The sequence below is a fragment of the Chelonia mydas genome, chromosome 24 (genome assembly GCF_015237465.2).
Source record: "Chelonia mydas isolate rCheMyd1 chromosome 24, rCheMyd1.pri.v2, whole genome shotgun sequence".
NCBI classification, from domain to species: domain Eukaryota; kingdom Metazoa; phylum Chordata; order Testudines; family Cheloniidae; genus Chelonia; species Chelonia mydas.
In genome coordinates this window covers 18,797,619-18,916,029 of record NC_051264.2, presented here as the reverse complement: position 1 = coordinate 18,916,029, position 118,411 = coordinate 18,797,619, and the positions used below count along the sequence as shown (strand labels likewise).

The 118,411-nt window shown below is 63.1% G+C and overlaps 3 protein-coding genes across 9 annotated transcripts; all 3 read left to right on the top strand.

The window, feature by feature from the left end:
- Nucleotides 1-3,118: 3,118 nt before the first annotated feature.
- Nucleotides 3,119-10,713, top strand: CEACAM19 (CEA cell adhesion molecule 19). Of its 3 annotated transcripts, none has more exons than XM_037883227.2 (8): nucleotides 3,119-3,256; nucleotides 4,084-4,172; nucleotides 4,960-5,325; nucleotides 8,690-8,891; nucleotides 9,249-9,301; nucleotides 9,383-9,477; nucleotides 9,762-9,800; nucleotides 9,915-10,712. In XM_037883227.2, the coding sequence occupies exons 2-8, from the start codon at nucleotides 4,121-4,123 to the stop codon at nucleotides 9,960-9,962; spliced, it is 855 nt and encodes a 284-aa protein (XP_037739155.1). In that variant the 5' UTR covers nucleotides 3,119-3,256; nucleotides 4,084-4,120; the 3' UTR covers nucleotides 9,963-10,712. The 3 variants fall into 3 exon arrangements, with proteins under 3 accessions (XP_037739155.1, XP_043391462.1, XP_043391463.1); XM_043535527.1 differs by having other exon boundaries at nucleotides 8,675-8,891; XM_043535528.1 differs by lacking the exon at nucleotides 9,762-9,800 and having other exon boundaries at nucleotides 8,675-8,891; nucleotides 9,915-10,713.
- A 14,347-nt stretch (nucleotides 10,714-25,060) lies between these two features.
- CEACAM16 (CEA cell adhesion molecule 16, tectorial membrane component) lies at nucleotides 25,061-75,519 on the top strand. Of its 3 annotated transcripts, XM_043535525.1 has the most exons (10): nucleotides 25,061-25,255; nucleotides 25,958-26,329; nucleotides 35,277-35,642; nucleotides 70,985-71,353; nucleotides 72,023-72,298; nucleotides 72,463-72,729; nucleotides 72,886-72,990; nucleotides 73,212-73,303; nucleotides 73,543-73,584; nucleotides 73,902-75,519. In XM_043535525.1, the coding sequence occupies exons 1-10, from the start codon at nucleotides 25,201-25,203 to the stop codon at nucleotides 73,947-73,949; spliced, it is 1,992 nt and encodes a 663-aa protein (XP_043391460.1). In that variant the 5' UTR covers nucleotides 25,061-25,200; the 3' UTR covers nucleotides 73,950-75,519. The 3 variants fall into 3 exon arrangements, with proteins under 3 accessions (XP_043391460.1, XP_043391461.1, XP_043391459.1); XM_043535526.1 differs by lacking the exon at nucleotides 25,958-26,329 and having other exon boundaries at nucleotides 25,064-25,255; XM_043535524.1 differs by lacking the exons at nucleotides 25,061-25,255; nucleotides 25,958-26,329 and adding an exon at nucleotides 34,256-34,469 and having other exon boundaries at nucleotides 73,902-75,518.
- Nucleotides 62,647-107,569, top strand: LOC122463777 (carcinoembryonic antigen-related cell adhesion molecule 1-like). Of its 3 annotated transcripts, XM_043535530.1 has the most exons (7): nucleotides 62,653-67,409; nucleotides 94,508-94,625; nucleotides 95,428-95,790; nucleotides 104,524-104,622; nucleotides 104,844-104,935; nucleotides 105,177-105,218; nucleotides 105,536-107,569. In XM_043535530.1, exons 2-7 carry the CDS (start codon nucleotides 94,571-94,573, stop codon nucleotides 105,581-105,583), a joined length of 699 nt encoding a protein of 232 aa, XP_043391465.1. In that variant the 5' UTR covers nucleotides 62,653-67,409; nucleotides 94,508-94,570; the 3' UTR covers nucleotides 105,584-107,569. The 3 variants fall into 3 exon arrangements, with proteins under 3 accessions (XP_043391464.1, XP_043391465.1, XP_043391466.1); XM_043535531.1 differs by lacking the exon at nucleotides 104,524-104,622 and having other exon boundaries at nucleotides 62,654-67,409; nucleotides 105,536-107,395; XM_043535529.1 differs by lacking the exons at nucleotides 104,524-104,622; nucleotides 104,844-104,935; nucleotides 105,177-105,218; nucleotides 105,536-107,569 and adding an exon at nucleotides 104,096-104,511 and having other exon boundaries at nucleotides 62,647-67,409.
- The last annotated feature ends 10,842 nt before the right edge of the window (nucleotides 107,570-118,411 follow it).

Genomic DNA, 118,411 nt, shown 5'->3' with positions numbered 1-118,411 from the left:
TCCCCTGCCCCGACTGCTCCCCCTGCAGTGATCCCTGCCCCACTCCCACTGCTCCCCACTGCAGTGACCCTTCCCTGCGTCCCCACTGCTCTCCCTGCAGTGACCCCTCCCTGCGTTCCCACTGCTCCTCCTGCAGTGACCCTTCCCTGCGTCCCCACTGCTCCCCCTGCAGTGATCCCTGCCCCCACTCCCACTGCTCCCCACTGCAGTGACCCTTCCCTGCATCCCCACTGCTCCCTCTGCAGTGACCCTTCCCTGCATCTCCACCGCTCCCCCCTGCAGTGACCCTTCCCTGCATCTCCACTGCTCCCCCTGCAGTGATCCCTGCCCCACCCCCATTGCTACCTCAGCAGTGACTTCTGCCCCCACTTCCACTGCTCCCCACTGCAGTGACCCCTCCCTGCGTCCCCACTGCTCCCCACTGCAGTGACCCCTCCCTGCGTCCCCACTGCTCCCCCTGCAGTGATGCTGTTGTCCCCCCCAGCTGGGTCCCTGTCCCACGGGTGCCTGTGAGTGAGAAGTGCCCGGCGTGGGGGTGCCCGCGCTGGCTGCAGGAGGGTGGCTGGAGCTGCACTGGGGTTGCAGGACACACAAAGCCCTGCGAACAGAGCACAGCCAGCAGCCCCGGGCCCAGCCCAGAGGGACAGGGCCCAACCACCAGGCTTTCAGAGCTGCGTGCACCTCTGCCCCGCTTCCCTCTGTCCATGCACCCCCCACCTCCCCCCGCCCCCCGTAACTCCTTCCAACAGCCCCCCCTTCTCCCTGGCTCCGCCCCTGGAAGCAGGATCCGATTTACCAGAAGCGATGGGTTTGGAAAGTCCCTGCTCCGCATCCTGCATCCCCCACTGGGCAGGGGACAGGTGGGGGAGGGTGGAGGGAAGGAGCGGGGGGGGGGTTCAGGTTGGGCCAGCAGCAACCCCCCCTTTCCCCTGAGAGGCTCTGTTCTGCAGGGGAGCACAAGAATGAGCATGCACCAGTGTGAAAGGGGGGTGACAGCACACACGGCTGGGCAGGGAGTGCACCACTGTGCGTGTGTGTGCAAGGACTGGGTGGTGGACGTGTCAGGGTATGTGAGAGTGCAAGAAGGGTCAGAGAGTGCATCCTTGCATGAGTGTAGAAAGATCAGTGCTGAGGGTAAAAGGGGGGTGTGTGTGCAAGGACAGACAGCTGACAGAAATTGGTGGTGAGTGCTGGAGGGTGAGTGTGATCACAGGAGAATGGTGGTGAGTGTGCAAAAAAGCTGTGGTGTGAGAATGCAAAAGGGCAGCTGGAAGTGTCCTGATTCCCCGTCCTCCCGGAAAAATCCCTAGACCCCGACTCCCCTCCTAGAGCCAGGGAGAGAACCCAGGAGTCCTGGTTCCCAGCCCCCGGTACCGCCCACTCGCTGCCTAGAGCTGGGATAGAGCCCAGGAGTCCTGACTGCTGGGTCCTTCAGGGCCCCCTCTACTCCGGCCGGCCCCGTCTCAAGGGACGCGAAGAGCTTTTATGGGGGGGTGGGGGGTTCCTCCATGGAGCGGTGAGGACCCCTGGCGGCGAAATGCGGAAATGCGCATTGGTCCGGGTCGGTCGAGGGCCCGTGTGGGAGCGGGCGGGGTGGGTGGTTGGATGGAGGCGGGACAAGGCGCAGCCTGAATCTCCCCCCCCCCCGCCGACACTGCCGGGGGGGGCGGCCAGAGGAGGGCTCCCGCCTGCCTCTCCCACGGAGCCAGGCTGCAGTGCCCGGGGCGCTGTGCAGCTGGGAGCGGGTCCAGGGCTCGGGGGGCGCTGTGGGGAGAGGGGTGGGGGGCTCGGCAGGGGGCGCTGTGGGGAGGGGGCTGGGGGCTCGGCAGGGGGTGCTGTGCTGCAGGTATTAGGGATCGGCAGGGGGCGCTCTGCTGCGGGGAGGGAGCTCGGCAGGGGGCGCTGCCTGTGGGGAGGGGGGTTCAGCGCTGTGGGGTGGGGGGCTCGGCAGGGGGCGCTGTGCGGAAGGGGGTTGGGGCTCAGCGGAAGGTGCCGTGCTGCGGAGAAGGGGGCTCGGCAGCGGGGGCTGTGGGAAGGGGGGCTCAGCAGGGGGCGCTGTGGGGACGGGGGCTCGGCAGGGGGCGCTGTGGGGACGGGGGCTCGGCAGGGGGCGCTGTGCTGCAGGGATTGGGGCTCCGCAGGGGGGTTGTGGGCAGGGAGAAGGGGGCTCAGCGAGGGGCGCTGTGGGGAGGGGGTTGGGGCTCAGCGGGAGGTGCTGTGCTGCGGAGAAGGGGGCTCGGCAGCGGGGGGCGCTGTGGGGACTGGGGCTCGGCAGGGGGCGCTGTGCTGCAGGGATTGGGGCTCGGCAGCGGGGGCTGAGGGGAGGGGGAAGGGGGCTCAGCGAGGGGCGCTGTGGGGAGGGGGTTGGGGCTCAGCGGAAGGTGCTGTGCTGCGGAGAAGGGGGCTCGGCAGCGGGGGCTGTGGGAAGGGGGTTGGGGCTCGGCGGGGGGGCTGTGGGGAGGGGGGCTCAGCAGGGGGCGCTGTGGGGACGGGGGCTTGGCAGGGGGCGCTGTGCTGCAGGGATTGGGGCTCCGCAGGGGGGTTGTGGGCAGGGAGAAGGGGGCTCAGCGAGGGGCGCTGTGGGGAGGGGGGCTCGGCAGGGGGGCTGTGGGCAGGGGGAAGGGGGCTCAGCGAGGGGCGCTGTGGGGAGGGGGTTGGGGCTCAGCGGGAGGTGCTGTGCCGCGGAGAAGGGGGCTCGGCAGCGGGGGTCGCTGTGGGGAAGGGGGCTCAGCAGCGGGGGGCGCTGTGGGGAAGGGGGCTCGGCAGGGGGCGCTGTGGGCAGGGGGAAGGGGGCTCAGCAGGGGGCGCTGTGCTGTGGGGAGGGGCTTGACCCAGGAGGATGGGGGGGGGAGGGCCCCCCAGTTTCTCAGGGCGGTGCCCGGAGGGGCCGGGTTGCCCCAGCTGCGGCAGCGGGGTCGGGGCCCCGGGGTGTGACTGGAGCCCGCCGCCGCCGAGATCTCCGCTCCCCAGTGAGCCGCCAGAAACGGAGCCGGGGGGGTTGGACCGGAGTCGGGGGGCTGGGCGGGGTCTGTGTTATTCGGGGAGGGGTCTGACAGCACCGACCCCCCCCCCCCCCCCGAGCAGCGCAGAGGCACCGCGAACAGGCAAAGGGGGCAGGTCCCGCCCCAGCCCCGGGCCCTGCGGGGGAGGGAGTCAGAGACGGGAGGAGGCTGCCGTGAAGGAGGCAGACAGGAGACGGACCGACCGACGGACCGACCGCACCACCGGCCCCCCGAGGGGGCGGGATCAGCACTTGGTAAGACACAGACACCTACATGTGGGGACCAGGACTCCTGGGTTCTATCCCCGGCTCTGGGAAAGTAATGGGGTCTGGTGGTGGGAGCTGGGGGCCAGGACTCCTGGGTTCTATCCCTGGCTCTGGGAAAGGGATGGAGTCTGGTGGTGGGGGCTGGGGGCCAGGACTCCTGGGTTCTATCCCCGGCTCTGGGAAAGGGATGGAGTCTGCTGGTGGGGGCTGGGGGCCAGGACTCCTGGGTTCTATCCCCGGCTCTGGGAAAGGGATGGGGTCTGCTGGTGGGGGCTGGGGGCCAGGACTCCTGGGTTCTATCCCTGGCTCTGGGAAAGGGATGGAGTCTGCTGGTGGGGGCTGGGGGCCAGGACTCCTGGGTTCTATCCCTGGCTCTGGGAAAGGGATGGGGTCTGCTGGTGGGGGCTGGGGGCCAGGACTCCTGGGTTCTATCCCTGGCTCTGGGATGGGAGTAGAGTGGTTAGAGCGGGGCCTAGCACTCCTGGGTTTTCTCACAGTTGTGGGCTGGGAGCCAGGACTCCTGGGTTCTCCTCCCTTATTTTTGGTGCGCAGGGCTCTCTCCCCACTACAGTCCGCACCTGCCTCTCCAGCCCATGTTCCAGGCACTGGGTGACTCAGGGCCAGACAGGTTCAGCAGCTCTTGAGTGGTGCCATCGCCCCCGCAGCCCTGCAGCCCGGTGGGAGGCTGGCAGAGATCCCGCATCCAAAGCCCATCAGAGGAGCTGAGCCTGGGACCCTTGGCAAAGGCACTCCAGCAAAAGGACCCAGGCATCTGACTGGGACCCTCTCTCAGGTTCCTTCTCCTCTCTCCACAGACTGTGACCCTCCCCTCTGCTCCTGCCTCCAGGGAGGATGGGAGGGCCTTGTTTCTGGGACATCCCATATAAGGGGGTTCTGTTTGCAGGTGAGACACAGAGCAGTAGGGGGAGCCCTGGGCTGGACTAGCAGGGGTCTGTGGGTCAGGAATGAGGGGCACCGGCAGAGCTGCGGAGGGGAGCCCAGGGCTGGGCTAGCAGGGGGCTGCGTGTTGGGAGTGAGGGGCACCAGCAGAGCTGTGGGGGGAAGCCCAGGGCTGGGTTAGCAGGGGGCTGCGTGTTGGGAGTGAGGGGCACCAGCAGAGCTGGGGAGGGGAGCCCAGGGCTGGGCTAGCAGGGGCTGCGGGTCGGGCTTGAGGGGCACCGGCAGAGCTGGGGAGGGGAGCCCAGGGCTGGGTTAGCAGGGGGCTGCATGTCGGGCGTGAGGGGCACCGGCAGAGCTGGGGAGGGGAGCCCAGGGCTGGGTTAGCAGGGGGCTGCGGGTCGGGAGTGAGGGGCACCGGCAGAGCTGGGGAGGGGAGCCCAGGGCTGGGTTAGCAGGGGGCTGCGTGTCGGGCGTGAGGGGCACCGGCAGAGCTGGAGGTGGGGAGCCCAGGGCTGGGCTAGCAGGGGCTGCAGGTCGGGCTTGAGGGGCACCGGCAGAGCTGGGGAGGGGAGCCCAGGGCTGGGTTAGCAGGGGGCTGCGGGTCGGGCTTGAGGGGCACCGGCAGAGCTGGGGAGGGGAGCCCAGGGCTGTGTTAGCAGGGGGCTGCCTGTTGGGCGTGAGGGGCACCGGCAGAGCTGGGGAGGGGAGCCCAGGGCTGTGTTAGCAGGGGGCTGCCTGTTGGGCGTGAGGGGCACCTTCACCATCTCTCTCCCTCTCCCCTGACCCGTCAGGCTGTCTCCTGTTGTGCTGGGGTCCCCACACTGTGGTTTGTACTTTTGTGGTGCACGTGATCCCGGAGGCGCCGTCCGTGGGGCAGAACGTCACTCTGTCCGTGGAAGGTGGCTTGGAGCCCCTGCGTCACTTCGACTGGTACCGGGGGCGGCTGGCTGATGGCAGCACCCGCATCTTCAGCTACTTCCCTGGGCAGGGCCGCCCCCAGCGCAATGGGGTGCAGTTCACGGGCCGCGAGGTTGGCTTTCCCAACGGGTCTCTGCTCCTCCGGGGCGCCCAGGCCAACGACAGCGGCACCTACCGGGTGGCTCTCCAGCTGGTGCCGCAGGGCAGCGAGAAGGGCACTGTGGAGCTGCGGGTGAGCGGTGAGTGGCCCCCCAAGGGCCTGCCCTTTCCCCCAGACACCCCCAATCTCCCATAGGCCCCCCCAACATGTCCATCCCTCTGGGGAGTGAGAGGAACAGTGTGGGGCTGCAGGTAGGTGGTAAATCACATCCCAGAGACACCCCACCCTCTGGGACCCTCTGCAGGGATCCACCCATCCCCGAGGGACCCCAGAACCACAGCCCTCCACGAACCTGTGGGCAGGCTAGGTTATAAAACTCACCTGGGCTAAATAACAGAATGAGCCGGTGACTTCGACTAGTTTTCCTGCTGTTCTTTGGCTCCGTGTCCTTTGGCCAGAAAATTACTAGAAACGGACGAGTTTAGTAGCAAAATAACATTGAAAGCAAATGAGACATGGCAGCGAGCGAAGCCCAGCTGGGTGGGCGGCCCTTGGGGCCGGCCTGAATTGGGCCCCAGCAGAGCTGCGACAGTTATCGAGGGACAATCAATCCCTTCCCTTCATTCAAAGGCAGCTGTTCTTCTCCTACTCCACGGGTCTGGGCTGGTGACTTGGTACCGACCTAGCCCCTGAGCCAAAGCAGCTTGTCTGCCAGGGGGCTCACGGGGCTGCCTATGGGAAGTCACCCAGCCAGTGCTCCAGGGAGATGTGGAAATGGAGCCAAGTCACTGGTGCCAGCTGCGCGCGTACAGGGCTATTGCGCATGAAACCCCATGAAACAGGCAGTGAGGGAGGCCGCAGGCCCCCGGGCTGGGGCTCTTGTGCGCTCGGTGGTGCAATCTGCAGCTCACAAGCCGATTCGGAGCCTCTTCCCCTTTTGGTCTGGGAGCCACAGAATCTGTGTCCGTGTGCCAGGCTCGGTTCTGTTCGATGCTGGGTTCTTGCAGCGGCTTTGCCTGTTGGACTCGGCCTGGGCCGTGTGATGAGCTTGTCCAGCCTCAGCACTCTGGGGTACTGACTGACGCAGAGTCGCATCGACACCACGACGGCTAAACTCGCCGGCGCGATGCCAACAGGCCGCGCGGAGCTCAGTCCTTCACAGGGCTTCGCTCAGGCGCACCCGGCTGGAGACGTGTAACCCAGGCAGCCCTCGCGGGAGACGGGACCAGAGTAAACCTCGTGTGATCGCTGGGAGCGAGGAGCTTACACACGTTCCAGAGCTAAGCACGTGCCGTTGTGGCATGGGTGGGCTCTGCCCTCACTCCTGCAGTGACCAGAGAGAGCTGGGGCTGTCTATGGAACAGCTGGATCCTTTCTAGTCTCTCTGGAGTTCGCAGCTGTCTCTAGCCAGGGCCTGGCCCGGCAGAGCTAACTGGTGCCGTCAGTGAGGAGGTAGCTGTGACCCAGTGCGGGGGTGTTCAGGGGCCAGCCTCTCCGCGAGGCGCTTTGCCGTGGGGCAGTGAGGCACAGGGTGTTTTATACAAGCGCTGCTCCTGCTCGGCAGTCTGGCCTGCTCCCTGCCCAGCACAGCGGCTGTGGCCAGCTGGAAAGCCGGGTTTGAAGCGTCTAGCCAGGAAGTGAGCCGTGCCCTCTCCTCAGCCAGACAGGAAACAAGTTGTCTCCTCTGCGGCATCTTGCGATAGTGGGAAACTCCAGAGTTTCGGTGCAAAACCTCCTGGCTGGGATGACCACGATGAGCCACCGCGTTTTGTGTGGGGCACGAGGGACCAGGCGCTGGCTGCCTGCTGGCTCCGTTCCAGGCCGCAACCAGCTTGAGCAGTGACTTCCCGTGGCCCGTGCTGTGCCCGGCCCGTGCTTGCCCCGCCAGCAGGCCATGCTCTCTGCAGAGTCTCTCTGGCCCGTCCCTTCCCCGCGCGCAGGGCTCCGGCCTTGGTCCATGGCTCGTCGCACTGCAGTGATATAAACCCGTTCGACTCGCTCGCTTGGTCTGTCGCCAGCCGGAGACGGCGATGCAAGAACTTGCGCCCGACAGCGGCCCGGGGCTCCATTCCCAGGCTGGGTTATCCCCGCACTGCTGCGAGACGTCCAGGATGAACGTCGTACGTGCGGGTCTCCACGGGCAGCCGCCACTCCTGCCGCACGGCTGGGTCACCTGCCCGGCCCCGGGCACGGCCTTCTGCAGCACGGCCAGTGCAAGGTGGCACCGTTGTGCGGACACGTCCTGCAGCGCCAGAAGGGGCTGGTCCGTCCATGTTCACAACCCCCCTCTCACTGCGCCTGTACCAGGGCTGGGTTGGCTTAATTCTGGGGTGTGGCTTCGTGGGGCTCCGGACCAGCCCGCTGGGTCGCCCTGGGTGTGACGAGCAGAGCGGAGCTACGCGCCCCACTGGCTTTCTAAGGCACCACGAAATGCGTCGGCTCCTCTGGCCCAGAACGCGCCTTGAACACTGGTTCCTCGGCAGGTCTGCGCTCCAGCTCGCAGCTAGGCCCTGCAGTGCGTAGCAGAGACGCTCCTGTCCGCCTGGTCAGTCCAGTCCCCGGAGCGGCGGCCCTGAGGTCAGGGGACAAATTCTTCCGTGGCCTCAGCTGCGTTCACACCGGGGTCCCTTGTCCTGACTCCAGGGCTCAGGGTGTGAAATTCACGGAGCTGGGGCGGGTTGGTTTGTAGGGTGTAGACCAGGGGTCGGGCTTCTCCGAGATCCTCACAGGAGCGAGCCCCTGTCTAGAGAACCCCCGGCCAGCCAAGAGCCCCATGGGCCCTGCGCCGCTCATGGCTGCAGGCAGGCGGCGCGCTCGGAGCTGTCCGCAGGCCCTTGCGGGCAGGTTCCCTGGGCGGCGACAGAGCCTCAAGCTGAAGGGGCTGTTGGCAAATGCTGGGAACAGCTCCTGGTTCCGGATCCTCAGCCCTAGCTGCACCGGCTCGAACGCCTTTACCCGGTGGAGGCGCCGGAGCACGGGGGCAGTGTCAGCCGCTGGGTCTGCTCCGCTTCCAGGCCCAAAGCACAGACACGGAAGAGGAAGGTACTCAGCTGTTGGGCCGGCACCGGCGGTGGGGCCTGGCCAGGGCGCTGGTCATTCCCCAGCGTCCTGCTCCGGAGAGCGGCCGAGAGGCCTGGTCCATGGGAGGGTGTTGACTGCAGGCTGGTTAGAGACACCCCCAGGGACTGCCTCAGAGCCCCCCCATTGCCCCATCCCCCTCTCCATCCCCCCCATGGCCCCATCCCTCCAGGGACTCCCCCATAGACTCCCCCCCCCTCCCCGGGACAGTCTTGGAGACCCCCATTCCCCACATGGACTGCCCCGCTGACCCCCAACCCTTTAGCCCCAGGGGGAGCCAGAGAGTGATCCCTCCCCAAACCCCACTAGCCCCCCTCATTCCCCCAGCCCAGGACTCTGCTCTGTCCACAGGGACTCCCTGGGGTCCCTCCCAAGCCCCAGCCCCCCCCCCAACACTAACCTCTCCCCAGCTCTCTTCCTTGCAGCCCCAGCGACCACCCTGGGCCCAAGGACGCTGCCCCCCCCGAGCTCAGGCACAGGGCCACCCCCGGCCACAGCGGCCCCCAGCACCCCGCAGGTCCTGGGCTGGGTGGTGTCAGGGGTCGTGGTTGGAATTTTGCTGACCGGAGCTCTGGGGGCCGTGGTCATCTACCACCTCGTCCTGCGCAGGTCGGACCTGGCCGGAGGGTAAGTGGGGTGGCAGGGGAGGATGCCTGGGTTCTCTCTTTGGCTCTGGGAGGGGAGCAGGGTCTAGTGGTTAGAGTGGGGGGGCTGAGGTGGGGCTGGGAGCCAGGATGCCTGGGTTCTCTCTTTGGCTCTGGGAGGGGAGCGGGGTCTAGTGGTTAGAGTGGGGGGGGGCTGAGGTGGGGCTGGGAGCCAGGATCCCTGGGTTCTCTCCCTGGCCCTGGAAGGGGAGTGGGGTGTAGTGGGTTAGAGCGGAAAGGAGGGGGGGGCTGGGAGCCAGGACACCTGGGTTCTTTTCTCCTGGTGAGGTGGGGTGGGGATTCCTTTGGGATTATCATGTCAGCTCCCGGCTCTGTTTAGCTCCACAGGAAAACTGGATCCCAAAGGGAAGAAACCACCAAGATCTCCCAGGGGTGAGTCACAGCCCTGATGCCGGGTTTGGGGTGGGGCCAAGAGCCCGAACGCCTGGGTTCTATCTCCAGTTCTCTCTCCAGATGACACAGAGCCGATTTATGAGGTGATGGAGTCTCCGTTGGAGTTGCCCCAGCCAGAGGGGAGAAACCCCGAAACTGACCCCCGAGCTCCCCCGGTGAGTGAGGTGGGGCCAGGCACTGCCCCTCTGGGGACCCCATGGGCACTGCCCCACATGAACCCTGGCATGCTGCCCCCATCACTGCCAGGTACTGCCCTCCCCATCCCCCCACAGAGCCTGCCCCCCTTCCCCACAAGCTCCTGGGTCAGAGCCTCTCCCTGGGGTCTGTTCCCTGCCAGTGGGCTGGGGGGCAGGGGGAATCCTGGAGGGGGCTGCGGGGGGTGTCAAAGGCAGGTTATAACTAATCTCTCTCCCCTCCCCCATGTCCATCCGTCTTGCAGGCCATGCCCTTTCCTCCCCAGCCAGACCCCAACTACATGGTGAGTCCCCCCAGTTCAGCTCCCCGGCATTGGATATGAGGGGCTGGGAGGGTCCGTGTGTCTGGGATCCTCCCCCACGTCTGTCTGTCCCTAATGGCCCCTCTCCCCTGGCAGGAGCTGCTGCAGCGAGCGGAGTCCGTGTATGCCCAGATCCAGAGGTGACGCCAGCCGCAGAGTCCACAGGGGGGAACCCCCCTAACAGGGAACCGCCCAGGGATACCCCCTGCCGTGGGGAATCCCCCAACGAGGAGCCACACAGGGACACCCCCCTACCATGGGCAACCCCCCGAGGGTCCCCACAATAGGGAGCCCCTGCCACGGGGAACCCCCTGGAGAGCCCCCTCCACCATGGGGAACCCCCCTGCAGGAAGCCCACAATTGGGATCCCCGACCCCAAGGACCCCACCAATGGGGAACCCCCTACCATTGGAAACACCCACAGAAAAACTGGGGTACTCTCCCAGGGACCCCAACGGGCAGCTCCACCCACGCAGAGCCTGAGCACCCCCCAATGGGGTGCCCCTCAGCAAACCTGGGAACCCCCCACAGCACCCTTGACCCTCCCAAAGGGACCCCCTCCCAGCATCCATGGAAACCCCTAGAGACACCCCCACATTGTCCCTGGGGAACCCCCCCCAGCAGCAATAACCCCCCGGGAGAACTCAGCCTCCACGCTAGACCTTGCACTTGGGGATCCTCCCCATCATCATCTCCAAGGAACCCCCCACCCCCAAACCCAGCCTCCCGGGGCTTGCGCTGGGGTCCCTCCGAGGCTGGAGCCTGGATCAAACTGCAGGAGGAAGAGCTGGAGGCTGGTGTTCGGAGCAGATGCGGGGGGCCACCCCGCCCCCCACCATCCCCACTATTAAACCTTGTTCCTCTGCAAGAGTCTCCCTTCTTCTCTGCTCTGGCTTGCAGGGTGGGGCAGGGGGAGATGCAGGGGTGGGATGGAGATTTAGGGGACTGCCATTACACAGAGACACCCCCCCTCCCCCACCCCCCCTGCCAGGCCGAGCTCAGCTGCTAAAGACTTTTATTGAGGTTTGGTGGGGGTGGGGGAGGGGTTGGAGTCGCTGGTGGCTGGGATGTGGGGGGGGAGAGACTGGTCACTCCCACCCCAATTCTTGCTGGCCCAGTTGGGGGCGAATCCTGGCCCCATCCGTTCAACCTGGAAAAGACGAGACTTCATCGCGGGAAGGGTCACAGACCCCTGATCCCCTACTGAGCCCCCTGCCCCATGGCACCCCCTGCTCAGCCCCCTACTGAGCCCCCCTGCAGCCTGGTGCGCCCAACTGAGCCCCCCCACCCCATGGTGCCCCCCTTACTGAGCATCTTCCCCCGCTCCCTGCAGCCCAGCGCCCCCTGTTGCTCTTAACAGAGACCTGCGGATATGGATGTGACGAAGTGGGAGTGTTCTTAATGTTTCCTCTGAATAGTGTGGGGGTGCCTCAGTTTCCCCTAGGCAGTTCTTAAGTATCTAGGGGGTGTAATAAGGGGGTATGGTGGTTGCAGAGCCCTAGAGGGCAGGTGTGTGCAGGGGTCTGGACACAGAGAATGGCCGACACCCTGTTTCCTGGCCACTGATGGCCTGGGCCCTTCCCCCCTGCAAGGTGAGAGCTAAAGGGTTGGACAACAAAGGAGAGTGATCACTTTAGATAAGCTATTACCAGCAGGAGAGTGGGGTGGGAGAAGGTATTTTTTCATGCTTTGTGTGTATATAAAAAGATCTTCTACACTTTCCACAGTATGCATCCGATGAAGTGAGCTGTAGCTCACGAAAGCTTATGCTCAAATAAATTGGTTAGTCTCTAAGGTGCCACAAGTACTCCTTTTCTTTTTGCGAATACAGACTAACACAGCTGTTACTCTGAAAGGAATCAGGTGACCTCCTGGCCCGGGAAAGGGACAAAGCCCAGAGGAGGAGGGGCTGGAGGGAGTTTCAGTTTGGGGCTGGCTGGGACATGGAGTGAAGGGCAGACAGGGTTGTCTGGCTCACTGCCCCCCAAAATGGACCCAGCTGAGGGGTCCTGTTCTCTGCACCTACAAGCTCTGTGTTAGACCGTGTTCCTGTCGTCTAATAAACCTTCTGTGTTACTGGCTGGCTGAGAGTCCCATCTGACTGCAGAGTTGGGGGGCAGGACCCTCTGGCCCCCCCAGGACCCCGCCTGGGCGGACTGGCTGTGGGAAGCGCCCGGAGGGGCAGAGGAGGCTGAATGCTCCGAGGTCAGACCCAGGAAGGTGGAAGCCGGGGGAGCTGTGTGTCCTGCAGACAGGCTGCTCCCCAAGAGGAGACTCCCCCAGAGTCCTGCCTGGCTTCGTGGGGAGCAGTTCCCGAGCATCGCCCGCTGAGCCCGTGATGCTAGCCCATCCTTGCCCCCCCTCAGCTCTGCCGGTGTCCCTCAATCCTGACCCACAGCCCCCTGCCAGGCCAGCCCTGCCCCTCTGCAAGCTCTGCTCGTGCCCCTCGCTCCCAACCTGCAGCCCCGTGCCGGCCAAACCCTGGGATCCCTCCTACCCTTGCTGCCAGGTTTCGGCCCATCCAGGCGGTGCCCCTGCCCTTCCGCCTCCCATCCCATAACTGCCCCTGTGCCGCCCAAACCTCCTGGCTTCTCCCCTCAGCACTGGGGGGGCAGTATTAGGTATATGAATGCATCCATCAGGGCCACACAGGGGCAAGGAGCCAGGGCGGGGATACCGGCTCCCCCCTCCCCCCCAAAAAGTAAGAATTTTCTGTAATAGTTTTATGGAGCCTGCCTGTGCCTCAGTTTCCCTCTACAGTGGCAAAGGGGCTCAGCCCCCTGCTGGAGCCGCGCAGGAGGTGGGACATCTGTGGGGCACCAGAGTCATGGGACGTGCGCTGGGCTGAAGCCGACCCAAGGCGCCAGAGTGTCCAGGCAGACAAAGCGCCCCCCTGAGGACTGGCCAAGCCTCCCCCCTGGCCCCGGCAGCAGGACACCCCCGAGAGAGGGCCGGTGAGCGAGCCAGCCATGGACTCAGTCACGGCCGGGCTGGGTCATCACCGCGCCGGCCGGGCTGGGTCATCACCGCGCCGGCCAGGCTGGGCCATGGCTAACGGCCACCTCTCTGGGCTGCCCCCGGGCCTGCAGCCGGGGGCTGAGTGGGTCCCCTGGCTCTGCACAGGGGCTGGGGTCGCTGTCACCACCCCAGGGCCCTCGCACCCGCAGGGCCCAGCCCTGCCCCGCAGCGGGGTCTGGCTGGGCCGGACTCTGGCAGGGACCCTCAGGGGAAAAGGGGGGCTGTTGCCAGCAGCCCAGTCCTGGAGCCCATGGGCCTCTGCCCAACCCTGGGGCTCAGCGTGGTAAGGAGTCGCACCCAGGAGGCTGGTTGCAGGCTGGGGCATAGGCCAGACCCTATGACTTCCCCCCCACCTGTCACGGAGTCCCTGGGCGATACTCTGGAACTGCTCCCCATGAAGCCAGTCAGGACTCTGGGGCAGTTGCCTTTCTGTGAGCAGCCTGTCTGCAGGACACACAGCTCACCCAGCTTCCACCTTCCTGGGTCTGACCTCGGAGCATCCAGCATCCTCTGCCCCTCCGTGCGCTTCCCATAGCGAGTCCGCTCAGGCAGGGCTCCTGGGGAAGCCAGAGGGTCCTGCACCCCAACTTCGCAGTCAGACTTGACTCTCAGCCAGCCAGTAAAACAGAGGTTTATTAGATGACAGGAACATGGTCTAAAACAGAGCTTGCAGGTGCAGAGAACAGGACCCCTCAGCTGGGTCCATTTTGGGGGGCAGTGAGCCAGACAACCCCGTCTGCCCTTCACTCCATGTCCCAGCCAGCCCCAAACTCAAAAGTCCCTCCAGCCCCTCCTCCTCTGGGCTTTGTTCCTTTCCCGGGCCAGGAGGTCACCTGATTCCTTTGTTCTCCAACCCTTTAGCTCTCACCTTGCAGGGGGGAAGAGCTCAGGCCATCAGTTGCCAGGAAACAGGGTGTCGGCCATTGTCTGTGTCCAGACCCCTGCACACACCTGCCCTCTAGGGCTCTGCAAGGATCACACACCCTTATCCCACCCCCTAGATACTTAAGAACTTCATAGGGGAACTGAGTCACCCCCACACTATTCAGAGGAAACATTAAGAACAGTCCCACTTCGTCACATCTCTCCCCCCTTCGAGATCGAACTGAGCGGGGTCACTTTAGCTGGTGACCTGGGGAAGTTCGAAGCCACCAACGTTCCCATGGATGCCCCAGCATCTCTCCCATTCCTTGGTAGGAGTTACACCAGGCCCTTCCAGTTTCACGCCCTCCCTTAGGTCGGGGGTGGTCGATAGCACTCGCAGGCCGCATGTGGGAAGCTTTATGCGGCCCGTGCCCTTTGGCCACCCCAAAACCCCAGGGGGTCAAACTGGGATTGGGTCTTCTCCCCATCAAGCTGGCCAAACACAGCCACTTGGTTATAGGACGGTTTAACTTTCTTAACAGTTTTCACTTCATCTGAGACCTTCTCAAGGCTCTCCACACTGGGTCTTTCAACAGGACAGTCAGTGGATCCATTCACAACAGAAAATTTCTGGCTGTTAGGAACTGAAACTGTCTTGATTAAATCACTTTCACACCCTTCAGTGGCAGTAAACTGCTTGCAAAGACTCCATGAGGATTCCTTTCCCTAAGGCTTTTCTATGCAACAATTCACCCCTCACAGAAATTCTGCCCTTACCCTCTTTACCTAGGGCTTGCTCTAGAGGAACACTTTCCTGAGCAACAACAGACCCTTTCTGGGTCTCCCTTACATCCAGAATTACCTCTGGCCCATCCGGCGGATTCCTACACAATCCCCTTTCAGGCAAACTGACAGACTTCCTAGAGAAAAGGTCAGAAGCATTCTCCTTCCCTTTGCCACACACAAGTTCAGGAATCTTTTCCTTCTTGCTACAGGTTTCCACACCCTCAGTAGGTAACACAATCACACACCTTCATGCTCTCCTTGTGCCCTGGCTAGGATCTCACCCTGATTAGACAGAGTTGCGACACCCTTTCCCAACAAAACACTAGCAACAGGCAAAATACAAGCACCAGAATTGTCTGGGCTCTGGGATTTTACAAAGACACTAACTGGATGCGACCTAGTTACAGGGCCATTCTCCTGAGCAGACCCAAACTTAGGACCCTTCCCTTCCTGGGCTTTAGCTGAATCCAGAACCAGCTCTGAGACAACTGCACGACCCTCAACCATCACAGGCTGCAAGGCCCCTTCTGTTTGCTCCACAGACAAAGAAGAGCCGGACACACTTTCTCCTTTCCCAGACACACAGCTTGGGATCTCATTCCCCTTGTCCCAGCACACAAGGCTGGTCACAGACAACTGCTTGGAGATCAGGGTAGCTCCCTCCATAGGCAAGTCAATACCCCTGACAGACACAGGCACATTTCCTTCCCTGTCCCAATTCTCCACCCAGCTAACAGGTAAGGTCCAGGGACATTCATCTGCCACTCTCCTCGCCTTCCCACCCTGCTGACTAGACACAGCCATCAGCTCACAAGGCTGCCTAGGCTCATCCAGACTTTCCTTACCAAGCACCTTGCCACTCCCAACAGATCCCCTGCCCTGTCTGTGTCTCCCCCCACTCAGCTGGGGTCTCAGCTCCCCCTGTGCTCAGCCCTGCCCTTGCTGTCCCAGTGGGGTAGGCAGCGAGCTCGCTGCTTTCCTCACTGCATCAGAGCCAGCGTGAGCCCCTTCTCCAGTGTGCAAGGGCGCAGGGAGCATCTCTCTGTCCCACCCAGCCCCAGGAGTCTGGTTACAGGCAGGCAGGTAGCCTGAGCCTAGCCGCTCCTCCCTGCTGCCAGCCAGGTCATCTGCATTTTCACTGACCATTTCCCTCTCCACCGATTGGTTCCCTGGATTCAAATTCAAACCCTTGGCAGTTACAGGAGCAGGGTCTGGATCCTGTCCCAAAGAGACACAGTCACCCCACAACAGGGTCTCGCAGCCGATATCCCGGAGAACCCCAACAACCAGCCAGCCTGACCCCTCCTGTGTCTGCACAGGGATCTGGGCCATAGGCAGGGCGAGGGGCTTCATCCCTGGGACCCTCACCCAGCTCACCCAGCCCCTCAGCATCTGAGGCTGCACCACCCAGGGCCTGACAACAGTTCTCTCTGTCCCAGGATCTCACCACCCCAGGAATGTCTCCCCATTGACCATCACCTTCCGCTCCCCCTGGGGGTCCGAGGGGCCCGACCCCAGGAAACTCCACACAGACATATAGGTTGGGGTCAGGAGTGGGAGCCCGTCCACCTCCCCACCCATCTGGCTGACGGAGTCTATGGCCTTGGGACCCAGCAAGGGAGCTAGACACTGGGGCTTTTCCGCAGGGTCCCCCTGGTTCAGATCTCCAGCCTGCTCAAAGGCAGTGAGGTGGCATCCACATCCCCCCACTCCTTAACCAGGGGCAGCAATTTAGTCTCGAGGTTCCCTGCGGAACTGGCCCCCCCGGGGTCTATCCCCACTCACCCCTGGGAGGTCCCCTAGGCCTCTCCGCTCCCCCACCGCCAGTTCATGCTGCTGCTGCTTCTGCAGCTCTTTCTCGGGCTCTCGCTGTCTCTCACAGTCCTCTTGCTCTCTCGGACTCAGCTCCAACCCATGCATCTCCGATCCCCGGATGGGGAACCCGATCGTGAAGACCCTCGTCTGGTCGGGGACAGGAGTCTTGGCGATGCCTGGCTCCCACTCCAGCTGCTCCCAGATCCTGCTATAGCCCCATTTGGGGTCAGGAATCTGTCCCTTAGAGCGGTCATCCTCCTCCTGCTGCATGATGAACTGTGCTTTGGTGAACTTTCCAATGCTCAACCCTCTCTTTCTGCACGGGGTTACAATGTCCTTCTTAAGGAGACGGTGACAGGCCGTCACTCCGCTCCTCCCAAGTTGTTGTGGACTCACAGGCCTGTGTGCTCTCAGCTCCCCACGGTTTCCAGGGAGAACCCCTAGTGCACCAGCCCTTCTCGAGGTCACCCCCTCTTTGCCAGGTCGAGCTGCAGACTCCTCCGCCCCGGGACCGCTCGCTGCAATCCCCCGGGGGACCCTGTTACTGCAAAAGTCCTTCTCTCTGGTCACACACTTCCAGGAGTTAACCGCCCCCTGAAACCGTCTCTCTCTGAATCTTCAGCACGCCTGGTCCCCATCAATCCCCCTTCGTTTTACTGCTCCCCAGTCACTTACTGCAGGAAGCACCATCCACGGGGTGCAGTACATCCCACCGCTACCACCAGTTGTCACGGAGTCCCTGGGCGATACTCTGGAACTGCTCCCCATGAAGCCAGTCAGGACTCTGGGGCAGTCGCCTTTCTGTGAGCAGCCTGTCTGCAGGACACACAGCTCACCCGGCTTCCACCTTCCTGGGTCTGACCTCGGAGCATTCAGCATCCTCTGCCCCTCCGTGCGCTTCCCCCAGCGAGTCCGCTCAGGCGGGGTCCTGGGGAAGCCAGAGGGTCCTGCACCCCAACTTCGCAGTCAGACTTGACTCTCAGCCAGCCAGTAAAACAGAGGTTTATTAGATGACAGGAACATGGTCTAAAACAGAGCTTGCAGGTGCAGAGAACAGGACCCCTCAGCTGCGTCCATTTTGGGGGGCAGTGAGCCAGACAACCCCGTCTGCCCTTCACTCCATGTCCCAGCCAGCCCCAAACTGAAACTCCCTCCAGCCCCTCCTCCTCTGGGCTTTGTTCCTTTCCCGGGCCAGGAGGTCACCTGATTCCTTTGTTCTCCAACCCTTTAGCTCTCACCTTGCAGGGGGGAAGGGCCCAGGCCATCAGTGGCCAGGAAACAGGGTGTCGGCCATTCTCTGTGTCCAGACCCCTGCACACACCTGCCCTCTAGGGCTCTGCAATGATCATACACCCTACCCCACCCCCTAGATACTTAAGAACTTCATAGGGGAACTGAGTCACCCCCACACTATTCAGAGGAAACATTAAGAACAGTCCCACTTCGTCACACCACCCTTCCCCCTCTCCCTGGGAACCCTGCCCCCCTGCCTCCCTTTTTCCCCTCCACCCCCTGCTCCCTCTTCTCTCCTCCACCCCAGAGATCCTGTCCCCTTCCCTCCTGCTGCCCCTCACCCTGTCCCACTCTGGGCACCCTGCCCCCCACCCCTGCAGCCTAGCCTGCCCCTCCTCCCCCCATCCCCCCCACTCCCGCTGGGAATCCCTTGATCTGTGGGTTCCTTACTTAACCCCCTCCCCCATATGCTCCCCCAGGAAATGGGGCACAGCGGACCAGCTTGTAGAAGGGGCAGGGACTGGCAGGTGAGCTGGGGGGAGGGGCAGTGGGGAACAGAGGTGTGTGGGGCTGGGCAGAAAGCTCCCCCCCCCGAATTGATTGGGGCTGGTGCCATTCCAAAGCGGGGATGCAGAATGAGCCCCCCCCCCCCGGGCGAGCCAGGCGAGGGGGGCCAGGCTGGTGCCTGCCGGGGGGTGGCACTTGTTCTAGGAGTTAATGCTGCCCCCCCACAGAGGCTGGAGTTTGTGCAGAAGTGCGAGGCTGGGACCTGGGGCCCCTTCTAGCCACCCCCTCCCGACCCTGTCTGCGGGTGGGAGGTGGTGATGGGGGAGGTTCCCCTTTTGGGGGGGGCTCCAGCCCCCCGCAGCTCCATTGCTCTGGTCCCACGGCGCCCCTGGAGTGGGGGGGGTCACCTGCTCCCTGCTGGGGGCCAAGCGTGACCTGGTGACGGCAGGGGGAGGGAGACCCGAGACCCCCAATCACACAGCCCCCCCCGCCTCCCACATGCACTTGGCCCCTCCACAGGTGGGGACTGCCCCTGCCCCCCCGTTTACCTGCCATCCCCCGGACCCAAACTCCAGGCTGTGGCTCAGTTCTCAGGCTTTTACTGAGGTTTACTGGGGGGAAGGGAGATTTGGGAGGGGTCTGGGGAAGGGGCACTGGGCGGGGAGGGCGGTTAGGGGATGTGGGGGAGCGGTCTGGGGAAGGTGCGAGGGGCGAAAGGGGTTGGGGGGTGGGGGAAGGTTGGGGAGGGGGATTTGGGGGGAGGGGGCTGGGGGTGGCATCGCTCAGTGGCTGGGCCAGGGATCGGGGAGGGGTCTGGGGAAGGGGCACTGGGTGGGGAGGGCGGTTAGGGGATGTGGGGGAGCGGTCTGGGGAAGGAGCGAGGGGCGAAAGGGGTTGGGGGGTAGGGGCTGGGGGTGGCATCGCTCGGTGGCTGGGCCAGGGATCGGGGCAGAGGCGGGCTGGGATCCGGTAACACTCCCAGGACCCCCCGGGGGGGCAGCGAATCCGGACACCACCCGGTCACCCTGCGAACAAAGAGAGCATAAGTGGGAGACAGCCCCCAGCCACCCCATGGAGCAACCTGCTGCCCACCCCCTTCCCCATGGCACCCCCTACTGAGCGCCCCTAACCCGGTCCCTGCTCCACGGCGCCCCAGGCTAAGCCCCCCACGGTGGCCCCTGCTGAGCCCCCCACCTCGTGCCATGGCACCCCCTGCTGAGCCCCCTGCCCTGCCCCACGGCGCCCCTTCTTGCTCTTACGGAAGAGCTGCAGGTGCACGAAGAGCGCGTGGGACCGACCCCTGGCGCGGATGATGAGGGTGAAGCTCCCGTGTCCTGGGGGGTTAACCCCGTGATGCGCAGGGAGCAGTCACCCCCAGGGTCTCGCGGCCCGTGGACGCCGGTCCCTGGTTCCGTGTGTCCGGGGAGGTGAAGGTCAGGATCCGATCGGGCTCGGCTGTGGTGGTTCTGCGGTACCAGCTGCAGCTCTGGGCGACTCCCTGCCCCCCCCCCCCCAGCAGGGTCACCGTCTGCCCCACGGTGGGGCGGGGGGGCACCACTGCCACCCCAAAATCAATGGCACCGGTCAGCGGGAGGCAGGAGGACAGGACACAGAAATCGGGGGGAAGAAGGGGGAGGGAGGACGTCAGAAATGGGACCCCGCCAGCTCTGCTGGTGCCCCTCACTCCCGACCTGCAGCCCCTTCCTATCCCCGTGCTGCCCACCCCCCAGACCTGCCAGGATTGGGCCTGTCCAGGAGCTGGCCCAGGTGTGGGCGTGGGAGGTGCCCCATGTCCAGTCTGTGCTGGGGGTGAACAGGGCTGGGTTGGGGCGAGGATGCCCGGCTGGTGAATCCCGGGGCGGGGGAAGCACAGGGATGGGTGGGGAAGGGGATGTTGGGTAAGAAAGAAACCCACAGAGCAAGGGAGTCCTGCCCCCCTCCCATGTTCTCTGTACCCCGCCCCCTTCCCCACAGCCCCCACGGCAAACACGCCCAGACTCCTTGCTACCCCTGCCCCGCAGGCCCCTGCCCCCAGCGGGGGAGGGGGGTCAGGAATGTGATGGCAAAGGGGACAGGTTGGGGGAGGGGTAGCTCAGTGGTTTGAGCATTGGCCTGTTAAACCCAGGGTTGCGAGTTCAATCCTTGAGTCACCTACTACAGGACAGGCCTAACGAAGAAAACAGAATGCCACTAGCCGTCACCTTCAGCCCCCAACTAAAACCCCTCCAATGCATTATTAAGGATCTACAGCCTATCCTGAAGGACGACCCATCACTCTCACAGATCTTGGGAGACAGGCCAGTCCTTGCCTACAGACAGCCCCCCAACCTGAAGCAAATACTCACCAGCAACCACACAACAGAACCACTAACCCAGGAACCTATCCTTGCAACAAAGCCCGTTGCCAACTGTGCCCACATATCTATTCAGGGGACACCATCACAGGGCCTAATCACATCAGCCACACTATCAGAGGCTCGTTCACCTGCACATCCACCAATGTGATATATGCCATCATGTGCCAGCAATGCCCCTCTGCCATGTACATTGGGCAAACTGGACAGTCTCTACGTAAAAGAATAAATGGACACAAATCAGATGTCAAGAATTATAACATTCATAAACCAGTCGGAGAACACTTCAATCTCTCTGGTCACGCGATTACAGACATGAAAGTTGCGATATTACAACAGAAAAAACTTCAAAACCAGACTCCAGCGAGAGACTGCTGAATTGGAATTCATTTGCAAATTGGATACAATTAACTTAGGCTTGAATAGAGACCGGGAGTGGCTAAGTCATTATGCAAGGTAACCTATTTCCCCTTGTTTTTTCCTACCCCCACCCCAGACGTTCTTGTTAAACCCTGGGTTTGTGCTGGAAATGGCCCACCTTGATTATCATACACATTGTAAGGAGAATGATCACTTTAGATAAGCTATTACCAGCAGGAGAGTGGGGTGGGGGGAGAGAAAACCTTTTGTAGTGGTAAACACCCATTTTTTCATGGTTTGTGTGTATAAAAAGATCTTCTGTACTTTCCACAGTATGCATCCGATGAAGTGAGCTGTAGCTCACGAAAGCTTATGCTCAAATAAATTGGTTAGTCTCTAAGGTGCCACAAGTCCTCCTTTTCTTTTTGCAATCCTTGAGGGGGCCATTTAGGGATCTGGGTCAAAAATTGGGGATTGGTCCTGCTTTGTGCAGGGGGTTGGACTAGATGATCTCCTAAGATCCCTTCCAACCCTGATATTCTATTCTATTCCCCCCAACCACCCCTGGATTCAGGGCTCCGCCCCCCTCCCCAAAATCTGGGGCTGTTGCTCAGTGGGTTTCTTACCCAACTTGCTGCCCCTCCCCCACTGGCTCTTGGGAAACTTCCCCCAGTGGCCAGTGGACCCTGCCCTGGGAGCTGTGGGGTGGGGAAGGAGCTGGGGCCTTGTGACACCTCCAGGAGCCGGGGTCCCACAGACACAGTGCTGGGGGGACCCAGCCCCAAACACTGCCCCACACCCGGGGGCCTGGGTTCCATCCCTGGCTCAGGGAGCGGGGTCATAGAGTCATAGAACTGGAAGGGACCAGTCGAGAGGTCTCTAGTCCAGTCCCATGCATTCAAGGCAGGATGAGGTATTATCTAGATCATCCCTGACAGGTGTTTGTCTAACCTGCTCTGAAAAATCCCCAATGATGGAGATCCCACAACCGCCCTGGGCAATTTATTCCAGTGCTTAACCACCCTGACAGGTAGGAAGTTTTTCCTCATGTCCAACCTAAATCGCCCTGGCTGCAATTTAAGCCCATTGCTTCTTGTCCTGTCCTCTGAGGTTAAAAAAGAACAATTCCTCTCCCTCCTCCTTGTAACAACATTTTATGTACTTGAAAACTGTTACCATGTCCCCTCTCGGTCTTCTCTTCTCCAGACTAAACAAACCCAGTGTTTTCAATCTTCCCTCATAGGTCACGTTTTCTAGACCTCTAATAATTCGTGTTGCTCTTCTCTGGACTTTCTCCAATTTGTCCACATCCTTCCTGAAATGTGGCGCCCAGACCTGGACACAATGCTCCAGTTGAGGCCTAATCAGTGTGGAGTAGAGCGGAAGAATTACTGCTCGTGTCTTGCTTACAACACTCCTGCTAACACATCCCAGAATGATGTCTGCTTTTTTTGCAACAGCGTTACACTGTTGACTCATATTTAGCTTGTGATCTGCAATGACCCCCAGCTCCCTTTCTGCAGTACTCCTTCCTAGGCCATCATTTCCCATTTTGTATGCGTGCAACTGATTGTTCCTTCCTAAGTGGAGTACTTTGCATTTGTTCTTATTGAATTTCATCCTATTTACTTCAGACCATTTCTCTGGTTTGTCCAGATCATTTTGAATTTTAATCCTATCCTCCAAAGCACTTGCAACCCCTCCCAGCTTGGTATCGTCCGCAAACTTTATAAATGTACTCGCTATGCAATTATCTAAATAATGTATGATGATAGTGAACAGAACCAGACCCAGAACTGATCCCTGCATGACCCCACTCGTTATGCCCTTCCAGCATGACTGTGAACCACTGATAACTACACCCTGGGAACTATTTTCCAACCAGTTTTGCACCCACCTTATAGTAGCTCCAGCTAGGTTGTATTTCCCTAGTTTGTTTAGGAGAAGGTCATGCGAGACAGTATCAAAAGCCTTACTAAAGTCAAGATAGACCATGTCTCCTGCTTCCCTCCTATCCACAAGGCTTGTTACCCTGTCAAAGAAAGATCTTGGGTTGGTTTGAAACAATTTTGCAGGGTCCTGCGCTTAGGATGGAAGAACCCAATGCACCGCTACAAACTAGGGACCGAATGGCTAGGCAGCAGTTCTGCGGAAAAGGACCTAGGGGTTACAGTGGACGAGAAGCTGGATATGAGTCAGCAGTGTGCCCTTGTTGCCAAGAAGGCCAATGGCATTTTGGGATGTATACGTAGGGGCATTGCCAGCAGATCGAGGGACGTGATCGTTCCCCTCTATTCGACATTGGTGAGGCCTCATCTGGAGTACTGTGTCCAGTTTTGGGCCCCACACTACAAGAAGGATGTGGATAAATTGGAGAGAGTCCAGCGAAGGGCAACAAAAATGATTAGGGGTCTAGAGCACATGACTTATGAGGAGAGGCTGAGGGAACTGGGATTGTTTAGTCTGCAGAAGAGAAGAATGAGGGGGGATTTGATAGCTGCTTTCAACTACCTGAGAGGTGGTTCCAGGGAGGATGGTTCTAGACTATTCTCAGTGGTAGAAGAGGACAGGACAAGGAGTAATGGTCTCAAGTTGCAGTGGGGGAGGTTTAGGTTGGATATTAGGAAAAACTTTTTCACTAGGAGGGTGGTGAAACACTGGAATGCGTTACCTAGGGAGGTGGTAGAATCTCCTTCCTTAGAAGTTTTTAAGGTCAGGCTTGACAAAGCCCTGGCTGGGATGATTTAGTTGGGGATTGGTCCTGCTTTGAGCAGGGGGTTGGACTAGATGACCTCCTGAGGTCCCTTCCAACCCTGATATTCTATGATTCTATGATTCTATGATTTGTTCTTGACAACTCCATGCTGACTGTTACTTATCAACTTATTATCTAGATGTTTGCAAACTGATTGCTTAATTATGTGCTCCATTATCTTTTCCGGGTACAGAAGTTAAGCTGACTGGTCTGTAATTCCCCGGGTTGTCCTTATTTCATTTTTTCAGATGGGCACTAGATTTGCCCTTTTCCAGTCGTCTGGAATGTCTCCCGTCTTCCATGACTTCTCAAAGGTAATCGCTGATGGCTCAGGTATCTCCTCAGTCAGCTCCTTGAGTATTCTAGGATGCATTTCATCAGGCCCTGATGACTTAAAAACAACTAGTCCAGTGGGTTAGAGCTGGGGAGGGTTGGGAGCCAGGACTCCTGGGGTCTCGCTCTGCGCCCCCGTTCCTTGCAGCCCAGCGCCCCCTAGTGTCACACTGGGGCATTGGAGTCAGCACTGACCGATGTTTTTGTGGGAAGGGGCCTGGCGTCCTGGATTCCCAGCCCCGTTCCCCAACATCCTTAGCTCCTCAGCGCGGGCTTGTCTCTGTCCTGTGTGAAGCACCTGGCGTGGAGTATTAACCTGGGAATGTTGCGTGGAAGTTTTCCTAGTTTACCGTCTGCATTGGTACTAGATGGGGTGGGAAATCAGGGGGTGACTTCACTGAGGGACGATACCTGACTGCCGGCACATAACCTGAGCTAGGAGGGGGCTGGGGCCAGGTGGCACCTTCTGCCGGGGAAACTGTACAAAGGCTGGAGAAGGAGCCGGGGCAGGCGGGATGAGACGGCTGGAGGGAGTTTCAGTTTGGAACTGGCTGGGGAGACAGGGGGAGGCCCAGGACCTGAGTCTGGGCTCCCTGCCCCCCAAGACAGACCCGGCTGAGGGGTCCTGTTCTCTGCACCTGCCAGCTCTGTTTTTGGCCGTGTTGCTGTCGTCTAATAAACCTTCTGTGTTACTGGCTGGCTGAGAGTCCCGGTGAATCGCAGGCCGTGGGGGGTGCAGGGCCCTGACTCCCCCCCACCCCGTGACACCTGGCAGAATGGGGCCCTGGGTGAGCATGAGAACAATGGGGACAGCGGGGCCGGGGGAGGCACCCACCCTAGACGGGCCGATCTGTCCAGGGCTGGGGTCCTGGTTGGGGCGTGTTAACCCTGTGATGCGCAGGGGCCGTGGGTCTGAGCCGGGTGACGTGTGGGGGGAGTAACTGAGGCTCCTGTTTTCAGCAGCGGTCAGTTCCCCCTCCAGTGTGACCCCCCCACACACCTATCAGGACCAGCCCTAGCTCTGGGGACATGAGCAGTTGTCCTGGAGAGCTCATATTGGGTTCGCCTCCCGCTGTGGGGACTAGATTTACCACCCCCCCCCATGTGAGGTGGGGGGCAGGTGAGTCACATCCCCTGCCCCCCCCCGGCAGTGGAGGCAGGCAGGGCTGTCAGGAAAGGGGGGGCACGGTGCCAAAGGGGCCGAACCCCCTGCCCCATACCTGGGCTGGGAGGGGCAAGGGAGGTGCTTCGTGCCAGCTCCACTCCCTCCCCCCACTTCCCCCGTCTCTGCCCTTTGCCCCCAGCTGGGAACCAGGCGTCTCTGCCGTCCCGGCGGGTCCCACAGCAGCGAAGGGCGATGGGGCGAATCCCCCACAGACAGGGCGGCCCTTGGACAGGGATTTTCCTGGCAGGTCAGAGGGATGGGGCGGGGAAGGGAGAGGGGAGAATGTGGGACCCAGGTGTCCGGGACACAAAGGCCTCCAATAGGCACCATTGCAAATGAAAGAAGAGGGGCTGCGGGTCAGGAGTGAGGGGTACCAGCAGAACTGGGGGGAGCTGGGCTAGCAGGGGTCTGTGGGTCAGGATTGAGGGGCACGGGCAGAGCTTGGGTGGGGGGTCCCCAGGGCTGGGCTGGTAGGAGCAGATTCCGATGCTTCCTTCCCCAGGCTGGTTCCTTCCCTGGGCTACCCCAAGGCTGTGCCCCACAGCCCTGGGGTGGGACCCGTCAGATGCCACATTGTTCCCCACAGATCCTGCTTTGCATGGGGGGATTAGCAGGGATCAGCTGTTTGTGTCTCTCTGTCCCTGAGCATTTGCGGGGGACACATCCAGCCCCCCCTCCACGAACTCCCTTCCCCCAGATCCAGCCCCATGCAGAGACTCAGGTGGGTCCCATTGCGGCAAAGGGTGGTGGGGCAAATCCATGACAGACCAGGCAGCTCTGGGAGGCGCGGGGGGGGGGGGGGGGGGGGGGGGGGGGGGAGACCATGGGACCCAGGTGTTTGGGACACACGTGGCTGTAACAGGGGACAATGCAAATCAAAGCAGAGGAGCTGCAGGTCGGGAGTGAGGGGCACCAGTTGGTACCTGTCTCTCTGGTCTCCCCCCCGCAGCCTCCATCCTGGGCTCCGGCCTCCAGCCGGCGCCGGCCCAGACCCCGACCCCAGTGACCATCATCCTCACCCCGCCAAGCCCTGCGGTGGGAGGGGGCGTCAGCCTGGCCCCGCAGCCAGCGACACAGGACTTCCTGTCCTGCAGCTGGTACCGATCAGCGACCACTGATGAAAACAGCCGGATCCTCACCTACATCCCAGGACCACCCCCTGTCCAGACCAATGGCTCGGCCCACACGGGGAGGGAGACAGCGGGGCCGGGCTGCTCCCTGCACATCGCGGGGTTAACGCTCAACGACACCGGGAGCTACACGGTGCAGATCCAGAGCCCGACTAGCCCTGTCCTCGCCATGGTGCATCTGCCCGTCTCTGGTACGTGCCAACCCCGGGCCCTGCCCCTTCCCCATCCCCGCCCCAGCGATGGGGCTCTGGGTGTCTCCCCCTTGGGAAGAACCCAGCTAGGTCACGGGGGGAACCTGCCCCCAAACTCAGACACCGTGGGGCAACCTAGGTACCCCAACACCTGAGAGATGGTGACCCCCCAAACTGTGGGGCTCTGGACCCCCAGGCCCCACCTTGCCCCTCCCTGAACTGGAAGCCAAAACCTGCCCCAGCCTACATGGACCTGAACATGGACGGGGAATGACCCTGGCCCCCCAGGCACTGTTGGGACTGATTATCTGCATCGCATGGGCCCCCAGGGCCCCCCTGTGCCAGGTGCACAGACCTTCCCACGCAGAGCTCACACGCCCCACCCCCCAGAGCCTGGATCAAACCCAGGAGTCCTGGCTCAGAGCTCCCACTTCTCTAACCCACCAGACCCCCCTTCCAGAGCTGAGATAGAACCCAGGAGTCCTGGCTCCCAGAATTCCACTCTTTCCCAAGTAGCCCTATGCTAAAGATGATGGCTGGATAACAGCTCACTACTGCTACCAGGCAGCTGGGTCGGAATCCCGCACAGGGCTGTGGGTCAGGACTCCCACGGTGCTGTTCACCCCAGTGACGCTCTCTCTGTTCCCAGAAATGCTGCCCAGGCCCACGGTGACGCCAAACCAAGCCCAGGTGCTGGAGAACGGGACCTTCACCCTCACGTGTAACAGCTCCCCCAGCACCGACACCGTGCTCTGGCTCCGGGACGGGGCGTCCCTCGCGCCCAGTGACCGGCTGGGACTGTCCCCTGACAACCGGACCCTCACGGTGCTGGGTGTCACCCGGGGCGATGCCGGCGCCTACCAGTGCGAGGTCGGGAACCCCGTCAGCACCGAACGCAGCGAGCCCAGCACCGTGACAGTGGCCTGTGAGTAACTACAGCCCCGTCCCCCGGCCGCGCTGCCCCCGGCCCTGCCGGCATCACCCAGCCGCGGAGATGCAGCATGGAGCACAGGGGAAGTTTATGGAGGGTCCCTTCCGGGCCACTGAGATGCAGCTGCCTCTGGGGTGGATCATGCGGGCTGTTTCTACAGGCTTCTCTGGCCTGGTGCTGAGATGCAGCCATCTCTGGGTTGAGGCACAGCGGCTGTTTATACTGGGACCCTCCGTCCATCCCCTGCTCTCCTCTCTCTCTGCAGATGGGCCAGACTCCACCAGAATAGACCCGCCTGGACCCATCAACGTGACCCTCGGGTCCCCTCTGACCCTGACGTGTGTCACCGACTCCGTCCCAGCCCCGAGCTATCGCTGGGTTCTCAACGGCACCGACATGAAGGAGACCGGGACCAACTTGAGCTTTAGCCCCACGACCTGGGCTCAGCACGGCACGTACGAGTGCCGGGTCCACAACCCCGTCACCAGCCGCACTGCCTGGGCGTCTGTCGCCGTGCGGATCGTGGGTGAGTCCCCGGGATGGAAGAACGCGCTGCAGACACAGGGATCCCAGTGCTGGCACCAATGCCCCAGTGCGGCACTAGGGGCCCGGGCTGCAGGGGGTGGGGTGAGGGGATTGTGGCTGAACGTCTGATCCAACACTGCCCCCCCACACACACGTTTTTCCTCCTGATGTCCCTCCCTCAGGTGCCCATTCAGGTCTCTCTGCTGGGGCCATTGCCGGGATCGTCATCGGGTCACTGGTGGGGATGGCGCTGGTCGGAGTCGGGGTCTATTTCCTCTGTGAGTAACAGCCCCCACCCCTCGGGAGAGCCAGGACCCCTGGGTTCTCGCCCTGGCACTGGGAGGGGAGTGGGGTGTAGTGGGTTAGAGTGGGAGTGAGGAGAGGGGCTGGGAGCCAGGACTCCTGGGTTCTCTCCCTGGCTCTGGAAAGGGAGTGGGGTCTCGTGGTTAGAGCAGGGGGGCTGGGAGCCAAGGCCCCAATTCCAGTGTCTCTGATGATTCCTCCCAGACTCTCGCTGCTGGAACGAGACCCCCCGGGAGAACGAGGCACCTGTCCCAGTGTACGAGAACCAGCCCCCTACAGCCGGGGCACGGCCAGTGGTGAGTGACAAGGGCCACCCCCACCCCCCTCTATTCCAGGCCCAGCCCCTCCTCTGCGGATGCCCCTCAGTCCAGACCCACAGCCCCTAGCCAGTTTACCCTGTCCTCTTTGGGCGGGGGTGGGGGAGGGTTACACAAACCCTGGGTCCCACTGACTCTCCCGGTTTCCCCCCCTCGAGCTCGGCTGGGGGGTCTCTGGGGTCTGGTGCTAATGCCCCTCTTGCCTCTGTCTCCTCCAGGCCCAGCCCGGGAGGCCCCCTGACCCCAGCCCCATCTACGAGGTGAGCGCCGGCTCCTTGCGCTGTATCCTCCACCTGAGGGGGTTCGGACCGAGTGAGGGGAGGGGGGAGCTGCCCCCCAGAAGCCCTATGGCTGAGAATGGGGCTGGTTATTACATTCCCCCAGGGGAGGCGCAGAGCGAGCCAGAGGGGGATGAGCCGGGAGCCCCAGAGCTGAGGGGAGGGGTTCTGGGGGGCCCAGCACTGGGGGGGGGGAAGGATGGGCACCCTGTAGTGGGAGGGGCTGCTGGTCTCGGTGAGGGATGGGCCCCTGGTGTGGGAGGGGCTGTTGGGGTCCCATGGGGGGAAGGGGACTGGGCCCTCCCCTGGGGCGTCTCTGGCTGAATCGTCCCCGTTTCCCCCAGACGCTGGAGCCCGGACAGCTGGATGTGTACGAGGAGCTGAAGAAGTGATGCCCCCTCCTGCCCCCCCGGTGCATGCTGGGAGGGGCCCGGTGCATGCTGGGAAAGGCACGTCCACGAGTCCCGCCGCCCGGGGACGTCCCACCGATGAAGCTTTAAAGGGGAGGAACAGCCACCGCCCGGCCCGGGGGGTCCGTCCGTCCAGGCTGCTTCCCTGGCGCCCATCACCGCAGCGTCTGGGCCCCTCTGAGGCCTCGTCCCCACCCCTGTGGGGGGCTGGGCCGTTCTCCCCACTGCTCAGTGACCGGCCTGGGTCCCACAGGGAGTCTGTGGGGCTGCAGGGACTCAGACCCGGGTCTCCCCAGTGCCCCACTGGTGCCCAAATCAGAGCCAGGGGTCCCCGCCCAGGGCTTCCCCCACATCCCACACACACTTCCTGGTGTTTGTTCTAAGCCTGCCGCCCGTTCCTGTCATTTCCCGACCCCTAGTCCTTGTGTTTCGAGGAGTAAATAACAGGAGCCTCCAGCGGCTCCTTCTCCAGCTCTGGGCTCCGGTCAATAAACTCAGCCTGGTTGTCTCTGTAAGGCCTGGCCGTGCTGGGGCCGAGTGGGGCGCTGGCTGGGGGGTCACTGCTCAGCTGGGGGGTCCGAGTCCATGGGGGCAGCAGAGCTGGGTGTCACGGAGTGTGGGGGAGTCCAGGCCCTGCACCCCTCTTCCTGGGATTCACTGAGACTCTCAGCCAGCCAGTAAAACAGAAGGTTTATTGGACGACAGGAACACCGTCCAAAACAGAGCTTGTGGGTACACCCAGGACCCCTCAGTCAAGTCCTTCGGGGAGCAGGGAGCTTAGACCCCAGCCCTGGGGTTCCCTGTGTTCCTCCACCCAGCCCCAAACTGAAACTAAACCCACCCAGCAGGTTCCCTGCTGCAGCCTCCGTCCACATTCCTGGGCAGAGGTGTTACCTCCCCCTCCCCCTCCTGGCTCAGGTGACAGGCTCTCAGGTCTCCCGTCCCCAGGGCACATTCCCAGGTCAACACTCCCCCCTCCCTGCTGCGTCACATCCTCACACTGGGAACTCGGCCAGTGGGCAGCGCCAGGGGCTGGGCACCCCAGGGGGATCCTGGGCAATTGGGGGGTGCCGATCACTGACCTGTCGAGGGCTGAGCGTGGAGAGGGTTGTGCTGTCCATGGAGAGGGGGTCGGGGGTCTGACCCCCAGCAAGGCCAGACAAGGCTCCTCACAGCGGGGCAGGGGGTCACGGGGGGCCTCCCAGCCCGGCACCCCGGGAAGCGTCACACGGCGCAGCCCATGGGTGCAGGGGGAGCAGAGAGAGAGCAAAGGCCCCACATGTGGCCTCCGTGGACCCTGTGATTATGGCCCCGCAGCTGGGCCGTGCCCCCTGCACCCCGTTGTGTTATAACCTGGTCCCGGGCAGGGCACCCCCAGGTAGGGTTCCCAGGTGTCCGGCTTTCGACCGGACAGGAAAAGCCCGGTCGGCGGCGCTGCGGGGCTAAGGCAGGTTCCCTGCCTGCCCTGGCTCCGTGCGGCTCCTGGAAGTGGCCGGCATGTGCGGCTCCTAGGTGCAGGGGCGGCCATGGGGGCTCCGCGAACTGCCCCCTCTCCGAGCGCTGGCTCCACACTCCCAGGTGGCGGGGCCTGCGGGTGGGGGCAGAGCTCGGAGCCGCCCCTGGAATTGTGCCGCCCCAAACACGTGCTTGTCTGCTGGTGCCGAGAGCCGGTCCTGCCCCGGCCGCGCTGAGGCCTAGGGGGCCGCAGGAACACGCCGGGCTCTTCCCAGGCGCTGGCTGAGGTCAGGGCAGCCCGAAGCCCACACCCTGAACCCCCTCCCACACCCCAAGCCCTGCCCAGGCAGGTGAGAGAGGGGCAGAGCGAGCGACGGAGGGAGGGGGGATGGAGTGAGTGGGGTGGGGACCTTGGGGAAGGGGTGGGGCCGGGGCAAGGGTGTGGTTTTGTGCAATTAAAAAGTAGGCAACCCACACCCAGGCCCCAGGCGCAGGCCGTCCCTGCAGGCTGGGGCTCCGGGCAGGACCCCCCATGACCCAGGCGCAGGCCGTCCCTGCAGGCTGGGGTCTCCGGCCAAGGCCCCACCATGTCCCGGGCACAGGCCGTCCCTGCAGGCTGGGGGCTCCGGGCAGGGCCCCCCCATGTCCCGGGCGCAGGCCGTCCCTGCAGGCTGGGGGCTCCGGGCAGGGCCCCCCCATGTCCCGGGCGTGGGCCGTCCCTGCAGGCTGGGGACTCCGGGCAGGACCCCCCATGACCCGGGCGTGGGCCATCCCTGCAGGCTGGGGGCTCCGGGCAGGGCCCCCCATGTCCCAGGCGCGGGCCGTCCCTGCAGGCTGGGGGCTCCGGGCGGGGCCCCCCATGTCCCGGGCACGGGCTGTCCCTGCAGACTGGGGGCTCCGGGCAGGGCCCCCCCAGGCCCCGGGCGCGGGCCGTCCCTGCAGGCTGGGGGCTCCGGGCAGGGCCCCCCATGTCCCAGGCGCGGGCCGTCCCTGCAGGCTGGGGGCTCCGGGTGGGGCCCCCCATGACCCGGGCGCGGGCCGTCCCTGCAGGCTGGGGGCTCCGGGCAGGGCCCCCCCAGGCCCCGGGCCGTCCCTGCAGGCTGGGGGCTCCGGGCAGGGCCCCCCCAGGCCCCAGGCGCGGGCCGTCCCTGCAGCCTGGGGGCTCCGGGCAGGGCCCCCCATGTCCCAGGCGCGGGCCGTCCCTGCAGGCTGGGGGCTCCGGGCAGGGCCCCCCCAGGCCCCTGGCGCGGGCCGTCCCTGCAGGCTGGGGGCTCCAGGCAGGACCCCCATGACCCGGGCGCGGGCCGTCCCTGCAGGCTGGGGGCTCCGGGCAGGACCCCCCCGTGTCCCGGGCGCGGGCCGTCCCTGCAGGCTGGGGGCTCCGGGCAGGGCCCCCCATGACCCGGGCACGGGCCATCCCTGCAGACTGGGGGCTCCGGGCAGGGCCCCCCCAGGCCCTGGGCGCGGGCTGTCCCTGCAGGCTGGGGGCTCCGGGCAGGACCCCCCCGTGACCCGGGCGCGGGCCGTCCCTGCAGGCTGGGGGCTCCGGGCAGGGCCCCCCCGTGACCCGGGCGCGGGCCGTCCCTGCAGGCTGGGGGCTCCGGGCGGGGTCCAGGGGTCGCTGGCGCAGGGCCTAGGGGACCCAGGTGCATCTGGCCCGTTGCTGCCCCCTGCTGGCGAAGCGCGGCCCAGCCCCCCGCAGGGATCAGCCGGACAGGGGCTGCCCCGGCAGGGAGCTCTCTGCCCCCGTCCTGGGGGTGTCTGTGTCCGGCTGGGGGTGTGTCTGGCTGGGGGTGTCTGGGTCCGGCTGGGGGTGTCTGTGTCACGCTGGGGGTGTCTGTGTCCGCCCGGGGGGTGTCTGTCTCACGCTGGGGTTGTCTGTGTCTGGCTGGGGGTGTGTCCGGCTGGGGGTGTCTGTGTCTGGCTGGGGGTGTCTGTGTCCGGCTGGGGGTGTCTGTGTCTGGCTGGGGGTGTCTGTGTCACGCTGGGGTTGTCTGTGTCACGCTGGGGGTGTCTGTGTCTGGCTGGGGGTGTCTGTGTCTGGCTGGGGGTGTCTGGGTCCGGCTGGGGGGGTCTGTGTGCGGCTGTTGCCTGTTTCTCCTGCTTCCTGCTCCGCACGGGCCCTGTCTCTCCCCTGGGCTCCTTCTCTCCTCCGTGAGTCAGAGTTTCCTCCTGGCCCTGCCCTGTCTGACCGCACGGTGGGGGGAGCCGGGGGGGGCCGTGTGACCCTTTCTGGCACAGGGAGGGTTGGGGCCCGTGTCCAGCCAACCCCTGCCCCGGACTCCCCCCCTCGACCCCCACAAGGGCGGGGGGGGGGGGGTCAGCCTGGCCTGCAGCCGCCTGCGCAGAACGTGGAACCCGACGGCGCCACCCCCAGCCCCGCTCGGCCCAAGAGCCCCGGCCCCGGGGCAGCGACAACGGGCCGGCGGCTCCCCGACCCCCCGGGGTAACGCTCCGCAGTGCTGGGAACCGCAGGACGCAGCGAGTCGGACGGGCTGATAGTGATGTGACCCCCCCGCCCCGTGTGTGTGTGTGTGTGTGTGTGTTTGTGTGTGTGTCCCTGCGCCCCCTGCTGGACGGGTCGGGCCCTGCTGTGGGGGTGGGGTGGGGGTGTGTGTATGACTCTGTGTGTGTGTATGAGTGTGGCGGTGTGTATGGGTGTGGGTGTTTGGGAGTGTTTGTGCGTGTATGTGTGTGGGAGGATGGGTGGGTGGGTGAGTGGATCTGTCTATGGGTGTGTGGGGGGTGGGGGTGTGTGTATGGTGTGTATCGTGGGGGTGTCTATGGGTGTGTGTATAGTGTGTGGGGGGTGTATGGGTGTGTGGGTGGGTGGCGTATGTGTGAATGGGGTATCTGTGCGGGTGTGTATGGTGTGGGGGTGTGGGTGTGGGGAGTGTTTGTGGGTGTAGGTGTGGGTGTGTGCAGGTGTGTGTGTGGGTGTGTGGGTGTGTATGGTGTGTATCGTGGGGGTGTCTATGGGTGTGTGTATGGTGTCTGTGCGGGTGTGTATGGGGGTCTGTGTGTGGGGGTGGGGGTGTGTATGGTGCGTATCATGGAGGTGTGTATCATGGGGGTGTCTGTGGGTGTGTGCAGGTGTGTGTGGGGTTGGGGGTGTCTGTGGGTGCGGGGGGGTGGACACACGCGGGCCCACAGGCGGGGCGGGATCAGGCTGCTCAGCCCAGCTCTGTGTCTGTCTCTGCCCAGGGGCCTCACACTCTGTCCTGTTCCCCCCCAGCCCCGGCCCATCCTGCCGGGGGGCCCTTTGGCTCCCAGAAATGTCCCAGATTCCCGTCAGTCTGGGCTCTGCCCCCCCCCACAGGGGTCTCCCTGTACCCCCCACTCCCTAACGGGGGGGTTGTCTCCCACGTCCCATGGGTGACTTCCAGGGATGAGCCCCCCCCCCTCCACACAGCCTCCACTGGGGGGCAATATCTGGGGGGAACAGGGGGAGTAGGAGTCCTGGAAGCCGGGGGGCCCTGCCCGCTTTCATGCACCAGCCCCCCAGGGGCCGATTTCTGCGCTGTGTGACCCCCCACACACACACATCTGCCAGGGCCAGACCCCCCCCTCAAGGGAGCAGCGGGGGCCCGGATTGCTGCACCCCCCCGCCCCCGTGTCTGGGTGGAGGCAGCGGGAGGGGGGGTGAGTCCCTCCCCCCGGCAGGGGAGGCAGGCAGGGCTGTCAGGAAAGGGGGGACACAGTGGCAAAGGGGCCGCACCCCCTGCCCCATACCTGGGCTGGGAGGGGCAAGGCAGGTGCTTTGTGCCGGCTCCGCTCCCTCCCGCTTCCCCCGTCTCTGCCCTTTGCCCCCAGCTGGGAACCAGGCGTCTCTGCCGTCCCGGCGGGTCCCGCAGCAGCGAAGGGCGATGGGGCGAATCCCCCACAGACCGGGCGGCCCTTGGACAGGGATTCTCCTGGCAGGTCAGAGGGGGAGAACGTGGGACCCAGGTGTCCGGGGCACAAAGGGCTTCAATAAGAGCCAGTGTCAATGACAGCGGAGGGGCTGTGGGTCGGGACTCAGGGGCACCGGCAGAGCTGGGCGAGGGGCACCCCAGGGCTGGAGTAGCCGGAGGGGGGCTCTGACGCTTCCTTTCCCAGGCTGGCTCCAACCCCACCCTCCCCCAGGCTGTGCCCCGAAGCCGCGGGGACACGCACAGAAGCCCCGTTGTGTCCCGCAGCAGGGATCAGCTGTTTGCTTGTGTCTCTCTGGGCTACAGAACTGGGGGGGGACACACCCAGCCCCCCCCCACTGAACTCCCTCCCCCCAGGTCTAGCAGGCGGAACCAGAGCCAGGCAGAGACCCAGGGACCCGGCACCCCGTGGGGGACGGGGGGAGAAGGGAGAAGACCCTTTCCCTACCCCCCGACCCCCGCCGCACGGGTTCCTTCCTCCAAAGCGAAGGGGAAGTGGGCGGAGGAGGCTGGGAGGGGAAGTCTGAGGCCGGAGGGGCCCCGTGGGGCTGCGCTGCCTGTGGGTCCGGACTCCAGGGTCCCGGCCCAGAGACGCCTCCCCTGGGTCGAGGCAGGACCGGCTGCAGCAAAAGGCGGCGGGGCGGCACCTGGCGAGGGGTCCCTTGCAGCTGAGAGGGTGGAGCGGGGGGACGGGGGACCCAGGTGTCCCGGACACCAAGGACTGTAACAGGGGACAGTGCAAATGCAAACGGAGGGGCTGCAGGTCAGGAGTGAGGGGCACCAGTTGGTCTCTGTCTCTCTGGTCTCCCCCCCGCAGCCTCCGTCCTGGGCTCCTGCCTCCAGCCGGCGCCGGCCCAGACCCCGGTGACCATCGTCCTCACCCCACCGAGCCCCGCGGTGGGAGGGGGCGTCAGCCTGGCCCCCCAGAATCCGCCACAGGACTTGGTGAGCTGCAGCTGGTACCGATCAGCGACCACTGATGAAACCAGCCGGATCCTCACCTACTACCCAGGACCACCCCCCGGCCAGACCAACGGCTCGGCCCACACGGGGCGGGAGACAGCGGGGCCGGGCTGCGCCCTGCACATCGCGGGGTTAACGCTCAATGACACCGGGAACTACACGGTGCAGATTCTGAGCCCGACTGGCCCTCGCCTCGCCACGGTGCATTTGCCCGTCTCCGGTAAGTGCCACCCCCGGGCCCTGCCCCTTCCCCATCCCCGCCCCAGCGATCGGCTCTGGGCCTCTCCCCCGGGGACGAGCCTGGCTGGGACATGGGGGGAACCCGCCCCCAAACACAGACCCTGCCCTGTATGTGGCATCCCACCCCCCTGCCCCCAAGAGATGATGACCCCCAATACACAGAGATGTGGGGCTCTGGGCCCCCAGACGCCCCCTTCCTGAGCTGGGAGCCAGGACTGACTATGGATGGGGAGGGACCCCCCCCCAACAGCTGCTGCTGTCGCAGTTGGTATAATCTGCATTAACCCCATTGTGCCGGCTCCACAGACCTCCCCACGCAGACCCCACTCCCCTGCCCTGCCCGGATCGAACCCAGGAGTCCTGGCTCCCAGCCCCCCCTGCTCTAACCCACCAGCCCCCACTCCCCTCCCAGAGCTGGGGAGAGAACCCAGGAGTCCTGGCTCCCAGAGCCCCACTCTTTCCCATGTTGCTGTGTAGCCCTACAATAAAGTCTGTGGCTGGATAACAGCTCACTACTGCCACCAGGGAGCTGGGTCTGAATCCTCCACAGGGCTGGGGGGCAGGAGCCCCGTAGAGCGAGGGCTCCCCTGGGGTCGGATACAACTGCTCCCCCAGGGACGCTCTCTCTGTTCCGAGATGGAAGAACGCGCTGCAGACACAGGGATCCCAGTGCTGGCACCAATGCCCCAGTGCGGCGCTAGGGGCCCAGGCTGCAGGGAGCGGCGTGGGGGGATTGTTACTGACCGTCTGATCCAACCCTCCCCACATCTCTCCTCCAGCCCCAGACGCCCCTCGTCCAGGTCTCTCTGCCGGGGCCATCGCTGGGATTGTCATCGGGTCGCTGGCGGGGGCGGCGCTGGTCGGAGTCGGGGCCTATTTCCTCTGTGAGTAACACCCGGCCCCCCCAGGAGAGCCAGGACTCCTGGGTTCTCTCCCAGCTCTGGGAGGGGACTTGGGTCTAGTGGTTAGAGTGGTGGTTGGGGGGAGGAAGCCAGGACTCCTGGGTTCTCTCCCAGCTCTGGGAGGGGAGTGGGGTCTCGTGGTTAGAGCAGGGGGGGTTGGGAGCCAGGACCCCAATTCCAGCATCTCTGATGATTCCTCCCAGACTCTCGCTGCCGGAACGAGACCCCCAAGGAGACCGGGGCACCCGTCTTGGTGTACGAGAACCTGCCCCCGAAAACCGGGGCAGGGCCAGTGGTGAGTGACAAGGCTCCAGTCCCGCCCCCTCCTGAGTCCCGACCCGCAGCCCCCAGCCAGGTTACCCTGTCCCCTTTGGGCGGGGGTGGGGGAGGGTTACACAAACCCTGGGTCCCACGGACTCTCCCAGGCTCCCTCCTCTCCCAGGCTCCCTCCCCGCACCCCGAGCTCGGCTGCAGGGGCCAGGGGAGGTCTCTGTGGTCTGGTGCTAAAGCCCCTCTTGCCTCTGTCTCCCCCAGGCCCAGCCCGGGAGCCCCCCTGATCCCAGCCCCACGTACCAGGTGAGCACCGGCCCCTTGCGCTGTATCCTCCCCCTGAGGGGGGTTCGGACCCAGTGGGGGGAGGGGGAGCTGCCCCCCAGAAGCCCTATGGCTGAGAATGGGGCTGGTTAACACATCCCAGAGCGGGGGGAGCAGAGTGAGCCAGAAGGGGACCAGCTGGGAGCCTCAGGGCTGAGGGGAGGCGCTATGGGGGGCCCAGCACTGGGAGGGGGAGGATGGGCCCCTGGTGTGGGAGGGGCTGTTGGGGTCCCACGGGGGGGAGGGGACTGGGCCCTCCCCTGGGGCGTCTCCGGCTGAATCGTCCCCGTTTCCCCCAGACGCTGCAGCCCCGACAGCTGGACGTGTGTCACGGAGTCCCCGGGCGATACTCTGGAACTGCTCCCCATGAAGCCAGTCAGGACTCTGGGGCAGTCGCCTTCCGGTGAGCAGCCTGTCTGCAGGACACACAGCTCACCCGGCTCCACCTTCCTGGCTCTGACCTCGGAGCATTCAGCCTCCTCTGCCCCTCCGTGCGCTTCCCACAGCGAGTCCGCCCACGCAGGGCTCCTGGGGAAGCCAGAGGGTCCTGCCCCCCAACTCCACAGTCAGACGTGACTCTCAGCCAGCCAGCAAAACAGAAGGTTTATTAGATGACAGGAACATGGTCTAACACAGAGCTTGTAGGTGCAGAGAACGGGACCCCTCAGCTGGGTCCATTTTGGGGGGGCAGTGAGCCAGACAACCCCGTCTGCCCTTCACTCCATGTCCCAGCCAGCCCCAAACTAAAACTCCCTCCAGCCCCTCCTCCTCTGGGCTTTGTTCCTTTCCCGGGCCAGGAGGTCACCTGATTCCTTTGTTCTCCAACCCCTTAGCTCTCACCTTGCAGGGGGGAAGGGCCCAGGCCATCAGTGGCCAGGAAACAGGGTGTCGGCCATTCTCTGTGTCCAGACCCCTGCACACACCTGCCCTCTAGGGCTCTGCAGTGATCATACACCCTTACCCCACCCCCTAGATACTTAAGAACTGCATAGGGGAAACTGAGGCACCCCCACAATATTCGGAGGAAACATTAAGAACAGTCCCACTTCGTCACAACGTGTACGAGGAGCTGAAGAAGTGATGCCCCCTCCGGCCCCCCGGTGCATACTGGGAAAGGCGCGTCCCCGAGCCTGGGTCCCGCCGCCAGGGGACGTCCCGCCGATGAAGCGTTAAAGGGCAGGAACAGCCACCGCCCGGCCCGGGGGGTTCCTCCGTCCAGGCTGCTTTCCTGGCGCCCATCACCGCAGCGTCTGGGCCCCTCCAAAGAAATCAGAAACTCGGCGCCTGTGAGTGGCTCTGGCTCCATTGTGCCCAGCACAGTATTTGGGAGCCCGCCTCTGCCACCGGCTTGGGGACGTCTCAGGACCAAACACCCCCCAGCCTGGGGCACGTGCCCTGTTTTCCGCCCGCCTGACCTGAGCCTGGCGCGCTGAGCTGTGTCCCACCCCAGGCCGCGGGCTCCCCACTGCACAGAGGGGCCCGGGCGGCTCAGTGACCAGCCTGGGTCCCATGGGGAGTCTGTGGGGCTGCAGGGACTCAGACCCGGATCTCCCCAGTGCCCCACTGGTGCCCAAACCAGGGCCTGGGGTCCCCGCCCAGGGCTTACCCCCCGCCTGCCTCCAGTGCCCGGCCCTGTGTCTTCCCCTCCCTGAAGCAGTTCTCCCGTGCTGAGCTGTGAACAGCGATGCCGACCCGCCCGGCTGGGACCCGGGACCCCTGGCGGAGGGCACAGGGCGCCGAGGGGCTCCTGGGGCCCCCGGCTCTGACGTCTACAGCCCAGCCCCCAAAGGGGCTTGTGGGGTCCCTGCCCAGAGCTGGCATCGCTGGGCGCGGTCACGGTGGCGAGCCGTGTGCCCGGGGTCACGTCCGGGGCTGTGTGTCTGGCCTGGGTCTCAGGGGCTGGTTCCAGCCGGGCAGCGGGAGGCGCCAGGCCCGTCCCTGGCAGACAGGAGGCACCGGGCCGTTCTCTCTGTGCCCGGCTCCGGGGCAGCTGGGTGATGCCGCGCTCGCCAGGTGGCTGGTTCCACCTGGAGCCAGGCCCCAGCAGCGTCTGTCCCAACCCCAGGGAAGCAGCCAGCAGGGAAAAGGGCCCAGTGCGGGGGGCAGGCGTTTCTGAGACAGACGCTGGCTTGGTGGGAGCTATCGCGGGGTGCGGGGTGCACCCAGGGTCCTGCCCCGAGGGGAGCAGCTGCCAGCGGGTTTGTCTCCTGCAGGGAGCGTCGGAGCCCGGGCGGCTGGGAGCCGGATGCTGGGGGGAGCTGAACCCGCAGGAGCTTCCAGGGGCGGGTTCGGGACGTCGGGACGCTGGGAAACGCGTCCCCAGTTTGTTCTCCATGTTACCCATTGTCCCGTTAACTCCATGAGAACGTAAGAGCGGCCAGAGTGGGTCAGACCCAAGGTCCATCCGGCCCAGTGTCCTGTCTGCCAACAGTGGCCAGTGCCGGGTGCCCCAGAGGGAATGAACAGACCCGGGAATCGCCCAGTGATCATCCCCTGGCGCCCATTCCCAGCTCCTGGCAAACAGAGGCTAGGGACACCATCCCTGCCCATCTTAGCGAATAGCTATTGATGGACCGATCCTCCAGGAACTTATCGAGTTCTTTTTTGAACCCTGTTATAGTCCTGGCCTTCTCAACATCCTCTGGCAGGGAGTTCCACAGGTTGACGGTGCGTTGCGGGAAGAAAGACTTCCTTGTGTTTGTTCTAAACCTGCTGCCCGTTCCTGTCATTTCCCGATCCCTAGTTACGAGGAGTCAATAACAGGAGCCTCCAGCGGCTCCTTCTCCAGCTCTGGGCTCCGGTCAATAAACTCAGCCTGGTTGTCTCTGTAAGGCCTGGCCGTGCTGGGGCCGAGTGGGGCGCTGGCTGGGGGGGTCACTGCTCAGCTGGGGGGTCCGAGTCCGTGGGGGCAGCGGAGCTGGGAACTTGGTGTCACGGAGTCCCTGGGCGATGCTCTGGAACTGCTCCCCATGAAGCCAGTCAGGACTCTGGGGCAGTCGCCTTTCTGTGAGCAGCCTCTCTTCAGGACACACAGCTCACACAGCTTCCACCTTCCTGGGTCTGACCTCGGAGCATTCAGCCTCCTCTGCCCCTCCGTGCGCTTCCCCCAGCGAGTCCCCTCAGACAGGGCTCCTGGGGAAGCCAGAGGGTCCTGCACCCCAACTTCACAGTCAGACGTGACTCTCAGCCAGCCAGTAAAACAGAAGGTTTATTAGATGACAGGAACATGGTCTAAAACAGAGCTTGCAGGTGCAGAGAACAAGAACCCTCAGCTGGGTCCATTTTTTGGGGGGGGGGCAGTGAGCCAGACAACCACGTCTGCCCTTCACTCCATGTCCCAGCCAGCCCCAAACTGAAAACTCCCTCCAGCCCCTCCTCCTCTGGGCTTTGTTCCTTTCCCGGGCCAGGAGGTCACCTGATTCCTTTGTTCTCCAACCCTTTAGCTCTCACCTTGCAGGGCGGAAGGGCCCAGGCCATCAGTTGCCAGGAAACAGGGTGTCGGCCATTCTCTGTGTCTAGACCCCTGTACACACCTGCCCTCTAGGGCTCTGCAATGATCATACACCCTTCTCCCACCCCCTAGATACTTAAGAACTGCATAGGGGAAACTGAGGCACCCCCACAATATTCGGAGGAAACATTAAGAACAGTCCCACTTCGTCACACTTGGCCAGTGGGCAGCGCCAGGGGCTGGGCACCCCAGCGGGATCCTGGGCAATTGGGGGGCGCCGATCGCTGACCTGTCGAGGGCTGAGCGGGGGGCTTCGGGGCTCTGACCCCCAGCCACGCCAGACAAGGCTCCTCACAGCGGGGCAAGGGGTCACAGGAGGCCTCCCAGCCCGGCACCCCGGGAAGCGTCTCACGGCACAGCCCAGGGGAGCAGGGCGAGCAGCGTGGGAGCAAAGGCCCCGCACGCGAAGCCGCCAGGCCACGGGAGCCCCCGGCACGATGCCGGCCCAGCAGGGCCAAGGGGACCCGGGTGCGTATGGCCCGGACCCCGGCCGTGCCTGGCATTCGCTGCTGCCCCCTGCTGGAGGAGCGAGGCCCAGCCCCCCGCAGGCTCAGCCGGACAGGGGCTGCCCCGGCAGGGAGCTCTCTGCCCCGCTCCTGGGGAGACAGGGGTCGGCCCCGCTGGGCCAGGCCTGATTTGTGTCCCTGGGCTTGGACCCTCTGGGCTTTGCCCCTTCGCGGCAGCAGGACCCAGGGGCGCTGGAGCCATACGCACAGTGGTGGGCTGAGAGCCACTGAACCCTGCAAACCCTGCGTGTGATGGAAACCACGTCCAGCCAAGGGGTGCGGCAGCCCCCGAGTTCCAGCACCCCCAGCAGGACCCGTCTCGATCCAGTGTGGGGGGCAGTCTGTGCTGTGAGCCTGGACCCACAGGCAGGGCAGCCCCACAGGGCCCCTCCTGGGTGAGACTGTCCCCTCCGAGCTGCACCCACCCACTTCCCCTTCGGCTGCTAGGGAACGGTGCGTGTGTGCGGTTGGGGGGGGTGACTCTGCCGCTTCCTGGGGGTGTCTGTCCCCTGGGTCTCACGCTCCTTCACAGCCGCCCCCACCCGCTCCCGTTCCTGCTGGTTACCCTCGGCCCCTCCCACCGGGTATTGCTCCACCGGCCGATTGCCCCATTTCCTGCGTCCAGGAAAGCCTCTGCCATGGAGCCCCGTGGGGAATTCCCCACTGCGTCGGGGCGCTGGGGCCCACCCACGCTGCGTGCGGTGGGTCGGGAGCCGGCCACGGGGCGAGGGCCGCGGGCGGTGCTGAGCGGGGACTCACTGGCCTGGAGGAAGGTTGCTCCAGGCGGGCGGGCGGCTCGGTCTGGGAACCAGGCTAAGTCAATAGTTTATTAAGGACCGTGGCACCCGACGTGGGTGGGGGCACCCGACATTTGCTGGTGGTAGAAAGTCGGGGGCAGGGGCACTGTGGGGAGGCCGGGACCCTGACCCAGGAGGAGCTGGAGGACCCGGCAGACCGGAGCGACAGCCATGGCCTGGACGCCGACCACGCAGGGCTCACCGGCAAACGCTTCGGGGCTAAGAACAAGATTTCCTCGGCAGCCAGGGGCTCGGCGGGGCCGCGACAGAGCAGGAGAGAGCCCTGGGCGTGGGGGCAGTGGCAGGATAACGGAGAGTCCCCTGGGGATGCGGCTGTGAGCACGGCCGGCCTGGGATGGCTCAGGTCTGTCCTGCAGCGCGGCCGGATTAGTCCCACCGGCCGCGCCCTGGTGAGCCCTCGGCTGGGAGCGGGCGGCCGCTCTGTCCCCCGGGTGGAGAAAGGGGAAGGCAGCCGGGAGCCGGTGCAGAGGCGCTGCCAGGCTGGTGGGGGCTGGAGGGTCTGTCCTGGGAGCGGGGCCTGGCAGCTTGGCTGGTTAGGCGGCGGGGGGGGGGGCCGAGCGCTCGCAGTGTCACAGAGTGTGGGGGAGTCCAGGCCCTGCACCCCTCTTCCTGGGATTCACTGAGACTCTCAGCCAGCCAGTAAAACAGAAGGTTTATTGGACAACAGGAACACAGTCCAAAACAGAGCTTGTGGGTACACCCAGGACCCCTCAGTGAAGTCCTTCTGGGGGAGCAGGGAGCTTAGACCCCAGCCCTGGGGTTCCCTGTGTTCCTCCACCCAGCCCCAACCTGAAACTAAACCCACCCAGCAGGTTCCCTGCTGCAGCCTCCGTCCACATTCCTGGGCAGAGGTGTTACCTCCCCCTCCCCCTCCTGGCTCAGGTAACAGGCTCTTAGGTCTCCCGTCCCCAGGGCACATTCCCAGGTCAACACTCCCCCCTCCCTGCTGCGTCACATCGTCACATCTCTCCCCCCTTCGAGACTGAACTGAGCGGGGTCACTGTGACCAGTGACCTGGGGAAGTTCGGGGCCCCCTCTCCGGGACAGCGCATCCGCTATCAGGTTGGCACTTCCCTTCACGGGGACCACGTCCATGTCGTAATCCTGCAGGAGCAGGCTCCACCTCAGGAGCTTGGCGTTGGCTCCTTTCATCTGGTGCAGCCAGGTCAGGGGAGAGTGGTCGGTGTAGACGGTGAAGTGTCGCCCGAAGAGATAGGGCTCTAGTTTCTTGAGGGCCCACACCATGGCCAGGCACTCCTTCTCGATGGCCGCATAGTGTTGCTCCCGGGGTAGCAACTTCTTGCTCAGGTACACGATGGGGTGCCTCTCCCCCTTTTCATCCTCCTGCATTAACACCGCCCCCAGTCCCGTGTCGGAGGCGTCGGTGAACACCACAAAGGGCTTGTCAAAGTCTGGGTTTGCTAGAACTGGGCCACTGACCAGAGCCTCCTTCAGCGCCCGGAAAGCCTCCTGGCACTGCTCGGTCCAGACCACCTTGTCTGGCTTCCCCTTCTTGCATAGCTCAGTGATGGGGGTGGCTATGGCGCTAAAGTGGGGCACAAATCTTCGGTAGTATCCTGCCATCCCAATAAAGGCTTGGACCTGCTTTTTGGTGTGGGGAGCGGGCCAGTCTCTGATCACCTCCACCTTGGCTGGTTCCGGCTTTAGGCGGCCGCTCCCCACCCGATGGCCCAGGTAAGATACTTCAGCCATCCCCACCTTGCACTTCTCCGCTTTTACAGTCAGCCCAGCCCCCTGGAGTCGGTCCAGCACTTGTCTAACCTGGGACACGTGGTCCTCCCAGGTCTGGCTAAAGACACAGATGTCGTCAATATACACCACGGCAAAACTCTCCATCCCCCTCAGGAGCTGGTCCACCAGGCGCTGGAAGGTGGCCGGCGCTCCCTTGAGGCCGAAAGGCAGGGTCAGAAACTCATAGAGCCCCAGAGGGGTGATAAAGGCCGATTTCAGTCGGGCATCTGCATCCAGCGGCACTTGCCAGTAGCCCTTTGTAAGGTCCATGGTGGTAAGGTACCGAGCTCCTCCCAGCTTGTCTAGGAGCTCGTCCGGCCTGGGCATGGGGTAGGCATCCGATACAGTGATGGCATTGAGCTTCCGATAGTCCACACAGAACCGGACTGACCCATCCTTTTTGGGGACCAGCACCACCGGCGAGGCCCAAGGGCTGGCCGATGGCTGGATCACCCCCAAAGCCAGCATGTCCCGGACCTCTCTTTCCAGGTCCTGAGCAGTTTTCCCTGTGACTCGGAAGGGGGAGCATCTTATCGGCGGGTGCGACCCCGTCTGCACCCGGTGGACAGTCAGATTCGTGCGTCCAGGCTGGTTGGAAAACAGCTGTCGGTACGGATGCAGCACCCCCCTGACCTCAGCTTGCTGGGCAGGGGTGAGCTGATCCGAGAGGGGAATTGTTTCCAGGGGGGAACCAGCTCTGGTCCCAGGGAACAGATCTACTAAAGGGTCATCTCCCTGCTCCTCCCACTGACCACACACAGCTAACACCACATTCCCCCTGGCATAATATGGCTTCATCATATTCACATGGTACACCCGGCGGTGGTGGGCCCGGTTCGACAGCTCCACCACATAGTTTACCTCATTGAGCTGCTTGACGACCTTGAACGGGCCCTCCCAGGCGGCCTGTAGTTTGTTCTTTCTCACGGGGATGAGAACCATCACCTGATCCCCGGTGGCGTAGGCACGGGCCCGCGCCGTGCGGTCATACCAGACCTTCTGCTTCCTCTGGGCTCTGGCCAGATTCTCCCTGGCCAGGCCCATGAGTTCAGCCAGTCTCTCTCGGAAGGTCAGGACATACTCCACCACTGACTCTCCATCGGGAGTGGCCTTCCCCTCCCACTCGTCTCTCATCAGGTCCAGGGGGCCCCTCACCCTCCTTCCATATAACAGTTCGAAAGGCGAAAATCCGGTAGACTCCTGGGGCACCTCCCTGTACGCGAACAGCAGGTGAGGTAAGTACTTGTCCCAATCCTGCGGGTGCTGGTTCATAAAGGTTTTCAGCATCATCTTTAGCGTCCCGTTAAACCTCTCCACCAGCCCATTGGACTGGGGGTGATACGCTGAGGCCCAGTCGTGCCGGACCCCACATTTCTCCCACAAGCACCGGAGCAGGGCCGACATGCAGTTGGACCCTTGGTCTGTCAAGACTTCCTTGGGGAACCCCATTCGGCTGAAAATGGTCAGGAGCGCATCTGCCACGGTGTCTGCTTCAATGGAAGCTAAGGGCACTGCCTCGGGGTAGCGGGTGGCGAAATCTACCACCACCAGAATGTATTTCTTCCCCGACCGGGTCGTCTTGCTGAGAGGCCCCACGATGTCCATGGCCACCTTCTGGAAAGGCTCCTCTATGATGGGCAAAGGTCTCAACGCCGCTTTCCCCTTGTCCCGGGCCTTCCCCACCCTCTGACAGGGGTCACAGGATCGGCAATACTGCCGGACCGTGGTAAAGACCCCGGGCCAGTAAAAGTTCTGTAGCAACCTCTGCCGGGTGCGCCGGATTCCCTGGTGCCCTGCGAGGGGGATGTCATGGGCCAGGGACAGGAGCTTGCGGCGATACTTCTGGGGGACCACCAGCTGCCTCCTGACCCCACAGGACTCCCCTTCCCCTGGGGGAGCCCATTCTCGGTACAGGAACCCCTTCTCCCACAGGAACCTCTCCTGGCAGCCTCTCCTCATGGTCCGTCCCTCACTGAGGTTGGCCAGGTCCCTGAGCTTCTGCAAGGAGGGATCTTTCCTCAACTCGGCCTGGAACTCAGCGGCTGGGGAAGGGATGGGGCCCGGTTCCCCCTCCGTGGCCAGGTCTGAGGCCTCAGCCTCTCTGAGCCGTGCCCCTCGGCGCTCCCTCCCCACCCGAGTAGGGTCTCGCGCCTCCAGTGTGGTACCCTCCCCAGGGTCAGGTCGCAGTGCCCCTCGCCGGCTCTGGCTACGGGTCACAACCAGGGCGGTCTGGGGGTCGCTTGGCCAGTCCTCTAGGTCTCCCCCCATCAAAACTTCAGTGGGCAAATGGTGGTGTACCCCCACATCCTTGGGGCCCTCCTTGGCCCCCCATTTCAGGTGTACCCTTGCCACGGGCACCTTAAATGGGGTCCCGCCCACCCCCGTCAGGGTCAGGTAGGTGTTGGGCACCACCCGATCTGGGGCCACCACCTCGGGCCGGGCCAGCGTCACCTCCGCGCCCGTATCCCAGTATCCATTGACCTTCCTCCCATCCACCTCCAGGGGAACAAGGCACTCTCTCCGGAGGGACAGCCCCGCGCCCACCCTGTAAACCGAGCACCCTGAGTCCGGAGCATCCGGCCCTCTGGCGGGGCTGGCTGGGGGTACTCTTCCCTCATGAGCAGGTGGCAAACTGGTAGCCCCCATTTCCTGGGTCGTCTGCCCCTCGTCCAGCTGAGTCCCTACCCAGTTAACCCTGGGTAGGTTGGGTCTGCTCAGTTTGTCCCTGAGCCCGGGGCACTGGGCCCGTACGTGGCCTCTCTGGCCACAGTGATAGCAGCTCAGGTCACGTTGGTCCCCTCGAGCGGGTCGGAGGGGCCCGACACCAGGCGTTCCCCTTTGGAGGGGGTTCTCCCTATTTCCCCGCTGGGAGGCCCCATGGTGACTCTCTCTCTGCATCGGGGGGGGCCTGTTCTTTTGGGACTCCTCCCGGCTACCCCCTGACCGACTGTTCACAAACTCGTCGGCCAGCTGCCCTGCGTGCTGGGGGTTCGCGAGCTTTTTGTCCACCAGCCACAGCCTCAGGTCGGAAGGGCACTGTTCATACAGTTGCTCCAGTACGAACAGGTCAAGCAGGTCCTCTTTAGTTTGGGCCCCCGCTGTCCACTTGCGGGCACATCCCTGCATCCTGTTGACCAGTTGTAGGTAGGTGACCTCAGGCGTTTTACGCTGACCCCGGAACCTTCTCCGGTACATCTCGGGGGTCAGCCCGAACTCACGGAGCAGGGCCTGTTTGAACAGTTCATAGTCCCCTGCCTCTGCCCCTGTCATCCGGCTGTAGACCTCCACGGCTTTGGGGTCCAGTAAGGGGGTGAGGAACTGGAGCCTGTCTGCAGGGTCAACCCTGTGCATCTCGCAGGCATTCTCAAAGGCCGTCAGGAAGCTATCGATGTCCTCCCCCTCCTTCCGCTGGGCCAGGAAGCACTTATCAAAGCTCCTTGCAGTCTTGGGTCCCCCCTCACTCACCGCAGCCGGGGCCCCACTGCTCCTCAGCCTGGCCAGCTCCAGTTCATGCTGTCTTTGTTTCTCCTTCTCCTCCTGCTCATGTTGACGTTGTTTCTCCTTCTCCTCCTGCTCATGTTGACGTTGTTTCTCCTCATGTTGACGTTGTTTTTCATGATCCTCCAGCTCCCTCATTTTCCTCTCCCTCTCCCATTCCAGCCGCATCCGCTCCAGGGACGGGGAGCTCCGCCGGGAGGATCCCCTGCTGGCTGCTGGGGTCAGGGTGCCCTCGGTATTCGCTGGGCTTCCCCCAACCCCTCCCCCAGGCATAGGTAGGAAGGGTCTCGGGGTGTCCTGGGCAGCAGTCTGACCCCTCCCAGCCCGGTCAGGCCCCAGGGCCCACGCTGCGTCCGCCGGGCGGCTTCCCTCAGGGACAGGGATCGGGTCGTCCAAGCGATCCCTCTCCTCCAGCTGGGCAATCAGCTGTTCCTTGGTGGACCTCCCGATGCGCAGCCCCCTCTGCCTGCACAGCTCCACCAGGTCGCTCTTAAGGCGTTTAGCGACATCTCCCTGCTGGCCACTCGCAGGCCGGGCAGCTGTCCACGGTTTCCAGGAAAAGCCCCTAGTGTGCCAGTCCTTCTTGAGGTCACCACCTCTTTGCCAGGGTCGAGCTGCAGACTCCTCCGCCCCTGGGACCGCTTGCTGCAATCCCCCGGGGGACCCTGTTACTGCAAAAGTCCTTCTCTCTGGTCACACACTCCCAGGGGTTAACCGCCCCCTGAAACCGTCTCTCTCTGAAGCTTCAGCACGCCTGGTCCCCGTCAATCCCCCTTCGTTTTACTGTTACCCAGTCACTTACTGCAGGAAGCGCTGTTCACGGGGTGCAGTAGATCCCACTGCTGCCACCAGTTGTCACGGAGTGTGGGGGAGTCCAGGCCCTGCACCCCTCTTCCTGGGATTCACTGAGACTCTCAGCCAGCCAGTAAAACAGAAGGTTTATTGGACAACAGGAACACAGTCCAAAACAGAGCTTGTGGGTACACCCAGGACCCCTCAGTCAAGTCCTTCTGGGGGAGCAGGGAGCTTAGACCCCAGCCCTGGGGTTCCCTGTGTTCCTCCACCCAGCCCCAACCTGAAACTAAACCCACCCAGCAGGTTCCCTGCTGCAGCCTCCGTCCACATTCCTGGGCAGAGGTGTTACCTCCCCCTCCCCCTCCTGGCTCAGGTAACAGGCTCTCAGGTCTCCCGTCCCCAGGGCACATTCCCAGGTCAACACTCCCCCCTCCCTGCTGCGTCACATCGTCACACGCAGTAACTGTGGTGGGGGTGTAACTCCCCGGGGTGTGGGGGCGGGGGGGAGAGTTCAGCCCAAGGACCCCGGTGCCACAGACCAGGCCGGACACTACAGGATTTCTAGTGTTACCAGAGAGCTGGACAAACTGACGAGTGGTGCTTGTGATGGGGCCGGGCCAGGCCAAGGGCAGGGGCTGGGCTCAGCAGGTCCGGGGTCACGCCTGGTTTACGTCTCAGGTTGCTAATGCTCATGCTTCAGGGTCTCAGCCAGCTGCCAGGAGGGGTCAGGCAGGGATCTCTCCCCCTCACCCCCGTGTATTCTGGGAGGTTTTTATCTCCTTCCTGCAAAGCATGGGGGGCGGCCTGGCCTGGGGCTGGGCTCCGCGGGGCTCCGAGCGTGTCTCTCTCTCTGGCAGGGGCTGGGCTGGCTGGTTCCTGCTCACACGCCCACTGTCCAGCTGGTCCCCACGTCTGGGCTCAGGAAAGTTTTTCCCCCCCACTCAGACCGGCAGGGCCCGTGGGGGACTCCCCTCCCTCTGCAGCATGGGGCGGGTCACTGGCCGGGGTTCTCTGGGTCTCTCTATCTCCCGCCCTGCCGCACCTGGTCCCCCCGTCCCCGCCCGTGGCACAGAATGGGCTGGGCCCCCGGGGGCAGTGACACTTTGCTCTGACTTCGGGCGCTGGATGGAGCAGGCGGGTGCTGGGGGGCGCTGGGGGCTGGTGGGACGCAGGAGCTCAGATTGACGGACTGGTCCCATCCGGCCTGGCTCACTGACAGCCGAGCCCCTGGCTCACCCCCCTGCCCTGTGGCCCCAGGCCCCATGGCTGTGATGGGCCCCCCAATGGGGCACACGGCCAGGGCTGCGCTGGGTTCCTGTCACACACCCCCTGCAACCGCTCTGGGTTCAGCCAGGGGCCCTCTGGGGAGAGACCTCGGGGAGCCTCCCCCGTTCCCCCGCTGTGGGATCCCAGCATCTCTCTCCTCCGGGCGCTTCCTTGGCCCCTGGCTGGACCAAAGGCCAAGAGGGGGCCCCTCCCCCCCAGGCTGGATGCCAGCCTGTCCCAGAGCCCCCCCGGGACTAGTGACCCCCGAGGGCAGGGGGGGCTGTTAGTGAACTTAGCAAAGTGGCTGTAAAAGAGCAGGTGGGACTGACCCCCCCTCACAGCAGAGATGCTCCCCCCCACGCCACGATACAGGGGTCTTCCCAGCATGCACCAGGGCACTGGGGGGCCTCATCTCTGCAGCTGGTCGTACACGTCCCGCTGTCCAGGCTGCAGCATCTGGGGAAATGAGATCCCAAACTGTGTGTCTGGTAACGGAGAATGTGTCTCCGGCTCTTCTTTGTCTGTCACGGGCTCACCGGGGCAGGCTTGGGGCAGGCTGCGTGACGAAGCGGGACTGTTCTTAATGTTTCCTCTGAATAGTGTAGGGGTGCCTCTGTGACGAAGTGGGACTGTTCTTAATGTTTCCTCCGAATATTGTGGGGTGCCTCAGTTTCCCCTATGCAGTTCTTAAGTATCTAGGGGGTGGGATAAGGGTGTATGATCCTTGCAGAGCCCTAGAGGGCAGGTGTGTGCAGGGATCTGGACACAGAGAATGGCCAACACCCTGTTTCCTGGCAACTGATGGCCTGAGCCCTTCCCCCCTGCAAGGTGAGAGCTAAAGGGTTGGAGAACAAAGGAATCAGGTGACCTCCTGGCCCGGGAAAGGAACAAAGCCCAGAGGAGGAGGGGCTGGAGGGAGTTTCAGTTTGGGGCTGGCTGGGACATGGAGTGAAGGGCAGACGTGGTTGTCTGGCTCACTGCCCCCCAAAATGGACCCAGCTGAGGGGTCCTGTTCTCTGCACCTGCAAGCTCTGTTTTAGACCATGTTCCTGTCATCTAATAAACCTCTGTTTTACTGGCTGGCTGAGAGTCAAGTCTGACTGCGAAGTTGGGGTGCAGGACCCTCTGGCTTCCCCAGGAGCCCTGTCTGAGGGGACTCGCTGGGGGAAGCGCACGGAGGGGCAGAGGATGCTGAATGCTCCGAGGTCAGACCCAGGAAGGTGGAAGCTGTGTGAGCTGTGTGTCCTGAAGACAGGCTGCTCACAGAAAGGCGACTGCCCCAGAGTCCTGACTAGCTTCATGGGGAGCAGTTCCAGAGCATCGCCATTGGACTCCGTGACAACTGGTGGCAGCGGTGGGATCTACTGCACCCCGTAGATGGCGCTTCCTGCAGTAAGTGACTGGGGAGCAGTAAAACAAAGGGGGATTGATGGGGACTAGGCGTGCTGAAGATTCAGAGAGAGACGGTTTCAGGGGGCGGTTAACCCCTAGGATTGTGTGACCAGAGAGAAGGACTTTTGCAGTAACAGGGTCCCCCGGGGGACTGCAGCGAGCGGTCCCGGGGTGGAGGAGTCTGCAGCTCGACCCTGGCAAAGAGGTGGTGACCTCAAGAAGGGCTGGCACACGAGGGGTTCTCCCTGAAAACCATGGGGAGCTGAGAGCACACAGGCCTGTGAGTCCACAACAACTTGGGAAGAGCGGGGTGACGGCCTGTCACCATCTCCTTAAGAAGGACATTGTAACCCTGTGCAGAAAGAGAGGGTTGAGCATTGGAAAGTTCACCAAAGCACAGTTAATCGTGCAGCTGGAGGAGGATGACCGCTCTAAGGGACAGATTCCTGACCCCAAATGGGGCTATAGCAGGATCTGGGAGCAGCTGGAGTGGGAGCCAGGCATCCCCGAGAGTCCTGTCCCTGACCAGACGAGGGTCTTCACAATCGGGTTCCCCATCGGGGGATCGGAGACGGACGGGATTGGAGCTGAGTCCGAGAGAGCAAGAGGACTGTGAGAGACAGCGAGAGCCCGAGAAAGAGCTGCAGAAGCAACAGCAGCATGAACTGGCGGTGGGGGAGCGGAGAGGCCTAGGGGACCTCCCCGGGGTGAGTGGGGATAGACCCCGGGGGGCCAGTTCCGCAGGGAACCTCGAGACTAAATTGCTGCCCCTGGTTAAGGAAGGGGGGGGATGTGGATGCCACCTCGCTGCCTTTGAGCAGGCAGGAGATTTGAACCAGGGGGATCCTGCGGAAAAGCCCCGGTGTCTAGCTCCCTTGCTGGGTCCCAAGGCCACAGACTCCGTCAGCCAGATGGGTGGGGAGGTGGACAGGCTCCCACTCCTGACCCCAACCTATATGTCTGTGTGGAGTTTCCTGGGGCCAGGCCCCTCGGACCCCCAGTGGGAGCGGAAGGTAACGGTCAATGGGGAGACATTCCTGGGGTGGCGAGATCCTGGGACAGAGAGAACTGTTGTCAGGCCCCGGGTGGTGCAGCCTCAGATGCTGGGGGGCTGTGTGAGCTGGGTGAGGGTCCCAGGGACGAAGCCCCTCTCCCTGCCTATGGCCCAGATCCCTGTGCAGACCCAGGAAGGTGGAAGCTGTGTGAGCTGTGTGTCCTGCAGACAGGCTGCTCACCGGAAGGCGACTGCCCCAGAGTCCTGACTGGCTTCATGGGGAGCACTTCCAGAGCATCGCCCGGGCACTCCGTGACAACTGGTGGCAGTAGTGGGATTCGAACCCACGCCTCCAAAGAGACTGGAGTTGTCACGGAGTCCCCGGGCGATGCTCTGGAACTGCTCCCCATGAAGCCAGTCAGGACTCTGGGGCAGTCGCCTTTCTGTGAGCAGCCTGTCTTCAGGACACACAGCTCACACAGCTTCCACCTTCCTGGGTCTGACCTCGGAGCATTCAGCATCCTCTGCCCCTCCGTGCGCTTCCCCCAGCGAGTCCCCTCAGACAGGGCTCCTGGGGAAGCCAGAGGGTCCTGCACCCCAACTTCGCAGTCAGACTTGACTCTCAGCCAGCCAGTAAAACAGAGGTTTATTAGATGACAGGAACATGGTCTAAAACAGAGCTTGCAGGTGCAGAGAACAGGACCCCTCAGCTGGGTCCATTTTGGGGGGCAGTGAGCCAGACAACCACGTCTGCCCTTCACTCCATGTCCCAGCCAGCCCCAAACTGAAACTCCCTCCAGCCCCTCCTCCTCTGGGCTTTGTTCCTTTCCCGGGCCAGGAGGTCACCTGATTCCTTTGTTCTCCAACCCTTTAGCTCTCACCTTGCAGGGGGGAAGGGCTCAGGCCATCAGTTGCCGGGAAACAGGGTGTTGGCCATTCTCTGTGTCCAGACCCCTGCACACACCTGCCCTCTAGGGCTCTGCAATGATCATACACCCTTACCCCACCCCTTAGATACTTAAGAACTGCATAGAGGGGGTGGCGGGGGGGGCTGAGCACTCGCAGTAACTGCGGTGGGGGTGTAACTCCCCGGGGTGTGTGGGGGGAGAGAGTTCAGCCCAAGGACCCCGGTGCCACAGACCAGGCCGGACACTACAGGGTTTCTAGTGTTACCAGAGAGCTGGACAAACTGACGGGTGGGGCTTGCGATGGGGCTGGGCCAGGCCAAGGGCAGGGGCTGTGCTCAGCAGCTCCAGGGTCACGCCTGGTTTACGTCTCAGGTTGCTAATGCTCATGCTTCAGGGTCTCAGCCAGCTGCCGGCAGGGGTCAGGCAGGGATCTCTCCCCCTCACCCCCGTGTATTCTGGGAGGTTTTTATCTCCTTCCTGCAAAGCATGGGGGGCGGCCTGGCCTGGGGCTGGGCTCTGCGGGGCTCCAAGCGTCTCTCTCTCTCTCTGGCAGGGGCTGGGCTGGCTGGTTCTTGCTCACACGCCCACTGTCCAGCTGGTCGCCACGTCTGGGCTCAGGGAGGTTTTTCCCCCGGTCAGACTGGCAGGGCCCAGGGGGACTCCCCTCCCTCTGCAGCGTGGGGCGGGTCACTGGCCGGGGCTCTCTGGGTCTCTCTATCTCCCGCCCTGCCGCACCTGGTCCCCCCGTCCCCGCCCGTGGCACAGAATGGGCTGGGCCCCCGGGGGCAGTGACACTTTGCTCTGACTTCGGGCGCTGGATGGAGCAGGCGGGTGCTGGGGGGGCTGGGGGCTGGTGGGACGCAGGAGCTCAGATTGACGGACTGGTCCCATCCGGCCTGGCTCACTGACAGCCGAGCCCCTGGCTCACCCCCCTGCCCTGCGGCCCCAGGCCCCATGGCTGTGATGGGCCCCCCAGCGGGGCACACGGCCAGGGCTGTGCTGGGTTCCTGTGATGCACCCCCTGCAACCGCTCTGGGTTCAGCCAGGGGCCCTCTGGGGAGAGACCTCGGGGAGCCTCCCCCGTTCCCCCGCTGTGGGATCCCAGCATCTCGCTCCTCCGGGCGCTTCCTTGGCCCCTGGCTGGACCCGAAGGCCAAGGGGGGCCCCTCCCCCCCAGGCTGGATGCCAGCCTGTCCCGGAGCCCCCCCGGGACTAGTGACCCCCGAGGGCAGGGGGGGCTGTTAGTGAACTTAGCAAAGTGGCTGTAAAAGAGCAGGTGGGACTGACCCCCCCTCACAGCAGAGATGCTCCCCCCCCCACGCTACGATACAGGGGTCTTCCCAGCATGCACCAGGGCACTGGGGGGCCACATGTCTGCAGCTGGTCGTACGTGTCCCGCTGTCCAGGCTGCAGCATCTGGGGAAATGGGGAGGGGTCAGAGATGCCCCAGGGGAGCTGGGGACACCCCCCAGGGGGCCCACGCCCCCCACAGGGCCCCAACAGTCCCTCCCCCTGGGGCACCTTTCCTCACATTCTCCCCTGCTACTCTATAGCCCCCCCCAACACAGGGTCCCCTCCCTTTCCCTCCCTCCCACAGGGCCTGCATGGGGGGCAGCTCCCCTCTCTGCACATAGAGTTCGGACCCCCAGGCTCGCACCTACCTTATATGTGGGGCTGGTGGCAGGGAGGCTCCCAGGAGGGGCCTGGGGAAGAAGATGATGCAGGTGGGTCATTGGACCCAGGAGAACCCCCCCCCAGCCGAGCCCAGGTGGGAGGGGAGCTGATGAGCCCCAGGAGACTGGGACGTTCCTGACCCCCACGGAGAGAAAGTGGAAAAGGGAGAGGGCTGCAGGTCGGGAGTGAGGGGCACCAGCAGAGCTGGCGGGGAGGAGCCCAGGGCTAGGCTAGCAGGGGCTGCAGGGCGGGAGTGAGGGGCCCCATGTGACAGAGTAGGAATTTTTTGTAATATTTGGGGTGGCTATTGTGTGTGCCTCAGTTTCCCCTTGCTGGTGCCTGGTTAACGAGGTGGGGGGAGGGTTCTTCTCTCTTTGCAGAGACCAGCCTGCCCCACGCCTGGCTGCCTGGGGTCTGAGCCCATGGGGAGCCCCAGAAGACAATGGCCCCTCCCATTGCCTGGGCGTTTGGCACCTAACTCCCCACTCTACCCCACCAGACCCCCCTCCCCTCTCAGAGCTGGGGACGGAACCCAGGAGTCCTGGCTCTTCGGGGGGGGTGTGGAGGGGGGGCTATTACCCACAGAGGAAATAGGCCCCGACTCCGACCAGCGCTGCCCCCGCCAGTGACCCGGTGACGATGCCGGCGAAGGCCCCGGCAGAGAGACCTGGACGAGGGGCGTCTGGAGGAGAGATGGGGGTGGGGGGTTGGATCAGACGGTTCAGCCACAATCCCCTCACCCCGCTCCCCGCAGCCCCGGGCCCCTAGCGCCGCTCTGGGGCCCGCAGAGAGAGAGCCCCCCCCCCTTGAACCCCCAACCCCTGCTGTGCAGCCACTAGCTCCACGCGGGGGCACGGGAGCCAGCGCTGGGATCCCCGTATAAACAGCCACCCCCACCCCAGAGCCAGCCGCATCTCCGTGGCTGGGCGATGCCGGCGGGGCCGGGGGCAGCGCGGCCGGGGGACGGGGCCGCAGTTCCTCACAGGCCAGCGTCTCGGTGCTGGGCTCACTCCGGTCGGTGCTGACGGGGCTCCCGACCTCGCACTGGGGGGCGCCGGCGTCGCCCCGGATGACGCCCAGCACCGTGAGGGGCCGGTTGTCAGGGGACAGCCCCAGCCGGTCACGAGTCGGGCTCTGTATCTGCACCGCGTAGCTCCCGGTGTCGCTGAGCGTCAACCCCGCGATGTGCAGGGCGCAGCCCGGCCCCGCTGTCTCCCGCCCCGTGGGGGCCAGGCCGGGGGTCTGGACGGGGGGTGTTCCTGGGAAGTAGGTGAGGATCCGGCTGTTTTCATCAGTGGCGGTCGCTGGTCGGTACCAGCTGCAGAGCACGAAGCTCTGTGGCGGATTCTGCGGGGCCAGGCTGACGCCCCCTCCCACCGCGGGGCCCGTCGGGGTGAGGACGATGGTCACTGGGGTCGGGGTCCGGGCCAACACCAGCTGGAGGCAGGAGCCCAGGACAGAGGCTCCGGGGGAAGGAAAGTCTCAGCTGGGCAGCGATGGGCCGCGGTACGGGGGGTCAGTCGAGGTTTGGGGGGACACGACCAGCAAGTGCCAGACCAGGGGGGAGCAGCCACCCAGCTAGACCTGGCCGGAGAGTGCGGGGCACGGGGCAGACCCTGGGCCGGTCCAGGCCCCGACTTCCAGAGCTCGGCCCCCAACTGGGAGAACCTGCCCTGGGCCCCTGGGGAACGGGACTGTCACGGAGTCCAATGGCGATGCTCTGGAACTGCTCCCCATGAAGCCAGTCAGGACTCTGGGGCAGTCGCCTTCCGGTGAGCAGCCTGTCTGCAGGACACACAGCTCACCCGGCTTCCACCTTCCTGGGTCTGACCTCGGAGCATTCAGCATCCTCTGCCCCTCCGGGCGCTTCCCCCAGCGAGTCCGCTCAGGCAGGGCTCCTGGGGAAGCCAGAGGGTCCTGCACCCCAACTTCGCAGTCAGACTTGACTCTCAGTCGGCCAGTAAAACAGAGGTTTATTAGATGACAGGAACATGGTCTAAAACAGAGCTTGCAGGTGCAGAGAACAGGACCCCTCAGCTGGGTCCATTTTGGGGGGCAGTGAGCCAGACAACCACGTCTGCCCTTCACTCCATGTCCCAGCCAGCCCCAAACTGAAAGTCCCTCCAGCCCCTCCTCCTCTGGGCTTTGTTCCTTTCCCGGGCCAGGAGGTCACCTGATTCCTTTGTTCTCCAACCCTTTAGCTCTCACCTTGCAGGGGGGAAGGGCCCAGGCCATCAGTGGCCAGGAAACAGGGTGTCGGCCATTCTCTGTGTCCAGACCCCTGCACACCCCTGCCCTCTAGGGCTCTGCAATGATCATACACCCTTACCCCACCCCCTAGATACTTAAGAACTTCATAGGGGAACTGAGTCACCCCCACACTATTCAGAGGAAACATTAAGAACAGTCCCACTTCGTCACATCTCTCCCCCCTTCGAGATCGAACTGAGCGGGGTCACTTTAGCCAGTGACCTGGGGAAATTCGAAGCCACCAACGTTCCCATGGATGCCCCAGCATCTCTCCCATTCCTTGGTAGGAGTTACACCAGGCCCTTCCAGTTTCACGCCCTCCCTTAGGTCGGGGGTGGTCGATAGCACTCGCAGGCCGCATGTGGGAAGGTTTCTGGGGCCCGTGCCCTTTGGCCACCCCAAAACCCCAGGGGGTCAAACTGGGATTGGGTCTTCTCCCCATCAAGGTGGCCAAACACAGCCACTTGGTTATAGGACGGTTTAACTTTCTTAACAGCTTTCACTTCATCTGAGACCTTCTCAAGGCTCTCCACACTGGATCTTTCAACAGGACAGTCAGTGGATCCATTCACAACAGAAAATTTCTGGCTGTTAGGAACTGAAACTGTCTTGATTAAATCACTTTCACACCCTTCAGTGGTAGTAAACTGCTTGCAAAGACTCCATGAGGATTCCTTTCCCTAGGGCTTTTCTATGCAACAATTCACCCCTCACAGAAATTCTGCCCTTACCCTCTTTACCTAGGGCTTGCTCTAGAGGAACACTTTCCTGAGCAACAACAGACCCTTTCTGGGTCTCCCTTACATCCAGAATTACCTCTGGCCCATCCGGCGGATTCCTACACAATCCCCTTTCGGGCAAACTCACAGACTTCCTAGATAAAAGGTCAGAAGCATTCTCCTTCCCTTTGCCACACACAAGTTCAGGAATCTTTTCCTTCTTGCTACAGGTTTCCACACCCTCAGTAGGTAACACAATCACACACCTTCATGCTCTCCTTGTGCCCTGGCTAGGATCTCACCCTGATTAGACAGAGTTGCGACACCCTTTCCCAACAAAACACTAGCAACAGGCAAACTACAAGCACCAGAATTGTCTGGGCTCTGGGATTTTACATAGACACTAAATGGATGCGACCTAGTTACAGGGCCATTCTCCTGAGCAGACCCAAACTTAGGACCCTTCCCTTCCTGGGCTTTAGCTGAATCCAGAACCAACTCTGAGACAACTGCACTATCCTCAACCATCACAGGCTGAAAGGCCCCTTCTGCCTGCTCCACAGACACAGAAGAGCCGGACACACTTTCTCCTTTCCTAGGCACACAGCTTGGGATCTCATTCTCCTGGTCCCAGCACACAAGGCTGGTCACAGACAACTGCTTGGAGATCAGGGTAGCTCCCTCCATAGGCAAGTCAATACCCCTGACAGACACAGGCACATTTCCTTCCCTGTCCCAATTCTCCACCCAGCTAACAGGTAAGGTCCAGGGACACTCATCTTCCACTCTCCTCGCCTTCCCACCCTGCTGCCTAGACACAGCCATCAGCTCACAAGGCTGCCTAGGCTCATCCAGACTTTCCTTACCAACACCTTGCCACTCCCCACAGATCCCCTGCCCTGCCTGTGTCTCCCCCCACTCAGCTGGGGTCTTATCTTCCCCCTTGCTCAGCACTGCCCTTGCTGTCCCAGTGAGGGTAGGCAGCGAGCTCGCTGCTTTCCTCACTGCATCAGAGCCAGCGTGAGCCCCTTCTCCAGTGTGCAAGGGCGCAGGGAGCATCTCTCTGTCCCACCCAGCCCCAGGGGTCTGGGTACAGGCAGGCAGGTAGCCTGAGCCTAGCAGCTCCTCCCTGCTGCCAGCCAGGTCATCTGCATTTTCACTGACCATTTCCCTCTCCACCGATTGGTTCCCTGGATTCAAATTCAAACCCTTGGCAGTTACAGGAGCAGGGTCTGGATCCTGCCCCAAAGAGACACAGTCACCCCCCAACAGGGTCTCGCAGCCGATATCCCGGAGAACCCCAACAACCAGCCAGCCTGACCCCTCCTGGGTCTGCACAGGGATCTGGGCAGTAGGCAGGGCGAGGGGCTTCATCCCTGGGACCCTTACCCAGCTCACACAGCCCCTCAGCATCTGAGGCTGCACCACCCAGGGCCTGACAACAGTTCTCTCTGTCCCAGGATCTCGCCACCCCAGGAATGTCTCCCCATTGACCATCACCTTCCGCTCCCCCTGGGGGTCCGAGGGGCCCGACCCCAGGAAACTCCACACAGACATATAGGTTGGGACCAGGAGTGGGAGCCCGTCCACCTCCCCATCCATCTGGCTGACGGAGTCTACGGCCTTGGGACCCAGCGAGGGAGCTAGACACCGGGGCTTTTCCGCAGGGTCCCCCTGGTTCAGATCTCCAGCCTGCTCAAAGGCAGTGAGGTGGGCATCCACATCCCCCCACTCCTTAACCAGGGGCAGCAATTTAGTCTCGAGGTTCCCTGCGGAACTGGCCCCCCGGGGTCTATCCCCACTCACCCCTGGGGGGTCCCCTAGGCCTCTCCGCTCCCCACCGCCAGTTCATGCTGCTGCTGCTTCTGCAGCTCTTTCTCGGGCTCTCGCTGTCTCTCACAGTCCTCTTGCTCTCTCGGACTCAGCTCCAACCCATGCATCTCCGATCCCTGGATGGGGAACCCGATCGTGAAGACCCTTGTCTGGTCGGGGACAGGAGTCTTGGCGATGCCTGGCTCCCACTCCAGCTGCTCCCAGATCCTGCTATAGCCCCATTTGGGTCAGGAATCTGTTCCTAGAGCGGTCATCCTCCTCCAGCTGCACGATGAACGGTGCCTTGGTGAACTTTCCAATGCTCAACCCTCTCTTTCTGCACAGGGTTACAATGTCCTTCTTAAGGAAACAGTGACAGGCCATCACTCCACTCTTCCCACGTTGTTGTGGACTCACAAGCCTGTGTGCTCTCAGCTCCCCACGGTTTCCAGGGAGAACCCCAAGTATGCCAGCTTTTTCGAGGTCACCACCTCTTTGCCAGGGTCGAGCCGCAGACTCCTCCGCCCCTTGGACTGCTCGCTGCAATCCCCAGGGGAACCCTGTTACTGCAAAAGTCCTTCTCTCTCCCAGGGCCAAGCCGCAGGCTCCTCCACCCCTGAGCCTGCTCACTGCAGTCCCCAGGGGGACCCCATTACTGCACAGTCCTTCTCGCTGGTCACACACTCCCAGGGGTTAACCGCCCCCTGAAACCGCTCCTCTCTGAGCCTTCAGCACGCCTGGTCCTCGTCAATCCCCCTTCGTTTTACTGCTCCCCCGTCACTTACTGCAGGAAGTGCCATCCACGGGGTGCAGTACATCCCACCACTGCCACCAGTTCTCACGGAGTCCCCGGGCGATGCTCTGGAACTGCTCCCCATGAAGCCAGTCAGGACTCTAGGGCGGTCGCCTTCCGGTGAGCAGCCTGTCTGCAGGACACACAGCTCACCCGGCTTCCACCTTCCTGGGTCTGACCTTGGAGCATTCAGCATCCTCTGCCCCTCCGTGTGCTTCCCACAGCGAGTCCGCCCAGGCAGGGCTCCTGGGGAAGCCAGAGGGTCCTGCACCCCAACTTCGCAGTCAGACGGGACTCTCAGTCGGCCAGTAAAACAGAGGTTTATTAGATGACAGGAACATGGTCTAACACAGAGCTTGTAGGTGCAGAGAACGGGACCCCTCAGCTGGGTCCATTTTGGGGGGCAGTGAGCCAGACAACCACGTCTGCCCTTCACTCCGTGTCCCAGCCAGCCCCAAACTGAAACTCCCTCCAGCCCCCCCTCCTCTGGGCTTTGTCCCTTTCCCGGGCCAGGAGGTCACCTGATTCCTTTGTTCTCCAACCCCTTAGCTCTCACCTTGCAGGGGGGAAGGGCCCAGGCCATCAGTTGCCAGGAAACAGGGTGTCGGCCATTCTCTGTGTCCAGATCCCTGCACACACCTGCCCTCTAGGGCTCTGCAGTGATCATACACCCTTACCCCACCACCTAGATACTTAAGAACTGCATAGGGGAAACTGAGGCACCCCCACAATATGCGGAGAAAACATTAAGAACAGTCCCACTTCGTCACACCCACCTGCATCATTTTCTTCCCCAGTCCCACTTCGTCACAGCTGGTTAGGTGGCGGGGGGGGCTGAGCGCTCGCAGTAACTGCAGTGGGGGTGTAACTCCCCGGGGTGTGGGGGGGGGAGAGAGTTCAGCCCAAGGACCCCGGTGCCACAGACCAGGCCGGACACTACAGGGTTTCTAGTGTTACCAGAGAGCTGGACAAACTGACGGGTGGGGCTTGCGATGGGGCTGGGCCAGGCCAAGGGCAGGGGCTGTGCTCAGCAGCTCCAGGGTCACGCCTGGTTTACGTCTCAGGTTGCTAATGCTCATGCTTCAGGGTCTCAGCCAGCTGCCGGCAGGGGTCAGGCAGGGATCTCTCCCCCTCACCCCCGTGTATTCTGGGAGGTTTTTATCTCCTTCCTGCAAAGCATGGGGGGCGGCCTGGCCTGGGGCTGGGCTCTGCGCGGCTCCGAGCGTCTCTCTCTCTCTCTGGCAGGGGCTGGGCTGGCTGGTTCTTGCTCACACGCCCACTGTCCAGCTGGTCGCCACGTCTGGGCTCAGGGAGGTTTTTCCCCCGGTCAGACTGGCAGGGCCCAGGGGGACTCCCCTCCCTCTGCAGCGTGGGGCGGGTCACTGGCCGGGGCTCTCTGGGTCTCTCTATCTCCCGCCCTGCCGCACCTGGTCCCCCCGTCCCCGCCCGTGGCACAGAATGGGCTGGGCCCCCGGGGGCAGTGACACTTTGCTCTGACTTCGGGCGCTGGATGGAGCAGGCGGGTGCTGGGGGGGCTGGGGGCTGGTGGGACGCAGGAGCTCAGATTGACGGACTGGTCCCATCCGGCCTGGCTCACTGACAGCCGAGCCCCTGGCTCACCCCCCTGCCCTGCGGCCCCAGGCCCCATGGCTGTGATGGGCCCCCCAATGGGGCACACGGCCAGGGCCGCGCTGGGTTCCTGTCACACACCCACTGCAACCGCTCTGGGTTCAGCCAGGGGCCGTCTGGGGAGAGACCTCGGGGAGCCTCCCCTGTTCCCCCGCTGCAGGATCCCAGCACCTCTCTCCTCCGGGCGCTTCCTTGGCCCCGGCTGGACCCGAAGGCCAAGAGGGGGCCCCTCCCCCCCAGGCTGGATGCCAGCCTGTCCCAGAGCCCCCCCGGGACGAGTGACCCCCGAGGGCAGGGGGGGCTGTTAGTGAACTTAGCGAAGTGGCTGTAAAAGAGCAGGTGGGACTGAGCCCCCCCCACAGCACAGATGCTCCCCCCCATGCCACGATACAGGGGTCTTCCCAGCATGCACCAGGGCACTGGGGGGCCTCATCTCTGCAGCTGGTCGTACATCTCCCGCTGTCCAGGCTGCAGCATCTGGGGAAATGGGGAGGGGTCAGAGATGCCCCAGGGGAGCTGGGGACACCCCCCAGGGGGCCCACGCCCCCCACAGGGCCCCAACAGTCCCTCCCCCTGGGGCACCTTTCCTCACATTCTCCCCTGCTACTCTATAGCCCCCCCCAACACAGGGTCCCCTCCCTTTCCCTCCCTCCCACAGGGCCTGCATGGGGGGCAGCTCCCCTCTCTGCACATAGAGTTCGGACCCCCAGGCTCGCACCTACCTTATACGTGCGGCTGATGGCAGGGAGGCTCCCAGGAGGGGCCTGGGGAAGAAAATGATGCAGGTGGGTGTGACGAAGTGGGACTGTTCTTAATGTTTCCTCCAAATATTGTGGGGGTGCCTCAGTTTCCCCTATGCAGTTCTTAAGTATCTAGGTGGTGGGATAAGGGTGTATGATCATTGCAGAGCCCTAGAGGGCAGGTGTGTGCAAGGGTCCGGCACAGAGAATGGCCGACACCCTGTTTCCTGGCAACTGATGGCCTGGGCCCTTCCCCCCTGCAAGGTGAGAGCTAAAGGGTTGGAGAACAAAGGAATCAGGTGCCCTCCTGGCCCGGGAAAGGGACAAAGCCCAGAGGAGGGGGGGCTGGAGGGAGTTTCAGTTTGGGGCTGGCTGGGACATGGAGTGAAGGGCAGACGTGTGGGCCGAGCCGGGGGTCTGGACGGGGGGTGTTCCTGGGAAGTAGTTGGGGATCCGGCTGTTTTCATCAGTGGCGGTCGCTGGTCTGTGTGGGTTTTGCAGGTTTGTGTGTGTCTCTGTGCACACGTGTGTGTCTAGCGTCTCCGTTCTGCGTCCGGGGTGCGGGTGTCTGGGGACCCAGCGCTGGGTGTCACTCCCCAGTCGCAGAGCAGAGGGCAGGGTGTGGGGCAGGTGCTGCCGATGGCTGCATGGAGACGGGGTTTCCCCAAAGCTGCTGGAGGATTCAAACACATGAAACCCCCTCCCACCCCGACGGCTCTGAGATCCCTGGAGACAGGGTGGGTCAGAGCGTGGGACATGGGGGGCCGGTGCCCCCATTCGGCTGGGGCGGGACAGAGAGGGATGAATAGGAAATGAGCAAGAGAGCGAGGGGCCTTGCTATGGCTCGGGATCTGGGCAGCCTGGCACAGTGGGGCCCCCCAATCTCGGATCCCACCCCCCAGGCCCTGCTCTCCCAGCCCTGAGCTCCCCTCCCACAGCTCTGCCGGTGGCCCTCACTCACGACCCGCAGCCCCTCTATTCTCATTTGCATGGTTCCCGATTGCAGGACATTCGTGTCCCGGACACCTGGATCCCATGCTCTCCCCTCCCCCGTCCCACCTGCCAAGAAGATCCCTCTCCAGTCTGGCAGGGACAGCGATTTCCCTCCAGCCCCACTGAATGTACCCAACACCCCCCCGTGGTTACACGCAGCGTGACCAGTGTCGTTGGAAATCTGGATTGGAACTGGAACCTCAACACCCGCTTTAGAAGTGTGTACAGTGTGTGAGGAAATACGTGGGCCTGAGAAATCAAAATGGGTCTGAAAAGTGTCAAGACGAGCTTCCTCACACAGCTGTGGCTTCTGACAGTGTCGGCGCCTTCCTTTCGGCTGCCTTGGCCAACCTAATAATTTCCCGTGGTGATTTGTAAGCAAGGCCTGCGTGAGCTCTCCCCTGACAGCTCGTGATGAGCCGGGGGGTGGGGGAGGCTTCAGGACCAGGCGAGTTACCTGAACGCACCTGCGCTGCCGAGGTAGCCAGCAGACGGAGCCGGGCTGCCCCGGGGGGGATTCTGGCTGGTGCTGGGTTACAAGTCACCCTTGTACCGGGTGCCGGGTCACGACGTGTTGCTCTCCTCATTGTGTGAGTCAAGGGCAGCAGAACTGGGCTTCGCCTGCCTGAACGAGGGGTCTCCTCAGTGCCGTCCAGAGCCCTGGGACCTCGGGGCTTGTCCCATCAGGTGTGAAAGTAAGAAACTTGCCTGAGCCCGTCTCTCGTTACAAATCAAGCCCTGCTCACCCTCACCTGAGCGGCCCTCGATAAGCAGGGGGCTGGATGGCGGACCCCAGTGGGAGAGGGAGAGGTGGGGACAGGGGTTTTGTTCGGTGCTGTGGGCTGCCCCCTCCCGGTTAGAGACAGAGCGGATTAGGCTCCAGAGTCTTCTGGTTTGTGAGGTGACCACGAGAGCTGAAATCACTGACAACCAGGTGTCAGTGCCCAGACCTGCTGCGGGACGGCGTTTCTGGGGAGGAGACGGCCCAGCCTGCACTGGCTGTGAGGTCCCCCACTGAGAGCTGAAATCACCGAGAGCCGGTGGAACCTCCAGAGACCGACTCGCCGGGGCCCCGGGGGCAGGGGGGCAGGAGGTGACGGCGCAGGGCCATGGGCGGGGAGTGGTGCAGTGAACGGTGGCACGACAAACAGCGGCCCGAGCGAGTGGCCGGAGCGAGTGGCGAGCAGCTGGAGGAACCAGCAAGGTGCCGTCGACCTCCCCCTCTCCCCCAGGGTGGGAGGTGAACTGATGCCCAAGCCCCTCTCAGCGCTGGGTCCGCACTGAGCCAGGACAAGAACTCCGAGTGGGGTGCAGGGGAGGGCGAAGCCGGGAGCCCGTGCAATGGGCTACGTTTTAGTGACTTTGCTCCAGAACGCTCCAGATTTGTGACTGAGAATCGTAAATAAAGACACATTTCCTAGTAGGCCAGGATATTTAAAACGCATTATTTGCCAAGGTCATTATCTCACATCATCGCTATCGCGAGAGGTCGTTATATTGGGGAGTTTCTGGACTAAACATTTTTATTATTATAATGAATTTTTATGTAAAAATGGACAGACCGGGTCAGACCGACGGTCCATATACCTGGTATCCTGTCTTCCGACAGTGGCCAGTGCCAGGTGCCCCAGAGAGTCATCGACTGATCGATCCTCTGTCGTCCACTCCCAGCTTCTGGTGAACAGGGGCAGGGGACCCCTCATCATTTTGTTGCCCTTCGCTGTTCCTTTTCTCATTCTAATTTATCTTCTTTGAGATGGGGCGACCAGAACTGCAGGCAGTACTCAAGATGTGGGGGTAGCATGGATTTATACAGTAAACGTGGAGGAGCTTGGTTTGCCAGACTGATCAGCCAAGCCAATACTGACAACCTATAGGAAAAGGCTGCAAAACACCATGCCCCTGGACAGCATCGACATGCGGAAAGCCTGGTAAGTCAGTCACTGTCAAAGCCAATTTTAGAGGAACTTAATGAGGCTGTTAAGAATGCTGGAGACTCAACTCAGTTTATGCGAACAAACCTGGCTGTCGCGTCGTACTTTCTATTCAAGCAAGAGATACCACACACTGCAAACCGTAGGCCACTGTTAAGTGCATTGTCACTTCTTAATCCGGAAGCTGGACACTGGTTCCGAACACGACCAGCAAATGCTCACTATCTCGCTGCAAGAAACTCAGCGGACTGGCTGGAAGCATGTGCTGCAACAGGGAAAGACTCAGCCGTTGAAAAAGCGAAGAACTCTCTCACCGCATTCGGACAATGCACGTACATGGCTGACGAATGCACTGATGCAAACGGGCATCCAGGATGAAGTCATTGTCTACGTTATCGTGATGTCCGTGTTAGGCCAGTAGATGCGAGTCTAGATATTCAGGTTATAGAAGACACATTGGCTGCATCTCTGACAACCCACATGTCACAGAGATTGGGGGAGTCAGGGCCCTGCACCCCCACTTCCTGCCATTCCCCATGACTCTCAGCCACCCAGTAGAACAGAAGGTTTCTTAGAGACGACAGGAACACAGTCCGGACCAGAGCTTGCAGGCATAAACCGGACCCCTTAGTCAGGCCCTTCTGGGGGGCAGGGAGATTAGTCCCCAGCTCTGGGGGCTCCCTCCTCTTCCCCAGCCAGCTCCAAAAACTGAAACTCCCTCCAGCCGACTCCCCCAGCCTCCCCCCAGCTCCTCCTCCAGCCTTTGTCCAGTTTCCGGTGTCAGGTGGGCTCAGGTTACAGGCTCAGATGACAGGCTCAGGTATCCTCCCAGCCAGTGACGCCCCCCCCCCGCTGTCTCATCACCGATCAGACAGTCCCAGTGAAACTCCCCTGCCACATTCCCAGGTCAATTCGCCCCACTCCGTCCCTGCTGCGTCACACCCCGTCTTAAAGGAGTTCAATGCTTGTCAATTGAACCCCAAGGAGATGGCTGCTTGTGCATTTGATGGAGCTGCAAACTTCTCTGGAGACATAGTGGACAGGGCCGGCTCTAGGTTTTTGCCGTACCCCAAGCAGGTGCTTGGTTTGCTGGTGCCTAGAGCCAGCCCTGGAAGTGGATACGAGCTTTGCTCAGAGAAAAGTGTAACTCTCGTCTCTCCAATACACACGGCAGAGGCCATCTGCTCCAGCCACCGCTCGTACGAGCTGCAGAATCTTCCAAAGACATTAAAAAGCCACGACTTTAATGTCTTCCTTCTACGCTGTTTTTCAGCAAGAGTCCAAAATGGCTGAACACCTTTGAAAAAACAGAAGATACACTGGGACTGAAGGTCAAATTCGTCCAACCTGGGGAAACCCGCTGGCTTTCTCATGAGCGATCCTTGGCTGTTGTCTTTAAATGACTGCACCCATTATTACGGGCTTTGGAAAGTATCGAGTAGCCAACTTTAATTTGTGTGATGATTTTAAACCATGAGTTAAATCTAATAAAATGGTCTTGAAACATTTCTCAGTTTTTACTATGGTGCCATAGAGCCCCCTTCGCCCTCATGCTCTCACCCCTCATCGGCCCTCACCCCCCTAAAAATTCAAACCCCCCCCCCACCTTTTCAATTCCTGGGGAAAAGCTGGTGCCCACCCCAGGGCCAGGGGTCCCTGCCCGGGGCTGCGGATTCCCCTAACTTCAATTCCTGGGGAAACTCTGGCTGCAGCCGCTCGCCAAACACGCACCCGCAAGGTCAGCCGCCCAATCGAGCCGCCCTCAGCTTCTGGAGAGGCCGCCGGGGCGAGGTCCCCCCTTTGCAGCCGCTATCCCGAGCGCAGGACGAGGGGCACCTCCACCCTCGGCCAGGGAACCAGGCGGGGTTTCCCCTCCTTGGAGATGGCGCCTGCTTCTCGCTCTGGGGGTCGATGTCCCAGGGCCCCAGCAGCCCAGGTACTGTGTTGTGTTGTGTAACGTTGTGTTGTGTTGTGTAACGTTCTTGGTCACATTCAGTCACATCCTGTAGACCCGTTTTCCCTTCTCTTTCGGTTACACGTGACTCACCACGGGGTGTTTCATCGGCCACCTCGAGACTTCGGGTGTTTTCTTCCTTTGCGCTTCTTGGAATGGTTTCTAGATTCATTAATCGCCTCCCACAACGTATGGATTGAATTTAAACGGATCATTCAAACGAACAAATCCCACTGCTGACCCCCAGGCTCACGATTTGTTTCCTCCTGGTGCTGCAACGAGACCAAGCCAGGCCACACCTTCCACACAGCAGGTACGAACGTGTCATAACCCTCGGCCGCCCCTTTCGGCGGGGGGGGGGGGGATTGACTGCTGTGCCCTGGGGCCCGGAATTGCTGTCCGTGGGCCTGTCCCACCCCCCACTGGGGAGACTATCGGGGGGGGCAGGACCCCTGGAGGCTAGGGGGGTCCTGCCCTCTGTCAAGCACTTACCCCCCCTTGGACAATTCCCTTCCTCATGCGATACCCCCCCCCCACATGTCTGCTGGGGCCAGACCCCCCAGGGAGGGGGCAGTGGGGGCCCTGTCGTGTCCGTATCAGATTCCCCTGATGCTGCAGCGACTGGATTGCGACACCCCCGCCCCCCGCGTCAGGGTGGGGGCAGGGGGAGGGGCGGGTGTGTCCCCCCAGGGGCAGGCAGGGTTGTCGGGATATGTGGGGCATGGTGCCAAAGGGGCCGTACCCCCTGCCCCGTACCTGTGCTGGGAGGGGCAAGGGAGGTGCTTCGTGCCAGCTCCCCTCCGTTCCCCCCTCTTCCCCGTCTCTGCCCTTTGCCCCCAGCTGGGAACCAGGCGTCTCTGCCGTCCCGGCGGGTCCCACAGCAGTGAAGGGCGATGGGGCGAATCCCCCACAGACCGGGCAGCCCTTGGACAGGGATTCTCCTGGCAGGTGCCTGGGGGGAAGGGGGAGGAACGTGGGACCCAGGTGTCCGGGACACAAAGGCCTCCAATGGGCACCATTACAAATGAAAGTAGAGGGGCTGTGAGTGGGGAGTGAGGGGCAGCGCAGAGCTGTGGTGGGGGGATCCCAGGGCTGGGGTCGCAGACGCGAGGCTCTGACGCTTCCCTCCCCAGGCTGGGGCCCAGCCCAGGCTCCCAGGGGGCCCCACAGAAGCTCCATTGTTCCCCCCAGATCCTGCTTTGCATGGGGGATTACCAGGGATCAGCTGTTTGTTTGTGTCTCTGTCCCAGAGCATTGGGGGGGGGGACACACCCAGCCCCCCCTCACTGAACTTCCTCTCCCGCACATCCAGCCCCACACAGAGACTCAGGAAGCAGGCACCCCAGAGGGGAGGGGCAAACGAACCCCCCCCAAACTGGTTCATTTGGGGGTGGGTTGTGCTGTCCACGGAGGGGGGGGCTCAGACCCCCAGCAAGGCCAGACAGGGCTCCTTACAGCGGGGCAGGGGCTCGCGGGAGCCTCACAGCCCGGCACCCCGGGAAGCGTCAGACGGTGCAGCCCAGGGGTGCAGGGGGAGCAGAGCGAGAGCAAAGGCCCCACACGCGGCCTCCGTGGACCCTGTGATTATGGACCCGCAGCTGGGCCGTGCCCCCCTGCACCCCGTGGTGTGGGTGTGGATGAGGGTGTGGGTGTATGGTGTGTGTGTGGGTGGGGGTGGGGTGGGGTGGGGTGGATGGGTGGGTGTGGGTGTGTATGGGTGTGTATGGGTGCGTGGGGGTGTGTGGATGTGTTCGGGTGTGTGTTTATGGGGGGTGTGGGTGTGGGAGTATTGGTGTGTGTGTAGATGTGGGTGGGTGTGTATAGGTGGGGTGGGGAGTGTATGGCGGGGTGTGTGGCTGTGTATGGGTGGGTGGGTGTGCACGGGGGTGTGGGTGTGGATGGGGTGTCTGTGTGTGTGGGGGTGTTTGGGAGTGTTTGTGGGTGTATGTGTGGGGGGGGCTGGGTGAGTGGATGTGTCTATGGGTCTGTGTCTGGGGGTGGGGGTGTGTGTGGGTGTGTATCGTGGGTGTGTGTGGGGGGGGTGTGGGGGTGTGGATCGTGGGGGTGTCTATGGGTGTGTTTATGGTGTGTGCGGGTATGTGGGTGGGGGATGTGGGTGTGTATGGTGTGGATCGTGGGGGTGTCTATGGGTGTTTGTGCGGGTGTGTATGGGTGTGGGGTTGTGGGGGTGTATCGTGGGGTGTCGGAGTTTGTATGGTGTGTGCATGGGTGTGAGGGGCTGTGTGGGGGGTGTGGGTGTGTATCGTAGGGGTGTGTATAGGTGTGTGCACGGTGTGGGTGTGGGTGTGGCTGTGGGTGGGTGGGTGGGTGGGGTGTGTGTGTGCATGGGGTGTCGGTGTGTATAGTGTGGCTGTGGGGGGGTGTATGGTGTGTATCGTGGGGGTGTGTATGGGGGTGTGCATGGTGTGAGTGCAGGTGTGTGTGTGAGTGGGTGTGTATGGTGTGTGTGGGGGTGGGGGTGTCTGTGGGGGGGGGGTGGACACACGTGGGACCACAGGCGGGCGGGATCAGGCTGCTCAGCCCAGCTCTGTCTCTGTCTGTGCCCAGGGGCCTCACACTCTGTCCTGTTCCCCCCCAGCCCCAGCCCATCCTGCCGGGGGGGGCTTTGGCTCCCAGAAATGTCCCAGATTCCCGTCAGTCTGGGCTCTGCCCCCCCCCCCCGCAGGGGTCTGCGTGTGCCCCCCACTCCCTATCGGGGGGGTTGTCTCCCACTTCCCACTGGTGACTTCCAGGGATGAGCCCCCCCTCCACACAGCCTCCACTGGGGGGCAATATCTGGGGGGAACAGGGGGAGTAGGAGTCCTGGAGGCTGGGGGGCCCTGCCCCCTTTCATGCACCAGCTCCCCAGGGGACGATTTCTGCGCTGTGTGACCCCCTTCCACACACACACACATCTGCCAGGGCCAGACCCCCCCCTCAAGGGAGCAGCGGGGACCCGGATTGCTGCACCCCCCCGCCCCCGTGTCTAGGTGGGGGCAGGGGGAGGGGCGGGTGAGTCCCTCCCCCCGGCAGGGGAGGCAGGCAGGGCTGTCAGGAAAGGGGGGACACGGTGCCAAAGGGGCTGCACCCCCTGCCCCATACCTGGGCTGGGAGGGGCAAGGGAGGTGCTTCGTGCCGGCTCCGCTCCCTCCCGCTTCCCCCGTCTCTGTCCTTTGCCCCCAGCTGGGAACCAGGCGTCTCTGCCGTCCCGGCGGGTCCCGCAGCAGCGAAGGGCGATGGGGCGAATCCCCCACAGACCGGGCGGCCCTTGGACAGGGATTCTCCTGGCAAGTCAGAGGGGGAGAACGTGGGACCCAGGTGTCCGGGGCACAAAGGGCTGCAATAGGAGCCAGTGTCAATGACAGCGGAGGGGCTGTGGGTCGGGACTCAGGGGCCCCGGCAGAGCTGGGCGAGGGGCACCCCAGGGCTGGAGTCGCCGGAGAGGGGCTCTGACGCTTCCTTTCCCAGGCTGGCTCCAACCCCACCCTCCCCCAGGCTGTGCCCCAAAGCCGCGGGGACACGCACAGAAGCCCCGTTGTGTCCCGCAGCAGGGATCAGCTGTTTGCGTGTGTCTCTCTGGGCTAGAGAACTGGGGGGGACACCTAGCCCCCCCAACTGAACTCCCTCCCCCCAGATCTAGCAGGCGGAACCAGAGCCAGAGACGCCTCCCCTGGGTCGAGGCAGGACCGGCTGCAGCAGAAGGTGGCGGGGCGGCACCTGGCGAGGGGTCCCTTGCAACTGAGAGGGTGGAGCGGGGGTGGGGGGGGACCCAGGTGTCCCGGACACCAAGGACAGTAACAGGGGACAGTGCAAATGCAAGCGGAGGGGCTGCAGGTCGGGAGTGAGGGGCACCAGTTGGTCTCTGTCTCTCTGGTCTCCCCCCCGCAGCCTCCGTCCTGGGCTCCTGCCTCCAGCCGGCGCCGGCCCAGACCCCGGTGACCATCGTCCTCACCCCACCGAGCCCCGCGGTGGGAGGGGGCGTCAGCCTGGCCCCGCAGCCAGCGCCACAGGACTTCCTGCTCTGCAGCTGGTACCGATCAGACAACACTGATGGAAGCAGCCGGATCCTCAACTACATCCCAGGAACATCCCCCGTCCAGACCAACGGCTCGGCCCACACTGGGCGGGAGACAGCGGGGCCGGGCTGCGCCCTGCACATCGCGGGGTTAACGCTCAGCGACACCGGGAACTACACGGTGCAGATACAGAGCGAGACTAGCCCTGCCGTCACCATCAGGGTGCATCTGCCCGTCTCCGGTAAGTGCCACCCCCGGGCCCTGCCCCTTCCCCATCCCCGCCCCAGCGATGGGCTCTGGGCCTCTCCGCCGGGGACGAGCCTGGCTGGGACATGGGGGGGACCCGCCCCCAAACACAGACCCTGCCCTGTATGTGGCATCCCACCCCCCTGCCCCCAAGAGATGATGACCCCCCAATACACAGAGATGTGGGGCTCTGGGCCCCCAGATGCCCCCTCCCTGAGCTGGGAGCCAGGACTGACTATGGATGGGGAGTGACCCCCCCCCCCCCCCCCAACAGCTGCTGCTGTCGCAGTTGGTATAATCTGCATTAACCCCATTGTGCCGGCTCCACAGACCTCCCCACGCAGACCCCACTCCCCTGCTGTGCCCGGATCGAACCCAGGAGTCCTGGCTCTCAGCCCCCCCTGCTCTAACCCACCAGCCTCCACTCCCCTCCCAGAGCTGGGGAGAGAACCCAGGAGTCCTGGCTCCCAGAACCCCACTCTTTCCCATGTTGCTGTAGCCCTACAATAAAGTCTGTGGCTGGATAACAGCTCACTTCTGCCACCAGGGAGTTGGGTCTGAATCCTCCACAGGGCTGCGGGGCAGGAGCCCCGTAGAGCGAGCGCTCCCCTGGGGGTCAGGGTGGATCCAACTGCTCCCCCAGTGACGCTCTCTCTGTTCCCAGGAATGCTGCCCAAGCCCACGGTGACGCCAAACCAAACCCAAGTGCTGGAGAACGGGAACTTCACCCTCACGTGTAACAGCTCCCCCAGCGCCGACACCGTGCTCTGGCTCCGGGACGGGGCGTCCCTCGCGCCCAGTGACCGGCTGGGGCTGTCCCCTGACAACCGGACCCTCACGGTGCTGGGTGTCACCCGGGGCGATGCCGGCGCCTACCAGTGCGAGGTCAGGAACCCCGTCAGCACCAACCGCAGCGAGCCCAGCACCGTGACGGTGGCCTGTGAGTAACTATAGCCCCATCCCCCGGCCGCGCTGCCCCCGGCCCTGCTGGCATCGCCCAACCACGGAGATGCAGCCATCTCTGGTGTGGGGCACCAGGGCTGTTAATATGGGGATCTCTCACTGGCGCTGTCCTTTCCCTTGATCCTCTCCCTCTCTGTGTAGACGGGCCGGACTCTGCCAGGATAGACCCGCCAGGACCCATCGACCTGACCCTCGGGTCCCCTCTCACCCTGTCGTGCGTCGCCGACTCCGTCCCAGCCCCGAGCTATCGCTGGGTTCTCAATGGCACCAACACGAACGAGACCGGGACCAGCTTGACCTTTAACCCCACGACCTTAGATCACCAGGGCACGTACGAGTGCCAGGCTCACAACCCAATTACCAACCGCACTGCCAGGGCGTCTGTCGCCGTGCGGGTGACAGGGACGGGTGAGTCCCCGGGATGGAAGAACGCGCTGCAGACACAGGGATCCCAGTGCTGGCACCAATGCCCCAGTGCGGCGCCAGGGGCCCAGGATGCAGGAAGCGGCGTGGGGGGATTGTTACTGACCGTCTGATCCAACCCTCCCCACATCTCTCCTCCAGACCCAGTCGCCCCTCGTCCAGGTCTCTCTGCCGGGGCCATCGCTGGGATCATCATCGGGTCGCTGGCGGGGGCCGCGCTGGTCGGAGTCGGGGCCTATTTCCTCTGTGAGTAACACCCGGCCCCCCGGGAGAGCCAGGACTCCTGGGTTCTCTCCCAGCTCTGGGAGGGGACTTGGGTCTAGTGGCTAGAGTGATGGTTGGGGGGAGGAAACCAGGACTCCTGGGTTCTCTCCCCGGCTCTGGGAGGGGAGTGGAGTCTCGTGGTTAGTGCTGGGGGCGCTGGGAGCCAGGACCCCAATTCCAGCATCTCTGATGATTCCTCCCAGACTCTCGCCGCCGGAACGAGACCCCCAAGGAGACCGGGGCACCCTACTTGGTGTACGAGAACCTGCCCCCGACAGCTGGGGCGGGGCCAGTGGTGAGTGACAAGGCTCCAGTCCCGCCCCTTATTCCAGTCCCGCCCCCTCCTGAGTACCGACCCGCAGCCCCCAGCCAGTTAACCCTGTCCCCTTTGGGTGGGGGTGGGGGAGGGTTACACAAACCCTGGGTCCCACTGACCCTCCCAGGGTCCCTCCCCGCACCTCGAGCTCGGCTGGAGGGGTGGGGGGGGTCTCTGTGGTCCGGTGCTAAAGCCCCTCTTGCCTCTGTCTCCCCCAGGCCCAGCCCGGGAGCCCCCCTGATCCCAGCCCCACGTACCAGGTGAGCACCGGCCCCTTGCGCTGTATCCTCCCCCTGAGGGGGGTTCAGACCCAGTGGGGGGAGGGGGAGCTGCCCCCCAGAAGCCGTATGGCTGAGAACGGGGCTGGTTAACACATCCCAGAGCGGGGGGAGCAGAGTGAGCCAGAAGGGGACCAGCCGGGAGCCTCAGGGCTGAGGGGAGGCGCTATGGGGGGCCCAGCACTGGGAGGGGGAGGATGGGCCCCTGCTGTGGGAGGGGCTGTTGGGCTCCCATGGGGGGGAGGGGACTGGGCCCTCCCCTGGGGCGTCTCTGGCTGAATCGTCCCCGTTTCCCCCAGACGCTGCAGCCCCGGCAGCAGGACGTGTACGAGGAGCTGAAGAAGTGACGCCCCCTCCGGCCCCAAGGTGCATGCTGGGAAAGGCGCGTCCCCGAGCCTGGTCCCGCCGCCCGGGGACGTCCCGCCGATGAAGCGTTAAAGTTCAGGAACAGCCACCGCCCGGCCCGGGGGGTCCGTCCGTCCAGGCTGCTTCCCTGGTGCCCATCACCGCAGCGTCTGGGCCCCTCCAAAGAAATCAGAAACTCGGCACCTGTGAGTGGCTCTGGCTCCATTGTGCCCAGCACAGTATTTGGGAGCCCACCTCTGCCACCGGCTTGGGGACGTCTCAGGACCAAACACCCCCCAGCCTGGGGCACGTGCCCTGTTTTCTGCCCGCCTGACCTGAGCCTGGGGCGCTGAGCTGTGTCCCACCCCACGCCGCGGGAGCTCCCCACTGCACAGAGGGGCCCGGGCGGCTCAGTGACCAGCCTGGGTCCCACGGGGAGTCTGTGGGGCTGCAGGGACTCAGACCCGGGTCTCCCCAGTGCCCCACTGGTGCCCAAACCAGGGCCTGGGGTCCCCGCCCAGGGCTTACCCCCCACCCTGCCTCCAGTGCCCGGCCCTGCGTCTTCCCCTCCCTGGGGCAGTTCTCCCGTGCTGAGCTGTGAACAGCGATGCCGACCCGCCCGGCTGGGACCCGGGACCCCTGGCAGAGGGCACAGGGCGCCGAGGGGCTCATGGGGCCCCTGGCTCTGACATCTACAGACCAGCCCTCAAAGGGGCTCGTGGGGTCCCTGCCCAGAGCTGGCATCGCTGGGCACGGTGACCGTGGCGAGCCGTGTGCCCGGGGTCACGTCCGGGGCTGTGTGTCTGGCCTGGGTCTCAGGGGCTGGTTCCAGCCGGGCAGCGGGAGGCGCCAGGCCCGTCCCTGGCACACAGGAGGCACCGGGCCGTTCTCTCTGTGCCCGGCTCCGGGGCAGCTGGGTGGTGCCGAGCTCGCCAGGCGGCTGGTTCCACCCGGAGCCAGGCCCCAGCAGCGTCTGCCCCAGCCCCAGGGAAGCAGCCGGCAGGGAAAAGGGCCCAGTGCGGGGGGCAGGCGTTTCTGAGACAGACGCTGGCTTGGTGGGAGCTATCGCGGGGTGCGGGGTGCACCCAGGGTCCTGCCCCGAGGGGAGCAGCTGCCAGCGGGTTTGTCTCCTGCAGGGGGCGTCGGAGCCCGGGCGGCTGGGAGCCGGATGCTGGGGGGAGCTGAACCCGCAGGAGCTTCCAGGGGCGGGTTCGGGACGTCGGGACGCTGGGAAACGCGTCCCCAGTTTGTTCTCCATGTTACCCATTGTCCCGTTAACTCCATGAGAACGTAAGAGCGGCCAGAGTGGGTCAGACCCAAGGTCCATCCGGCCCAGTGTCCTGTCTGCCAACAGTGGCCAGTGCCGGGTGCCCCAGAGGGAATGAACAGACCCGGGAATCGCCCAGTGATCATCCCCTGGCGCCCATTCCCAGCTCCTGGCAAACAGCGGCTAGGGACACCATCCCTGCCCATCTTAGCGAATAGCTATTGATGGACCGATCCTCCAGGAACTTATCGAGTTCTTTTTTGAACCCTGTTATAGTCTTGGCCTTGGGCTCCGGTCAATAAACTCAGCCCGGTTCTCTCTGTAAGGCCTGGCCGTGCTGGGGCCGAGTGGGGCACTGGCTGGGCGGGGGGTCACTGCTCAGCTGGGGGGTCCGAGTCCGTGGGGGCAGCGGAGCTGGGAACTTGGCCAGTGGGCAGTGCCAGGGGCTGGGCACCCCAGGGGGATCCTGGGCGACTGGGGGGCGCCAATCGCTGACCTGTCGAGGGCTGAGCGGGGGGCTTCGGGGCTCTGACCCCCAGCAAGGCCAGACAAGGCTCCTCACAGCGGGGCAAGGGGTCGCGGGGGGCCTCCCAGCCCGGCACCCCGGGAAGCGTCACACGGCACAGCCCAGGGGAGCAGGGCGAGCAGCGTGGGAGCAAAGGCCCCGCACGCGAAGCCGCCAGGCCACGGGAGCCCCCGGCGCGATGCCGGCCCCAGCAGGGCCAAGGGGACCCGGGTGCGTCTGGCCCGGACCCTGGCCGTGCAGGGCACTCGCTGCTGCCCCCTGCAGGCTCAGCCGGACAGGGGCTGCCCCGGCAGGGAGCTCTCTGCCCCGCTCCTGGGGAGACAGGGGTCGGCCCCGCTGGGCCAGGCCTGATTTGTGTCCCTGGGCTTGGACCCTCTGGGCTTTGCCCCTTCGCAGCAGCAGGACCCAGGGGCACTGGAGCCATACGCACAGTGGGGGGCTGAGAGCCATTGAACCCTGCAAAGCCTGCGTGTGATGGAAACCACGTCCAGCCAAGGGCTGCGGCAGCCCCCCGAGTTCCAGCACCCACAGCAGGACCCATCTCGATCCAGTGCGGGGGGCGGTCTGTGCTGTGAGCCTGGACCCACAGGCAGGGCAGCCCCACAGGGGCCCTCCTGGGTGAGACTGTCCCCTCCGAGCTGCACTCACCCGATGTGACGATGTGAAGCAGCAGGGAGGGGGGAGTGTTGACCTGGGAATGTGCCCTGGGGACGGGAGACCTGAGAGCCTGTCACCTGAGCCAGGAGGGGGAGGGGGAGGTAACACCTCTGCCCAGGAATGTGGACGGAGGCTGCAGCAGGGAACCTGCTCGGTGGGTTTAGTTTTCAGTTTGGGGCTGGGAGGAGGAACACAGGGAACCCCAGGGCTGGGGTCTAAGCTCCCTGCTCCCCCAGAAGGACTTCACTGAGGGGTCCTGGGTGTACCCACAAGCTCTGTTTTGGACTGTGTTCCTGTTGTCCAATAAACCTGCTGTTTTACTGGCTGGCTGAGAGTCTCAGTAAATCCCAGGAAGAGGGGTGCAGGGCCTGGACTCCCCCACACTCCGTGACAACTGGTGGCAGCGGTGGGATCTACTGCACCCCGTGAATGGCGCTTCCTGCAGTAAGTGACTGGGGAACGGTAAAACGAAGGGGGATTGACGGGGACCAGGTGTGCTGAAGATTCAGAGAGAGACGGTTCCAGGGGGCGGTTAACCCCTGGGAGTGTGTGACCAGAGAGAAGGACTTTTGCAGTAACAGGGTCCCCCGGGGGATTGCAGCAAGCGGTCCCAGGGGCGGAGGAGTCTGCAGCTCGACCCTGGCAAAGCGGTGGTGACCTCAAGAAGGACTGGCACACGAGGGGTTTTTCCTGGAAACCGTGGAAAGCTGCCCGGCCTGCGAGTGGCCAGCAGGGAGATGTACGCTAAACGCCTTCAGAGCGACCTGGTGGAGCTGTGCAGGCAGAGGGGGCTGCGCATCGGGAGGTCCACCAAGGAACAGCTGATTGCCCAGTTGGAAGAGAGGGATCGTTTGGACGACCCGATCCCTGTCCCTGAGGGAAGCCGCCCGGGGGATGCAGCGTGGGCCGTGGGGCCTGACCAGGCTGGGAGGGGTCAGACTGCTGCCCAGGACATCCCGAGACCCTTCCTACCTATGCCTGGGGGAGGGGTTGTGGGAAGCCCAGCGAATACCGAGGGCACCCTGACCCCAGCAACCAGCAGGGGATCCTCCCGGCGGAGCTCCCCATCCCTGGAGCGGATGCAGCTGGAATGGGAGAGGGAGAGGAAAATGAGGGAGCTAGAGGATCATGAAAAACAACGTCAACATGAGGAGAAACAACGTCAACATGAGCAGGAGGAGAAGGAGAGGGAGCGTCAGGAGAAGGAGAAACAACGTCAACGTGAGCAGGAGGAGAAGGAGAAACAACGTCAACATGAGCAGGAGGAGAAGGAGAGGGAGCGTCAGGAGAAGGAGAGGGAACGTCAACATGAGCAGCAGGAGAAGGAGAAACAAAGACAGCATGAACTGGAGCTGGCCAGGCTGAGGAGCAGTGGGGCCCCGGCTGCGGTGAGTGAGGGGGGACCCAAGACCGCAAGGAGCTTTGATAAGTGCTTCCTGGCCCAGCGGAAGGAGGGGGAGGACATGGATAGCTTCCTGACGGCCTTTGAGAATGCCTGCGAGCTGCACAGGGTTGACCCTGCAGACAGGCTCCAGTTCCTCACCCCCTTGCTGGACCCCAAAGCCGTGGAGGTCTACAGCCGAATGACAGGGGTGGAGGCAGGGGACTATGAACTGTTCAAACAGGCCCTGCTCCGTGAGTTCGGGCTGACCCCCGAGATGTACCGGAGAAGGTTCCGGAGTCAGCGTAAAACGCCTGAGGCCACCTACCTACAACTGGTCAACCGGATGCAGGGATATGCCCGCAAGTGGACAGCGGGGGCCCAAACTAAAGAGGACCTGCTTGACCTCATCGTACTGGAGCAACTGTATGAACAGTGCCCTTCCGACCTGAGGCTGTGGCTGGTGGACAAAAAGCTCGCGAACCCACAGCACGCAGGGCAGCTGGCCGACGAGTTTGTGAACAGTCGGTCAGGGGGTAGCCGGGAGGAATCCCAAAAGAACAGGCCCCCCCCGATGCAGAGAGAGAGTCACCATGGGGCCTCCCAGCGGGGAAATAGGGAGAACCCCCTCCAAAGGGGAACGCCTGGTGTCGGGCCCCTCCGACCCGCTCGAGGGGACCAACGTGACCTGAGCTGCTATCACTGTGGCCAGAGAGGCCACGTACGGGCCCAGTGCCCCGGGCTCAGGGATAAACTGAGCAGACCCAACCTACCCAGGGTTAACTGGGTAGGGACTCAGCTGGACGAGGGGCAGACGACCCAGGAAAGGGGGGCTACCAGTTTACCACCTGCTCAGGAGGGAAGAGTACCCCCGGACAGCCCCGCCAGAGGGCTGGAGGCTCTGGGCTCAGGGTGCTCGGTTTACAGGGTGGGTGCGGGGCTGTCCCTCCGGAGAGAGTGCCTTGTTCCCCTGGAGGTGGATGGGAGGAAGGTCAATGGATACTGGGATACGGGCGCGGAGGTGACGCTGGCCCGGCCCGAGGTGGTGGCCCCAGATCGGGTGGTGCCCAACACCTACCTGACCCTGACGGGGGTGGGTGGGACCCCATTTAAGGTGCCCGTGGCAAGAGTACACCTGAAATGGGGGGCCAAGGAGGGCCCCAAGGATGTGGGGGTACACCACCATTTGCCCACTGAAGTTTTGATGGGGGGAGACCTAGAGGACTGGCCAAGCGACCCCCAGACCGCTCTGGTTGTGACCCGTAGCCAGAGCCGGCGAGGGGCACTGCGACCTGACCCTGGGGAGGGTACCACACTGGAGGCGCGAGACCCTACTCGGGTGGGGAGGGAGCGCCGAGGGGCACGGCTCAGAGAGGCTGAGGCCTCAGACCTGACCACTGAGGGGGAACCGGGCCCCATCCCTTCCCCAGCCGCTGAGTTCCAGGCCGAGTTGAGGAAAGATCCCTCCTTGCGGAAGCTCAGGGACCTGGCCGACCTCAGTGTGGGACGGACCATGAGGAGAGGCTGCCAGGAGAGGTTCCTGTGGGAGAAGGGGTTCCTGTACCGAGAATGGGCTCCCCCAGGGGAAGGGGAGTCCTGTGGGATCAGGAGGCAGCTGGTGGTCCCCCAGAAGTATCGCCGCAAGCTCCTGTCCCTGGCCCATGACATCCCCCTCGCAGGGCACCAGGGAATCCGGGGCACCCGGCAGAGGTTGCTACAGAACTTTTACTGGCCTGGGGTCTTTACCACCGTCCGGCAATATTGCCGATCCTGTGACCCCTGTCAGAGGGTGGGGAAGGCCCGGGACAAGGGGAAAGAGGCCTTGAGACCTTTGCCCATCATAGAGGAGCCTTTCCAGAAGGTGGCCATGGACATCGTGGGGCCTCTCAGCAAGACGACCCGGTCGGGGAAGAAATGCATTCTGGTGGTGGTAGATTTCGCCACCCGCTACCCCGAGGCAGTGCCCTTAGCTTCCATTGAAGCAGACACCGTGGCAGATGCGCTCCTGACCATTTTCAGCCGAGTGGGGTTCCCCAGGGAAGTCTTGACAGACCAAGGCTCCAACTTCATGTCGGCCCTGCTCCGGTGCTTGTGGGAGAAATGTGGGGTCCGGCATGACTGGGCCTCAGCGTATCACCCCCAGTCCAATGGGCTGGTGGAGAGGTTTAACGGGACGCTAAAGATGATGCTGAAAACCTTTATGAACCAGCACCCGCAGGATTGGGACAAGTACTTACCTCACCTGCTGTTCGCATACAGGGAGGTGCCCCAGGAGTCTACCGGATTTTCGCCTTTCGAACTGTTATATGGAAGGAGGGTGAGGGGCCCCCTGGACCTGATGAGAGACGAATGGGAGGGGAAGGCCACTCCCGATGGAGAGTCAGTGGTGGAGTATGTCCTGATCTTCCGAGAGAGACTGGCTGAACTCATGGGCCTGGCCAGGGAGAATCTGGCCAGAGCCCAGAGGAAGCAGAAGGTCTGGTATGACCGCACGGCGCGGGCCCGTGCCTACGCCACCGGGGATCTGGTGATGGTTCTCATCCCCGTGAGAAAGAACAAACTACAGGCCGCCTGGGAGGGCCCGTTCAAGGTCGTCAAGCAGCTCAATGAGGTAAACTATGTGGTGGAGCTGTCTAACCGGGCACACCACCGCCGGGTGTACCATGTGAATATGATGAAGCCATATTATGCCAGGGGGAATGTGGTGTTAGCTGTGTGTGGACATTGGGAGGAGCAGGGAGATGACCCTTTAGTAGATCTATTCCCTGGGACCAGAGCTGGTTCCCCCCTGGAAACAATTCCCCTCTCGGATCAGCTCACCCCTGCCCAGCAAGCTGAGGTCAGGGGGGTGCTGCATCCGTACCGACAGCTGTTTTCCAACCAGCCTGGACGCACTAATCTGACTGTCCACCGGGTGCAGACAGGGTCGCACCTGCCGATAAGATGCTCCCCCTTCCGAGTCACAGGGAAAACTGCTCAGGACCTGGAAAGAGAGGTCCGGGACATGCTGGCTTTGGGGGTGATCCAGCCATCGGCCAGCCCTTGGGCCTCGCCGGTGGTGCTGGTCCCCAAAAAGGACGGGTCGGTCCGGTTCTGTGTGGACTATCGGAAGCTCAATGCCATCACTGTATCTGATGCCTACCCCATGCCCAGGCTGGACGAGCTCCTAGACAAGCTGGGAGGAGCTCGGTACCTTACCACCATGGACCTTACAAAGGGCTACTGGCAAGTGCCGCTGGATGCAGATGCCCGGCTGAAATCGGCCTTTATCACCCCTCTGGGGCTCTATGAGTTCCTGACCCTGCCTTTCGGCCTCAAGGGAGCGCCGGCCACCTTCCAGCGCCTGGTGGACCAGCTCCTGAGGGGGATGGAGAGTTTTGCCGTGGCGTATATTGACGACATCTGTGTCTTTAGCCAGACCTGGGAGGACCACGTGTCCCAGGTTAGACAAGTGCTGGACCGACTCCAGGGGGCTGGGCTGACTGTCAAAGCGGAGAAGTGCAAGGTGGGGATGGCTGAAGTATCTTACCTGGGCCATCGGGTGGGGAGCGGCCGCCTAAAGCCGGAACCGGCCAAGGTGGAGGTGATCAGAGACTGGCCCACTCCCCACACCAAAAGCAGGTCCAAGCCTTTATTGGGATGGCAGGATACTACCGAAGATTTGTGCCCCACTTTAGTGCCATAGCGACCCCCATCACGGAGCTATGCAAGAAGGGGAAGCCAGACAAGGTGGTCTGGACCGAGCAGTGCCAGGAGGCTTTCCGCGCGCTGAAGGAGGCTCTGGTCAGTGGCCCAGTTCTGGCAAACCCAGACTTTGACAAGCCCTTTGTGGTGTTCACCGACGCCTCCGACACGGGACTGGGGGCGGTGTTAATGCAGGAGGATGAAAAGGGGGAGAGACACCCCATCGTGTACCTGAGCAAGAAGTTGCTACCCCGGGAGCAACACTATGCGGCCATCGAGAAGGAGTGCCTGGCCATGGTGTGGGCCCTCAAGAAACTAGAGCCCTATCTCTTCGGGCGACACTTCACCGTCTACACCGACCACTCTCCCCTGACCTGGCTGCACCCGATGAAAGGAGCCAACGCCAAACTCCTGAGATGGAGCCTGCTCCTGCAGGATTACGACATGGACGTGGTCCACGTGAAGGGAAGTGCCAACCTGATAGCGGATGCGCTGTCCCGGAGAGGGGGCCCTGAACTTCCCCAGGTCACTGGTCACAGTGACCCCGCTCAGTTCAGTCTCGAAGGGAGGAGAGATGTGACGATGTGAAGCAGCAGGGAGGGGGGAGTGTTGACCTGGGAATGTGCCCTGGGGAGGGGAGACCTGAGAGCCTGTCACCTGAGCCAGGAGGGGGAGGGGGAGGTAACACCTCTGCCCAGGAATGTGGACAGAGGCTGCAGCAGGGAACCTGCTGGGGGGGTGTAGTTTCAGGTTGGGGCTGGGTGGAGGAACACAGGGAACCCCAGGGCTGGGGTCTAAGCTCCCTGCTCCCCCAGAAGGACTTCACTGAGGGGTCCTGGGTGTACCCACAAGCTCTGTTTTGGACTGTGTTCCTGTTGTCCAATAAACCTGCTGTTTTACTGGCTGGCTGAGAGTCTCAGTGAATCCCAGGAAGAGGGGTGCAGGGCCTGGACTCCCCCACACTCCGTGACACCCACTTCCCCTTCGGCTGCTAGGGAACGGTGCGTGTGTGCGGTCGGGGGGGGGGTGACTCTGCCACTTCCTGGGGGTGTCTGTCCCCTGGGTCTCACGCTCCTTCACAGGCCCCCCACCCGCTCCCTTCCTGCTGGTTACCCTCGGCCCCTCCCACCGGGTATTGCTCCACCGGCCGATTGCCCCATTTCCTGTGGGCTCTCCCAGAGCGATCGGCTCTGGCTCTCGGCAGACTCAGGCAGCGTCGGTCAGGCCTGGGTCACATGTTCAGGGTTTTTTGGGAGGCCTCCCAGCATGCACCAGGCTCTCCTTGGCATGACTCTGGCTCTCGATTCGCGCTCCCACAACTCCTGTCCCAGCTGGGTGGACACGCCCCAGCGTCCAGGAAAGCCTCTGTCATGGAGCCCCGTGGGGAATTCCCCGCTGCGTCGGGGCGCTGGGGCCCACCCACGCTGCGTGCGGTGGGTCGGGAGCCGGCCACGGGGGCGAGGGCCGCGGGTGGTGCTGAGCGGAGACTCACTGGCCTGGAGGGAGGTTGCTCCAGGCGGGCGGGCGGCTCGGTCTGGGAACCAGGCTTAGTCAATAGTTTATTAGGGACCGTGGCACCCGACGTGGGCGGGGGCACCCGACATTTCCTGGTGGTAGAAAGTCAGGGGCAGGGGCACTGCGAGGAGGCCGGGACCCTGACCCAGGAGGAGCTGGAGGACCCGGCAGACCGGAGCGACAGCCACGGCCTGGACGCCAACCACGCAGGGCTCACCGGCACACGCTTCGGGGCTAAGAACGAGATTTTCTCTGCAGCTGGGGGCTCGGCGGGGCCGCGACAGAGCAGGAGAGAGCCCGGGGCGTGGGGGCAGTCGCAGGATAACGGAGAGTCCCCTGGGGATGCGGCTGTGAGCACGGCAGGCCTGGGATGGCTCAGGTCTGTCCTGCAGCGCGGCCGGATTAGTCCCACTGGCCGCGCCCTGGAGAGCCCTCGGCTGGGAGCGGGCGGCCGCTCTGTCCCCCGGGTGGAGAAAGGGGAAGGCAGCCGGGAGCCGGTGCAGAGGCGCTGCCAGGCTGGTGGGGGCTGGAGGGTCTGTCCTGGGAGCGGGGCCTGGCAGCTTGGCTGGTTAGGCGGCGGGGAGGGGGGCGGGGGGGCTGAGCACTCGCAGTAACTGCAGTGGGGGTGTAACTCCCCAGGGTGTGGGGGGGGGAGAGAGTTCAGCCCAAGGACCCCGGTGCCACAGACCAGGCCGGACACTACAGGGTTTCTAGTGTTACTAGAGAGCTGGACAAACTGACGGGTGGGGCTTGTGATGGGGCTGGGCCAGGCCAAGGGAAGGGGCTGGGCTCAGCAGCTCCGGGGTCACGCCTGGTTTACGTCTCAGGTTGCTAATGCTCATGCTTCAGGGTCTCAGCCAGCTGCCGGCAGGGGTCAGGCAGGGATCTCTCCCCCTCACCCCCGTGTATTCTGGGAGGTTTTTATCTCCTTCCTGCAAAGCATGGGGGGTGGCCTGGCCTGGGGCTGGGCTCTGCGGGGCTCCGAGCGTCTCTCTCTCTCTGGCAGATGCTGGGCTGGCTGGTTCTTGCTCACACACCCACTGTCCAGCTGGTCGCCACGTCTGGGCTCAGGGAGGTTTTTCCCCCCGGTCAGATGGGCAGGGCCCGGGGGGGACTCCCCTCCCTCTGCAGCGTGGGGCGGGTCAGTGGCCGGGGTTCTCTGGGTCTCTCTATCTCCCGCCCTGCCGCACCTGGTCCCCCCGTCCCCGCCCGTGGCACAGAATGGGCTGGGCCCCCGGGACCAGTGACACTTTGCTCTGACTTCGGGCGCTGGATGGAGCAGGCGGGTGCTGGGGGCTGGTGGGACGCAGGAGCTCAGATTGACGGACTGGTCCCATCCGGCCTGGCTCACTGACAGCCGAGCCCCTGGCTCACCCCCCTGCCCTGTGGCCCCAGGCCCCATGGCTGTGATGGGCCCCCCAATGGGGGCACACGGCCAGGGCTGTGCTGGGTTCCTGTCACACACCCCCTACAACCGCTCTGGGTTCAGCCAGGGGCCCTCTGGGGAGAGACCTCGGGGAGCCTCCCCCGTTCCCCCGCTGCGGGATCCCAGCATCTCTCTCCTCCGGGCGCTTCCTTGGCCCCTGGCTGGACCCGAAGGCCAAGAGCGGGCCCCTCCCCCCCAGGCTGGATGCCAGCATGTCCCAGAGCCCCCCCGGGACTAGTGACCCCCGAGGGCAGGGGGGGCTGTTAGTGAACTTAGCAAAGTGGCTGTAAAAGAGCAGGTGGGACTGACCCCCCCGCACAGCAGAGATGCTCCCCCCCATGCCACGATACAGGGGTCTTCCCAGCATGCACCAGGGCACTGGGGGGCCTCATCTCTGCAGCTGGTCGTACACGTCCCGCTGTCCAGGCTGCAGCATCTGGGGAAATGAGATCCCGAGCTGTGTGTCTGGTAATGGAGAATGTGTCTCCAGCTCTTCTTTGTCTGTCCCGGGGTCCCCGGGCGATGCTCTGGAACGGCTCCCCACGAAGCCGGGCAGGACTCTGGGGGAGTCTCCTCTCGGGGAGCAGCCTGTCTGCAGGACACACAGCTCACCCAGCTTCCACCTTCCTGGGTCTGACCTCGGAGCATTCAGCATCCTCTGCCCCTCCCTGCGCTTTCCACAGCGAGTCCGCCCAGGCAGGGTCCTGGGGGGGCCAGAGGGTCCTGCCCCCCAACTCCGCAGTCAGACGGGACTCTCAGCCAGCCGGGGAAACAGAAGGTTTATTAGACGACAGGAACATGGTCTAACACAGAGCTTGCAGGTGCAGAGAACAGGACCCCTCAGCTGGGTCCATTTTGGGGGGCAGTGAGCCAGACAACCCCGTCTGCCCTTCACTCCATGTCCCCAGCCAGCCCCAAACTGAAACTCCCTCCAGCCCCTCCTCCTCTGGGCTTTGGCCCTGTCCCCGGCCAGGAGGGCACCTGATTCCTTTGTTCTCCCATCCTTTAGCTCTCACCTTGCAGGGGGGAAGGGCCCAGGCCATCAGTTGCCAGGAAACAGGGTGTCGGCCATTCTCTGTGTCCAGACCCCTGCACACATCTGCCCTCCAGGGCTCTGCAACGACCATACAACCTTACTCCACCCCCTAGATACTTAAGATCTGCATAGGGGAAACTGAGGCACCCCTACACTATTCAGAGGAAACATTAAGAATAGTCCCGCTTCGTCACGCAGCCTGCCCCACGCCTGGCTGCCTGGGGTCTGAGCCCATGGGGAGCCCCAGAAGGCAATGGCCCCTCCCATTGCCTGGGCGTTTGGCACCTAGCAACAAATGCCCAGGGATTTCCCGGCCCCGGTTAGGAGGCTGGGGGGGCAGGAGGGGCTGGGGGGTTGTTGAGTGGGGGCTGCAGGAGGCGGCTGGCCTGGGACTGTGGAGGGCTCAGGGGGGCTCCAGGCTCCGGCCTGACCCAGGTGTCCTACCCCAGGGTCGGGATGTCGGGATGCCGGGGGTGCTGTAGCATCACCAGGTTTTGCACCCGGCGTCCCGGCCACCAGCTCCGCGCCCTGTCGCCCGGGGTCCCTGCTGCCCTGGGTCCCGGCCCCGCTGCCGGCCCCTAGCTCTGGCCTCAGCCTCTGCTGCTTTACACGTGTCTGCGCCCCCCCTCCCCGAGCCACGGCCCTGAGCGCCTGGCACTCACCCCTGGGCCCGCCCGGGCTGCAGGGGGCAGGTTCTGGTACTCCGGGGGGGGTCATCTCGCTCCGCCTGCAGACAGTCAAGGTGGGGGCTGGACCTGGGGAGCCCTGGTGCAAAGGGCCCCACAGTGACATCATGAGCCCCCCCTGCCCGTAGGCTCCAAAACGCCAGGCCGATGGGTTGGGGGGAGGGGCAGTTTGTGAACTTTGCAAAGTGGCTGTAAAAGAGCAGGTGGGTCTGACCCCCCCACAGCAAAGACACCGCCCCCCCCCCCCCGTGATACAGGGGTCTTCTCAGCATGCACCGGGACACCTGGGGGGCCACATCTCCGCATCTGGTCATTGTGACGAAGTGGGACTGTTCTTAATGTTTCCTCTGAATAGTATGGGGGTGCCTCAGTTTCCCCTATGCAGTTCTTAAGTATCTAGGGGGAGGGTGTCACGGAGTCCCTGGGCGATACTCTGGAACTGCTCCCCATGAAGCCAGTCAGGACTCTGGGGCAGTCGCCTTTCTGTGAGCAGCCTGTCTTCAGGACACACAGCTCACACAGCTTCCACCTTCCTGGGTCTGACCTCGGAGCATTCAGCATCCTCTGCCCCTCCGTGCGCTTCCCCCCGCGAGTCCGCCCGGGCAGGGCTCCTGGGGAAGCCAGAGGGTCCTGTACCCCAACTTCGCAGTCAGACTTGACTCTCAGCCAGCCAGTAAAACAGAGGTTTATTAGATGACAGGAACATGGTCTAAAACAGAGCTTGCAGGTGCAGAGAACAGGACCCCTCAGCTGGGTCCATTTTGGGGGGCAGTGAGCCAGACAACCACGTCTGCCCTTCACTCCATGTCCCAGCCAGCCCCAAACTGAAAGTCCCTCCAGCCCCTCCTCCTCTGGGCTTTGTTCCTTTCCCGGGCCAGGAGGTCACCTGATTCCTTTGTTCTCCAACCCTTTAGCTCTCACCTTGCAGGGCAGAAGAGCTCAGGCCATCAGTTGCCAGGAAACAGGGTGTTGGCCATTCTCTGTGTCCAGACTCCTGCACACACCTGCCCTCTAGGGCTCTGCAATGATCATACACCCTTACCCCACCCCCTAGATACTTAAGAACTTCATAGGGGAACTGAGTCACCCCCACACTATTCAGAGGAAACATTAAGAACGGTCCCACTTCGTCACATCTCTCCCCCCTTCGAGATCGAACTGAGCGGGGTCACTTTAGCCAGTGACCTGGGGAAGTTCGAAGCCACCAACGTTCCCATGGATGCCCCAGCATCTCTCCCATTCCTTGGTAGGAGTTACACCAGGCCCTTCCAGTTTCACGCCCTCCCTTAGGTCGGGGGTGGTCGATAGCACTCACAGGCCGCATGTGGGAGGGTTTATGCGGCCCGTGCCCTTTGGCCACCCCAAAACCCCAGGGGGTCAAACTGGGATTGGGTCTTCTCCCCATCAAGCTGGCCAAACACAGCCACTTGGTTATAGGACGGTTTAACTTTCTTAACAGCTTTCACTTCATCTGAGACCTTCTCAAGGCTCTCCACACTGGATCTTTCAACAGGACAGTCAGTGGATCCATTCACAACAGAAAATTTCTGGCTGTTAGGAACTGAAACTGTCTTGATTAAATCACTTTCACACCCTTCAGTGGCAGTAAACTGCTTGCAAAGACTCCATGAGGATTCCTTTCCCTAGGGCTTTTCTATGCAACAATTCACCCCGCACAGAAATTCTGCTCTTACCCTCTTCACCTAGGGCTTGCTCTAGAGGAACACTTTCCTGAGCAACAACAGACTCTTTCTGGGTCTCCCTTACATCCAGAATCACCTCTGGCCCATCCGGCGGATTCCTACACAATCCCCTTTCAGGCAAACTGACAGACTTCCTAGAGAAAAGGTCAGAAGCATTCTCCTTCCCTTTGACACACACAAGTTCAGGAATCTTTTCCTTCTTGCTACAGGTTTCCACACCCTCAGTAGGTAACACAATCACACACCTTCATGCTCTCCTTGTGCCCTGGCTAGGATCTCACCCTGACTAGACAGAGTTGCGACACCCTTTCCCAACAAAACACTAGCAACAGGCAAAATACAAGCACCAGAATTGTCTGGGCTCTGGGATTTTGCATAGACACTAACTGGATGCGACCTAGTTACAGGGCCATTCTCCTGAGCAGACCCAAACTTAGGACCCTTCCCTTCCTGGGCTTTAGCTGAATCCAGAACCAACTCTGAGACAACTGCACTATCCTCAACCATCACAGGCTGAAAGGCCCCTTCTGTCTGCTCCACAGACAAAGAAGAGCCGGACACACTTTCTCCTTTCCTAGACACACAGCTTGGGATCTCATTCCCCTTGTCCCAGCACACAAGGCTGGTCACAGATAACTGCTTGGAGATCAGGGTAGCTCCCTCCATAGGCAAGTCAATACCCCTGACAGACACAGGCACATTTCCTTCCCTGTCCCAATTCTCCACCCAGCTAACGGGTAAGGTCCAGGGACACTCATCTTCCACTCTCCTCGCCTTCCCACCCTGCTGACTAGACACAGCCATCAGCTCACAAGGCTGCCTAGGCTCATCCAGACTTTCCTTACCAACACCTGCCACTCCCCACAGATCCCCTGCCCTGCCTGTGTCTCCTCCCACTCAGCTGGGGTCTCAGCTCCCCCCTTGCTCAGCGCTGCCCTTGCTGTCCCAGTGGGGGTAGGCAGCGAGCTCCCTGCTTTCCTCACTGCATCAGAGCCAGTGTGAGCCCCTTCTCCAGTGTGCAAGGGGGCAGGGAGCATCTCTCTGTCCCACCCAGCCCCAGGGGTCTGGTTACAGGCAGGCAGGTAGCCTGAGCCTAGCCGCTCCTCCCTGCTGCCAGCCAGGTCATCTGCATTTTCACTGACCATTTCCCTCTCCACCGATTGGTTCCCTGGATTCAAATTCAAACCCTTGGCAGTTACAGGAACAGGGCCTGGATCCTGTCCCAAAGAGACACAGTCACCCCACAACAGGGTCTCGCAGCCGATATCCCGGAGAACCCCAACAACCAGCCAGCCTGACCCCTCCTGGGTCTGCACAGGGATCTGGGCCATAGGCAGGGCGAGGGGCTTCATCCCTGGGACCCTCACCCAGCTCACCCAGCCCCTCAGCATCTGAGGCTGCACCACCCAGGGCCTGACAACAGTTCTCTCTGTCCCAGGATCTCGCCACCCCAGGAATGTCTCCCCATTGACCATCACCTTCCGCTCCCCCTGGGGGTCCGAGGGGCCCGACCCCAGGAAACTCCACACAGACATATAGGTTGGGACCAGGAGTGGGAGCCCGTCCACCTCCCCACCCATCTGGCTGACGGAGTCTATGGCCTTGGGACCCAGCAAGGGAGCTAGACACCGGGGCTTTTCCGCAGGGTCCCCCTGGTTCAGATCTCCAGCCTGCTCAAAGGCAGTGAGGTGGCATCCACATCCCCCCCTCCTTAACCGGGGGCAGCAATTTAGTCTCGAGGTTCCCTGCGGAACTGGCCCCCCGGGGTCTATCCCCACTCACCCCTGGGAGGTCCCCTAGGCCTCTCCGCTCCCCCACCGCCAGTTCATGCTGCTGCTGCTTCTGCAGCTCTTTCTCGGGCTCTCGCTGTCTCTCACAGTCCTCTTGCTCTCTCGGACTCAGCTCCAATCCCGTCCGTCTCCGATCCCCGGATGGGGAACCCGATCGTGAAGACCCTCGTCTGGTTGGGGACAGGACTCTCGGGGATGCCTGGCTACCACTCCAGCTGCTCCCAGATCCTGTTATAGCCCCATTTGGGTCAGGAATCTGTTCCTAGAGCGGTCATCCTCCTCCAGCTGTACGATGAACTGCGCTTTGGTGAACTTTCCAATGCTCAACCCTCTCTTTCTGCACAGGGTTACAATGTCCTTCTTAAGGAGACGGTGACAGGCCGTCACTCCGCTCTTCCCAAGTTGTTGTGGACTCACAGGCCTGTGTGCTCTCCGCTCCCCACTGTTTCCAGGGAGAACCCCTAGTGTGCCAGCCCGTCTCGAGGTCACCCCCTCTTTGCCAGGGTCGAGCTGCAGACTCCTCCGCCCCTGGGACCGCTCGACCGGGGGACCCTGTTACTGCAAAAGTCCTTCTCCCTGGTCACACACTCCCAGGAGTTAACCACCCCCTGAAACCGTCTCTCTCTGAATCTTCAGCACGCCTGGTCCCCATCAATCCCCCTTCGTTTTACTGTTCCCCAGTCACTTACTGCAGGAAGCGCCGTCCACGGGGTGCAGTATATCCCACCGCTGCCACCAGTTGTCACGGAGTCCCCGGGCGATGCTCTGGAACTGCTCCCCATGAAGCCAGTCAGGACTCTGGGGCAGTCGCCTTTCTGCGAGCAGCCTGTCTTCAGGACACACAGCTCACACAGCTTCCACCTTCCTGGGTCTGACCTCGGAGCATTCAGCATCCTCTGCCCCTCCGTGCGCTTCCCCCCGCGAGTCCGCCCGGGCAGGGCTCCTGGGGAAGCCAGAGGGTCCTGTACCCCAACTTCGCAGTCAGACTTGACTCTCAGCCAGCCAGTAAAACAGAGGTTTATTAGATGACAGGAACATGGTCTAAAACAGAGCTTGCAGGTGCAGAGAACAGGACCCCTCAGCTGGGTCCATTTTGGGGGGGGGGGCAGTGAGCCAGACAACCACGTCTGCCCTTCACTCCATGTCCCAGCCAGCCCCAAACTGAAAGTCCCTCCAGCCCCTCCTCCTCTGGGCTTTGTTCCTTTCCCGGGCCAGGAGGTCACCTGATTCCTTTGTTCTCCAACCCTTTAGCTCTCACCTTGCAGGGCAGAAGAGCTCAGGCCATCAGTTGCCAGGAAACAGGGTGTTGGCCATTCTGTGTGTCCAGACTCCTGCACACACCTGCCCTCTAGGGCTCTGCAATGATCATACACCCTTACCCCACCCCCTAGATACTTAAGAACTTCATAGGGGAACTGAGTCACCCCCACACTATTCAGAGGAAACATTAAGAACGGTCCCACTTCGTCACAGAGGGGTAAGGGTGTATGATCGTTGCAGAGCCCTAGAGGGCAGGTGTGTGGAGGGGTCTGGACACAGAGAATGGCCGACACCCTTTTTCCTGGCCACTGATGGCCTGGGCCCTTCCCCCCTGCAAGGTGAGAGCTAAAGGGTTGGAGAACAAAGGAATCAGGTGACCTCCTGGCCGGGGAAAGGGACAAAGCCCAGGGGAGGAGGGGCTGGAGGGAGTTTCAGTTTGGGGCTGGCTGGGACATGGAGTGAAGGGCAGACGTGGTTGTCTGGCTCACTGCCCCCCAAAATGGACCCGGCTGAGGGGTCCGGTTCTCTGTACCTACAAGCTCTGTGTTAGACCATGTTCCTGTCGTCTAATAAACCTCTGTTTTCTTGGCTGGCTGAGAGTCACGTCTGACTGCGGAGTTGGGGGGCAGGACCCTCTGGCTTCCCCAGGACCCCGCCCGGGCGGACTCACTGTGGGAAGCGCAGGGAGGGGCAGAGGATGCTGAATGCTCCGAGGTCAGACCCAGGAAGGTGGAAGCCGGGTGAGCTGTGTGTCCTGCAGACAGGCTGCTCCCAGAAAGGCGACCCCCAGAGTCCTGACTGGCTTCGTGGGGAGCCGTTCCAGAGCATCGCCCAGGGACTCCGTGACAGTCGTACACACCCCACTGGGCAGCCTGCAGCGTCTGGGGAAACAGGGAGGTGTCAGAGACGCCCCAGGGATCTGAGGACACCCCCACCCTTGGGGCTCCAGACCCCCCCTCACAGGGCCCCGACAGCCCCTCACCCGCTGGGCTCATGCCCAGGGGAGATGCCCAGAGCCCATCGCTGGGGCGGGGATGGGGAAGGGGCAGGGCCTGGGGGTGGCACTTACCAGAGAGGGGCAGATGCACCGTGATGAGGGGGACAGGGTTAGTCAGGCTCTCTATCTTCACCGCGCTGAGCGTTAACCCCACGACGTGCAGGGCGCAGCCCGGCCCCGCTATCTCCTGCCCCGTGTGGGCCGAGCCATGGGCCTGAACGGGGGCTCGAGGGTCCCAGAGCAGCGAAGGGCGATGGGGCGAATCCCCCACAGACCCAGCGGCCCTTGGACAGGGATTCTCCTGGCTGGTGGGGGGCGGGAAGAGGGAGGAACGTGGGACCCAGGTGTCCGGGACACAAAGGCCTCCAATGGGCACCATTACAAATGAAAGTAGAGGGGCTGTGAGTGGGGAGTGGGGGGCAGCGGCAGAGCTGCGGTGGGGGGATCCCAGGGCTGGGGTCGCAGACGCGAGGCTCTGACGCTTCCCTCCCCAGGCTGGGGCCCAGCCCAGGCTCCCAGGGGGCCCCACAGAAGCTCCATTGTTCCCCCCAGATCCTGCTTTGCATGGGGGATTAGCAGGGATCAGCTGTTTGCTTGTGTCTCTGTCCCAGAGCATTGGGGGGGGGACACACCCAGCCCCCCCTCACTGAACTTCCTCTTCCCCAGATCCAGCCCCACACAGAGACTCAGGAACCAGGCACCCCAGAGGGAGAGGGAACGAACCCCCCCACAACTGGTTCATTGGGGGGGGGCTGTGCTGTCCATGGAGGGGGGGGTCCGACCCCCAGCAAGGCCAGACAAGGCTCCTCACAGCGGGGCAGGGGCTCGCGGGGGCCTCACAGCCCGGCACCCCAGGAAGCGTCACAGGGCGCAGCCCAGGGCTGCAGGGGGACCAGAGCGAGAGCAAAGGCCCCACACGCGGCCTCCGTGGACCCTGTGATTATGGACCCGCAGCTGGGCCGTGCCCCCTGCACCCCGTGGTGTGGGTGTGGATGGGGGTGTGGGTGTATGGTGTGTGTGGGGGGTGTGGGGTGTATACTGGGGGTGGGAGTGGGTGTATGGATGTGTGTGTGAGTGTGTATGGGGTGGGGTGGATGGGTGTATGGGGTGTGTGTGTGTGTGTGTGTATGTGTGTGTATTGGTGGTTGGGTGTTTATGGGTGGGTGCAGGTGTGTGTGTGTGTGTGTGTGTGTGTGTGTATGGGTGTCTGGGGGTGTGCGGATGTGTGTATCGGTGTGTGTTTATGGGTGTGTGGTTGGGTGTATGGGTGTGTGTATATGAGGGGTGTGGGGATGGGTGTGGGTGTGGGTGGGTGTGTATAGCTGGGGGTGGGGAGTGTATGGTGGGGGTGGCGGGGTGTGGGGGTGTGTATGGGTGTGTATGGTGGGTGTGTATGGGTGGGTGGGTGTGCATGGGGGTGTGGGTGTGGATGGGGTGTCTGTGTGTGCAGGTGTGTGTGGGGGTGTTTGGGAGTGTTTGTGGGTGTATGTGTGGGGGGGCTGGTGAGTGGATATGTCTATGGGTCTGTGTGTGGGGGTGTGGGTGTGTATTGTGGGGGTGTCTATGGGTGTGTGTATGGGTGTGTGGGTGTGTGTATGGATGTGTTTATGATGTGTGCGCGGGTTTGTGGGTGGGGGATGTGGGTGTGTATGGTGTGGATCGTGGGGGTGTCTATGGGTGTATGTGCGGGTGTGTATGGGTGTGGGGTTGTGGGGGTGTATTGTGGGGGTGTCGGTGTTTGTATGGTGTGTGCACGGGTGTGTATGGGTGTGAGGGGCGGTGTGGGGGTGGGTGTGTCTATGGGTGGGGGTGTGGGGTGTGGGGTGTATGGTGTGTATCGTGGGGGTGTCTATGGTTGTGTGCAAGTGTGTTTGGGTGTGTGGGTGGGTGTGTATGGTGTGGGTGTGTGTATGGTGTGTGGGGGGGTGGGGGTGTCTGTGGGGGGGGGTGGACACACGTGGGCCCACAGGCGGGCGGGATCAGGCTGCTCAGCCCAGCTCTGTGTCTGTCTGTGCCCAGGGGCCTCACGCTCTGTCCTGTTCCCCCCCAGCCCCGGCCCATCCTGCCGGGGGGGGCTTTGGCTCCCAGAAATGTCCCAGATTCCCGTCAGTCTGGGCTCTGCCCCCCCCCTCCGCAGGGGTCTCCCTGTGCCCCCCACTCCCTAACGGGGGGGTTGTCTCCCACTTCCCACAGGTGACTTCCAGGAATGAGCCCCCCCTCCACACAGCCTCCACTGGGGGGCAATATCTGGGGGGAACAGGGGGAGTAGGAGTCCTGGAGGCTGGGGGGCCCTGCCCCCTTTCATGCACCAGCCCCCCAGGGGACGATTTCTGCGCTGTGTGACCCCCTCCCACACACACACACATCTGCCAGGGCCAGACCCCCCCCTCAAGGGAGCAGCGGGGGCCCGGATTGCTGCACCCCCCCGCCCCCGTGTCTGTGTGGGGTAGGGGGAGGGGCGGGTGAGTCCCTCCCCCGGCAGGGGAGGCAGGCAGGGCTGTCAGGAAAGGGGGGACACGGTGCCAAAGGGGCCGCACCCCCTGCCCCGTACCTGGGCTGGGAGGGGCAAGGGAGGTGCTTCGTGCCGGCTCCGCTCCCTCCCGCTTCCCCCGTCTCTGCCCCTTGCCCCCAGCTGGGAACCAGGCGTCTCTGCCGTCCCGGCGGGTCCCGGCGGGTCCCGCAGCAGCCAAGGGCGATGGGGCGAATCCCCCACAGACCGGGCGGCCCTTGGACAGGGATTCTCCTGGCAGGTCAGAGGGGAGAACGTGGGACCCAGGTGTCCGGGGCAAAAAGGGCTGCAATAGGAGCCAGTGTCAATGACAGCGGAGGGGCTGTGGGTCGGGACTCAGGGGCCCCGGCAGAGCTGGGCGAGGGGCACCCCAGGGCTGGAGTAGCCGGAGGGGGGCTCTGACGCTTCCTTTCCCAGGCTGGCTCCAACCCCACCCTCCCCCAGGCTGTGCCCCAAAGCCGCGGGGACACGCACAGAAGCCCCGTTGTGTCCCGCAGCAGGGATCAGCTGTTTGCTTGTGTCTCTCTGGGCTGGAGAACTGGGGGGGACACCCAGCCCCCCCACTGAACTCCCTCCCCCCAGATCTAGCAGGCGGAACCAGAGCCAGGCAGAGAGCCAGGGACCCGGCACCCCGTGGGGGGCGGGGGAAGAAGGGAGAAGACCCTTTCCCTACCCCCCCGCCCCCCGCCGCACGGGTTCCTTCCTCCAAAGCGAAGGGGAAGTGAGCGGAGGAGGCTGGGAGGGGAAGTCTGAGGCCGGAGGGGCCCCGTGGGGCTGCCCTGCCTGTGGGTCCGGACTCCAGGGTCCCGGCCCAGAGACGCCTCCCCTGAGTCGAGGCAGGTCCGGCTGCAGCAAAAGGCGGCGGGGCGGCACCTGGCGAGGGGTCCCTTGCAGCTGAGAGGGTGGAGCGGGGGGGCGGGGGACCCAGGTGTCCCGGACACCAAGGACTGTAACAGGGGACAGTGCAAATGCAAACGGAGGGGCTGCAGGTCGGGAGTGAGGGGCACCAGTTGGTCTCTGTCTCTCTGGTCTCCCCCCCGCAGCCTCCGTCCTGGGCTCCTGCCTCCAGCCGGCGCCGGCCCAGACCCCGGTGAGCATCGTCCTCACCCCGCCGAGCCCCGCGGTGGGAGGGGGCGTCAGCCTGGCCCCCCAGAATCCGCCACAGGACTTCCTGTCCTGCAGCTGGTACCGATCAGCGACCACTGATGAAACCAGCCGGATCCTCACCTACTTCCCAGGACCATCCACCGACCAGACCGGCCCGGCCCACACGGGGCGGGAGACAGCGGGGCCGGGCTGCGCCCTGCACATCGCGGGGTTAACGCTCAATGTCACCGGGAGCTACGCGGTGAAGATAGAGCCCCGGACTAGCGCTGTCACCATCACGGTGCATCTGCCCGTCTCCGGTAAGTGCCACCCCCGGGCCCTGCCCCTTCCCCATCCCCGCCCCAGCGATGGGCTCTGGGCCTCTCCCCTGGGGATGAGCCTGGCTGGGTCATGGGGGGAACCTGCCCCCAAACACAGACCCTGCCCTGTATGTGGCATCCCACCCCCCTGCCCCCAAGAGATGATGACCCCCCAATACACAGAGATGTGGGGCTCTGGGCCCCCAGACGCCCCCTCCCTGAGCTGGGAGCCAGGACTGAATATGGATGGGGAGGGACCCCCCCCAACAGCTGCTGCTGTCGCAGTTGGTATAATCTGCATTAAGCCCCTTGTGCCGGCTCCACAGACCTCCCCACGCAGACCCCACTCCCCTGCCCTGCCCGGATCCAACCCAGGAGTCCTGGCTCCCAGCCCCCCTGCTGTAACCCACCAGCCCCCACTCCCCTCCCAGAGCCAGGAAGAGAACCCAGGAGTCCTGGCTCCCAGAGCCCCACTATGACAAAGCGGGACTGTTTCCTCTGAATATTGTGGGGGTGCCTTAGTTTCCCCTATGCAGTTCTTAAGTATCTAGGGGGTGGGAGAAGGGTGTATGATCATTGCAGAGCCCTAGAAGGCAGGTGTGTGCAGGGGTCTGGACACAGAGAATGGCCAACACCCTGTTTCCTGGCCACTGATGGCCTGGCCCTTCCCCCCTGCAAGGTGAGAGCTAAAGGGTTGGAAAACAAAGGAATCCGGTGCCCTCCTGGCCCGGGAAAGGGACAAAGCCCAGAGGAGGAGGAGCTGGAGGGAGTTTCAGTTTGGGGCTAGCTGGGGACATGGAGTGAAGGGTAGACGCGGTTGACTGGCTCAAAATGGACGCAGCTGAGGGGTCCTGGTCTCTGCACCTACAAGCTCTGGTTTAGACCATGTTCCTGTCGTCTAATAAACCTTCTGTTTCACTGGCTGGCTGAGAGTCCCGTCTGACTGTGAAGTTGGGGGGCAGGACCCTCTGTCTTCCCCAGGAGCCCCGCCTGGGCGGACTCGCTGTGGGAAGCGCACGGAGGGGCAGAGGATGCTGAATGCTCCGAGGTCAGACCCAGGAAGGTGGAAGCCGGGTGAGCTGTGTGTCCTGCAGACAGGCTGCTCACAGAAAGGCGACTGCCCCAGAGTCCTGCCTGGCTTCGTGGGGAGCAGTTCCAGAGCATCGCCCGGGGACTCCGTGAGAACTGGTGGTAGCGGTGGGATCTACTGCACCCCGTGGACGGTGCTTCCTGCAGTAAGTGACTGGGGAGCAGTAAAACGAAGGGGGATTGACGGGGACCAGGTGTGCTGAAGATTCAGAGAGAGACGGTTTCAGGGGGCGGTTAACTCCTGGAAGTGTGTGACCAGAGAGAAGGACTTTTGCAGTCACAGGGTCCCCCGGGGGATTGCAGCGAGCGGTCCCAGGGGCGGAGGAGTCTGCAGCTCGACCCTGGCAAAGAGGTGGTGACCTTGAGAAGGACTGGCACACTAGGGGCTTTTCCTGGAAACCATGGGGAGCTAAGAGCACACAGGCCTGTGAGTCCACAACAACTTGGGAAGAGCGGAGTGATGGCCTGTCACCGTCTCCTTAAGAAGGACATTGTAACCCTGTGCAGAAAGAGAGGGTCGCGCATTGGATAGTTCACCAAAGCAGAGTTAACCGTGCAGCTGGAGGAGGATGACCGCTCTAAGGAGCAGATTCCTGACCCCAAATGGGGCTATAGCAGGATCTGGGAGCAGCTGGAGTGGTAGCCAGGCATCCCCGAGAGTCCTGTCCCCAACCAGACGGGGGTCTTCACGATCGGGTTCCCCATCCAGGGATCGGAGACGGAGGGGATTGGAGCTGAGTCCAAGAGAGCAAGAGGACTGTGAGAGACAGCGAGAGCCCGAGAAAGAGCTGCAGAAGCAGCAGCAGCATGAACTGGCGGTGGGGGAGCGGAGAGGCCTAGGGGACCTCCCAGGGGTGAGGGGATAGACCCCGGGGGGCCAGTTCTGCAGGGAACCTCGAGACTAAATTGGTGCCCTTGGTTAAGGAGGGGGGGATGTGGATGCCCACCTTGCTGCCTTTGAGCAGGCTGGCGATTTGAACTGGGGGACCCTGCGGAAAAGCCCCGGTGTCCAGCTCCCTTGCTGGGTCCCAAGGCCGTAGACTCCGTCAGCCAGATGGGTGGGGAGGTGGACGGGCTCCCACTCCTGGTCCCAACCTATATGTCTGTGTGGAGTCTCCTGGGGCCCGGCCCCTCGGACCCCCAGTGGGAGCGGAAAGTGATGGTCAATGGGGAGACATTCTTGGGGTGGTGAGATCCTGGGACAGAGAGAACTGTTGTCAGGCCCCGGGTGGCGCAGCCTCAGAGGCTGAGGGGCTGGGTGAGCTGGGTGAGGGTCCCAGGGACGAAGCCCCTCGCCCTGCCTATGGCCCAGATCCCTGTGCAGACCCAAGGAGGGGTGGGGCTGGCTGGTTGTTGGGGTTCTCCCGGATATCGGCTGCGAGACCCTGTTGTGGGGTGACTGTGTCTCTTTGGGACAGGATCCAGGCCCTGCTCCTGTAAGGGCCAAGGGTTTGAATTTGAATCCAGGGAACCAATCGGTGGAGAGGGAAATGGTCAGTGAAAATGCAGATGACCTGGCTGGCAGCAGGGAGGAGCGGCTGGGCTCAGGCTACCTGCCTGCCTGTAACCAGACCCCTGGGACTGGGTGGGACAGAGAGATGCTCCCTGCCCCCCTGCACACCGGAGTGGGGGCTCACACTGGCTCTGATGCAGTGAGGAAAGCAGGGAGCTCGCTGCCTACCCCACTGGGACAGCAAGGGCAGCGCTGAGCACAGGGGGAGCTGAGACCCCAGCTGAGTGGGGGGAGACACAGGCAGGGCAGGGGATCAGGAAAGCAGACTTCGACTCCCTCAGGGAACGGATGGGTAGGATCCCCTGGGGGACTAACATGAAGGGGAAAGGAGTCCAGGAGAGCTGGCTGTATTTCAAGGAATCCCTGTTGAGGTTACAGGGACAAACCATCCCGATGAGTCGAAAGAATAGTAAATATGGCAGGCGACCAGCTTGGCTTAATGGTGAAATCCTAGCGGATCTTAAACATAAAAAAGAAGCTTACAAGAAGTGGAAGGTTGGACATATGATCAGGGAAGAGTATAAAAATATTGCTCGGGCATGTAGGAATGATATCAGGAGGGACAAATCGCACCTGGAGCTGCAGCTAGCAAGAGATGTCAAGAGTAACAAGAAGGGTTTCTTCAGGTATGTTGGCAACAAGAAGAAAGCCAAGGAAAGTGTGGGCCCCTTAATGAATGAGGGAGGCAACCTAGTGACGGAGGATGTGGAAAAAGCTAATGTACTCAATGCTTTTTTTGCCTCTGTTTTCACTAACAAGGACAGCTCCCAGACTGCTGCGCTGGGCATCACAGAATGGGGAAGAGATGGCCAGCCCTCTGTGGAGAAAGAGGTGGTTAGGGACTATTTAGAAAAGCTGGACGTGCACAAGTCCATGGGGCCGGACGAGTTGCATCCGAGAGTGCTGAAGGAATTGGCAGCTGTGATTGCAGAGCCATTGGCCATTATCTTTGAAAACTTGTAGCGAACGGGGGAAGTACCAGATGACTGGAAAAAAGCTAATGTAGTGCCAATCTTTAAAAAAGGGAAGAAGGAGGATCCTGGGAACTACAGGCCAGTCAGCCTCACCTCAGTCCCTGGAAAAATCATGGAGCAGGTCCTCAAAGAATCAATCCTGAAGCACTTACATGAGAGGAAAGTGATCAGGAACAGTCAGCATGGATTCACCAAGGGAAGGTCATGCCTGACTAATCTAATCGCCTTTTATGATGAGATTACTGGTTCTGTGGATGAAGGGAAAGCAGTGGATGTATTGTTTCTTGACTTTAGCAAAGCTTTTGACACGGTCTCCCACAGTATTCTTGTCAGCAAGTTAAGGAAGTATGGGCTGGATGAATGCACTATAAGGTGGGTAGAAAGCTGGCTAGATTGTCGGGCTCAACGGGTAGTGATCAATGGCTCCATGTCTAGTTGGCAGCCGGTGTCAAGTGGAGTGCCCCAGGGGTCGGTCCTGGGGCCGGTTTTGTTCAATATCTTCATAAATGATCTGGAGGATGGTGTGGATTGCACTCTCAGCAAATTTGCGGATGATACTAAACTGGGAGGAGTGGTAGATACACTGGAGGGGAGGGATAGGATACAGAAGGACCTAGACAAATTGGAGGATTGGGCCAAAAGAAATCTGATGAGGTTCAATAAGGATAAGTGCAGGGTCCTGCACTTAGGACGGAAGAATCCAATGCACCGCTACAGACTAGGGACCGAATGGCTAGGCAGCAGTTCTGCAGAAAAGGACCTAGGGGTGACAGTGGACGAGAAGCTGGATATGAGTCAGCAGTGTGCCCTTGTTGCCAAGAAGGCCAATGGCATTTTGGGATGTATAAGTAGGGGCATAGCGAGCAGATCGAGGGACGTGATCGTTCCCCTCTATTCGACATTGGTGAGGCCTCATCTGGAGTACTGTGTCCAGTTTTGGGCCCCACACTACAAGAAGGATGTGGATAAATTGGAGAGAGTCCAGCGAAGGGCAACAAAAATGATTAGGGGGCTGGAACACATGACTTATGAGGAGAGGCTGAGGGAACTGGGATTGTTTAGTCTGCAGAAGAGAAGAAGGAGGGGGGATTTGATAGCTTCTTTCAACTACCTGAGAGGTGGTTCCAGAGAGGATGGTTCTAGACTATTCTCAGTGGTAGCAGATGACAGAACGAGGAGTAATGGTCTCAAGTTGCAGTGGGGGAGGTTTAGGTTGGATATTAGGAAAAACTTTTTCACTAAGAGGGTGGTGAAACACTGGAATGCGTTACCTAGGGAGGTGGTAGAATCTCCTTCCTTAGAGGTTTTTAAGGTCAGGCTTGACAAAGCCCTGGCTGGGATGATTTAACTGGGACTTGGTCCTGCTTTGAGCAGGGGGTTGGACTAGATGACCTTCTGGGGTCCCTTCCAACCCTGATATTCTATGATTCTGTGATTCTATGATCTGTGGGGAGTGGCAAGGTGCTTGGTAAGGAAAGTTTGGATGAGCCTAGGCAGCCTTGTGAGCCGATGGCTTTGTCTAGTCAGCAGGGCGGGAAGGAGAGGAGAGTGGACGATGAGTGTCCCTGGACCTTACCTGTTAGCTGGGTGGAGAATTGGGACAGGGAAGGAAACGTGCCTGTGTCTGTCAGGCGTATTGACTTGCCTATGGAGGGAGCTACCCTGATCTCCAAGCAGTTGTCTGTGACCAGCCTTGTGTGCTGGGACCAGGGGAATGAGATCCCAAGCTGTGTGTCTGGTCAAGGAGAAAGTGTGTCCGGCTCTTCTTTGTTTGTGGAGCAGACAGAAGGGACCTTTCAGCCTGTGATGGTTGAGGGTCGTGCAGTTGTCTCGGAGTTGGTTCTGGATTCAGCTAAAGCCCAGGAAGGGAAGGGTCCTAAGTTTGTGTCTGCTTGGGAGAATGGCCCTGTAACTAGGTCGCATCCAGTTAGGGTCTATGTAAAATCCCAGAGACCAGACAATTCTGGTGCTTGTATTTTCCCTGTTGCTAGTGTGTTGTTGGGAAAGGGTGGAGCAACTCTGTCTAATCAGGGTGAGATCCTAGCCAGGACACAAGGAGAGCAGGAAGGTGATGTGATTGTGTTACCTACTGAGGGTGTGGAAACCTGTAGCAAGAAGGAAAAGATTCCTGAACTTGTGTGTGTCAAAGGGAAGGAGAATGCTTCTGACCTTTTCTCTAGGAAGTCTGTCAGTTTGCCTGAAAGGGGATTGGGTAGGAATCCGCCTGATGGGCCAGAGGTGATTCTGGATGTAAGGGAGACCCAGGAAGAGTCTGTTGTTGCTCAGGAAAGTGTTCCTCCAGAGCAAGCCCTAGGTGAAGAGGGTAAGAGCAGAATTTCTGGGAGGGGTGAATGGTTGCATAGAAAAGCCCTAGGGAAAGGAATTCTCAGGGAGTCTTTGCAAGCAGTTTATTGTAACTGAAGGGTGTGAAAGTGATTTAATCAAGAAAGTTTCAGTTCCTAACAGCCAGAAATTTTCTGTTGTGAATGGATCCACTGACTTTCCTGTTGAAAGACCCAGTGTGAAGAGCTTTGAGAAGGTCTCAGATGGAGTGAAAGCTGTTAAGAAAGTTAAACAGTCCGAAAACCAAGTGGCTGTGTTTGGCCAGCTTGTTGGGGAGAAGACCCAATCCCAGTTTGACCCCCTGGGGTTTTGGGGTGGCCAAAGGGCACGGGCCGCATAAACCTTCCCACATGCGGCCTGCGAGTGCTATCGACCACCCCCGACCTAAGGGAGGGCGTGAAACTGGAAGGGCCTGGTGTAACTCCTACCAAGGAATGGGAGAGATGCTGGGGCATCCATGGGAACGTTGGTGGCTTCGAACTTCCCCAGGTCACCGGGTAAAGTGACCCCGCTCAGTTCGATCTCGAAGGGGGGAGAGATGTGACGAAGTGGGACTGTTCTTAATGTTTCCTCTGAATAGTGTGGGGGTGCCTCAGTTTCCCCTATGCAGTTCTTAAGTATCTAGGTGGTGGGGTAAGGGTGTATGATCATTGCAGAGCCCTAGAGGGCAGGTGTGTGCAGGGGTCTGGACACAGAGAATGGCCGACACCCTGTTTCCTGGCAACTGATGGCCTGGGCCCTTCCCCCCTGCAAGGTGAGAGCTAAAGGATGGGAGAACAAAGGAATCAGGTGACCTCCTGGCCTGGGAAAAGAACAAAGCCCAGAGGAGGAGGGGCTGGAGGGAGTTTCAGTTTGGGGCTGGCTGGGACATGGAGGGAAGGGCAGACATGGTTGTCTGGCTCACTGCCCCCCAAAATGGACCCAGCTGAGGGGTCCTGTTCTCTGCACCTACAAGCTCTGTTTTAGACCATGTTCCTGTCATCTAAGAAACCTCTGTTTTGCTGGCTGGCTGAGAGTCACGTCTGACTGCGAAGTTGGGGTGGAGGACCCTCTGGCTTCCCCAGGACTCCGCCTGGGCGGACTGGCTGTGGGAAGCGCACGGAGGGACAGGGGAGGCTGAAGGCTCCGAGGTCAGACCCAGGAAGGTGGAAGCCGGGTGAGGTGTGTGTCCTGAAGACAGGCTGCTCACAGAAAGGCGACTGCCCCAGAGTCCTGCCTGGCTCGCTGCGTTCGGTGCTGACGGGGTTCCTGACCTCGCACTGGTAGGCGCCGGCATCGCCCCGGGTGACACCCAGCACCGTGAGGGTCCGGTTGTCAGGGGACAGCCCCAGCCGGTCACTGGGCGCGAGGGACGCCCCGTCCCAGAGCCAGAGCACGGTGTAGGCGCTGGGGGAGCTGTTACACGTGAGGGTGAAGGTCCCGTTCTCCAGCACCTGGATTTGGTTTGGCGTCACCGTGGGCTTGGGCAGCATTTCTGTGCAGGGGACAGAGAGAGCGTTACTGTGTGTCCTGGCCCTCCCTTCGCCCGGGGTTGGGGCCGTCGCCCTAAGGGAAAGGTCCTGCTATCTGTCACGGAGTCCCTGGGCGATGCTCTGGAACTGCTCCCCATGAAGCGAGGCAGGACTCTGGGGGAGTCTCCTCTCTGGGAGCAGCCTGTCTGCAGGACACACAGCTCACCCGCTTCACCTTCCTGGGTCTGACCCCGGAGCCTTCAGCCTCCTCTGCCCCTCCGTGCGCTTCCCCCAGCGAGTCCGCCCAGGCGGGGTCCTGGGGAAGACAAAGGGTCCTGCCCCTCAACTCCGCAGTCAGACATGACTCTCAGCCAGCCGGGGAAACAGAAGGTTTATTAGACGACAGGAACATGGTCTAACACAGAGTTTGCAGGTGCAGATAACAGGACCCCTCAGCTGGGTCCATTTTGGGGGGCAGTGAGCCAGACAACCACGTCTGCCCTTCACTCCATGTCCCAGCCAGCCCCAAACTGAAAATGCCTCAAGCCCCCCCTCCTCTGGGCTTTGTCTCTTTCCCGGGCCAGGAGGTCACCGGATTCCTTTGTTCTCCCACCCTTTAGCTCTCACCTTGCAGGGGGGAAGGGCCCAGGCCATCAGTGGCCAGGAAACAGGGTGTCGGCCATTCTCTGTGTCCAGACCCCTGCACACACCTGCCCTCTAGGGCTCTGCAACAACCATACACCCTTATCCCATCCCCTAGATACTTAAGAACTGCATAGGGGAAACTGAGGCACCCCCACACTATTCAGAGGAAACATTAAGAACAGTCCCACTTCGTCACAGCAGCCACCTCTGGGGTGGGACACCAGGGCTGTTGGTACGGTGATCTCTCACTGGCGCTGTCCTTTCCCTTGATCCTCTCCCTCTCTGTGTAGACGGGACGGACTCCGCCAGGATAGACCCGCCAGAACCCATCGACCTGACCCTCGGGTCCCCTCTCACCCTGTCGTGCGTCGCCGACTCCGTCCCAGCCCCAAGCTATTGCTGGGTTCTCAATGGCACCAACACTAACGAGACCGGGACCAGCTTGACCTTTAACCCCACGACCTTAGATCACCAGGGCACGTACGAGTGCCAGGCTCACAACCCAGTTACCAACCGCACTGCCAGGGCGTCTGTCGCCGTGCGGGTGACAGGGACGGGTGAGTCCCCGGGATGGAAGAACGCGCTGCAGACACAGGGATCCCAGTGCTGGCACCAATGCCCCAGTGCGGCGCTAGGGGCCCAGGCTGCAGGGAGCGGCGTGGGGGGATTGTTACTGACCGTCTGATCCAACCCTCCCCACATCTCTCCTCCACCCCAGTCGCCCCTCGTCCAGGTCTCTCTGCCGGGGCCGTCGCTGGGATCGTCATCGGGTTGCTGGCGGGGGCCGCGCTGGTCGGAGTCGGGGCCTATTTCCTCTGTGAGTAACACCCGGCCCCCCCGGGAGAGCCAGGACTCCTGGGTTCTCTCCCAGCTCTGGGAGGGGACTTGGGTCTAGTGGTTAGAGTGGTGGTTGGAGGGAGGAAGCCAGGACTCCTGGGTTCTCTCCCAGCTCTGGGAGGGGAGTGGGGTCTCGTGGTTAGAGCAGGGGGGGTTGGGAGCCAGGACCCCAATTCCAGCATCTCTGATAATTCCTTCCAGACTCTCGCTGCCGGAACGAGACCCCCAAGGAGACCGGGGCACCCGTCTTGGTGTACGAGAACCTGCCCCCGACAGCTGGGGTGGGGCCAGTGGTGAGTGACAAGGCTCCAGTCCCGCCCCTTATTCCAGTCCCGCCCCTTCCTGAGTCCCGACCCGCAGCCCCCAGCCAGGTTACCCTGTCCCCTTTGGGTGGGGGTGGGGGAGGGTTACACAAACCCTGGGTCCCACTGACCCTCCCAGGGTCCCTCCCCGCACCCCGAGCTCGGCTGGAGGGGCGGGGGGGGGGTCTCTGTGGTCCGGTGCTAAAGCCCCTCTTGCCTCTGTCTCCCCCAGGCCCAGCCCGGGAGCCCCCCTGACCCCAGCCCCACATACCAGGTGAGCACCGGCCCCTTGCGCTGTATCCTCCCCCTGAGGGGGGTTTGGACCCAGTGGGGGGAGGGGGAGCTGCCCCCCAGAAGCCCTATGGCTGAGAACGGGGCTGGTTAACACATCCCAGAGCGGGGGGAGCAGAGTGAGCCAGAAGGGGACCAGCCGGGAGCCTCAGGGCTGAGGGGAGGCGCTATGGGGGGCCCAGCACTGGGAGGGGGAGGATGGGCCCCTGGTGTGGGAGGGGCTGTTGGGGTCCCACGGGGGGGAGGGGACTGGGCCCTCCCCTGGGGCGTCTCTGGCTGAATCGTCCCCGTTTCCCCCAGACGCTGCAGCCCCGACAGCAGGACGTGTACGAGGAGCTGAAGAAGTGACACCCCCTCCAGCCCCCCCGGTGCATGCTGGTAGCGGCCCGGTGCATGCTGGGAAAGGCGCGCCCCCGAGCGTGGGTCCCGCCGCCCGGGGACGTCCCGCCGATGAAGCGTTAAAGGGCAGGAACAGCCACCGCCCGGCCCGGGGGGTCCGTCCGTCCAGGCTGCTTCCCTGGCGCCCATCACCGCGGCGTCTGGGCCCCTCCAAAGAAATCAGAAACTCGGCGCCTGTGAGTGGCTCTGGCTCCATTGTGCCCAGCACAGTATTTGGGAGCCCGCCTCTGCCACCGGCTTGGGGACGTCTCAGGACCAAACACCACCCAGCCTGGGGCACGTGCCCTGTTTTCTGCCCGCCTGACCTGAGCCTGGCGCGCTGAGCTGTGTCCCACCCCAGGCCGCGGGAGCTCCCCACTGCACAGAGGGGCCCGGGCGGCTCAGTGACCAGCCTGGGTCCCACGGGGAGTCTGTGGGGCTGCAGGGACTCAGACCCGGATCTCCCCAGTGCCCCACTGGTGCCCAAACCAGGGCCTGGGGTCCCCGCCCAGGGCTTCCCCCCACCCTGCCTCCAGTGCCCGGCCCTGCGTCTTCCCCTCCCTGGGGCAGTTCTCCCGTGCTGAGCTGTGAACAGCGATGCCGACCCGCCCGGCTGGGACCCGGGACCCCTGGCGGAGGGCACAGGGCGCCGAGGGGCTCATGGGGCCCCAGGCTCTGACATCTACAGACCAGCCCCCAAAGGGGCTTGTGGGGTCCCTGCCCAGAGCTGGCATCGCTGGGCGCGGTGACCGTGGCAAGCCGTGTTCCCGGGGTCACGTCCGGGGCTGTGTGTCTGGCCTGGGTCTCAGGGGCTGGTTCCAGCCGGGCAGCGGGAGGCGCCAGGCCCGTCCCTGGCACACAGGAGGCACCGGGCCGTTCTCTCTGTGCCCGGCTCCGGGGCAGCTGGGTGATGCCGCGCTCGCCAGGCGGCTGGTTGCACCCGGAGCCAGACCCCAGCAGCGTCTGCCCCAGCCCCACGGAAGCAGCCGGCAGGGAAAAGGGCCCAGTGCGGGGGGCAGGCGTTTCTGAGACAGACGCTGGCTTGGTGGGAGCTATCGCGGGGTGCGGGGTGCACCCAGGGTCCTGCCCCGAGGGGAGCAGCTGCCAGCGGGTTTGTCGCCTGCAGGGAGCGTCGGAGCCCGGGCGGCTGGGAGCCGGATGCTGGGGGGGGCTGAACCCGCAGGAGCTTCCAGGGGCGGGTTCGGGACGTCGGGACGCTGGGAAACGCGTCCCCAGTTTGTTCTCCATGTTACCCATTGTCCCGTTAACTCCATGAGAACGTAAGAGCGGCCAGAGTGGGTCAGACCCAAGGTCCATCCGGCCCAGTGTCCTGTCTGCCAACAGTGGCCAGTGCCGGGTGCCCCAGAGGGAATGAACAGACCCGGGAATCGCCCAGTGATCATCCCCTGGCGCCCATTCCCAGCTCCTGGCAAACAGAGGCTAGGGACACCATCCCTGCCCATCTTAGCGAATAGCTATTGATGGACCGATCCTCCAGGAACTTATCGAGTTCTTTTTTGAACCCTGTTATAGTCCTGGCCTTCTCAACATCCTCTGGCAGGGAGTTCCACAGGTTGACGGTGCGTTGCGGGAAGAAAGACTTCCTTGTGTTTGTTCTAAACCTGCTGCCCGTTCCTGTCATTTCCCGATCCCTAGTTACGAGTTTCAGAGTAACAGCCGTGTTAGTCTGTATTCGCAAAAAGAAAAGGAGGACTTGTGGCACCTTAGAGACTAACCAATTTATTTGAGCATGAGCTTTCGTGAGCTACAGCTCACTTCATCGGATGAGCTTTCGTGAGCTGTAGCTCACGAAAGCTCATGCTCAAATAAATTGGTTAGTTTCTAAGGTGCCACAAGTACTCCTTTTCTAGTTACGAGGAGTCAATAACAGGAGCCTCCAGCGGCTCCTTCTCCAGCTCTGGGCTCCGGTCAATAAACTCAGCCTGGTTGTCTCTGTAAGGCCTGGCCGTGCTGGGGCCGAGTGGGGCACTGGCTGGGCGGGGGGTCACTGCTCAGCTGGGGGGTCCGAGTCCGTGGAGGCAGCGGAGCTGGGAACTTGGCCAGTGGGCAGTGCCAGGGGCTGGGCACCCCAGGGGGATCGTGGGCGACTGGGGGCGCCGATCGCTGACCTGTCGAGGGCTGAGCGGGGGCTTCGGGGCTCTGACCGCCAGCCACGCCAGACAAGGCTCCTCACAGCGGGGCAAGGGGTCGCGGGGGGCCTCCCAGCCCGGCACCCCGGGAAGCGTCACACGGCTCAGCCCAGGGGTGCAGGGGGAGCAGCGTGGGAGCAAAGGCCCCGCACGCGAAGCCGCCAGGCCACGGGAGCCCCCGGCGCGATGCCGGCCCAGCAGGGCCAAGGGGACCCGGGTGCGTCTGGCCCGGACCCTGGCCGTGCCGGGCACTCGCTGCTGCCCCCTGCTGGAGAAGCGCGGCCCAGCCCCCCGCAGGCTCAGCCGGACAGGGGCTGCCCCGGCAGGGAGCTCTCTGCCCCGCTCCTGGGGAGCCGGGGGACGGCCCCGCTGGGCCAGGCCTGATTTGTGTCCCTGGGCTTGGACCCTCTGGGCTTTGCCCCTTCGCAGCAGCAGGACCCAGGGGCACTGGAGCCATACGCACAGTGGGGGGCTGAGAGCCATTGAACCCTGCAAACCCTGCGTGTGATGGAAACCACGTCCAGCCAAGGGCTGCGGCAGCCCCCGAGTTCCAGCACCCACAGCAGGACCCGTCTCGATCCAGTGTGGGGGGCGGTCTGTGCTGTGAGCCTGGACCCACAGGCAGGGCAGCCCCACAGGGGCCCTCCTGGGTGAGACTGTCCCCTCCGAGCTGCACCCACCCACTTCCCCTTCGGCTGCTAGGGAACGGTGCGTGTGTGCGGTCGGGGGGGGGGGGGGTGACTCTGCCGCTTCCTGGGGGTGTCTGTCCCCTGGGTCTCACGCTCCTTCACAGCCCCCCCACCCGCTCCCGTTCCTGCTGGTTACCCTCAGCCCCTCCCACCGGGTATTGCTCCGCCGGCCGATTGCCCCATTTCCTGTGGGCTCTCCCAGAGCGATCGGCTCCGGCTCTCGGCAGACTCAGGCAGCGTCGGTCAGGCCTGGGTCACATGTTCAGGGTTTTTTGGGAGGCCTCCCAGCATGCACCAGGCTCTCCTTGGCATGACTCTGGCTCTCGATTCGCGCTCCCACAACTCCTGTCCCAGCCGGATGGACACGCCCCAGGCTGGCGTTGGGCCCCGGGTACTGGCCGAGTGGGAGCTCCCAGGACACACGCTCCCGGCGCAGAACGGGGAAAACGGGCTCTGGCTGGTACCGAGCGGCCGGGCTGCCCCCAGCAGCGCACGGCAGAGGAATCACGGTCCTGGCGGGAACTGGGCACGGGGCCGTAACACTCGCGGGCGCCTGGACTCACCCGGGTTCCGGCTTGGGGCCAATCACCGGCTGGTCGGCGAAGGGACGCGCCGCAGAGCTCACACGCCCGGCGTCCAGGAAAGCCTCTGCCATGGAGCCCCGTGGGGAATTCCCCGCTGCGTCGGGGCGCTGGGGCCCACCCACGCTGCGTGCGGTGGGTCGGGAGCCGGCCACGGGGCGAGGGCCGCGGGCGGTGCTGAGTGGGGACTCACTGGCCTGGAGGGAGGTTGCTCCAGGAGGGCGGGCAGCTCGGTCTGGGAACCAGGCTTAGTCACCAGTTTACTATGGCCTGGAGGTGCCGGGGCTCTGAACTGCCAGGCCCAGACGTGCCGGGGCTCAGCCCTGGCACAAATGAAGCTCTGAGCACCGGCCCCTGGTGCTGTACCCCCACAGGGGGATTGAATCCCGGGGGAGGGGAAGGAGCTGCCCCACATATGGGCCCGGGGCTGAGTGTGGGCCTGGCAATCACACCCCAGAGACGGGGTGGAGTGAGTGAAGTTGGGGGTGGCCCCCCAGGAGCAGGGCCCAGAGCCCCAGGTCAGGAGGGGTTGGCTCCCCTCCCGCCCCCCCCCAGTTCCACACGGTTCCAACACCCCCCAGGTCTCTCGAGGGGTAAGAACCCCCAGGCCGGGGAAGGGCGCCGGGGCTGATGGTGCCTGGGCAGCCACCAGGGGGCGCCAGAAACCAAGATGGGATGATTCTGCCCAGGACTGAGCCTCATGGGAGAGTCCTGCCCCCCCCGCCCCCCCCTGCTCTGCCGGTGCCCCTCACTCCCGACATGCAGCCCCCTGTTATCCCAGCCCTGCCCCGCCCCCCAGCTCTGCTGGTGCCCCTCACTCCTGATCCGCAGCCCCCTGTTATCCTAGTCCTGGGCTTCCCTCCCGACCCCCGCCCCAGCTCTGCTCGTGCCCCTCACTCCCGACCCGCAGCCCCCTGCCAGCCCAGCCCTGCCCCCCCCAGCTCTGCTGGTGCCCCTCACTCCCGGGGCTCCCCACACATAAACCCTCCCCAGGCTGGTATTTAGGGCCCTGGCGTTGGGTTTGTTCCAACTCTTTGTTCTCAGCAGATCCCAAAGTGCCTCCCGAGAGCCTCCCAGAAACTCAAACAGGGATGGGGCTGGCTGGGGAAGTGAGGGAACAGGACATGGGGCCTTTCCCCTCCGGGGGCCCCTGGCCCTGATCTGCCCCCAGCATAGGGACTGGCTGGCTCAGGGGGGCAGGGAATCGGTACGGGGCCTTTCCCATCTAGGGGACTCTGGCCCCGATCTGCCCTCAGGGCAGGGACTGGCTGGCGGCGGGGGTGGGGGGATCCCCAGTTTTTAAGGCCGGGGAGGGGAATTCACTCATCTCATCTGACCCCCTTGTACCTCGCAGGCCAGCGAGTTTCACCCAGGGACCCTGTGCTGAGCCCAATCACCCACATTTGGCGAAAGCCCCTTTCAGAAAGGGCCCCGCTCTGGGTCCGAGATGGAGCCATGGCCCCCGGGAGTTTGTTCCCCTAGTCCGGGGGGGCCCAGGCTAGGGCCCGCGGGCTGTACACGGACCCCCAGAGCAGTTCATGAGGCCCGTGGCTGCTGCAGCAGAATGGACTAAGGGTCAGTTCGTTCGCATGTTGTCATCAAGCGCTGGCCTTAGGGGTGGGCGCCGCGGACTGGGGGCGAATTTGGGTGAGCCCAGGGCTCCTGGCCAGCCGGGGGGACGTGGAGCCTGGGGTCGGGGGGAGCCTGGCCCACACAAGGCCGTGGTTAGGTGTAATCAGGGTGAGCAGCTGCCCTAGTGACCCCCTGTGACGAAGTGGGACTGTTCTTAATGTTTCCTCTGAACATTGTGGGGGTGCCTCAGTTTCCCCTATGCAGTTCTTAAGTCTCTAGGGGGTGGGGTAAGGGTGTATGATCGTTGCAGAGCCCTAGAGGGCAGGTGTGTGCAGGGGTCTGGACACAGAGAATGGCCGACACCCTGTTTCCTGGCAACTGATGGCCTGGCCCTTCCCCCCTGCAAGGTGAGAGCTAAAGGGTTGGAGAACAAAGGAATCAGGTGACCTCCTGGCCCGGGAAAGGGACAAAGCCCAGAAGAGGAGGGGCTGGAGGGAGTTTCAGTTTGGGGCTGGCTGGGACATGGAGTGAAGGGCAGACGGGGTTGTCTGGCTCACTTCCCCCCAAAATGGACCCAGCTGAGGGGTCCCGTTCTCTGCACCTGCAAGCGCTGTTTTAGACCATGTTCCTGTCGTCTAATAAACCTCTGTGTTACTGTCTGGCTGAGAGTCCCGACTGATTGCGGAGTTGGGGGGCAGGACCCTCTGGCGCTCCCCAGGACCCCGCCTGGGTCGACTCGCTGTGGGAAGAGCATGGAGGGGCAGAGGATGCTGAATGCTCTGAGGTCAGGCCCAGGAAGGTGGAAGCCGGGGGAGCTGTGTGTCCTGCAGACAGGCTGCTCACAGAAAGGAGACTGCCCCAGAGTCCTGACTGGCTTCATGGGGAGCAGTTCCAGAGCATCACCCAGGGACTCTATGACAACTGGTGGCAGCGGTGGGATCTACTGCACCCCGTGGGTGGCGCTTCCTGCAGTAAGTGACTGGGGAGCAGTAAAACGAAGGGGGATTGACGGGGACCAGGCGTGCTGAAGATTCAGAGAGAGACGGTTTCAGGGGGCGGTTAACTCCTGGAAGTGTGTGACCAGAGAGAAGGACTTTTGCAGTCACAGGGTCCCTCGGGGGATTGCAGCGAGCGGTCCCAGGGGCGGAGGAGTCTGCAGCTCGACCCTGGCAAAGAGGTGGTGACCTCGAGAAGGGCTGGCACACTAGGGGTTCTCCCTAGATACCGTGGGGAGCTGAGAGCACACAGGCCTGTGAGTCCACAACAACTTGGGAAGAGCGGAGTGACGGCCTGTCACCGTCTCCTTAAGAAGGATATTGTAACCCTGTGCAGAAAGAGAGGGTCCGGCATTGGAAAGTTCACCAAAGCACAGTTCATCGTGCAGCTGGAGGAGGATGACCGCTCTAAGGAGCAGATTCCTGACCCCAAATGGGGCTATAGCAGGATCTGGGAGCAGCTGGAGTAGTAGCCAGGCATCCCCAAGACTCCTGTCCCCGTCCAGACGAGGGTCTTCACGATCGGGTTCCCCATCCGGGGATCGGAGATGGACGGGATTGGAGCTGAGTCCGAGAGAGCAAGAGGACTGTGAGAGACAGCGAGAGCCCAAGAAAGAGCTGCAGAAGCTGCATGAACTGGCGGTGGGGGAGCGGAGAGGCCTAGGGGACCTCCCCGGGGTGAGTGGGGATAGACCCCGGGGGGCCAGCTCCGCAGGGAACCTCGAGAGTAAATTGCTGCCCCTGGTTAAGGAGGGGGGGGATGTGGATGCCACCTCACTGCCTTTGAGCAGGCTGGAGATTTGAACCAGGGGGACCCTGCGGAAAAGCCCCAGTGTCTAGCTCCTTGCTGGGTCCCAAGGCCATAGACTCCGTCAGCCCGATGGGTGGGGAGGTGGACAGGCTCCCACTCCTGACCCCAACCTATATGTCTGGGTGGAGTTTCCTGGGGCCAGGCCCCTCGGACCCCCAGTGGGAGCGGAAAGTGATGGTCAATGGGGAGACATTCGTGGGGTGGCGAGATCCTGGGACAGAGAGAACTGTTGTCAGGCCCTGGGTGATGCAGCCTCACCAGATGCTGAGGGGCTGTGTGAGCTGGGTGAGGGTCCCAGGGACGAAGCCCCTCGCCCTGCCTACTGCCCAGATCCCTGTGCAGACCCAGGAGGGGTGGGGCTGGCTCGTCGCTGGGGTTCTCCAGGATACCAGCTGCGAGACCCTGTTGGGGGGTGACTGTGTCTCTTTGGGACAGGATCCAGGCCCTGTTCCTGTAACGGCCAAGGGTTTGAATTTGAATCCAGGGAACCAATCGGTGGAGAGGGAAATGGTCAGTGAAAATGCAGATGACCTGGCTGGCAGCAGGGAGGAGCGGCTAGGCTCAGGCTACCTGCCTGCCTGTAACCAGACCCCTGGGGCTGGGTGGGACAGAGGGATGCTCCCCACCCCCTTGCACACCGGAGTGGGGGCTCACGCTGGCTCTGATGCAGTGAGGAAAGCAGCAAGCTTGCTGCCTACCCCACTGGGACAGCAAGGGCAGCGCTGAGCACAGGGGGAGCTGAGACCCCAGCGGAGACCCAGGGGGCCTGGCTGGCTTGGGACAGGGGGGCAGGGAATGGGACTTGGGGCCTTTCCCCTCCTGGGGGTGCTGGCCCTGATCCGGACCCCAGGGTCGCTGCTGTCCAGGACACGGCCCAGCCTGCAGGGATGCCAGGGGTCCCGAGTGGCACCCTGCCCTGAGCCGGCTTCAAACGCAACTCGTCTGAAGGGGCCCAGCTGAGCCAGCAACGCCGAGCGCTGTGTGGGGCTGCCCTGAACGGGAGGCAGGGCCCTTCCCCTCCTGGGGGCGCTGGCCCTGATCCTGCCGCAGGGCGGGGGCCTGGCTGGCTTGGAACAGGGGGGCAGGGAATGGGACGTGGGGCCTTTCCCCTCCTGGGGGCGCTGGCCCTGATCCTGCCCCAGGGTGGGGGACTGGCTGGTTCAGGGAGGCCCCTTCCCTGCTGACTCTGACTAACGGGCCCATCCAGCGCGGCCTCCCGTCTCTGACAGCTCCAGGGAACGCGGCAGGAAATGCTGCAACTGGCTGGTTTGGCAATAACCGGGCTGAGGGTTGTTTCTACCCTGTCAGCTGCGGTGTGTGTATGTGCACACTCAAAGCCCGGGGCTGTGAGCTCCCCCCCAGCAGTGCCCCCAGCCAGGGTTCCCAGGTCTGTGAGCTCCCCCCCAGCAGTGCCCCCAGCCAGGGATCCCAGGGCTGTGAGCTCCCCCCCAGCAGTGCCCCCCGCCAGGGATCCCCGGGCTGTGAGCTTCCCCCTAGCAGTGCCCTCTCAGCACCCCCTGCATGCAAAGGGCCGGTGACGTCGTTCATGGCGCAGGCCAGCACCGGGTGGATGCGGTTCAGGGAGGCGTCGTTCCAGCCGGGACGGGCCCATTGGTGGGGGGGATGTGCCATAAATCGGGGCAATTTACAGGGTGAGTCCATGGGAAACTCCCCCCGCCCTGTGACCTCTCCTTTATGTCCCTCCCCAGGGTGCGACCTGCCCTGTAAACAGCCCCGTAGAACAGCTCCAGGGACAGTGAAGGGTTGGGGGGGGCAGGGGAATCTCTGCCCTAGAGATGGGGGAGGGGGCAGGACTGGGGGGCACCAGAGGGACTGGGAAGTGAGGGCGGGCCAGATTCTCCCACCACTAACGATACCCCTCTGCCCGGCCCCCCTTTGCCTTCCCCTGCAGGCCCCACAGCACGTCCCAGGCTTTCCCAACCCACCCCCCAGGTTCCCACCAGCCCCCTCCCCTCCTCCATCCAGCCCCCCACTTCCCCTTCCCCACCGTTATCACATGGGGCCAGCCACTCCCCTCCCCCATCCACTCCCCATCCACTCCCCTCCCCTCCTCCATCCAGCCCCCCACTTCCCCTTCCCCACCGTTATCACATGGGGCCAGCCACTCCCCTCCCCGCATCCTCCTCCCGTCCACCCCACTTCCCTCCTCCATCCAGCCCCCCACTTCCCCTTCCCCTCTGTTATCACACGGGCCAGCCACTCCCCTCCCCCACCCACTCCCATCCACTCCCCTCCCCCATCCACCCCCATCCACTCCCCTCCCTTCCTTGGCCTGGGGGGGGGCAGGGGATCCCTTGGCCCCCTGTGCTGGGTGTCCCCCCTACGGGGGCACAGAGTAGCCAAACCTGCCCCCCCATCCATCTGTGCCAGCCCCAGGCAGGGCGGGGGCGCAGGGGAGTAATTACCCCGCAATAAGGAAACAGCCCAAGGCCATTAACCGGTCAAAGTCCCATGGGTTGGGGGGTGGTGCGCGGTGACGTCTGTTCCAGGGTGGCACTGCCAGGGGACCCAGGCATCCGGGGCGTGGATGGGCAGGCACCCCTCCCCCAGTCACATTCTCTCTATGGCCTATTCCCAGGATTGGGGGAGGGGTCACGAGGTGGCTCTTCATCTTGGGGACCCAGGTGTCCAGGCCCTGCCCCCCCCCCGTCACATTCCCCGGTCGCCTGTCCCCCGGGCGGGGGTTGTGTGTGTGGACAGGAGTCACTACGGGGGGGGGGGGGCAGACCCGTGCGGGAACCGAGCCGCACCCAGTCTCGGAAGAGCCGGGGGGGGGGGGGGGAAGTTGGGGTTTGGCTCCTCGCTGCAAGTTTCACAGATGGAAACCTCCCCTCCCCCAATGGCCAGGTCTGCACGTCCGTCCATCTGTCTGGGGGGCAGGGATGTGTCCGTCCATCCGACCGTCTTGGGGGGGCAGGGACGTGTCTGTCCATCCGACCGTCTTGGGGGGCAGGGACGTGTCCATCTGTGCGTCTGGTGGGGGTGGGGGTGGGGCCGTGTCCGTCCATCCGACCATCTGGGGGGCAGGGGCGTGTCTGTCCGACCATCTGTCTGGGGGGGCGGGGGTGTGTCTGTCCGACCATCTGGTGGGGCCAGGGGCATGTCTGTCCGTCCCTCTGTCTGGGGGGGCAGGGAGGTGTCCTTCCAACCAGGGGGCAGGGGCGTGTCCATCCATCCGACCATCTGGGGGGCAGGGGCATGTCCATCTGTCCATCTGTCTGGGGGGGGCAGGGGCATGTCCGTCTGTCTGGAGGGCAGGGGTGTGTCTGTCCGACCCGTCTGGTGGGGGCGGGGGCGTGTCCGTCCGTCCGACCGTGTGGGGGGCAGGGACATGTCCATCTGTCCATCTGTCTGGGGGGCAGGGGCACGTCCATCTGTCCGTCTGTCTGGAGGGCAGGGGTGTGTCTGTCCAACCCGTCTGGTAGGGGCGGGGGCGTGTCCGTCCGTCCGTCTGTCTGGGGGGAGGGGTGTGTCTGTCCGACCGTCTGGTGGGGGCGGGGGCATGTCCGTCTGTCTGTCTGGGGGGGGGCGGGGGCCTGTCTGTCTGTCAGTCTGGGGGGGGCGTGCGGCGTGTCCGTCTGTCTGTCTGGGGAGGGCGGGGGCCTGTCTGTCTGGTGGGGGCGGGGGCGTGTCCATCCGTCCATCTGTCTGGGGGGAGGGGTGTGTCTGTCCATCTGTCTGTCTGGTGGGGGTGGGGGCATGTCCGTCTGTCTGTCTGGGGGGGGGCGGGGGCCTGTCCGTCTGTCTGTCTGGCTCTGGGCCGGCTGCAGTTCACACCCCTGCGAAGCGAGTGAACCGTGACCCGCCCAGCGCCCCCCGTCCTGCGCTCCCTCTGCCTGGGGGTGTTAGTCGCTGGGGGTGTCGGGGGGGTTCATGCCCAGCCCAAGGCAGCTTCCCCAGGGCCTGGCTCCCTGGTGCCCCCCACGCCCCCCCATCAGGGGTTGGTCTCCCCAGGCTCCCAGCCAGGCCGGTGTCTCCGCCCTGGGGGAGGGGGGCAAACGGGCCCGGGGGGGGGCAGACGGCAGCAAACGCTGCAGCCCGGACTTGCCCGGCTGGAATGGGGCCTGGCAGGTGAATCAGAGCTCACGGGCGGGGTGGGGGTGTGAACGAACAGGGGGAGGAGTGAGGGGTCCGGGTGGGATGTGGGGGGCACGAGGGGGGAAGGGGTCTGGGTGGGACACTGGGGGAGGTGCGAGGGGGGGAGGGGTCTGGGTGGGACGTGGGGGGAGGCGTGGGGGGGCGGGGTCTGGGTGGGACGTGGGGGCACGAGGGGGGAGGGGTCTGGGTGGGACGTACGAGGGGGGGAGGGGTCTGGGTGGGACGTGGGGGGAGGTGCGAGGGGGGGAGGGGTCTGGGTGGGATGGGGGGCATGAGGGGGGAGGGGTCTGTGTGGGACACTGGGGGAGGCACGAGGGGGGGAGGGGTCTGGGTGGGACGTGGGGGGAGGCGTGAGGGGGGAGGGGTCTGGGTGGGACGCGGGGGGGAGGCGTGAGGGGGGGAGGGGTCTGGGTGGGACGTGGGGGCACGAGGGGAAGGGGTCTGGGTGGGATGTGGGGGGAGGTGCGAGGGGGGGAGGGGTCTGGGTGGGACGTGGGGGCACAAGGGGAAGGGGTCTGGGTGGGATGTGGGGGGAGGTGCGAGGGGGGGAGGGGTCTGGGTGGGACGTGGGGGCATGAGGGGGGAGGGGTCTGTGTGGGACACTGGGGGAGGCGTGAGGGGGGGAGGGGTCTGGGTGGGACGTGGGGGCACGAGGGGAAGGGGTCTGGGTGGGATGTGGGGGGAGGTGCGAGGGGGGGAGGGGTCTGGGTGGGATGCGGGGGGAGGCACGGGGGGAGGGGTCTGGGTGGGACGTGGGGGCACGAGGGGGGGGGCTTGCACACTTGTGGGGCGGGGGGGCTGCCTTGGGCGCAGCCGCCCGGTTTCATTGGGGTTTTTTTTTCCTCCCAATTTCCTGCTATTGAAGCTAAACAAACACGCGGCACAAAAGAGTTTTTCTTCCTGTCTGAAGCCGCTGAGGGTGCCCCGGGGTGCGGGGTGGGCGGGGGCCAGGACTCCTGGGTTCTGGCCCAGCTCTGGGAGGGGGAGATGGGCGGGGTGGGGGTGACGTGCAGGGTCTGGCGGTGGCCGGATTTCCAGGTATCTGGTCTTCTCACAACTTCTGCTTCTGCTCGTGTCCATCCCCCCCCCGCCGTGTCCCCTCCCATTCAGCTGGGATCCTTCTAGTCAATCTCTGTAAAGGGGAACCAGAGACACCAGACACCTGTTTGCGGCCACCTGGCCAGCAAAACATCCACCAGCCAGTGCCCACTGCCAGCCGAGGGACCCAGGAGTCCGGGCTCCCAGCCCCGGCTCTAACCCACTGGACCCCACTCCCCTCCCAGAGCCAGGATAGAACCCAGGAGTCCTGGCTCCCCACCCCCCTGGCCTTCTGCTCTCCCTTAGCCCCCCACCCCCAGCCCAGGGCCGAGGCTCTGTGCAGCTGCACCCCCGGCGGGACGCCCCCTCTTCGCATTTGCAACGCAAATGTGGCTGCAGGGCAGGGAAGTGCCTCCCCCCAGCCCTGTCCCGGGGCCGGCAGTGACTGTGTCTCTTTGCCCTGGCTGTCACCCTGCGCCTCTGGCAGGGCCCCTGCACTGTGCCAGGCCCCACTGCTCTGAGCTAGGCCCTGCAGCCCCCCCCAGCGCTCCCCAGGGTGCCCCAGCCGATCCAGCTGAGCCCAGGCCCCGGCACAGACGCCCCCTCCAGGGAGCGGCTCCAGGAAGCCTGTGACGACCAGCCGGCGCGTCCAAGTCCCCGGGGTGTCCTGGCCCAGCTGCTGCTGGTGAGACGCTCCCCAGGGCCCTTCCTCAGCAGGTCCCTGGAGCGCCAGGTCACGGCCCCGCAGCAGCCAAAGGGGCGTCCACGGAGACCCCCCCAGCCGGCCTGCACCGAGCTCAGCCGCGGGCAGCACTGGGGGGGGTCACGCCTGGAACCGTCTCC

Excerpts from the sequence above, each read along its gene's own strand:
- CEACAM16 (XM_043535525.1), top strand. The coding sequence starts at position 25,201 with ATGGGGCGAATCCCCCACAGACAGGGCGGCCCTTGGACAGGGATTTTC. Across the intron at positions 25,256-25,957 it reads GACAGGGATTTTCCTGGCAG|CCTCCATCCTGGGCTCCGGC; the intron begins GTCAGAGGGATG and ends TCCCCCCCGCAG. Across the intron at positions 73,585-73,901 it reads ATCCCAGCCCCACGTACCAG|ACGCTGCAGCCCCGGCAGCA; the intron begins GTGAGCACCGGC and ends CGTTTCCCCCAG.
- LOC122463777 (XM_043535529.1), top strand. The coding sequence starts at position 94,571 with ATGGGGCGAATCCCCCACAGACCGGGCGGCCCTTGGACAGGGATTCTC. Across the intron at positions 94,626-95,427 it reads GACAGGGATTCTCCTGGCAG|CCTCCGTCCTGGGCTCCTGC; the intron begins GTCAGAGGGGAG and ends TCCCCCCCGCAG. Across the intron at positions 95,791-104,095 it reads GGTGCATCTGCCCGTCTCCG|ACGGGACGGACTCCGCCAGG; the intron begins GTAAGTGCCACC and ends CTCTCTGTGTAG.
- CEACAM19 (XM_043535527.1), top strand. The coding sequence starts at position 4,121 with ATGGGAGGGCCTTGTTTCTGGGACATCCCATATAAGGGGGTTCTGTTT. Across the intron at positions 4,173-4,959 it reads TAAGGGGGTTCTGTTTGCAG|GCTGTCTCCTGTTGTGCTGG; the intron begins GTGAGACACAGA and ends CTGACCCGTCAG. Across the intron at positions 9,801-9,914 it reads AGCCAGACCCCAACTACATG|GAGCTGCTGCAGCGAGCGGA; the intron begins GTGAGTCCCCCC and ends CTCCCCTGGCAG.